Source organism: Macrosteles quadrilineatus, unplaced genomic scaffold (assembly GCF_028750875.1).
Source record: "Macrosteles quadrilineatus isolate MER2022 unplaced genomic scaffold, UCM_ALF_1.0 Scaffold_1__1_contigs__length_201487025, whole genome shotgun sequence".
Classification (NCBI taxonomy): Eukaryota; Metazoa; Arthropoda; class Insecta; order Hemiptera; family Cicadellidae; genus Macrosteles; species Macrosteles quadrilineatus.
In genome coordinates, this window is record NW_026542594.1 from 127,809,132 (window position 1) to 127,931,027 (window position 121,896).

General features: G+C 33.4%; 2 protein-coding genes across 2 annotated transcripts; one reads left to right on the top strand and one right to left on the bottom strand.

The window, feature by feature from the left end:
- The first annotated feature begins 68,165 nt into the window (after positions 1-68,165).
- LOC128983259 (uncharacterized) lies at positions 68,166-87,762 on the top strand. The gene is made up of 6 exons (XM_054402495.1): positions 68,166-68,267; positions 69,758-69,921; positions 78,689-78,894; positions 81,440-81,578; positions 82,311-82,444; positions 87,447-87,762. The coding sequence occupies exons 2-6, from the start codon at positions 69,879-69,881 to the stop codon at positions 87,738-87,740; spliced, it is 816 nt and encodes a 271-aa protein (XP_054258470.1). The 5' UTR covers positions 68,166-68,267; positions 69,758-69,878; the 3' UTR covers positions 87,741-87,762.
- Positions 87,763-89,237: 1,475 nt separating this feature from the next.
- On the bottom strand, positions 89,238-109,331 carry LOC128982828 (protein O-linked-mannose beta-1,2-N-acetylglucosaminyltransferase 1-like). The gene is made up of 14 exons (XM_054401854.1): positions 109,218-109,331; positions 104,128-104,274; positions 103,431-103,587; positions 100,914-101,149; positions 99,581-99,736; positions 98,269-98,373; positions 97,610-97,769; positions 96,325-96,428; positions 94,187-94,363; positions 93,673-93,805; positions 93,016-93,156; positions 91,653-91,826; positions 90,771-90,902; positions 89,238-89,624 (listed from the first exon to the last, which is right to left on the bottom strand). Exons 1-14 carry the CDS (start codon positions 109,228-109,230, stop codon positions 89,540-89,542), a joined length of 1,920 nt encoding a protein of 639 aa, XP_054257829.1. The 5' UTR covers positions 109,231-109,331; the 3' UTR covers positions 89,238-89,539.
- Positions 109,332-121,896: the final 12,565 nt, after the last annotated feature.

Here is a 121,896-nt window from a genome sequence, read left to right on the forward strand (position 1 = left end):
AACTACAGGTTTTTCATGAAACTCGCTTGGAATGTCCTTGAGTAGAGCATTGTGATTTGCTGTCCATTTTCGTAATTGAAAACCACCTTTAGCGAGAATTGATTTTATATCATTTTGAAGGAGCAAGGCATCTTCTATTGTGTCAGGGCCGAGGGCGACGTCATCTACATAAATGTGATTCCTTAAAACCTGAGAAGAGGCAGGGAAATTAACTTCCTCATCTTGAGTTAATTGTAAAATTACCCTTTTAGCTAAGTAGGGACTACTTGACATACCGTAGGTGACAGTATTTAGCTGATAAATAGAAAGCTTCTTTTGTGGATCGTCTCTCCAATAGATAAACTGATAACGGCGGTCGTCCTTGTCGAGTTCGATTGAACGAAACGTCTGTTTTACATCAGTAGTGAATACATATTTATAACGCCTGAAATTCGTTATAATTGTAGCTATGTCATTATGCAGTTTTGGGCCTACATGAATAATGTCATTAAGTGATAAACCAGTCGTTGTTTTTGCACTTGCATCAAAAACCACTCTGAAGCGAGTACTGGAACTGGAAGCTTTAAAAACACCGTATTGCGGTAAAAAATAATGCGGCTTGTCAGGAATAGAATCTGTAAACAATGACATGTGGCCTGTACTATCATAATCACTCATAAAATCAGAATACAATTGCTTAAACTCAGGTTGAGTATTAAGTTTACGCTCAAGCGATAAAAAACGCCTTTTAGCATTGAAAGATGAGTCCCCTAACTTTGCGGGATTTTCCTTGAACGGAAGTTTGACAGAATATTTTCCTGTCTCAGGGTTGCGGCAGTAAGTTTCAGAAAAGTGTTGTTCACATTTAATATCTTCCTCTGTGAGTTTAGAGGGTGCGGGAGGCTGTTCCAAAGACCAAAAATTAGAAATCAATTTACTTAAATTATCCTCTTGCAGGCAATGAAGTATAATGTGATTAACAGCTAACGTGTTTTTACAGTCCGTGGATACAGGAGTTTTGCCGATAACAATAAAACCAAATTCAGTGTCCAGAGCATGAGGCATGTTCTCACCTAAGCTATATTTATTCGGCTTGATTATTTCCATGAAAAGGTCAGCTCCAATGAGCATTTGAATAGGACCGCTCTTATAGAAGTGAGGGTCAGCGAGTTTGAAATTAGCCACACTTTTAATAACATTGTCGTTAATAAGTGCTGAAGGCATGTCTGAGGTTATCTTACTCAAAACTAACACTGGATGGTTAGTAGAAACTTGTTTGTTATCAAGCGTGAGAATATTTACATTTGTTACACCTTTTGTGCTAACAGGAGTAGCGGAAATACCATTTACTTGGCAGGATTGTTTAGAATGCTTTAGCTTTAGCTGCAATTTATTCACAATGTCCGTGTTAATAAATGTACAAGTGGAAGCACTGTCCACAAGTGCTCTAACAACCATTGTGTTTCCTTCAGTAGAAGTCAGTTTCACGAGCGCAGTGCCCAAAAGTGTAGTAAACAATTCATTGTTACTATTTGCGGTGCAGACGGTCTGCGAGTCATTGTTGCCATCAGCTGATAGTGGAGAGGGGTGAGGGGGGAAGCCGGAACTGGTTTTATTCCTAGCTTTGCGAATACTGTCCGCTTCGTTATCTTTGTAGATTGCTACAGTCTGTCTACTGTTTGATGGAACTGTGTTATTAGACCTGGCTACATTTAAATGTAAAAGCGTATGGTGTCTTTTATTACAAGTACGACAAGTACTCTTGCTGGCACATTCGTTGAATTTATGCTTACCTAAGCAGTTAACACATAAGTCATGCGACTTAACAAAATTATATCGCTCTGAAGGACTTAGCCTAGCAAAATCATTGCAGGAATAGATCACATGATTGTGACTACAGAATGAACACAATGTATTGTTATTTGTGTTTTGAGTGGTGAGAGATACATCTTTAATGCGGGAAAACCCAGGTTTTGGCTTTACATTGCTGACATTTTGTGCATTGTGACGCACATTCTGCGAATGAATTAAATGAGCATTTTCCATAAAAGCGCATTCACTTTCGAGAAATTCAATAAATTCCTTAGGCGTGGGAAGTTCCTGGGAGTTTTGACGTTTAGTTTCAAAACTAGTGCGTATTTTTATGTCAAATTTACGCAACAACAAAGTCATGAGAACTGGATTATCATCATGTATGTTTACATTCAGACTGGCTAAAGCGAAGCTGTGCTCATTAAATTGAGAGATAAAATGCCTTAATTGATTAGAACGTGTGTCAGTGCAATTAGGCATATCAATGATATGATTTATGTGAAGCGACTTTAAGATCCTAGGATTGTGATACCGCTTAACTAGCGTGTCATACGCGATGTCGTAATTGTCGTTAGTGAGAGGAAGAGCCTTAATTAAATTAAAAGGCTCGTTTGAGAGACAAGACAAAAGATATTGGAATTTTTCAATCTTTGTGAGCGATTTATTCCTATGTACAGTCACCTCAAAAACATTAATAAAGGCTATCCATTGAGATATGTCACCAGAAAATGTTTTTAACTGTATCTTGGGAAGCCTGACATTAGATTGGTTTGGATTCAACGAATTTGAGGTTGTATTATGTTCACTAAAGCTTTCCTCAGCACTTTGAGGGAGAAGTGGCCTTAAAATAGTTAAAATATCAAGAAATAAATCACTTATAGTAGAGTCAATACTTGAAAGTTCGGTTTCCTCAGCATCTGTGGTGGAACCAGGAGTATTAAGTACATTATCCCGTATCTTATTGTATTCAACTTGTTTTGCAGAAGTATCCTCGTTGAGAGATAACGCCCTTTGTTTATGTTTTTCTTCAAATGGGTTTAGTTCAGAGAGAGTAGTTGCATGCTCCAATAACTTTTGAAGTCTATTTTTAATTAATGTAGACTGTCGTTTAAAAGTTACGAACTTCATGATTAGCTTTTACAGTATAATTAATTGAAATGTGAACTCTGCTAGCTAACAAAATAAAATAGCTACAAAAGTAAAAAATCAATTGATTTGAGTTATGTTAACAGAGCTTCATTTTTCCTTTTGTAAACAGAAAAGTTATTATTTTATAATCTTCATACTATCTCATTCTTAGTTTTAGTTCTTGCTGGAAAATCAGGTATTGAATTTAACTAAAAAACAGTTTGAGAGAGTTTGTCAGTAAATAAGCTTCACAAGAGTTTTAAACACTTTCTTGAAGGGTCAAGGACAAGGTTTTGCTTTTATTTAGCACTAATAAACCCCATATCCGGCTCGAAGGACCAAGATAGACGGTACTTTGCGTACTTCCAATTTATAAGAGCAGAGACCATCTTAAATTTTGAATAGTGACGCAAGGTGCGGGCTATGTTAACTGTACAGCGCTTGACTACTACAGCATAAATGCTGGAATTAGGATTTTTCAAAGATATTAAAAAGTGAAAGTCCTGTAAAGAAAACAAACATTTAAAACACTCTTGTGACATGAATAAAATATATTATAATGAAACGCTGAGAGTACCTGATTTCCAATTTTACTGAGTATGGGCGTTATTGAAGCTGAAGAAGTGCAGTCGTAGAGGTGTGAAGATCCTGTCGATGAGAGAGATGGCAGCATAGGGGAGTTAGGGCCTCACTGCTGGGGGAAGAAGGCGCCTTCTGTAGGGGACGATGAGAGGATGTTGGTCGTATGTAGAGATGATGATGTGCAGAGTTGATGTAGATAAGCATTAGAGAGTAAAAAAGCTATTCTCTAGCATATAAAATTAAATAAAAAAATCACTTCCTCTTGAGGTTTTATCACTTTATTCATGTGATATTTGAATTAAAAATAAAAATAAAAATATTTACACTTGGCACTCTTCTTTATGCCTTGCACAAAATAATAAATCTTAAAATTAGCAAATTAAAATGCAAAGTAAAAATGATTTAAGACTTTAAACTGGAACTTGATGTTTCTTGAAATAACATGAAATTTAACATGAAAAGTGAGAAATAGCTTATACAAACTGGCGTCTTGATGTATTTAAATTGAGAATTATGCGGTGAACTGGATGAAATAACACTTTGTCAGACGGACGCTGCATAAAGCGAGAACGAGGGTAAATTGTAAAACACTGGTAAAGAGAGCACGTGCAAGAAATGCGTAATGCAATATTAACCGCGAGTACACGGGAGTTACCACGGTGAAGACATAAGCGGAACTGGATTTAGTCGTTACAAATATCATAGCGTCTCTCCCACTCTTCAATATTTGAAAATCTGACCAATCACGTGAGGCCGTGTTATCACAAAACTGCTCGACAAAGTGCATGTCTGGAAACAGGTGACTGGACATGTCGAATACTGACCAGCAGCCAAGTGATGAACCAGAACCTAACATCGGGCAGAATCTCATGGACCTGGTTAAGGACTTGGTTATAGGCTTACCTAGTTAATGCAAAATGGGGCATCAACAATAAGGTTCTGTTGAAGTGCCGGGACCCTGAGTCCATCCAATCATAAAATACAACACAATGTAGGGACATTTGAACTTTTAGATGTGGCGTTGCTTTTATACTTATGAATATTGCCTTTGCTACTAAAAAACTATTCGTAGACGACGGTTGAAATATTCTTGGATGCAGAACAGTACCTGCACATACAGAGAATTTGGTAGTTAGTATAGTATGAAACATCTTTTAAAAGATGTCAGACTATAGGCACCGACAGTAAAATAGTGACGTCATCCCCATCAAGTATATCAACAACAACAAAACATAGAAAAGACATTCTATTGCCAAGACAACAATCCAATTTATTGAGCTGTTTTAAATATAAAAAGTATAATTATTTATTTATTTAAATCATTTGATACAAACTAAATGGAGCGTTGAGTAAATGTTATAGTAGTTTTATATGTTTATTGGATTTATTTATTTAAAATTATACCTTGTGGCTATGATCGAAACATTTCTCAAGTCTTATAAGCGTGGATGCCCGGAATACCGGTTTAGCAATCCTAACATAGTTGCATGGATACATCGTTATGCATGCCGAATCGTGTTAACAGGATTACATTGTTGTATGCCACTATATTGTATAAATATGGTCGATGCCTTTCAAATGTACTTCTTAATATTAAATTATATACATTTGCTTGAAAACTAACACTATCCATACTGAAAGAAAATATTTTGTGGCAAGTAATTATTTTTTGTGAACGTGTAAAAAAATTAGATAAATACTTGGTGATTTGCGTCGCACATAAAATGGAATTTAAAACATTTGATTCCCTAATCTTTTATAATACTATATTCAATTTAATAAGTGAATTTATACAACTGAAACTCTCTAAACAGAAAAACACATTACTAATCAGTGTTTTTTTTTTTATATTTGTTTTTTTTTCTTTCATTTAAGACTTATACATATATTGTACTAACTTTCTTTTTTTCCACTTCTATAGAGAGTTATAATATAATGGACATAATAGTTTCAGTAATGATTGTAGTTAGTACAATATATAATTTTATAAGTACCAATTAATTACAGAGTAATCCTATGCAGACAAAAGCAATCACATAATCTACGGAACAAGTTAAGAAGCACACTAAACAAACAGTTGCCTCAGAAGTATGATGTGGAAGCCAAACATATTCTACGTTTGATTGTTAGCTAATTAAATCCTGGACCTTGTTGAAACGTATTTTGCCCGTCTTTACATTAATCCTTCTTAATTAATTAATTATTAATGTTTTTGCAGGCATCTGTTCACCAGGTAAATATGATTTAATAAAATTGATACACGGTGTAAAATAGTTTTCATCTGTAACTTAGTGTACGCAATAGCTGTTCTTTGTGTAACTAGTGTGCGAAGTGCCACTTTACTGCACATAAGAAAAATGTTTACGCACAAGCCACAGAAGAATGTGGAAGTTTCTCGAGTGCAGCAAAGGCACTTTGCACTCTCGTTACACATTAAATTTTTCCTACAGTCACCATAAAGCATTATAAATTTAGTCTTCCGAACCCTAAACGACACGTTTAAGGTTAGGTTAAATCCAAGCGTTGGAAGAAATGGGAAACACTGCAACAGCTGATCGTAGTCGTAGTATTTTTAAGTGTTGCAAACTTATTTTCAAGCGTATACGTATTACGTGCCTAATAAAAGTACACTGTTTCGTGTTGTTTTGTTGGAATACTGGAGTGCGGTAAAAAGAATTAGTGTTGCAAAAGTAAAAAGAGTGCGACAAAAATCAAGTAAAAGCAGCAATTGGCAACTTTCTGTACTATAATCAGAGCAAGGAAACCCACTTTGTCAGGTGACTGTTGGAAAAAGTATTATAACGTCAATGTATAAAAAGTTAGGTCACAGTGGAGAGTTGATAGGTTAATGGGATAATATAAACAGATATAAAACAATCACATTGTGTCGTGTTTTATGTTATAAATAGTTTTTATTAGATTTATAAACAAATGTTTTGATTGTTCTAACCAGAGTAAGGTATTACCTCGAGTGAGACATAAAATGATCTTTTCTTACAGTCACCCAACAATGTGTGCTTCTTTACACAGATTATAGTACAGAAAACCTTACTTTGGCGCGCAGTTTTTACTTTGGCTCACAGTTTTTACTTTGGTGCATACCAGTATTCCAACCAAACAACACAAAACAGTCTGCTTTTATTATGCACGTAATCCGTGTACGCTTGAAAATAAGTTGACAACACTTAAAGATATTACGACTACGATCAGCTGGTGCAGCGTTTCCCAATTCGTTCAATGTTTAGATTCAACCTAAAGTAAAAACGTGTTGTACAGTGTTTAAAAGACTAATTATTTGTATGATAGTAACTGTAGAAAAAATATAATGTGTAACACGAGTGCGCACTGCCTTTACTAGTTACACAAATAACTGTTATCAAACTTATACCTTTGTCTATTGGCTTCTATATCCAATAACCAATGCAAATACCGACTTGATGAATTTGAAACAAATAGAAAAAAAAACTTATGAGTCATTGAGAAAACTACTCTAAAAAATAACAAGCATATTATTATTATTTTAATCTTTTACTTGGTTATAAAGCTTTCATGTTAAATTAACAATTTTAGGGCCTAGGTTTCCTTGAAAACGTTTTGTATATGAAGCGTTTTGTTCGTTTAATCAGTAAAAACCTTCATCTCTCATATTGGTAAGTTTCATATTAATATTATAATGAAAATACTTCGTAAAATTTGAGATTAAAATTAAGAACCTTTTTGAAGAGGTTGGGCAAAAGCTTCGAAATGGTTTGACAAATACTAAAAACATTAACTGCCACAATTAAACTCTATACATAGTAGATCATAGAGGGTTTTGCCTTCAGGTTTTTGCAATTTTTAACACTCGGGGGATAAATTACTTTATGATCGATCACATTATACATATCTTTTGTTTTAACTGATCGAAATTGGCGTTGCCTTATGAATAAACAAATTATTTATAAATTGAATCATTTTTCCGATTCCGAGAAAGTTTTTTTTTCCTAAGACGCTGGGCTCTAGCCCTGGATTATTTTTCACATTACTTCAGGCTAGACCTAGGGGTTGCGGCATTATCACTTAGATAAAATCCATTGGTGATTTTGCGGGATTTGAACCCAGGACCAAAGTCCAGCTCGCTCCCCGTTTCCTAATCTAACAGCAATGGATTGAATCTAAGTGATAATGCCGCGACCCTGACTAGCATGAAGTAATGTAATAAAGTATTATATGTCGTGCTAAGACCTAAAACCAATCATGCCCTGTTGCGTGTAATAATAAATAATTAGTTTTTACTAGAAATGTATTTTCTCTAAACATTTTAGGGAATTTTCAAGTGTATCTTTTGATTGATTTTATTAGGTGTTGCATGTTTGTGACCGAACTTAGATGTAGTTTACGAGCGGCCTTGCAAAATAAAACTAAATAAATAATAAAACTGGCATTTAAAAACCAAGTATTAAACCTTCTCTCTCTTTAAAATGCGAGATTTTAGATGAATGTGTTTGAAACATTTGATAAATTAATTTCCTACTGCAATACTTTTCAGTTTTTATTTATATTTTCATTTGAATAATTTAAATATACAATGGTGCACTTATAACGTGTATACTAATGACATGTATGTTTGTAAATAATAAATCATAAGGAATATTTTAGAAAACTCTCAAACATAGTAATAAATTTAGTAGAATAGGCTATGTGTTCGATAAACATTGATCAAGTGAAATAATAATTTAACACGTGCAGTGTTTTTGCAAAAGGTAAAAATAATGATTGATGTTATCCTTAAACATTGAAGATATAAAAATAGGGGACTTTGCCTCTTCTCACGTAGCCAACGTTAGCCAACTAAAGTGGTTAGCTCACTCAAGTCATCTAACGTGATCCACTGCTTTTCACATATTTTATTTGTGTTCTTACTTCTTTGTAATTAAATAGTTTGAATCTATCATTTTTATTTGTATCCTATAAAGCGTTTAGATTATAAACCACAGCTTGTAACTTTATATTCAAATATGCTATTAGAAGTGTTATGTGGGGCAAAATGTGCTTGTATTTCTACGATATGAAAGCACTGTGTTTATCTTAAGTACAGCCCCATAAAAGAACAAAGTAATTTAGTATTTTACTGTATATAAAGGAAACATTTGTCAGAATCAACGACATATATGCAAAGAGTGATATTGTATATGTAGGCTAGGTACCATATGCAGTGGAATTGACTTACCTACATATGACTTTATTTGAGGCTTTTATGTAGCGATTGTAAATATAAAAATTGCTACGTACTCAGGTAAGGGGATACGACATGTTAACATCTTGTTGATTGTGGCTCAGTAATTATAATATTACAAGGAATACTTTTGGTGATTATAAATAAATATAAATGTTGACAAATTACCCATGAATGTTATGAATGAAGAAGAACCAATTGTATTAATACATGTGTATTCATATAAGTACATGTATTAAGTAGTCCAAGAACATCATCTTCATTGGGCTGATTTACTTTGGAATTCCATTCCTTGAGTAGTTGTAAGGAAGTCATTTGACTACGGTATTGACAAAACAACCACCTGCTCTGACAATGATCTACGCAATGAAATATCCGATAATACAATTGGCTTGGGGGTTTGACCTTCATTTTTTATGTTAAATCGTTATCCTTAAATACGTATTCAATTGAACGGTTGTTAAGGGAATCTACTGATATAACTATTTCCTTATAATAGGAAAATAGTTATTTCCGTAGCCTTATAGTTAGAGTTAGTTCTGGGACTGATTTATTTGTTGGACTCGGAAACCAAGAACACAGTTCGTTCGATACTATATCCGCTTTTTATGATGAAATCGGGGTCAATTGTATATTTAATATACCTATATGAAATATATTTTAAAGTACAAATCGACTTTGGATAATGGTGTATGAAGAAAAGATTTTTAACCCCAAAAATTGACAATAAAAAAATTGAATTTTCTTGGATATTTGAGTTGTATAACGATGCATTGCATTACAATGTCAATCCATGCGTATGGGATGCCCATATATTTAAAGTTCAGAACAAAGTGCATTGGCCCTTATATTTGTATTATGTTTATCATACCAACAAACCTGTGTATTCATATTTTAGTCCTATTAACAATAATTCCATATTTAAGAAAATCCGTAACTATATCGATTACATTTCAATTAGAAGTTTGCTAAATATGTGACATGCTGCCATGAGGCTTTTGTAAATTGGCTGCGTTCTTAGGCTATTAGGTGAAATATTTGTCTTATAAATTTTAACCAGCTTTGTAGTCGTAACATTATTAAGTACAAAACTTTAATTTAATTAACGTCAATTTAATTTACATAGGCTGCATTTCACTTTGGACGATGTAGTAAAATATGTGCAGTTTTCACAAATTTCTACGCTTGAAACTCTGAGCATAGAACTAATACGCCACACATTTGAAATTCTCAGCGCAATCTTGTAAAACTTCTAGACTGACACAATGAAAAGTCTTGAAGCATTTGCTACCTCCCCAGTCATTGCAGTTTAAGGAGGTAATTTTTTACCTTCAAATACTTGAGGAGCTGTAGTTTTGTGTTTTAAACTAATAACTAGCATTACCAATGCATCAAAAATAGATTAGTATTGTTAACAAACAATCACAATCAAAATTAACCATTTTTTGTGAAGATAACTACGTAGAAAACATTTATTTCTGGTTCAAATATTTCATACGATCTTTGTAGTTTACGGTCTACACCCTTAAACACTATACGATGATGAAAATCAAATACGTACTCACTCTTTAACATGTTCTTAAATTTGAATGTACAGCCTGCAAAGTTATACTCCTTTTTTTGACACAAATGTATAAACTCGTGTACGGGATCGTTAATCCATACGGTAATTCAATTAAGCAATGTGATTTGATCACTATTCCATTTCAATTAGACATTACTGATTATTATAATAATTTACCGGCTTACCACGTAATTTACTTCAAATTTCCAATGAATGTTGTTGTCCCTGGTGCTTCTGCAAATAACTGTCGTTTATAACAAAATTACAACGTGTGATACACTAATGTATGAAAATGATTCAAAATGTGCAATTTTACATTTTACCATCTATAGTTGGACTATAAACGTTAAACGTTACGTTCAATGGTCGGCTGTTGCATGATGGTTATCACTTAGACAATATGCTACATCGTGTAAGATGATAGGAAAATATAACAAGCAAATACATATAATTTACATTGTAGACAGCCACCACGCAACCCAGTGCCAAGTCTGTGTCAATTGATTATCGATCTGGTAAATCCTCAAGGTTCGCAGTTGGCATCACTGACTTGGAACAACAATCCATTGAGCGAGGCCGCCCACAACACTCTAATCGGCAATCAACTAAATCGTCAACAACATTTTAATATGTTGTGATTTTATATATTACTCTTTAAGTATATATATTCAACGTAATGTTACAAAAGTCACAACAAAACCAAGAAACAAATTCTTACCAAACCAAAGTTCTGTCGTTATTTGTAAGTGGCGTTGCACTTCGTGTTATAGGAATGTGTAGGTGAGTCGGTTGCTCTCAGTCAATAAAGTGCTGTATTTTTCATGGCATTTTAGCAATCTTTGCCACCTTGTTTCAAATTATAATTTATATGCATCCCCTATCCAAAAGAACATCGTTTCTGAAACTGAAGCAGTCACGTCATGATCTTGTTCGATTAGGAGAGGCAGTGTTTGTATTGTAAGTGTTAATTTATTTATGTTTCGAAAATAAAAGGTAAAATAAATGTTGAACTGTAACTACTTCTTGATAGTGGGGTTCATAATATTTCGTAATACTAGTAGAGAAGGGTTGTTTAATGGCTACGATGAACTTTAATAAAGCTAAAACCACGGTTGCTCTATGTCAAGTCCTAACATTTTAATAACAATTTGTTAGTTATCATGTTGTATCTCACTCTGACACGTATTTACCTTCCATTTGGAAGGTTTAGATAATCTACATATATATAAGTCTAAAAAGCTTCCAGCAGTCAAGAGCTCACGTTTTCAGCGCTTTTCCTCTTTGCCTAATTGCAATTTCACTCACGGCTGTGCTCTGGATCGACAGACGTTACTTAGTTTTGACCTCAACTCTAACGTTGTAAACATTTCAGCTAAAATGTCGCAAAGCTATTCATATGTTTGATGTCACAAAATACATGTGAGATTAATGTACGAGATAACATCTATACTGATAATTCATGAACACAGAAATCAAAACTGAACTGCGTATAAATAAAACAAATAACTAGTTTATGGCATCAACACAATATAACACTTCAATTTTTTTCTATTTTAGTGGCGTGGTCAAATTTGTAATGTGAAGTAGCCAATTTTTATGTAATGTATTACATAAATTTTACACAAAGCATACAGCCCAACCCAATCCAGACCAATATAATTTATGACCGAAATGAACTAGTTTTTCGTACTTGGATACATGGCCAAACGACATTTATTAATGAAACTCTCTATGTATTTGTTTTATATCACAGAATTAGTATTTAGCACATTCACTTGCTTGCACACATTGTTTCTTCAACATGTTGAACTGTTTTGATTCCATGCTACAAATAAAATATATGAACGGAAAAGGGTAAGCTCTTTTATGTTTGTAATACCATAAAAAACTATTTCCATATTAAGATAGCCTTGTTTAACTTATTTAATAAATTTAGTGAAAACCTCAAGCTGAATGATCTGATCATTTCTAGTTTAAGTACAGTATTTAAATGAACAATGAAATCTAGAAAATAAATCTAGGAAATTTATGTAGAAAGTAGTTAAAAACAATATAGTATAGCGTTGAGCAAAAGAGACGTACAAATATATTATATCTAGTGAAAAAAATAATGTATGTACCCGTATATAGAATGATATGGAGTAAGATCACACTTAAAGTATAAATTTAAAAAACATCATAATTTATTTTGATTACTTTAGCTTTTACCTATTACCTTCAATCAGAACATTATAGTATCCAAAAATCTCTGTGAGCTTAGTAATATAAGAATGGGTCTTTTTCAGGTACGTCATAATGAAAGGTTCCCATAATTTTTCTTAAAAAATATTTATAGGAAAAGTCCTTGAAAATGTCTTTACAACATTAAAAGATATAAGAATAATTACAGAAGCGATTTCCTAGGTTCGTAAAATTTAACTTGGCAAAATCAACGTCAAGTAGGTTGGTTTCTGATTCTAGACACTCCTAAGAACAATAAACAATCTTTGGATATAGTAACAACTTAACACAAACGGTGCAAAGTGAAAGAATCATTGAAATAATTGATTAACTTTACAATTCTGTGATTGCATAGGTATGGACATTTCGATGTTCCCTAAATTTTTAATTGGGTGAGATAAGTTAGCTAAGGGCGTATAATTATAAAATGAAATTATAAAACGAAATTAATGAACAAAATGAATTTATAAAACGCTAATTTATAAAATTAGTTCATATGACAAATATATCAACTAAAGGCTGTATTCTAATTTATTGTAAACATTATTCATGGATGTTATTGGTGTTTGAATGGATTAAGATTGATCACTTGGTCTAAAGAACAAGTAAAATCATTCTTGGCTGTTACTTGTTAAGTGTATAATGAGTAAAACCTAAGCCTTTGCATTCAAACAGAGTAACCATCTAAAAGCTGATTTTTTTTAATAAACAGCCAAAGAAAAAACGCTGGAAACAAATTATTCTTCACGTAGGGTTTTAAAGCTAGATAGTCCCTACAATACGGAACGTCCATAAAGCTATACTTTTTTCAAAGATAGTAGACCTAAAAAACTAATTTTAAAACAAAACAGGAGATGCCGGTCAGCACTGTTCTTTTCCTCGACTAAAGTCTGTTCGATGGCTGGTTTATTAAGCTTTTGTTCTTTGTGGTGTATTAAGGCTTCAACCAACTAAAAACTAGATGGCTTTGTAGAAAGCATTTCTGCTTGACCAAGTCCTTCTTCAGATTGGATTTCCTATTTTCAAGGCTTTATTAAGGGGTATAGCCTAACCTAATCGGCTGCAGTACAGTGCCTCGTACTAACTATTGGCCTATACTTATACATAAAATAATCATTATAACTAACCATTTTATACTTATATAGATCTACTAATCTACAATAAGTAATATGGTAAAACTTACTATAGAGAAACCACTCAAATTGGTTAAGTTAGTAGCAACTATATCTAGGTAATGGCGGGGTTAGAGGTTTCATAGTTTTTTTTTTTTTTTTTTTTTTTTTTTTTATAATACTATGGATAAATCTTTAAACATAAAATACATGCAAATACAGACTGTTCAAACCAAACTATTGAAAAATTATTAAAACTTGATATTATTATTGTTGGGGTCAATTCTACAACTTGTTTTGAAAGAACAGATATGATGCCTGTTAAAAGATTTTTCAGGTATCTATGAATAATTGATTATTATTTTAAAATAAGTTTTAAACAAAAAAATGCACAGGGTTATAATTCAAGGAAAACCTTTCATTGTACCTAGAGAGAATAAAAAATATTCTAAGAGAACAATATGTTTTTGATATCCTATCTGTTAAATGCCTTTCAAGAATATTTGTCACATTTTAAAAAGCTTACGCATTGCTAAAATTAGTAATGAAAATAATTTTAATAGGTTCTTAATTGTAGCTTGTCATAGTATACATTTGTTGTCATATTATTTACATTTTTATAGTTCAAATATTGCTATGCTTGTTTTATATTTATGCATGTTATGAATAAAAAAAATAATAATAATATAAGTATAAAAAAGTACATACATAAAAAGTATTATCATTGTTATAATGCTGCTGAAAGATGCATTTTTGGACATTGTAGTGAAAATTATTTTTATCTTCATTTAGCTGCAAACAAGCCTTGTTAGACTTTTATTGCTTGTTGAAACTTTTATATTTTGTACTTGAATAGGTAAATATTATTGATTCACAACGAAGCGTACCTGGGTAAGCTATCTGTTCAATAACCTAACCAAATGATACTTGAAAAGTATTGATAAACTACGGAACAGTTGATGTAGCAGCATTAGTAATTGTTATGTTTGAGTTGTTATTGGAAAATAAATTTAAAAATAAAACATATTTCATATCACGATGTCGGATGCAAATTCTCCGGTTTAATATGATCGGTATGTCGGTGAGTGTTGCACATCCAAGTGGGTGTATTTTACTCACGCTCAGTTATTTTGTCCGTTACAGTGTAACAAATCTAAGTTTTTTTTATTCCAGAAGTAGATCAAGTTGTGAATGGTTATTGTTTTGAAGCTTTATGCACATACAGAATGTTTGAAAATATTGTATCTGTATTAATTTCACTTGAAATCAAATCAAATTCTTATAAAAATGACATAAATGTATTCTAGTTAACACTTCATTTTTAATAAAATTTATAAGTTAAATAGATATGAGTTTTGTACGTTTTAAAATGTCTTTCTTTTATAGATTTTCGAGTAATGTTTACTATCTTGGTTTCAGCAGTTTCAACCTTATCGTCAGAGGCGAGGCTGCTATAGAGTTTAGACATGACTATATAACACTAGTCAATATCAACACTAGTGTTATATAGTCAATGGTTTGGACCACGGATTCATACCCTGTAGGATTGTTTTAAATCATCAATATCAATCGTTTTGAAGTTATAAAGTCGTCCTAAGACTTAATTGTCACCCTTTATAATCTTCTCTCTGGTTCCAAAGAAAAGTAGTTCCTTGCAAAGTTCCTAGGTCTGGAGAATAAATAACTCCAACTGCAGTTTGATTGCGTTGATATAAATAATGAAACTTGACATTTATAAGAGATGGTTTGTTTATTCTTTTCTGTACAAAAATTATAAGAACTATTTCACATTATAAGCGAAGTAAAATATAATGAACTATAATTTGTTTGAGATATTATTTCTTTTGCAGTTCGTGTGCATCATATAAGGTACGTTGAACGTTTTACTTCTAGAAAGATGTTTATAAAAATTACTCTCTCTACGGTTTAAGCTTACCATTTTATTATTGTGAAGAGAAGTGAAATACATTCTAAGCAGGGCAGTCTTAGAGAGAGTGGCTCACAAATCTTCTTTTTATGACTTCATCTTTACAAAGCTCTTTCGAGTATAACAACAGCCGAAAGTTTCAGTTAAATAAAAATAAAATGAGGCAGACTAATAATTGGATGACACATGATGTAAGTACAGTATACAAAACGTTTGATATTTTAAAAGACAACATAAATACTACATTGTGTCTTGTGAAAAGTGCAATTGTCGAAAATTTTCATACGAACAGATTTTAAAAAAAATCAATTAAAGTGTTTTTTTTTCGACTTGTTGTTAGCTATCCTAGGCCTTGAACAAAAGTCGTTTACTAGTTAAAAAATGCATTCGCGTTTCTATTATTGTTAGACCACGACACGTACCTACCCTTGGAGCACCTAGTTAAAGCATCTGAGCAATGTCGGGGCTATATGATAATGTATTTTTTATATCATTAAAAAAGGGGTTGTGATTTTTTAACAAATAATAAATTTAGGTTTAAATAGCATCTATAAAAACATAATAAAACTAACCTGTCTAAAACAAAAAACCAGATTATTGCAGGAAAGTATTTATTACGTACCACTTAAAATATTTTATAAACTTAAAACATTTCCTTTTAGAAATTGTTGATCCTTCCAATCGGCTTACATTGGTATAAATCGGCCGTGACTACGTGGCTCTTCATATTTTATGTACGACAGACATTTCTTGAAGTCAAAGAGTTCACAAAAGTGGTTCATGATGTGAAAGAACTTGAGACAAGTTGAAAGGGTACAAGATGGAAACATTCATCCTGTGATTTCGACAAACTTATAAGATGCTCACTACTATAGATAACTTACTGTGCGAACAGGCTTTACACTAATGCGGTTATTTTGTTAATTTTTTAAAGTGTATGCAATTTTTATGTTAAGTTATATACGGTGGAATATAATTTATTTGCAAGGATTATTGTTCCATATTTTTAAAGCCATATTGGGAAAATTTTTCGTATTATATTATTAATTTAATTGAATAAGTCAACCTATTTGTGACAAATATAAGACAATTACGAAAGGGTTGTGGCATTAGTACAGAACGTAGAGCTCATATATGAAACTCTTTGTTAAGGTAGCCCTCTGAGCCTTCAAGTACAGTTAATAACCATATTAAAAAATAATATGGTGTAGCATAACGACTGTCTAAGTTTTAATGTTATTACGTTTTGCATACAAGCTGTATAATGCCAATCCCAATTCAAAGAGTTTTATACAATTATATGCAGGCTGCCATCATTATAGGATCCATTAAAGAAACATAGATTTAACCATTCACATTCCTAACACCAGGAGGAGCTTTGATTTTTAACGCCTGGCTTCAATCCTAGTGAAGCTCCAGTATTAAAGCTGAAACCCCTTTTGAACGTGTCACCAACAACTCTTTATTCATTCTAGACGATGACTACCTTTATAACCTTGCTTTTACCAATCCACATAGGTTTTTATAAAGATGACTTGTATGTAGCTATTATTAATATAATTTAAGGAGAGCAGACATCAAATACAAATTAAAAAAAAACTGTAACCAAAAAATAAACAGGTTATGTAGCAATGAAAATATGAGTTGATTTAAACAGTATTTGGTAGTAAAATTTCGTATAAGGTAAGCAAATTAGATACCATCCAGCCTTCCAACCTATACTTATCAGCCATTCACTTCCTGTATTAGTTTATAAACTCACCTGTAATAGTTAATACACCTGATATTATATTATATTATATTATATTATATTATATTATATTATATTATATTATATTATATTATATTATATTATATTATATTATATTATATTATATTATATTATATTATATTATATTATATTATATTATATTATATTATATTATATTATATTATATTATATTATATTATATTATATTATATTATATTATATTATATTATATTATATTATATTATACTAGCTGTAACCCGCGGGCTTTGCCCCGTTTAACTTCTTAATTTTCAAGATTATCTCGTTCGCATGGCTCAATCACGTCCTGGTTGAAGTTTGTTCGCTACGCTCACTCACCTTTGGGTTGGAGCTCGTTCGCTACGCTCACTCACCTTTAGGTTGGAGCTCGTTCGCTTCGCTCACTTGCCTTCAGGTTAGCTCGTTCGATACGCTAACTCGCCTCCAGGTTGAAGTTCGTTCGCTACGCTCACTCACCTTTTGGTGGCAAATTAGCTGTTGTCATAAATATAAAAGAAATAATAGTGCTGCACCCTGTTGGTAATCCTTGTAACTTTAATGCTTGAACATCATAGAACAGAACCAACTTGTTTAATTGAAACAGCTGTTAAGATTCAATAATTCCATTTCTCATAAGGTTAACATGGGAAACTCCAGAGCCACTGGGGCGGAGCCCAAAAGGATTTTTGAAATAAGAATATGCCTATATGTTAATCGGGAATGTGAGCTATCATCATGCCAAATTTCAGCCCAATCCGACCAGTATTTTTCGCGTTCACTTGTCACAAACATACATCCATACATCCATACATCCAAACTTTCTCATTTATAATATTAGTAGGATTATATTATACTATACTATATTATATTATACTATATTATATTATATTATTATATTATATTGATTATGGTGACTACAATTACATTATATCGACTAATTCAGCTGCAGTTAGGTTGGTCGTCATAAAGGACGACCCAACACACCTGTAATAGTTAATACACCTGATATTATATTATATTATGTCCAATATAACCTGATATTTCACCAAAGTATAGTATTCACCTGATATTTTATAGTGAAGATATTTAGCTTTACAGAATGCAATTCTTTTTAACGAGCTCAAGTGTAATTGTAGAGTACCCAAGGTTTATCTGTGCCTTGTATGATCTACATAGGATCGAACGCACACGACTATCATGGTTGTTAAAAGTATCATGTTATCAATTTATCCAAAGTCAGTATTAGTTTCTTGGAAATCCGTATTTAACCCAATATTATTCAACATTGCGCAGTTTAGTCAATTAACATGATAATTAAAACCATCTGTTGTGGTGGTTTTGAATTGATTTTTAGCTCAGAGATTGATATATTTCCATGTCCAAATTAGCTTAGTTAGTTGTGAAGTAGTTCTACCAATATCTATTTTACATAGGATCCTTTCTGTAATTAAAGGTCAATCCTGTTTCATCATTCTACGTTAATTGAACCGTGAAACCCCATACCTACCATGGTGTAGCATTACTTATTTAATAGGTTGCTTTGGAATTGCAAATGAACACTCTATAAACCATTATATCCGTAGCATTTGTAATATCATATCTTTTGTATACACGCCCAAAAATAGTTGAACACTTAATGATCCGTTAGTGGTTTTAAATAACAGCTTATAATTATTGTTTGTGTTCTGCGACTAACTAAAAGTTTCTTTAAAACTGTATTCTTATGGACATTTAAAATTCAATGATTTTATTATCCTGACTATGGAATAAAGTGTATATTGTCATTCATATCCAAATAAATATTTTTTATCAATTACTATTGCTTGTAGAGTCCTTACTGCGACTAAATGTATACTGTGTATGAAATAATACGATATACCTACAAAAACATTATGTTACTCAACAGTTATAAGTAATTTATTCCAAAATTACTAAATGGAAATGGTTATTGGAAAAGACACGTTACAAAAATCAAATATACATTATATAATAAGAGATACAAACGACTATAGCTAAACATTTTACTTTTTAGTAAAATCTTACAAAAATCACTCACTACATGTAAACGGAAAAATCACGAACACTGTCACGAACAAGCCTTTTCCACTAATATTTGTTTAAGTTTTTCCCTAAACCTAAGTAGATCAGTACCCAACGTTAGATTTTGAAGAAGTAAATTAAAAAGATTTATTCCATTGTACAATAGGTGATGTTGAAAAAATTCAATTTAATGGACATTAATTTAAAAAATTGTATAATGTGTGTAAAGAATATGTAAGGCAGTTAGTGTTAGTGTTAAATACTGACCGTTTTTTTTTTTTTTACAAAGGAAACAATGTTGTATTTTGGAAAGTGAAAATATTACTGGGATAGTCTTTTTTGCATTTATCTCATCGTACCATTTTAATAGTATGCTTTGTGTTCGTATTGAAATCCTAAATCATCATTGTACATTAATCATTTATGTGTATTTCAGAGGAATATTATGTTGACTGTCATGAAGTTTTTAGGTTTCTAAAATTATCCCCTTTGATTTTTAGCAGTCTAAATAGGGTTTTCTTCCGGCTTAGTAATAAATGTTATTAATAATACAATTAGTAGATGCAAAAAATCTGAAGCTTGTATCATGATAGTCCACGTCAGTTGGAGGTTATACTAAAATTGTGTTTTTTAGCTGGTAACATTATTTGTTATCTTCTAACGTACAATTTGTTCACATCAAAGAGGTACGGCAATATTTCTGCACTCAAGAGGTACCTCTATTCTCCGTCTTGTCATTTTATTTTTGTATACATCCTGCATTCACTAAAAGCATTGGTTTGTATTTTTTTTTTCATTTTTAAATTTAAACATTTCCTCTTGATTTTATGTTTTGTTAGGATTTAGAATTTACAAAAACTCGTTTACGTAAATGATATTGGTAGATATAATATGGATACTCTACACCTGTATTAGTTCCTCTTGATTTTATCTTTTCTATATTTTTTTTAGGATTTTTTTATTTACATAAACTCCTTTACGTTAATTATATTGGTAGATATAATACAGGGTGTTTCCAAATTGTCTGGACATATTTTGTGGACTTGTTCCCTGGGCTAAGACAAACATAAAACACACTCGGTTACGCAATTTAGTATGACTACCCTACCATACTTGAGAACATGGTAGGCCTATTAAATTGCGTAACGGAACGTAGAAAAAAACTGATTACTCAGTTATTTTTCATCCGAAACAAGCTCTCATTTGATTTTTGTTAAAATCCTCTATCCTTTTGGTAAGGTAAAGAATTTTCTTAATATTAACGGTTTTCATGAGATTTGGCATTTAAGATTTTAAATAGCCGCCATATTGAAACGGCTTGAGATATTAGAACAAAATTTTCACAGTTCTTTTTACTTACAAAACTACACATTCATACCAAGTTTTAAATCTCTATCTTGAAAAATGCCCAAAATATAAAATAATTTTTTAAAATCACAAAAGACCGACAGACAGAAATCTAGGCACTTTATACCCATATTTATATGGTGTTTTATGTTTTGTCTTAGCCCAGGGAACAAGTCAACAAAATATGTCCAGACAATTCGGAAACACCCTGTATAGATACTCTACACCTATACAGTAAATGATATTGGTAGATATAATATATATAATATACACCTGTAGTAGTAAATGATATTGGTAGATATAATATAGATACTACACACCTGTTGCAGTAAATGATATTGGTAGATATAATATAGATATTAGTAGATATAACGTAGATACTATACACCTGTAGTAGTAAAATGTATAGCAATGTACGGTGTATTTTGATACTAAGGTATTATACTTTTTAAACATTTTTATTTCAATAGTTCGATTCATCTATTTTTATTACGATACTATTGTACATATTATGTAGCACTTAACAAGGTTATCATATATTTAATAAAACAATTGTTTAGCAAATACTATCCTCTTTATCAATATTATGTAGTTAAGTGTTGTATTACTAATGAAAGCGTAACTTATCTAGTCTAACCAAGTAGTTTTTTTCACAGATCAAATGTCGATATTAATAATTAAATAGATGATTATTTATCTTTGTTTTACATCTAATTGTATTTTTGTTAATATTTTATTTGTTATTTTTTTATTTTCTTAAGTTAACAGTAAGAAAGGATAAAGGGTAAAGGATACCATGAGGTCTTAATTTCGCTTCAATAAAGAAGGATTTTCATTTCATTTCATAATTCATGTTATTTCATTACAGGGGGTACTGACTGATGGATATTGTAGTAGCTTTTATTCAAGGATTTTACTCAAGGAGTATTTATTGAGGAGGCCATACTACTCACTGGAAGAGAGTTTCGAGGAAAATGAGAATGGCCACTATTTGGACGACTGTTCAGTTATGCTTCCAAGTATCAAGTAAAATGGTCTATCCACTCTGATGAATACAAGCAAGAGCCATTGGTCAGATCTTCTCCCTATTCCTTGCCCTTCTACCCCCGCATCTAAAACTTAATCTCGCGAAATTAATTTTGTCTATTGATCCTTCCCGATGATCTAACAGAGACAGAAATTTTCTTCCATTCTCTCTACTACATCGTGTGGTGTCCTCTTCGTAACTATCTTTATCAGTTTTAGGCGAGTTTTTAAGTGTCTCGGAAATCAGATTACACCTAAATAAACCAACTGTTGACTGTATAAACTAGTAAAATAATTTTCTAATTTAAAACTGAATCATCTAGGAAAGTGATCTTTTATTTTTTTTCTCTTTGCATATTTCAAGTACATTATGATTGCATTATTATGATAGACACGCCCAATCCTCTATTACTGTACTCCAAGCTCAGGAACTATATTGAAAATGTGTAGTATAAAAATTAAATACCAGAAAACTGTTTCTGTATTTTATAAATAAAGTAGGGTCTTAGAATTATTTACTATATTTTTAATTATTTGCGAATTTCCCTATAGGGAAGTAGCTATTACCGTAGGTGGCACGGTAAGACCTAGACCCGGGACCGATTTACTTTTTCATTTTGATGTCCCCAGAGGCCAAAAACACCATTCGTTCAAATTTTTATATATGTATATATATATATATAGACATATATATATATATATATATATATACGTCCGTGAACGCGATAACTTGAGTAATTTTTGTCCGATTTTGATGAAATTTGGTTTAAAGGTGTAAAGCGGGATAAACTTGAATGAGTTCGCGAACCAGCACGATCGGACCATGGGAACGGGGCTTTACGGGGGGTTTTATGGGGTAAAAATTGGTCTTTCTCACTTTTGACCCTCAAAACACAAAATTTCCCGATTTCTCTTTAAACCTTTTTAAAGAGCTTAAAAAAACAAATAATTTAGTATATAAAAGTATTTTTGTTCGATTATTAGTAACGGAGAAAATTAAAAAAATTGTAAATTTAAAATTCCCATGTTATTCTTATGGAGAATATTGTCAAATGTTGTAGTTTGCTTGTTTATGGATATATTTTGATCAAACTTGGCAAATTTATTTATTTTGTACTAAGCTATCAATATTTTACTCAAAAACACACTTTATTAGTTTCCTTGTAGCAGCAAACCTAGGTACTCGTTAAACCTAATGTTACTAAAATATATTTAACTGAAAATCAATTCAGACAAATGGAAATTCGCTTAGTCGGCAGGTTTGCTGAGGCGGGGGTATTAATTATTAATTATATATATGATTAATGGTAGGCCAACACAATGAATAACAGTATTTGACCTTTTTACGGGCCTAGTCCCGAAAGTAACCTAGCTATTCAACATTATAGTATTTAACTATGTATTTCGGACGTTTTTATTATCTGTATTTGTTTAGACAAATATTCAAATTGATTTTCATAATTCTTTTCCTTCATATTTCCATTTTTTCACATACATAACCAAAAATCTTACACCTTTCCATTTATATCTATTATATGCAAATATTATTTAAAATATTTCATCACGTCGATGAGACAATATGTGAAAGCAAAAGACTGTGAAAGCAAAACTATTCATTCTATGATAAACAGCAAATCCATAAAGAGTATGTTTAATCAATTTCATCCATGGACTGTTTTGTTTTGACTATACATATTACTAAAATCTTACCATTACTTCACATTGATATATTTATTCAAATAAAACGTCGAGTAGATATCTATCAAAGTGATTACCATTGGCATAACTGTGTGTTGTTATCATAACGTGGTTTTATATAATCAGTTACCTGTTAGAGTTAGGTGGTTTAAATTTAAATGATAAATAGTCAACCAAAATGTTAACTTATTCATATTTTAATTAATCACAAATATGTTTTACAACAAGACTTGACAGCTTGTCATTTTCTAAAAGGCCTAGAACGTAAGAGTCGAGGTGATAATTAAGTAACTTTAGTCAATATAGAGCACAGCCGTGAGTGAAATTGTAATCAAGTGAAGAGGAAAAGCAGCGAAAACACGAGCTCTTGACTGCTGGAAGCTTTGGATGTTTAAATAAATGAAGATTATCCAAGCCTTCAATTTACATGGCACGATTTTTACAGATTATTATTGAAATATTAGCACATGGAGCAAGTGTGTTATTTATTAATGTTAATCGCAGCCACAATCCTCCTCCTATTAAGACTGGTTTATTACAAAATTGAACCAAACTAAATTCAGACCAACAGTCGGTTTACCTTACTATTTAAATATATATGCATCACAACTTACAATTAATTACTAACTCCGAGGAGAAATGTGAACAAAGAGCCTTGACCATGATAGGATATGATTTAATTCACCATACACTTTAATTAAGTAGTAAGATGTTCAATAGTATAACGACATGATTTCTGTATGCAGCACACGTAACTGCTAACACTTGACTTTCTGAAACATCATAAGCCGTGTTTGGTTTGGATCCAGAAAGGACGTTTGTTTGGACAGAAGTATTTTTTAAATTATGGTTTGAGACAAATTGTTACGATTTCTAAGCCCAGTAGAGCATATAAAACTTTATTGACGACACACCTACATACCCACCCATGTAACAAAAACTTCAGCGGTGCACCACAGCAGAACTAACAACGGAAACTTCACATTTTGTTTCAAGATTTGGTTATGTATTTAAGATTACCTTGAATTTTCTATAAGAATTTCACATAGTAAAATGCTTAATGGTTTTGTGAGTTAATGGCTTTAGCCTAATTTTGTATGGTTAAGAAGGTGGGAGTATGTCTGGTGATTCGAGCACAGAACTTCTGTTGCGGAGGCACGGGTTCAAATTCCACCAAAATCTTTTAGCATTGTTTGTTGAGGTCCGGTTTGCTGCATTGTTTTAGTTCAACAAGGCCTTTAATTTGATGTACATATAAACCTATGCTTACCTTTAAGATTTTCAACTTACTCCCTATGGTTCGTCCCCTATAAGTGACATTCAATCACCACATACACAAAAATGTTGCTTACTATTACCAGTAATGATATACCAAGTTTGCTTGAGATATCCCTTTTTGTTTTAATGTTATAAGTCATACTAAGACTTAATTGTCACCCTAGTAATAATAATAATAACAGCATTGTGTATGTATTTAACATGTTACAATGTTTAAAAATTCCAAGAGGTCACACCGGTCATAATAAGATCCGATCAGAGAGTCAGATGGGATCGGATATATGTTTGCTGCCTTGATAATATGTTTACAGTGTAAGCTTAGATATATCGAGAAGTGTAAGAAGGCATATACATGCAATAGCACCAACGGGTCAAGCCATTAAATAATTTACCAAAACATTACAAAACCCAGATAAAGTATTGCTAAAATGGCAAAATGTAATATAAGCCATAGAGCGATTCCAAAATATAGAGAGGGAATTCTCTACAAATACTTTTTTGGACTTGTTTCAGACTAAAACCGAATGCAGTTGTCTTAATAGCACTACTCAAGAGTAGTTTTTCCTACTGGTAATAACATGTAATGTGATAAAGAAGGCAAACAAATAACACACGGGAAGACCACGATATTAAGGCTTTGTCGGGATTGTTTACCAATCAGAATCGGTTGTTTCTTAAACCGCTCGTCTTATTTTGGTTGGAATTTTATTTAGTAACTAAACAGTCCGAAACATTTTTTCTTAACCCTTTTCTTATAACCTTGTCTTCCTAGTTTATTTAAATTAAATCTATTTCTTATGAAATATAATTAGAAATGCTCTTCAATGAGAGTAGGGTAGGCTCTCCTGACCTTAGGGACATATCTTTTATAGACGGACTTACAACTAAAGGTGTGCTGTAAATCACCTGGTCATCACTGCATAAGCATGGTTGGTGGGATTTAAACCCGTGCCTCTGCAGCAGAAGTTCCACGCTCTAATCATTGAACGTACTCGTTCCTTCTTAATGATACAGAACAAGCCTAAAGTTACATGTTTCACACTGTGAAACTTTTACAGAAGATTTCAACAAAAGAAGCAATATCAAGCATACACCATCATAATGGGATTGTATATCATTTGTACGGTTTTGAAGTAAAATTGTCTTTTTGTACTGTAATAATGTGCTTAAGTCCAAGGCTTAGCCTTCTGTGTTTTCCCTAAGGTCATGCGAAATAGGCAAAAGCCCCGGAGCACCAGAAAAAGCACTCAGTGAATTCTCTGAGGGAAAAGTACCCAGGGAAAGTGCTGAGGGAAACGTTCCCAGGACTTTAGCTACGGACCCCCCCCTCAGAGTACCTTCCTACCGTATAAAAGGTGCATCCTTGGGGGACTCCAGTCAGTTGTGCCTCCGGGCCCGACCCCGCCGGAAGGCGCCACGGGTTGGGTACATAATAGAGGCGTGTTGAGCCCGGTGCAGTAAAGAGGCGTGTTGAGCCCCGACACCCCCCACACTAGAGGCGTGTTGAGCCCCGACACCCCCACACTAGAGGCGTGTTGAGCCCCGACACCCCCACACTAGAGGCGTGTTGAGCCCCGACACCCCCCACACTAGAGGGGTGTAGAGCCCCGACACCCCCACACTAGAGGCGTGTTGAGCCTGGTGCAGTCGAAAGGCGTATTGAGCCCCGACACCCCACACTAGAGGTGTATTGAGCCTCGGCAACTCCACACTAGAGGCGTGTTGAGCCCCGACAACCCCCACACTAGAGGGTTGTTGAGCCTCGGCAACTCCACACTAGAGGCGTGTTGAGCCTCGGCAACTCCACACTAGAGGCGTGTTGAGCCCCGACAACCCCCACACTAGAGGTGTGTTGAGCCTCGGCAACTCCACACTAGAGGCGTGTTGAGCCCGGTGCAGTCGATAGGCGTATTGAGCCCCTACACCCCACACTAGAGGCGTGTTGAGCCTCGCCAACTCTGCACTAGAGGCGGGTTGAGCCCTGTGCAGTCGATAGGCGTATTGAGCCCCTACACCCCACACTAGAGGCGTGTTGAGCCTCGCCAACTCTGCACTAGAGGCGTGTTGAGCCCGGTGCAGTCGATAGGTGTATTGAGCCCCTACACCCCACACTAGAGGCGTGTTGAGCCCGTTGAGCCTCGGCAACTCTACACTAGAGGCGTGCTGATCCCGGTGCAGTAAAGAGGCGTGTTGAGCCCCGACACCCCCCGTACTAAAGGCGTGTTGAGCTCGGCACAACCGCCCTAGAGGCGTGTTAATCCCGGTGCAGCTGGTTGGCGTGATGAGCCCCGGCACTCGGTACTAAAGGCGTGTTCAGCCCGGTACACCCCGCACTAGAGGTGTTTTGAGCCCTGTGCAACTGGTTGGTGTGTTGAGCCCCGGCATCCGTTTATTCCGTTTAAGTCCTCGGTGGCCAAAGGAGCTGCCTCCCGGGACCATGAATCTACCGGGAGGGGGATGCTCAACTTCATTGCTAGAGAAGAGAGCCGTCTGTGAAAGACGACAGTCTACATCCGACAGTGAAACTGGTGACATCGTGAAAAGCTGATGCGATTGGGACACCGTGAGCCGCCCAGCACTTCAGTAGACGATACTACTTGAGGAGTGAAGGAGCCGAGTCGAGAGGACAACGTGGACCCAAGACAACAAGACATGACATAGGGATCTGGAGCCGATTAACTCAGATGTCAAAGGACGGCCTTACACACTGCCCTGGTTTCTGGTATAAGTGAGCCAAAGACAATTGTATATATTTTTGTAAATAATTTTGTAAATAGTCTTGAGATAAATAAATGTATAAAGAACTCTGCGAGTGTTCAGTCAATGAGAGAGTCCTGAAAACCTACGAAAAATTCTGATAGCAGGAATACGGTAAAAAGTTCAGAAAGCACCTTCGGTACTAATGGACCTTTAGACCATACGTTGAGATTAATTTTTAAAATCGTTGAACATAATTTATACTGTGTGGGACAGTTGAATTCTAATGCAACATATCATAGCCTTCATTAACATATAGTTATATCGAAACATGTCTTTTAAGCTACCAACTAGTCAACAGTGGCTCAGATGATTGGTTGGTGAGTCGGTGGCTCAGTTGGTAGCGTCGCGGATTTCGGGTCCAAAGCAGCGATGTCGTGGGTCCGGATCCTGGTCACTGCCACTAAAATTTATCAGTACAGTTCACCTTTGTACTGTACCGGCTCACCCCTTGCTTTGCTGGATACTCTCTACGCACAGATCTGTAGTCTATGTGGACGGGCAACATTTGGCCGGTCACTGTGGCCTCTGACCCGTGTGTGAGAAGTCTAAAGCAAAGTGAGGTGTGAGCCTATAAAGTAGTAGGTAAATGAACGATACTGATAAATAATAGCTGCTCCGCAAGGAATCGAACAAACTACATTTGCTTTGAGGTCCATCTAGCATCTGTCTCAACAAAAAAAAACATCCACTTTGGTTTCAAGTGGAAATATCAACAGCAAGGGTCCGTCACGATTGGAAGCGATAGTACATAGTTGTTGGCATTTTTAAGTACTGAGGAATCACAATATTTTCGTTCCATCCTCCTATCAAAACAAACTCTATAACGTGATTTAATTTCATCTAGGATAAATTAGTAACTTTTATTATATATCATTTATCAATGTAAATAATAATGTTATTCACATAATAACAAATGAATGTCACCTGTACACTATGCAACGTTGTATTTATGCAGACAACACAACACTTTAGGAAGCATACGTCGGAAATGTTCCAAAGGTAGACATTATCTGTTAGTGCAACTGCGTACCTCAAATGACGTAGATACGCGCCAGGAAATGTGGTCCTTGCATATTTCATCTTACCCAGCCGCAGTCAAATCGTTGGCCTAATGATTCTGCTCACAAGCGTATGTTTAATTGAGCGATTTTGTCAGTGAATTTACTTTGCCATCACTTTTCATTACGAAACGATTTACTGTCCTATTTTATTTGTAGCTTAAATTATTCTATATTTTAAAGAAGTTCACAGTTTTACATGTTCGATTAAAAATCTAGTAAAATTGAAAAGATATTCCTTATCTTCTCTGGTAATTGAAATAAGGTTTAAAAACTGGCCATTTTCTTTATTTTTACTCTTAGTCCAGTAAATAGAGACAAAAGTAGGGGGGTTAAGTTTCAAACGGTCCGGTAAGTCTAAATTTTTTATATGTTGTCTAGGATAGTAAGTAGGTGTTTAAAATGAAAAATGCGCAATTCTCCCCCCTCCGCGCCCGCCGCCATATTGAAAAATCGAAAAAATCAGTACTTTCTAGAAATTTTCACCTATATCTCCGTTTTGGTGCGTTTTAGCGATATGTACTGTTAATTTTGTAGACAATTAAATTGCCTATGATATAAGTATAACAATTTGGTTCTAAGACTTATAGTTACGAAAATATTTATAAAAAATTACAATAAAACGTCAAATTTTTGTTATTTTGCCAAATCTCTATTAGTCTAAGCAAACTAAAAAAACTGACACAAGGAACGTTAAAAAACATATTGCAAGAAAACGTTTTATGGTTTTATTTTGTAGTGTTGGGTCTGCAGAGTGACATACTAAAAGTTGCCAAAAATCGGTCCACAGGAAACCTCCTAAAATCTCGATTAAAAATGGCGGCTTTTTCCAACATTGGACAAATTTGAAAAAAATATACCACATGCATATTTTATTCAAATTTTTTTTAGATCTTGACTTAGGACGACCACCGAAGTTTATTGGGTGGTTAGTTCTTCATTTACATAGGGAACTTATTTTTGACCTCCATCTTGGATCCACCATATTGGATATAAAAAAATTAAATGTAATGATACCGTTGTGACACATTATTATAAAGAATATTTTCACGCTGATTTCAATACCGAAATCCGTTTTTAAATATCTGTTTACGTTTTGAAGATATATTCAAACGAAAACTCTCCCCCATATCATAGATATGTTAATTTCTTATGGACATTTCGTACTTTGAAGGTTTTTAAATACCATTTTTCTTATACCTCCAGTTCTTATCAACGCTTGCAGTTCAGTCTAGCCTTTATTCTGCGATGTAAGCGCTTTCATTTGATCTATTGATCATTCAAATCGAAAGAGTTAGTGACGAGCTACAATCCCCAAAACAATATTAAAGTTAACTTTTTAAAAATCTTTTAAAAGACCGATTTTTGGCAACTTTTAGTATGTCACTCTGCAGACCCAACGCTACAAAATAAAACCATACGTTTTCTTGCAGTATTTTTAACGTTCCCTGTGTCAGTTTTTTTAGTTTACTTAGACTAATAGAGATTTGGAAAAATAACAAAAATTTGACGTTTTATTTGACGTTATTTTGACGTTTTAATTTATCCTTTTACCATTCTTTTAAATATTTTCGTAACTATAAGTCTTAGAACCAAATTGTTATACTTATATTATAGGAAATTTAAATGTCTACAACATTGACGGTACATATCTTTCGCTAAAACGCACCAAAACGGAGGTATAGGCGAAAATCTCTAGAAAGTATTGATTTTTTCGATTTTTCAATATGGCGGCGGGCAGGGAGGGGAGAAAATTGTGCATTTTCCATTTTAAACACCTACTTACCATCCTAGACAACATATAAAAAATTTTGACTTACCAGACCGTTTTGTAAGTTAACATACCTCTATTCACTGGACTATCTGTAAATCGTACACATTAGTGTCATCGGATATTATTGGTTTGTACTGAAAAAACTTTCACAAATAAACGCATTTTTGCACTCGTAATATATATTTATCTTACTTGACGGCTGTAAAGTAGATATAATGCCTTCATAAAATAGCTAAAAAATCTGAAAATCTTGTTAATGAATTTCGCTTACCTAAAAACTAAATTTATTTGAGAACTCAAAAATTAATATTAGAAAATGTAGTTTTCATTTTTTTTTACAATGAATTGTAATTTAATATTTTTAATACTGAAATGCTGTCAATAAATTTTATATTTTTTCGTTGAATACAATGCATATGAGATATATAAAATAACAAAAAAGTATGAATACAAAGCATAGCTCGTAGCACATTTTCGTGTATAGTAAATGTTTTACCTTTACATCTATGTTTGACAATCACTTTTACCCTGGATCAGTAGATGGCATCGATTGTGTAGCCTCCAATCACCTTTGTTTGACTGCAGGGTTAAAGTAAACAAAAACTTTAGAGAATTACTTTGATCTTTGACCTCCTCACATTCGCCTTAATTATAGATAGAAGTTTCTTAGAAAATTGTTAATCTTAAGACACGTCTTCATACATTTTTCTAAGAATACCTGACGTAATCAATAAAAGTTCTAAATCGGATCCGTTATTCGACTATAATTTTATAATTTGTATACAGGGTGTCCCATAAGTAAAGTGCCAAACTCTGGGAATAGGTTCTATGGGTCAAAATAAAGAGAAAATCAAGAATAAAGTTTTTTTCAAAAACGCTTCGTTTACCAGATATCCGCCATTTTGTATTTTTTACTAAATAATTTATATCTTCTGATTTTTTCAACCGATCCTTATAAAACTCGGTAAGTATGTTTAGATAAAAGAGACCTACTGTAGAAAAAAAATTCAACTTGGTCCAATTTAAAATTTCAAAATGGCGGCCATTTTGAACATTTAATCTAAAATTACGGGAAAACGGTAAAAAATACAAAATTGTACTAAGAATACTTTTTTTTATAAAATTTTATTTCCAATCTATCAACACCAAAAACATGAAAATCGAACAAAAAATAACCGAGATACATTAAAATGTGTGTTAAGAGGCAGCAAAAAATCCATTTGTTGTAAATAGCCCCAATCACCAGATCAGCTGTTTTTAGAAAATAATTGTAATTGGTATAATTCATATTTTTTCAACCGACCTGTATAAAACTCGATAAAAGAGACCTACTGTAGAAAAAAATTAAACTTGGTCCAATTTAAAATCTGAAAATGGTGGCCATTTTAAACTTGTAATCTAAAATTAACAAAACAATAACCGAGATACATTGAAACCATTTATTGAGTGACAACATAAAAAATGAGGAAACTAATTAAATACAAAATCAAATCTTAACAAATGATAGCTTTTTTGAAAGTTATCAACTACAACAAATGTTCCATGTGTCCTCCATTCATTTCTACGACACAAACCATCCTCTTTCTCATCGACTCCCTCACTCTTTCAAATACCCCAGGCTTTTGTCTTATCACTTCACAACCTGCTACAATTCGTTCCCTTAAGTCCTCAATACTGTCAACAGGGGTATGGTAAACCAAAGATTTTAAATAGCCCCATACAAAAAAGTCCAGGGGATTAAGGTCAGGAGACCTGGCAGGCCATGGGATGGGCCCCCCACGCCCTATCCATTTATTTCCAAACACTTGATTTAAATGTCGCCTTACATCCAATGAAAAGTGTGGTGGCGCACCGTCTTGCATAAACCACATATTGTTTCTCAAATGAAGGGGTAAGTTTTCTAGCAATCCGGGAAGATCTTGTGTTAAAAAGTTTAAGTAAGACACACCATTAAGTCGGTTGGGTAAAAACCATGGCCCTATAAGATAGTCCCCAACAATGCCTATCCAAACATTGAGAGAAAAGCGCACTTGATGCCTTCTTTGTGATATCTCATGGGGATTTTCATCGGCCCAGAAGTGATTATTATGAAAATTAAAAATTCCTTCTCTCGAGAACCCAGCCTCATCGGTAAATAAAATGTTGGAGAGAAACAGAGGAAGTAATGCGATCTGTTGCAAGAACCATTGACATAAGTTAATACGGGGTGGAAAGTCCCTATCGGTTAGGCATTGCACCCTTTGGATATGGTAAGGATACAACTGCTGATTATGTAGAATCCGCCACACAGAACTTTTTGAAATACCATGTTCAAGCGATATTCTTCTAACACTAGTACTTGGGTCTTCTTCCACGGCCGTCAAAACTCTTTCTTGATTATTTAATGTATCTACAGAAACAGCCCGTCCGGTCTTCTCAGTGAATTTTAGTGTTCCTCGTTCCCTCAAATTCCTGTGAACATTTACAAACACTTTCCTACACGGAATTCGTCGGTTGGGGAACGTTTCTGCGTAAAGGCGGCATGCCTCACGCGAATTCCCATTACCTAAGCCGTAAAAAAAATGAATATCAGCTAGCTCGACATTAGAATAGCTATGGTTCGGCATTTAAATAAACTTAGAAAATATCAACCTAACCTGATCACAATGATGATGTTTAAAGTAAACAGAACAATAATAACAACAATGCAACAATGCAACTCAACAAACACATGTTTTTCAATCAGCTGTTCAGCTGATTGGGGCTATTTACAACAAATGGATTTTTTGCTGCCTCTTAACACACATTTTAATGTATCTCGGTTATTTTTTGTTCGATTTTCATGTTTTTGGTGTTGATAGATTGGAAATAAAATTTTATAAAAAAAGTGTTCTTAGTACATTTTTGTATTTTTTACCGTTTTCCCGTAATTTTAGATTAAATGTTCAAAATGGCCGCCATTTTGAAATTTTAAATTGGACCAAGTTGAATTTTTTTTCTACAGTATGTCTCTTTTATCTAAACATACTTACCGAGTTTTATAAGGATCGGTTGAAAAAATCAGAAGATATAAATTATTTAGTAAAAAATACAAAATGGCGGATATCTGGTAAACGAAGCGTTTTTGAAAAAAACTTTATTCTTGATTTTCTCTTTATTTTGACCCATAGAACCTATTCCCAGAGTTTGGCACTTTACTTATGGGACACCCTGTATAAGGAACTTATTGGTTTGTCTCGGTCTTTACCTATCCCAACCTAACCTAAATCCAAGGAAGAATTATAGATTACATTTCATCCCAAAGACATAGTCGTAGTCGTTTAACGAAAAGGGTCCAAAAATTAGAATTTAAACCACGTTAAAACTTATGTCACAGTAATTACTACTAACAATGTTAATTTTTGCAAGTATTTTAAATTAAGTTTGTAATTTTGCTACACACGCCATAAAAATGCCTTACTAAACTTGAATAATTGATTTACGTTTTTAAAGTCCATAATAGTTACTTGTGGTTATTCATTTTCGAACTTATAGTTTGCTTGTCAAATACTAAGTATGTGTGATGAAAATTGTGTTAAATTTCCAGCGAGCTACACCAGCTACGATAATCTTTATTTAGTTCTTCTGCTCTTTTTTAATTGAATCGACATTAAATTATCTAGGTATAGTTTAAAATTATCTTTATTTCGTACTCCATGCTCTGTAGGCACGCAGTAGGGCTTAACAGTACGGTAATATCCTTCAAGGACATTAAATAAATATTTTTCGTATAACACATACATTTTATACGTATACCACAATATGCAGTGAAAATTTAGTGGTATTTTTTAAGTGCAACACACCGTATTTTCATTATCGATTGAGATGGTGATATTATATTATATTACAATGCTTAAAACCCAAATCGTATTCTTAAACAAGATAGGAACGTGGATTGGGAAAATGTCTGCCCTGAATAACAGTTAAACATAACTACAGATAAAATAATCAGATCTCCATAACTTGTATCTCTATTTAGTTCAGTTAGTTAAGTAGTTATATCAAGTAATTGCAAATATGAAACGAAACTCTAGAAAGTCTAAACATTACGGTGTTTCTTTAATCTTTTTAAAGACTCCAACCAATAAAATGCCCCTTGAGGTTAAATGAGAACTTTGAAGATTTAAGTCAAAGTCAAAATACAAGTGTAAAAAAGTAAGAGGTCTATCAAACTCCTAAACGCTAAGACCATCTTTGTGCGAAGTTTCAAAGAAATAGGTTTTGTAGTGGAAGTCCAGTTTCGTAATGGAATGACAGACACCATTTCAATCTTATTTAGGTAGATTAAAGAGATCTTTAATTCATTGTAAATATTCATTTAACACAATTATAACTACAAAGGACCAAACCGTTAAGTAGATTACGCTTAAGATATATTTTTACAGTATATTTACACGTTCCATTCAATCATTATGTACCAAAATCATTGAATGTGGAGGACTATTTTGTGTATTTTAACACCATTGACATTTATTTCTTTTCCCAAGAGACCGATCCAACCCCAAAATCCTAGTCTTGATATTATCTCACTTAATTTTTGTCTAAAACAACAGTGAATCAATTTTTGTTAATTGATAGTGAAAATAGTAATGACTTCTAGGTTAGAAATTCTAAAGTAATACCATGCAGTAGTATCATATATGTAAACAAAATAATCTTACAGTAAACAATTATTATAACAGCCAGCACATAATCGTCCGTCTTTTAGTAAAAATTAAGTCTACAAATTACCATAGATATATTTTCATTTATATGTGTTTCTATAGAGCGATCCAAAACAGGGTTTGCTTAGCGCAGTAAAGTTTCTTATTACACGAAGCAAAGAATAAACGCAAGCTTTAGAACAATGAGTCTTAGGACAACACCCTTAAGCAGCTCTAAAATATTGCATGTGTCTACTCACGGCAAGACAGGCAACATATTGTCCATGGTCACGATAACTCTCAAATAAATCCTGTGGTGTTATTAAAATCCTTACCTAACGTGTAAAACAACACATGTTGTATGAGTTCACAAGCTAGATTTAACAATAATGGAAAAGGGTCTGTAACCCTTTTATATATTTAACATTTAAAATATATTAACTACCCCACACAGTAAGCAGCTGGTTTGTGATGACCAGAAAGTCGTTGTTTACAGAAAGGGACTGGTAAAGTTAGTTGGAGTTCGATGAAATAAGCTGGGGTACGATAAAGTCAGCTGGAGTGGTAAAGTCAGCTGGAGTGGTAAAGTCAGCTGGAGTCCGGTAAAGTCAGCTGGAGTGGTAAAGTCAGCTGGAGTCCGGTTAAGTCAGCTGGAGTGGTAAAGTCAGCTGGAGTCCGGTAAAGTAAGCTGGAGTGGTAAAGTCAGCTGGAGTGGTAAATTCAGCTGGAGTGGTAAAGTCAGCTGGAGTCCGGTAAAGTCAGCTGGAGTGGTAAAGTCAGCTGGAGTCCGGTTAAGTCAGCTGGAGTGGTAAAGTCAGCTGGAGTCCGGTAAAGTAAGCTGGAGTGGTAAAGTCAGCTGGAGTGGTAAAGTCACCTGGAGTGGTAAAGTCTGCTGGAGTCCGGTAAAATTACTAATCACTCTAACTCGACACTTAAAAAAGCATAAGTTTTTTATCTAGGATCTCATCGAAGCTATATAATAAGCAGTTTTTACAGGTTGGCCATACATTGATTGCACTTTCAAAAATAAAAACTGGAAAAGTTTTAAAACATGGCCTTTAAAACAGTTTAATTCTAATAAAGTGTTGTGTTAAAATAATGAATTTATTATAAACAATGATTTATATGATTGTAGCGTGCTTGTGTTTTTATTATTCTGCATATTTTTGCTAAGTGTGGCAAAAAGTCAGAAACAACTCATCCGGGAAGGTGTTTCGGTAGTCGCATGAAATCCCACAAATATTTAACAACAGCTCTGTAATATGCATGTATTTCAAATTGACGCTTGTAGGAGATATAATACCCTCTTTATACTTGTACGTTGTTAATTCTCCCTCTCTGGTAAAAACCCGTATTTCACTGAAATATGTAAATGAATACTATCAAGTAGGTGGAGTTGTATCTTCAGGTATTTATAAGAGAAAATGTTTGAAAACCAATTTGAATATCGTCATTTTTTTCATTTTTCATCCATATTTTACTAACTAACTCCCATATTGTATTATTTTTAAACCTCTGTTCAGTTAATGCTTGTGCAATGTGCATGTAAGGGTTTGGAACTGTTAAATATGATTAGTTTTTAAAGAAAGAAAAGTATTCTTAGAAGGTGTAATCTAAAATGTTATATATTTTTTCTCTATCGCCGTCATTTATTCCTTTGTCCCTTTTAATCGAGTTTATTGAAACTAATTCACTATCTTTATGTAGGTTTGTCCCATTCCCAAATCAACGCAATCCAACATTGATTACTAAATAAATCAGGCTACCTAGTTTTGAAAATCGAAATGGTGGAATGCGACAATACTCTACATTTTTATATTATTGTACTATGAATATAACTTTATGAAAATATCCATCCAAACTGCAATAATAAACTATATTTCATTTCAATTTTCCCTCTAATGGAAGTGTAGTGTCCTTTGGTCTTACCTGTATACTATATGCTGGAGGACAATCAAATATTACATCTACATTACCATGAAATGGGCAAAATGCAACAGGGATCCAACCCACAAATATAAACCTTTTAGGTATTGTAGCCTTTGGATGAAAGAAAAGTTGATTTGGATTTTGCAAAAACAATCCAACCAAAAACATTTGTTTTAAAGCAGTAAAGACTTGCTTAGATCCATTCCACATCTGTGTTTAGCTACTTTCACATTTTGCAAAAAGTACCCAATGCCTTGTTCCATAGGAGGTTACCAAGTAATTACTTACAAAAACAAGTAAAATATAAGTAGTCTATAAGACATAAGAACATAAGAAGATTGGTGAGTTTGTTTGTAACTTTTTTCTTGTTTTTTACCCCAGTTGACTGGATCGTGTTTGCTAAAATCATCTGAAAAGACAAAAGATCAAACCCACACCACCTGTGACATGGATCACCCAAAAGACACCAAACTACAAAATCAAAAAGTATCAAAGCCACAAAATAATTAACAACAAAGGCAATCTATGAAGTATGACATAAAACCAATAACTAATAAACAGTTAAGAGTCACTTTTATATAAACAACTAGCTGTTGCCGGCAGGCTTCGCCCCGTTTGACTTCATAAGTATTTAAAAAACTATTGATTGCCGTACCGGTTTGAGTGGCATTTCGAAAGGCTTTCCATGGTTACTTTGAAGAAACACATTAGACTTAATTTACTGTCAGGGCAGAGCCCTAGTAGAGTATTAAAATAAAAACTGACTATGTCCTTTAAGCCTGTGGTTATATTGGCACAAATCATGAAAAAATCAACTCAATTGGTTAAGTAGTTTTCGCGTTATTGACATACTCCAAACATTCATATCTATAATATTAGTTCCTTCCATTCCAGTCAATAAATTGATCTGTAATACACTAAAATTATTAACATGCTAGCCCGTTTTGGGGTAAAACAAACACAATTGTTCTTTTATACAAATATTTGATTGGGAAAATAAAGTCAATAAGTTGATGAATTATGCACTTAAAAATATAACCGCCCTATTCGCTCAATACCACAAATTATTTATTAAATTAAAAACATAGACATAACTTAATACTTCTCATTGTGTATCACAGCTTGTTGCTGCTTAGCTCATTTGAATATTGCCGAAGCCCCATAACCAACATTTTTTTACAGTTGTGTTATTTTTGCACCAAATTATGTATTTCAATTTCTTCTTAAATATAAGAAAAAGTAAAAATCTAAAAAATATTGGTTATGTGGTATCTACAATAAACGATTCAAATTAGCTGTTGTTCTACATTCAAACAAAAAAATAATAGTGCTGCATCCTGTTGGTAAAACTTGTAACTGTATAATGCTATTGAACATCGTAGAAGCAACTTGTTTAACTGAAACAGCTGTTAGGATCCATTAATTCTTGTTAAATATGAGTACTCATAAGGTTTACATGGGAACCCCAGAGACACTGGGGCGGAGCCTGAAAGTCTGATCAAAATAAAAACTACTTAGCTTTCCTATTTAATGCCTACAGAATCAGTGTACCGAATTTCAGCCTCCTAGGTAAATATGGGAAGTAGGAGAATTAGTGATGAGTAAATCAGTCAGTGAGGGCTTTGCATCTTATAGGTATAGATGCAAATTTATAATGTTAACATTAGATCTGAACTAATAATTAAGTATCAAACTTAACCTTGTTTTTCTCAGTTTGACTATGCAGTGATTTGGATCCCTGTTACATAACTAGGCTCAAATATGTTTATCGTCCAATTTCCACTTTTTCAAGTTTTTTTCCTCTTTTTCGTTTTGGGGAGTTTCTGTATAAACGTGACATTTATAATTCAGTACGATGTTGTGTGATGAATTTACTTATGCCTTTAGCATTTTCCATTTTTGTTTTTACCCATCCAGAGTTTTGATTATTTGTTCAGCTCAGAAACTTTACGGGGATGAATCCTCAGCCCAGTTTCTGTAGAATGGGTTAATAGTTTGTGGAGCTCGGCCAAAAATACTTCCACTCCACAAATTTGTCAGGAAATGATGAAACCCCTTCTTTGCAAAAAACATTGATTGAACATTTGCATGGATACAAGTTGTAATGACAATTTTTATAGGCTGGCTAGAAAATTAGATTGTGTTCTGTATATGAATACGGTGAGTGAAGATTTCACTTCAGTTAATTATTATCACGTCGCTTTTATTACAGTTATTTATATTATTATTTATATCGTTTTCATACAGTTCTTCTTTGCTGAAGGAATCTGCCTTTTTTTGTATATATAGCCATCATCCCTACGCTAAGGATGCGCTACACTGGCTACAGCATGATTTCATACCTAAAATTGGTTAGTGATTTGGGGATTCGAACCTGAACACCAAGACCCTCTAACCAAACCAGATCAGTAGCCCTCTGTAATTTTGTAATTATTCAGGATCAAGCTGAATTTACATATTTATTTAGCTTGTGTTGTGTTTTTAACAAAACTTGTTTTTAAATTTACGTCCAAAAGTTGGCATATATAGATTCAATATAGTCTTTAGATTCAAAGAGAAGTATACAGTATTATCAATGAATCGAAGAAGTATTTAGAATTTACCTAAAGTATATATATTTAAAATGTAATTCAACCGAACTTTGGTTAAATGTTCATATTACTGGTAAATTCCTAAGTAAACATTCCAAGGTAATTAATTAATTAGATTGTAGTTGATCAGCCAAACGTTATACTTCAACACAAGGAAATATTTTAAATCCAAATGAACATTTTTAAGGGTACTTAAAATAGGGTAAATTGAAAATCAAATCTCGCTTCAAGGCATACTTGTAAAATTTAAATAAGATTACAGATAAATTAGTTTTCAAATATTTTGTTCTACTATATTAATTATTTTCTAATATACAGGGTGTTCAAAAAAGGTGCGGACATAATATACGTAGTGGTTCCTTGGGTCAAAATAAAGAGAAAATCTAGATTAAAACTTTTTCCCACAATTTCTTCGTTAACCAGATATCCGCCATTTTGTATGTTTCACATGACAATTTTTTTTTTTTTTTAACCGATGTTTATGAAACTTTGTACGTATGTCAAAGTAAAAGATACCCATGATAGAAAAAAGTTATATTGATTCAACAAACATTTTAAAATGGTGACCATCTTAATTTATTAATCTTGAACCACTAAAATATGGCTGATTTTATAGAAAGATGTCAGGTACAATTTTATTTAGCATTTATAATAAACCTATCAAACGACACCAAGTTTAAAAAGACCGAATAAAAAATAACTAAAATATGATGATTTTTTGTTGTAAAATGATTCAAACCTGGCTAGCTTAGCCTTATTCTACCACTAAAAATCGTGATATTTCAGCTATTTTGTATTCGATCCTTTTGAACTTCATGTCGTTTAATAAATGCTAAAATAAGGTGTTCTAGACATTTTTTTTTTTTTTTTATAAAATCAGCCAGTAATTTAAGGTTAACAAGTAAAACGGCCGCCATTTTGAAATTTTAAGTTGAATCAAGATATATTTTTTTCTAAAATGGTTCTCTTCTACCTTAATATACATATCACGTTTCATAAAGATCGGTTGTAAAAATACAAAGATAAACATATTCTATGCATTTTTAAATAATAAATGGCGGATATCTGGTTAACGAAGCGATTTGGGAAAAGTTTTATTCTTGATTTTCTCTTTTATTACCTAAGGATTCACTACGTAAATTATGTCCACATGTTTTAACACCCTGTATAAGGTATAAAACCATGGTGCGAAATCTGAAGGAAAAAACGAACATTTTTGATTTGGTCATAATAATGCAAAATACTGAATCTGTTTCATATAATTTCATGCATAGCGAGGAAATAGGCAGTAATGAATTGGCTTTTTGATTTTTCACATTGATACAGGTAATATAGGCTAATGAAAACACGGTATTTCACTTAAACGTTTGTAAAATATCCACATCTACTTAGCGTAGGACTGTTTTATGTGAAGTGAGTAGATAAAGAAGAAAAATTGAATGCCAAACCTTTTATTTGTGTTAAACGTAATTAATGCTTGAATGAATTTTGTATCGTAGACCAATTTCATTTCCATAATACATCTAATCCATAATTCATAATCTGATGTTTTAGAACTACTTGAAAAACATAGAAAAAATGTATTTAAATAAAGCACTAATACTTATATTCGGCTTATTCATTTTTAATTAATTCATTCACCTGCTACACGTAAACGTTAGAATAGTTGTCAGAATGAGGAATAACAGTTGTATCATGATGGAAATATATGATTATAATAACGGCAGTCATTCGTTAGTATCATCAACAAACAAAGATTTAATATAGGCCTGACAATAACAAATAAAAAGAAAATTAAAATAAAATTGAAATGTACATGAATTAAACTTGTACAGCATTCATTCCATAATACCGTGCAAAGAAAAACTGTTTCCTGATAGCTTAAGAGTTGTCGACGAGGTCCTGTGGTAAAATCATTCAGCAAGCTTCGCCCCCAACGTTTTTTTAAAGTGGAAAGTGAAATAATCTAGTGCAGTTATGAATTTATTCAATTTTGGGTATATGATTCGGGACCGTGTGGCTTTTTGGCATACTGAGGGATATTGAAGCCTTGGAAACTATGATGGTAGGATCGTGACCAAATATAGTTATAGAACAACGGAAATGAAGTTCGTGAGTTAGTTCTGGAGGATCAATATTTCAGCTTGTAATTTTTTTTTACCCTTTTTCAACTATCCAAGAAAACAAACTGAAAGTGCTTTCTTAAATCCTTGGCCAGAACATTAGTACACCATAATCCACCTGAAAGTCACTATTCTTTTTCATCAATCCGTAACGAAAGTAACTATTTTCGATAACAGCTGACATCAATGAAAGTAGACGTTTCCCAAGCTCTAAATTAGGGTGAGGGAAATTCCATCAGCTGATTTTCCCTAGCTCTAAATTTACTTTCCCTCGCTCTCGATTAGTTATCCATTTACTCACTACGCTAGTGTTTTGTTACGGTTTTATTTAATGATTTGAATCAACTGTATGTATTGTTAAAAGTTGTTTTAGTATTTTATTTTGATGTTTGAAAAAAATTATTGAGAAATATCTGTAGGTTTAGGTTTCCTTTAGAATATTTTATTTTATTTTTTATGTTTTAAAAATTATTCGAAAATATACGTAGATTTCCTTATTTTAAGTTCAAACAAATTAATTGAGAAATAAAATAGTTGTAATATTACTGAGGTCTGTTATTCTGTGTTTGTGGTTTTTTTTTTTTTTGCATCGTGATGAAAAGTACTGTTTATAACTCGTACCGAAAGTTATTTTCCGACACTTGCTCCATTATTCCCGTCCTCGTCTTCTCCTTGCACGTGAATTAGGGGTTTCAAAAAAACTTGAGCGCGCGCCGGAAAATTCCACTTTTGGTCCTAGCAATGAAATATACATCATTCGGTGCTTATGTTTCATTTCCATTATTAAGATGAACACTCTCTGTCAGTCGGAAGGCGGAATTCGAGAAGGGATAGAACTATAGATTTCTAGAAAATAATTAAGAATTCTAATGGAATTATCTCTTCTACCAATAAACACAATATGCATATAAGTTTTTCCCCACGCCAATAAATATAGCCTATACATTTGCAGGTAACCAAGTATATGTTTGCCCATCAGGCTCAGTACTTTATATATGGCAATGAAGTTCAAAAGCAAATCATTGTTATTGAGGTTTAAAATTCAAGGAGCATGAGGTGGTGATTGAACTGTAAACTAAATTGAAGCAATTTATAGAACAGATTCTTTACTAGCATGGTTATTGTTATTATTTAAATAACAAACTACTACTAAAACCCCCTAATATTACATGAAACCCAATTTTTTCTGCTGATCTAAAAATGTCTAAAGTGCAACCTATTCACATTTTAAGAGTCCTTGCAGCATAGCCGTTCTAACTTATAAAACAATTAAAAAATTGCAACGGAAATTTATAATCTCACAGTGCGTTAGATATTTAAATTACAGTCACTTTAGTATTTGAAAAAAACATTTTGAGGTGGTAAATAACTCTTCAGCATCTGTTTGAAATTAACGAAATTGACACTGCTCTTGTGGTGGGAAAATCCAAGATTGCCGCTGGCTCAATGGACTCCCTTAGAAAAAAAAATCAAAACTAGGCTACAAAGAAAATTTCTAGTCTTACAGTGTCCTGGCTATTTCAATTATAACCACTTTGGTATTAAAAAAATATTTTTGGATGAAAATTAACTCTTCAGAAGCTGTTTGAAACTATCCGAGATGGCCGCTAGCCTCCAAGGACTCTTAGGCAGACATGAAATGTCTATGCAGCGCAATTTTGCATGGATTAACTATATTTTTTGCTTTCCATGTTATTTTCCCAACCCCTTTAAAATGAGGTGATAACTAATGGGGGATTTGGATTTTGAATAATTGTGTGTTATTTCAAAACATCCCTTTTTGGGACAGTTGAAAAACCTTTGGTGCATACAACTCATAATAATTGCTACAATTGCCCTTTTATGATCCAATAGGGATTCCGTTTACTAGAAATATACGAAAAAGAAATTAAAAATGTATTTACACTTTGCCTGGACAGAGAGTTGTTATTTTTGAAGTTACCACCGTTCTTTTATTGTTTTTACATATCAATGAGACTATATATTTCAATATTTTAACTTCCCTAAAAATATTCTATGAATAATTGTTAATAATTGTGATATTGAACAAAAAGTGTATTTTTATTTCCATACAAAATTTTTGATTCCAAAGATTTTCCTTGAAACACATTTTTACCTTTCTTTTACCTGCTAAAAGGTTACCCAATTGTTTGTTATAATCCTCTATATTTACTTGTTAATACGCATCTTATATGAACATCCAGCCCACAACATAAGGTGAATATATTCAGAAATATGTTACAACACTGAAAATTCAACAGTTGGACCAAGTGAACCAATATGCAGCATGTTGAGGACGGCGAGCACAGCAAACTCCAATTTAAATTCATTGTTAATTCAACATGGACCTGTATCAACCATTGTGGCACGTAGATACAATGAAAGTATAAGTGTAAACAGGCTAAAATTGTACGAATCATAGTTCACTTCAGTTGTTGTGGTTTTAAAATCGTTGAACTCAAGTTTCGTTACCAGGAACTAGTGGTTAAGGATATACAACGTGTAAATAAACAAACAGAACTTCTAAAATGTCAAATCCAAGCTTAGGGACGGAAATATTCTGGGAGAATCATCGAATTGGTGACCAGAATAAAGGTTTACCATGCTACCTTAGTGTGGTTTAGATGACAAGTAATTAAGCATTTAACTAATTTTACTTGTCCACTTATTACTTTATAGTACATTCTATGGTGTTTCTTTGTTTTAAATCTCTGCATACCAGAGCTCTTTGTCGTCTACATACTAGAGGTTATTCTAATTTTATTTTGTACTAATTTTTTTGTGGACACTTATTCATTTACAGTAGTTGTTAAAAATCCCAACGTTAGCTAACGATTTAGTACCAACTTTACTAATACTTATCAAACTATTTCAACTTCACACAAAAGTAGTTCTACTGCTATGGATCGAGCAAACTAACCATGGACTGCAGCGCATCAATATCGATTTGCTGTCGGGAAATGGATTTAGACTGTAAATAAAGAATGTTCCAAGCTTTTAAGGTTCAAAGGTGCTTAACATTAACTAACAAAGTACAAAGCACTATCAGTTTAAAATTCCAAAATATGATTTACATAAATCGGTTCTACTAACCCAACAAACTATTTTGCAATGTTCAACATTGTTTGATGAATGTACCTTTTTACTCCTGTATTCCAAGGTAATTCCCAAGTTGAGATTTAACGTCTCTATGTTGGATCACGAACGGTAGCTCTGCGTCATTAATAATTTGTCTTGATGTTTAGGCTACGGCACGCAATGCCGTTTTTAATTTGGGATTTCTTTGTTATCGCATGAGTAAAATCGGGTTGTGTTTCCAGACTTGGAGGGATGAAATGGGTTTTAGTTGAAAAACAAAGATTGGTATACAGGTCGATATTGTTTCCGATTATTACTAAACCGGTCATGAAAATGATATTTTAACCAATCTATGAGTGTGTATGTAATACCTGGAAGCACTCCAACAGCATTATGTTTTTACATAGCTTTAAAGTGCAGTGTGTTTTTGTTTGTTTTTAGTGAATTTCCCATATAGGAAATAAGCTATTGCCGTAGTACTCATGGTAAGACCTGTACCCAGGACGGATTTACTTTTTCGTTTTGAGGTCCCTAGGGGCCAAAACACCATCCGTTCACATTCATATATGTATACATATATGTGTGTGTGTGTCCGTTAGCACGATAACTTGAGCAAAAATGATCCGATTTTGATGAAATTTATTATAAACGTGTAAACCTACATTTATTCAAACAAGTTCGCGAACCAGCATGGTCGGACTATGGGAACGGGGGTTTGTGGGGGGTTTGTGGGGGGTTTTATGGGGTAAAAATTGTTAAAAACATAAAATTTAGCAATGTCTTTCCAAACCATTCTGTAGAGCTTAAAAAAAAACAAATAATTTAGTATATCGAAGCGTTATTATGCGCCTAATATTTACGGAGAAAATTTAAAAAAACCTGTAAATTTAAAATTTCCATGTTATTTTTATAGAGAATAAGTAAACTGTTGTAGTTTGCTTGTTTATGAACGTATTTTGATCAAATTTAGAAAATGTATTTATTTCATACTAAACTAATAGCATTTAAAAAAACACTTATACCCTCCCTGTTGCAGCAAACCTAAGTACTCGTTAAAGTAATTAAACTTAAATAAGGAATTAATGTGATATTTTTAAGGAGACATTTTAGTGTGAATCCAATCAGGCAAATGTAAATTGGCTTAGTCTGCAGGCTTGCTGTGGCAGGGGTATTTTTTTTTTACTGAAAGCACTACAACATAGTTCTCAACCATGCTCAAGTCTAGCAAGGTATTATATTTTAAAGTAGATTCGTTGTCGACGAGTTATATCAATTACGTACGAGTATATGCTACTTACGAGCCTTGTTTATATTCTGCTACACTTTAAAACCCAAATATATAGTTCTAGGTTGATATTATTTTTCTAATTTGTATAGTAAAACTCTTAAATAATATTTTTTACTAATATACAGAGAAGTGCGTACCTTTTACCTGAAAGCACTCCAATAACAGTCATTACGTCTAAGGCCGATTCTGAGGCGAAACATAGTTTAATTATGATGAAACTGCAAGAATTAATTTACCAATAAAGGAATAAATTGTAGTAGAAATCTTGTCGACAAGCTATGTATATTAGTTATGAGTTTTTTCTTCTTACGAGCCGTGTATTAATTATGTTTGACTTCAGACACCAAAATTAATCTCTTGGTAAGAATAGTTTTTATTCATATTTTTATTACAAAATCCTTGTAAAGACTACATTAACTGATCTAATAAGAGGTACACACATTTTACCTGAATGCACGTTCAACAATACAATATGTTTTAACATAATTCTAAAATGTAGAGCGAGTTTTTATTTTTCTTCTACGATTTATGTTCAACGCGGTACTGGCAATTTCACAATTACCAACCAAGGAACTTAAGAATCTGCCTTTTTGGCAGGCTATGCATATTATTTATGAGCATAATTTTATTACTATCCTTGTATCAATCCCGCTTCATTAAACCAAAGATTAATCTCCAGGTAAATATTTGTTAAATCCGATTTTAAAAACAGAACCTTTGAAATCTATATTTTAACTCGCCTTTAAGGAAGGGTACACGTTTTACCACAAAGAACCCCAACAATAGTATGTTTATACACGATTCTCAAGACCAGTGTAGTATTTCATTCCACTGCTGCAATATATGTTCAACTCGGTACTGGTGATTTCACCTAGTTACCAACCAAGGAGTTAAAGTAGTTGCCTTGTCGGCGAGATATGTAAATTATTTACGAGTATATTCTTCTGACGAACCTTCTATCGATTCTGCTCAACATCAACGGTTGTTGAAAACATGTTTTCGTTGGTTAGTTGGAACTCTTAAAACGGTTATATGGTTTTAAATATGAACTTTATGTTTGTTTATCTTCTTTATTATATTAACTCTATGTTGGCAAACAAAACTCTGGCTGAAACAATCCTACAGAATGGAAGCTATTAACACGCGTATCTTTATACGAATGTTGTTTCTGTGTGTTGTGTATAGTTTTTTTTTTATACTACAATTGAGTTAATTTTAAAAACTTTAGCTTATGGGATGAATAATAGTTATCCATAGCTAAAGCGATTCATATTTAAGTTCATGCCTAACTGGTATTTTAAGAACTTAACATTATCTACTTAAGATATAACTATTACCTACGATTACGTGTTAACACTGCTGTGTGTAAGGAACGTTTGAAATGTGATAGAAAGCTAATCAAAATCAATTTCTGTTTTAAATGTTATACCCTTGAACATTGAATAAATGTTACCAAATAACTTTATTAAGTATTACTTAAACATACTTAACTTACTTAGTAGTTAACATACTTAATACTTAACTTACTTTTTCAGATGTAGATTTGTAAATCTAAGAACAGCTGTCAATGAACTCAGGACTATAAAAGTAAAAAAGTAATATAACAAGAATAATTTACCTCAAAAATCCTCCTGACAACCTGAGAAAACACACACGAAACCTAATCAATCGAAGATTTTAAGCAGTGAGTTATATTTTAGAAATCAAATGAAACATAACCACAAACATAATTCTATTTTCATCCGTCAAACGAGCGCGAATCTTAACTTGTGACGCCATGGTCGGAGTCGAAACTCGCGCGTCGCGGCGTGAGCAAGGCGCCTAGACTGGCGACTCTAGGTCTCCTAGCAACCCCACGCCACCCACGCCCTTCTTGCGCCACAACCCCCTAGAACTACCAGCTGTGTATCTGCCACGTCCAACAACTATCATGACTACCACAACCCCCTAGAACTACCAGCTGTGTATCTGCCACGTCCAACAACTATCATGACTACCACAACCCCCTAGAACTACCTGCTGTATATCTGCCACGTCCACCAACAATCATGACTACCACAACCCCCTAGAACTACCAGCTGTATATCTGTCACGTCCACCAACTATCATGACTACCACAACCCCCTAGAACTACCAGCTGTATATCTGTCACGTCCACCAACTATCATGACTACCACAACCCCCTAGAACTACCAGCTGTATATCTGCCACGTCCAACAACTATCATGACTACCACTACCCCCTAGAACTACCAGCTGTATATCTGTCACGTCCACCAACTATCATGACTACCACAACCCCCTAGAACTACCAGCTGTATATCTGTCACGTCCACCAACTATCATGACTACCACAACCCCCTAGAACTACCAGCTGTATATCTGTCACGTCCACCAACTATCATGACTACCACAATCCCCTAGAACTACCAGCTGTATATCTGCCACGTCCAACAACTATCATGACTACCACTACCCCCTAGAACTACCAGCTGTATATCTGTCACGTCCACCAACTATCATGACTACCACAACCCCCTAGAACTACCAGCTGTATATCTGTCACGTCCACCAACTATCATGACTACCACAACCCCCTAGAACTACCAGCTGTATATCTGTCACGTCCACCAACTATCATGACTACCACAACCCCCTAGAACTACCAGCTGTACATCTGTCACGTCCACCAACTATCATGACTACCACAACCCCCTAGAACTACCAGCTGTATATCTGTCACGTCCACCAACTATCATGACTACCACAACCCCCTAGAACTACCAGCTGTATATCTGTCACGTCCACCAACTATCATGACTACCACAACCCCCTAGAACTACCAGCTGTATATCTGCCACGTCCAACAACTATCATGACTACCACAACCCCCTAGAACTACCAGCTGTGTATCTGCCACGTCCAACAACTATCATGACTACCACAACCCCCTAAAACTACCAGCTGTATATCTGCCACGTCCACCAACTATCATGACTACCACAACCCCCTAGAACTACTAGCTGTATATCTGCCACGTCCAACAACTATCATGACTACCACAACCCCCTAGAACTACCAGCTGTATATCTGCCACGTCCAACAACTATCATTACTACCACAACCCCCTAGAACTACCAGCTGTATATCTGCCACGTCCAACAACTATCATGACTACCACAACCCCCTAGAAGTACCAGCTGTGTATCTGCCACGTCCAACAACTATCATGACTACCACTACCCCCTAGAACTACCAGCTGTATATCTGCCACGTCCAACAACTATCATGACTACCACAACCCCCTAGAACTGTATATCTGCCACGTCCACCAACTATCATGACTACCACAACCCCCTAGAACTACCAGCTGTATATCAGCCACGTCCAACAACTATCATGACTACCACAACCCCCTAGAACTACTAGATGTGTATCTGCCACGTCCAACAACTATCATGACTACCACTACCCCCTAGAACTACCAGCTGTATATCTGTCACGTCCAACAACTATCATGACTACCACTACCCCCTAGAAGTACCAGCTGTATATCTGCCACGTCCAACAACTATCATGACTACCACAACCCCCTAGAAGTACCAGCTGTGTATCTGCCACGTCTAACAACTATCATGACTACCACAACCCCCTAGAACTACCAGCTGTATATCTGTCACGTCCTCCAACTTATTATGACTGCCAAAACCCCTTAGAACTACCAGCTGTATATCTACCACATCCACCAACTATCATGACTACCACAATCCGCTATAATTACCAGCTGTATATCTGCCACGTCCAACAACTATCATGACTACCACAACCCCCTAGAACTACCAGCTGTATATCTGCCACGTCCAACAACTATCATTACTACCACAACCCCCTAGAACTACCAGCTGTATATCTGCCACGTCCAACAACTATCATGACGACCACAACGCCCTAGAACTACCAGCTGTATATCTGCCACGTCCAACAACTATCATGACTACCACAACCCCCTAGAAGTACCAGCTGTGTATCTGCCACGTCCAACAACTATCATGACTACCACAACCCCCTAAAAGTACCAGCTGTGTATCTGCCACGTCCAACAACTACCATGACTACCACAACCCCCTAGAACTACCAGCTGTGTATCTGCCACGTCCAACAACAATCATGACTACCACAACCACCTAGAACTACCAGCTGTATACTCCTGCCACGTCCACCAACTATAATGACTACCACAACCACCTAGAACTACCAGCTGTATACTCCTGCCACGTCCACCAACTATCATGACTACCACAATCTCCTAGAATTACCAGCTGTATATATACCACGTCCACTAACTATCATGACCACCACAATCCCTCAGAACTGCCAGTTAGCAGAAACACTAACTGGTACGTGGTCTACCTACCACGACCACTGACTAACATGACCACCATGACCTACCAGATGTAACCACCTGGCTGGCAAACAATTAAAACTCCTCAAGAAAAGCCCATTGCATAAAACCCAGAACTATAAAGGGGCTTGCTGTCATGTATATTTTCTATACATCTACTAACTACTATGTACATTAGAACTGCCTTCTCAGTAGAAACTCAGCCCATAACACTTACGACCACCTACTGCTTGGCAACAAGGCGATCAATAATACGACCAACAACATTCACATCAACCATGACCCGCCACAACTACCAGATGGTAGGGAGTAAAATAAGACCACTAATACAACCTCCAGCAATCGTCTCCACAATGACCCACCAGAACTGTCAGCTGGTTGACAAACTCATAATATGTGTAATGCAGCTACCAACAACAGTTTGTACCATGATCATTAAGGTACAAAGCTTAGCAACAATCATTAGATTTTTAGCAAACTGAAGAAAGGGGCCTTGTAACGGTCTTACACACTATTGCCGATGTCTATGATATATTCGAACAATCTTTCTCCACAATAACTAACAGTAGGTTAGCATCATTATACCTTCTCATAATACCACAAACCCAGTAGAATACCTAGCATGTCCCTAGTAACTAGTAGTGACTACTTATCTGAACTAATACCCCTATCAATCATAGTAAACCCCTTGACGAACCCCATGGAACAGAACAAAGCTGATTAGTTGATAGACGATTAGCTGCCACGTATATCTTCAAACGCGGTCACTAACAATCCTAGCTCCCACATTATTTGTTTGGACGGACTTAACAAATTATTCTTCGTTTCCTACATTCACGCAAATATACTAATTCACTCGTTTAGCACCAAGTTATTTTAATTCGTTGTTGAGAAATGCCAAACACCAATACAGTAGTGTTTATGGCCAGATGATATTATAAGCCCCCCCCCCCTATAACTTGGATAAGAAGAGTCCGTCGAGCTATGTTGGATCGGACTGAGTTCAAATCAAAAGGCCAACTCCTGCCCGAGTTGATATCAGTAATCTTTGGAGGGATTGAAAACTTCATTTTAACTATCCAAACAAGCCTCTGATCGTCAAGTTTTTCAATGTTACATACCATAAAACTGTTCTAAGCAGGATGTTTGTTTGAATTTTTAATGGGTCTAAGTAAATTTTATTTCCAAATAGTTAAAAGTTTGAATGAATGAATGGTTTTTTTTATTTTCTGAAAAATTACAGTTACAACAATACATAGCACAGTTTTCAATACACTATTATCAACGTAAAGTATAATATATTACGCTATTATAAGTAATCGTACAAAGGTTTTTACATTAATAACTTTTTAGTAATAATATCTAAATATACATGTTATGAAAATCACTATTAAATAAACTTAGAATACAAACCATAATTTAAACTATAAGCCTCAATGTAAAAAAAGGATCCTGTTCATAAGTTGAAAGTGATACTTTACTCTAGTGTTAATAAGGAATTTGTTAAGAAATATCAGACATAACATTTTTTAACTTTTTATTTACTAATTAATACTTGAGTTTGAGAATTTTATTTTCATGTCTGAAATAAGCAAGCGAATCACTGACATAGGTTCTTTTCTTTGAGATTCACCAGAACCATCTCTTAAATCAATTGTTCATAATATCTGAAATTAGAATATGTAATTTTCTTCCTGGCCACATTAAAAACCTTGTAAAACATTATAGGTTTGGGACAAAGATCAAACTTACATGGTGAGTATGTAGCACAGGTGTGCCTGGTTAATGGAGACTTATATGCAGGATTTAATTTGGAATTAGCATTTGGAATTAGTAATTCCACTTTATTTTGTTTAGTGTGTTTAATATATTTATGCAATTTTACAATATTTTCTTTTCACTTACTTCACTGAATTGTGTGATTATATACATGTTTTTCTTTATATTTTAAGTGGGAGCCAGGGCACTTGCTAGTCCTGACTACAATCCAAATACGAGATCCAAATACATACCGGAGTGAGTAGATCGTGAATGCAACAGGTCTGGTAAATGGATGCAGGAGCATAATATTCAGCAAAATTAAGTAGTTATTCACAAAAATCCTCTTTTTTATGTGAGTTTTTGATATTTATTCAAATTGCCTTGCTTATCAGAGTTTTATTAAATTGTGTGAAATTCAAATTATTGTTGAAACGTGTCAGTCTTTTATGACTTCCCGTCTTTACTTAGTCTGATAATTTTAAAGAATATGATATTTAAAAACATAAACATAAAATTGAACTCTTGCATGAAGAATTTGTAAATATATTTTTAACTGTAATTAATTGTTTACCGGTAGGAAAAGATTATAAACTATCTATACCAAATACGTTTGGGCTAATAAATACGATTACTGGGAAAATAAATAATACTCATAGATTACGTTTAATATTACTGAAAAATCTTTAAGTAAATTTATATAGCACCTCTTTATAGGCTCCAACAACAGTTAAAAGCCTTGTCACCGTACTCTAAACGTCCCTTAACAGTGTCTAATTGACAGCTAACCCACACAGCCTGTGTGACTTTAACATGGTATCGCTTTCATCCATGCTTATGGGGTCGTGTCCTGTGTCTTATGTTGGAAATATGAAGTGTGATAAAGTAAAATTAGTGCACTAGAGCGTAATTATCATTACTTTGCGTGTAATAATCAGTGAAATGACATCATGCCATCATACCTGTAAATGAAGTGACTTAATTTACATGTGAAAACATGAAACTACTTCTGACATACTTGTTAATACGTTTCAAGAATAAGATTCTGTAGAAATGCCATAAAAATACAATTAAAATTTTTATAGCCTAACATAGTTTTTAGTTTTTTTTTTTATTTGTCACTAAAAGAATGTAACAGCGTATTTTCTGCTGGTATTACTTGCATATAGCATATATTCCAGACCATCATTTGTTGCTATTATTATTGAAAAGGAAAACATGAAACCCAAAATTCCAAATTCTCAGTCTTTAAATGGTTTCAAATCGGCTGTGCACCTTAACACAAGCATCTATGTGTTATTTGCAAAATTATGAGAACTTAAATGGCCTTAATTTGATTTTTTCGTTCAGGTGTTAGTTGCGATATTGAGATTTGTTTACGTTTTTTTCTTAAGGAACATTCCAAGTTACTAATGAACGGCCCAAGTTGTTAGGATCTCGTTACTATCTTGACCTTTCGTTAGATAGTTTAATTAATTGATAGCCCAGTGAATAAATAATGGTCAACTTACGAACAAGAGTTATCCGATAGTTGGTAGATCAACTTGTGAAACTCTCAATGTGCTGTATCAATTTTGTAGGCTAGGTCCAAAACAGTACATTTGCTAGACTTACAAATCTTTGCTGGTCCCAATTATACTCGGAAGCTATATTTTTTATATGGTAGATGGAGGTAGTATGAAACCAATGTTTGATCATGCCGCTTACCACAACCAACATTTTTAAGGCTGCATAACCCAAAAGGCCGTTATCAAATTAAAAACCCAATGTTCCCTCCCGTTTGAATTTTCAAAAATAACAAAAAATGGTTCAGCTCTACTGATGTTTTATTTGATTTTAATCACTTGTTTTTTTTCTTGCGGTCTTATCAAGAATTCTATTCATATTTTAATAGTAAAAGCATTGTTTACGTTCATATCTATTCATTGTTGTCGTTTGTGCTTGACAACGTTTCAACAATTTTCTCACTTTCATTAATTCCCTGGTGTCCTCCAGCTTTAAGAAGAATTTAGTATTTAAAAGCTAGAGTTGAACTTATTAAGCATGAGTTTTTGTTGGAACATAGGCAATGGTTGACGTATTATTTGAGTATCAAGAGTACTATTTTGATGTTATGGAACAAAACATAACGGTTTTATTAAATACTGTTAAATCTAATCTTCACATTGACGAATTAAGCATATCGTATAAAAAAAGAAAGTTTACTATTGAAGTATTTAAGATTAAATACATCAGTAAATCTCATTATTTTTAAATTAGTGTTTGTTTTGGTGGCTAAATATTATCGATAGAAGATGCTTGAAAGGCCCTTCAGGGTCAGCGTAATCAGATCATATACAAATATTTCATAAATTTATATTACGGAAGCCAAAATTAAATTAATACTCTGCTATAGATGGCAATTGAAATAAATATTAAAAAGTCACATAACAAAGAATATGTTTTTGAATAATTACTTAACTTTACCGAATATAATGTTTATGAGTCCATTTACTGAATAAAGTATAACTACACACTTTAATCTTTTAAAATTAGCTCTTTCGATCACTATCAAGTCCAAATCAGGTTTCTTTATGATTTCAAGTCGGTCTCCGATTATTATAATATTCCAAATAACCAGCTGGATCGTACGTTGCTGTCCTGAGCAGTTCACATGTAAACCTTTTGAAGACGATCCGATATACTCGAATATTTCCCATACTAAATAGTCTTACTGAGTGTTACGGTTAAATTAACTTTAATTAATTTATAAATTTATTTCAAAACCATTTTACTAGGTTATTGATTCAATAAATAAGGAAAGTGATTAATTAATATAGGCCAGAGGAGTCGACGGAAAGAGCCAAGAATATTTTCGTTGAATTCATTAACCCGTACACCAATTGAGAAATTGATCAGCATTGTCCACTGTTCTTCTCGGTGAAGAAAAAGGACCCAAAATTTGAAAAAGGTTGAAATTTAGCATTCTGTTTTATGTCACTGTGCAGTGAAAGTGTTACATGTAATACGGGCCAGTGTATTTTTGCTGCACTCGAGAAACTATTCCTTATACGCTCCTTTCAAATTCAGCAACAATACAATACAATTAACATTCTCCTATTGCAAGATTTCTTCACCTTGGAAACAGACTGGTAGCCAGTCGTGTATGGAGACAATACAGAGTCTTTTTTGAAAAAAGGATATGGTCCGTCTGAATTCTCTGCATCAAGCACACATTTATCTAACAATTTTATGTATATGTATTATTTTCCTAGGACGCTAGGCACGGGTCCGGGATTGTTTTTCACATTACCTTCAGGCTAGACCTAGGGGTTGTTGCATTATCACTTAGACAAAATCCATTGGTGATTTGGCGGGTATTGAACCCGGTACTTGAGGCACCCAAGTCCTGTGCTCTAACTACTATGTACTATATGTACTAGATGGATTGTAATATTTAAAATTAAATTATATCCATCAATCAATGTGCAAGTCAACTTGCAGTAATATCATCCCTTTTTTTAATTCTTTTAACTATGTACATTGTACATACTGTATTTATTTGTTATTTATTGCTTATGTTTATCATACAGTTAAAGTTTCTTATTTATTGCATTGTACAACTTGCTGTATATTTATTTGTATGATTGTAATTGTATCAATTATGTAAAGGTCTCGGCCGTTGAAATTAAAATTAAATAAAGATTTAAATTTACTGTTAGCCTAAATGAAAGTTTCTCTGTTATCATTAGGCACACAACTAAGCTTCAATGTATTGAAAATTTGATTTTTAGTCTCTACACAATTATTTGGAGAGTAACTGCAAAATGTTTTTTAGGGTCATATATGGGGAAAACAAAACTTCACCCTCCTTTGAATAATTGTAGGTTTTCACGTTTGTACCAATTTCATCAGAATCAGATTGTTTTACTCGAGCTAATGGACACACATATAGTACGGATATATGAATTTAAACATTGGAACGGATAGTTTTTATGGTCTCTGGGGGCATTAAACCTAAAAAGTAAGTCGGTCCCGGGTCCAAGTCTTGCCATGAGACCTACGGTTATATATTATTCCATGTATGGGAAAATTTATAAAAAGCTTCTTTTAAATTGATATAATATCCCTTATTGTTAAATTGTGTTTTTATAGAAAACCCTTTAGTTTAATTTGGAAACATGCCTTTCATTCTACATAAACAACGACAAGGAAACCTACAAATAACTGTCTGTGTTCCAACCAGAATGAGCTTAACTCGGCTAGCAGTCACCTGAAGTAATGCCAGTTAAGCAAACTTAACTCGGCTTATGACATCTATATGAAACGTCAAGTTAATACTTGTAATTTGCACAACCTTGTCTAATAGAACCTCTGGATATACTGTAGGTATCATACAAAAAGATATATTTGATTTATTTGATTGTTAACCTCATAGAATATTATACCTTGATCTATAAAGCTGAATTATAGTGCAAGTATTTAGATAAAACATTACGGTCTATGTGATACACATGCAATAATAACTATATACAACGATAGGAAAAAATAACCACCCAATCAATGGAGAAATTATTAATTTTTCTTTACTGGACCAATGCATTGATTATGTATCAATGTTCATATTGATGTTATTTGGTCCAGGATCACTTCTTTAATATTAAAATAGTTTAAGATTACCTGTTTCCGTCTGTGATCCTAAATTTGTTATAATGAGCAACCGGTTTCAAGGCTATAACCTCATCATCAGGCTCTTGGTGTCACTCTTGCGAGATCGTCGAGTTTTAGAAACACACACAGACACTAACATTTAAATAAATAAAACAGACATACTGACAGACGATTCTCATAAATTCGAGAACTAGTTCAACTCAGTAACTAGTTCAAATTTCGGGAATATAAATTCGTGCTCGTGCCGCGTTGTGTGTGGAACCAGTTCCCGAATTTATGTTAAACGTCTGTCAATATGTCTCGTGTTTTATTTATTTAAATGTTAGTCTTTGTGTGTTTCTAAAACTCGACGATCTCACAAGAGTGACAACTAGAGCCTGATGATGAGGTTATAACCTAGAAACCTGCTGCTCAATACGACAAATTTAGGATCACAGACAGAAACAGGTAATCTTATGCCATTTTAATATGTCTCAATGACTAAGGTCTCTTGAATTAGAGTACAAGTAATTGGGAAAACATTGCTGTAAATACGATATACACGCAATAGAAACGAAATACAACAATAACAAGAAATGCAATAAAAAGCTAATACATCCACCACCTAATCAACGAGAAAATACTTTTTCCCCTAGTTGTCCTAGTTGTCCATATTAGGGAAAAATATCCGTCTTCCTGGAAATAATTCCCTAAATGGTGATACTTTACATGTAGTACTAGTACCCAGTAACAACATGTCAAAAATTAACATTCATGCTTGCTATGGTTTTCACTTAATTGACCATATTTCACAAACCGTTTGAAATACAGAAATCTTGATCAAGCAAAAGTTAAAGACCTCAAAAAATACTTTTTTTTAGTAATTACAATATTTTTCCCATCTCAAACGGTTATTGAAGTAAATTGAAATAATTAATATCAATTTTTAAATTCCTATTTTATTAACCTAGATACTTGTTAAACCTAACGTTATTTAGATTTAATTGAAAATCCAATCAGACAAATAGAAATTTTCAAATACAAATATATTTTTTGGGGAAATATCTAACCAAATTTCCATGGTAACCATAGTAACTCTGGATTCCTAAGATACCAAACTACATTATAAACATTGAAAATACCACCAACTAAAATACATAGTTAAGCTTGGTGAATCTGAACCACAGAGTCACACATAGCTAAAAATGCTGTTCGCGATTAAGTTGACTACAGAATAAACCGCGTCCCCCAATAACTGTTGGTAATAAACGTGCTGATTCATGTGTAGTGAATGTATAAACAATACCCCGCCACAGCAAACCTGTAGACTAAGCCAATTTCCATTTGTCTGATTGGATTTGCAAATAAATATATTTAAATAACGTTAGGTTTAACAAGTGTTTAGTTTTGCTGCTACAGGGAGGATTGTAAAATGTTTTTTATCTAAAATACTAATAGTTTATTATAAAATAAAAGTTGTATTAAAATATATCCGTAAAGAAGCAAACTACAGCAGTGTTTTTATTCTCCATTAGAATAACATGGAAATTTTAAATTAATTGTTAATTTTAATTTTCCTCAATAACCGTTAAAGATAGGGCAAATATTGTCATTGCTAAGAAGGTGTATTTTTTGTGTTCTTTAACTTTTGTTTTCCTTCAGTCACCCGACAAAGTTGGCTTCCTTTCGCTGTTAATAGAACAGAAAGCTGCTAATCGCTGCATTTACTTACTTTGTCGCACGGTTTATACTTTGTCGTACGGTTTATACTTTGGCGCTCATCAGAATTCCAACCAAACAGCACAAAACAGCGTGGTTTTATTATGCACGCAATCAGTGTACGCTTGGAAATAGGTTGGCAACACTTAAAGTTAATAATACTATGATCAGCTGATTGACTACTATAACTACGATATAACCTGCCATTTCGTGTCAATAATTTATATTATATTTTCGTTCAACGCTTGGTTTGAACATAACCTGAAGTGTAGTATTTGAAAGATAAGTGGGCCTAACATGTTTAAAAATAATGAACTCTGTGAAAGTGATTGTGAATATAATGGTAGACCAGAAATAGCAGAAACTGAAAACCTGTTTCATTAAACCTGTTACATAAAAAATCAAAAAGGGAGTATGAACGAGCATACAAACTGTTTTCCTCTTGGCGCGTAAGTAAGTTACAAAACTGTCAGAAAATATTTTATTGACCTATTTTGAAGAACAATCTATTTGTTTATTATGTGTTTATACTGATTATTACTGTTTATACCTGTCTTGAAAATAAGTAACTCTTAAAGATACCACTACTACAATCAGATGGTGCAGTTTTATTTCCCATTCCGTTCATGGCATGGGTTTAACCTAACCTAAAAACGTGTTGTATAGTGTTTGAAAGACTAATTATTTATATGCTTTATAGTGACTGTAGGAAAAATATAAAGTGTAACACGAGTGTGCAAAAGGCCTTTGCTGCACTCTAGATCATTCCGCACTCGCCTGCGGCTCGTGCTTAAACATTGCTCTCGTGTGCAGCAAAGTGACACTTTGCTCACTAGTTACACAAATAACTATTTTACAAGATTTCTGTACGAGATTTTCAATGGTTGGTGAAATACAATCAAAAAAGTGAAATTTGGTCACCATTTTCCAAGATGGCAGCCGTAGCACAGCATGCATAAATGTTTATTTTTTATATGTTGTTACAGGGTACTAGTACTACACATATTCAAAGTTCCTCCGTTTAGGGGATTATTTCCACCTAAAACCCTAAAATGATTGGACTATAGACTGGAGAAGCCCGAAGAAGTACTAACAACAAATGAGTCCTAGAGTTATATGTTTTTCTTAAGGGAATGACCAGTGAAACCTTCAACACAACCACTTAACATTTATAAGCACAAACATTATGCCACAGATTTAACCACGAGCTAATCATATTCTACTAACCAAGCATAAACCACAAAACCACTAAAAACCAAATATTAACCATAATCTACAATGGAACCAAGGATAAGCCTATACTAGTGTCTTTGGGGGGCTTCTTGGAAATGAATGTAACTAAAACACTTCACATCGACCACAATTAAATTAAAGTTTAGTAAACTGAATTTGAATTAACTTACTGTTAAAACACATAAACCAGAATTTGTTCACATGTCATTATCCCTGCGATAAATAACAAGGCTACGTCGTATCTAGCATCACATCCAGTCAAAAATATAAGGGAAGTGTTGGGAAATGCAAAAGTTACTTTGGGGGGGGGGGTGTTGGCAACTTGTTTATCTAATAGAAGTTTTCATTTTTGAATCACTTTATTACAAAATTTAAAAAAAATAAGTTATTGTTTGGTTTAGATATTTTAACAAAACTTATTTGCTCCTTTTGAAGTGTAATAAGCCAGTGATTGAATATCTTGCTATGTACAACGTCTAGATTAATTCAATTTGCGGTATTTTGCAGCGTATGATTGAAAGAGGACAGGCTTTGACAAACTGCGCGAAACTGTTAATAATTTGATTAGTGGATGTCCTTTGATGTTACCCATGCCCGTGGATTGACCTCCCGCGGACAAAAACATTGTACTGCATCTGAGTGCCTCTTTGGTTCAACTTCAGAGCTGTAACTTCATTATGTCAAAAAAAAACTAATAGTTCACCTGTATCACAAAAGAAACCCTTTCATAGTGGATTATTTCTAATAATGTGTATCAAAGTTGGCGTGATGTATTAATCCAACTTTTAAAAAGTGGGTTTGTTATCTATAAATACGCCTACCCCCGCCGTAGCAAACCTGCAGACTAAGCGAATTTACATTTGCCTGAATTAATTTTCGACTAAATGTATTTAATTAACATTAGGTTTTATGAGTACCTAGGCTTGCTGCTACAAGGGGGGGGGGTAAAAAGTGTGTTTTAGTAAAATATTAATTATTTTGTATAAAACAGATAAATTTACCAAGTTTAATTAAAGTATATCGATAAACAAGCAAACTACAACAGTTTACAATATTCTCTTTAAGTAAATTACTACATGGAAATTTTGAAATAACAATTTTTTTAATTTTTCTCCGTAACCAATAATTGTACAAAATCACTTTGATATAGCCTACTAAATTATTTTTTTAAGCTCTTTAAAAAGGCTTGGATAGAAATTGGGAAATTTTGTGTTAAGAGGGCCAAAAATTAGATAAACCAATTTTTACCCCATAAAACCCCGTTCCCATGGTCCGGTCATGCTGGTTCGCGAATTCATTCAAGTTTATCCCACCTTACACCTTCAAACCAAATTTCATCAAAATTGGACAAAAATTACTCAAGTTATCGTGATCACGTACACATACATATATAAAAATTTGAACAAGTGTTTTTGGCCTCTGGGGACATCACAATGAAAAAGTAAATCGGTCCCGGGCCTAGGTCTTGCCATGCCACCTACGGTAATAGCTACTTCCCTGTAGGTAAATTCGCTAAAATAGACCATTTCGCACCAAAAGCTAAAATTAAGATGTTGCGAGTACTAGATTGTAAATCGTAAATTGAAAATATGAGCAAAATGATTTTATTGGGGTTTATAATGTATTAAATATCACATAATGCGATGAAACTTGGTTTTTGTTTAAATAGGTAAATATTTGCTGAACAGTGACAGCAATGTAAGTAGTGAACTTGCCACTAATATGTGGTTAATACCTAATAAATATTGTTATGTGTTGGTGGTTAAGAGAATGTTTTAACTAATTGCATTGAAGAGAATTCTTTGTTCCCGAATTGGAATGTCATTAGTTCCAGGCGAATATTACATTATATTTGCGCTCAAAGCATTTTGTAATATGTTATTAGAAAGTTGTCTATAGACAAATAACAAGCATATAAGTTCTGAAATTTTGGTAGGATATACCCTTGACTACACCACTGCTAACGATGTTGTAGTGTTGTAGGTTATAATTTTATATACTTAAAATGAACTAGGCATTAATATTTGTAACATTATCCATGTAACTGACGTTATGACTAAATTAATGACTGTATAAATATACGGAAAGTAAATAAAAGAGACGTCTTATAACACTTAAAACATATATTTACGCTCATACTGTTACTCACAAGACGGTAAATATACAAAAAAGATGGTAAGTGGTGATCGATTTCGATTGGACACTCCAATCATCATCAGGCCCATTAGGCGAATGACTACTTACTATCTTTTTTGTATATTTACCGTCTTGTGAGTAACAGTATAAGCGTAAATGTATGTTTTAAGTGTTAAAAGACGTATCTTTTATTTACTTTCCGTAAATTTAATAACACGTACAATGCTGATCAAGAAGTTATTTTGTATAAATGTGGCATCCTTTGTTGACATTATGGGACAAAACCTTTTTTATTTTCATGGCTGATTTATTTATTAAAAAACATAATCTTCACATTAATAAACATAGTATTTACTATTATTATATAAATGTTTTGTTAGATTTAAAAATAGTTAACGTAACTAAATAGTTAAAGAGTTGACATAAAACAGAAAGAACATTCTATTAATCTTGAATTCCCACTAAGCGTTATTCTTTAGTTATCGGTTAGTCATCATACTTTCTCTTGGCTCACTGGATTTCTATCTCTGTACATTGTTCCTACTTCACTTAATGGTACATTGTCTAATGTTTTTCTAATGAACTTTCTTACTAATGAACCAATAAGAAAACAACTGATTTTTCACTACATTTATTTGATTGTTGATAGTAGGAGAAACGAAAAATTCTAGACTTGTTTTGAAAATTCTTCTAGACTATTACTCATACAAAGTACCATGGGACCAAGTATTACTTGATGATGCTTGATTTGTTTTGAATACGAAAAATGCATATGTATATTGTATGTCAAAATTAATACTCATATTATGGCATATAATATACGTATGCGTGCTTACATAGAAACGAATTTCACTATCCTCAACTTTTGAATAGATTTTACAAAAAATAAATAATTCCTCAAATCACTAAACGAGATTTAGGTTACAACAACCGTCAAGTATTAACACGTGGAGCCAACAAAAATACAAACAATAAAATACATCCAGCAACAATAAACAGTACAACAGCTGATATATTTACAGCCAGTTTTACCAACTATTTTCAATCGTACACAACGTTGTTTACCCTTTTTGTTTACTCTTTATATTTTGGATTTAAAATCTGGAGCGCGGCAAAGAAAAAACAGTGGAGAAATTTGCGTAAACAGTGTTAAACTCGCTATAAAAATAGACGCTTTGCCAACAAATAACGCTTTATTTAGGAAAAACTATTTGATAACATGTCGTATTTTCACATAAGTCTACAGTTAGGATATGCTTTTAGAATCTACCATTTACACACGTATAAAATTAGAAAAACAGGATCTGTAAGAGTTTAAAACAAATCTCGCAAAATTAGCCTATTCATTAATTGTCTAAGATCATTAATATAACTTAGGATTTTAATTACTTCTTTCAATAAAAGACACACATTTTGACAACTAAGACAGGTTATATTGAATTATATCAATATTCGTTATTGAATCTTGCAAAGTGCAATTATTGAGCTCTAGTATTTAATGCTCATAGATTCATTGTTAAAAACTATGTTTGTTTCTTTGCTTGATTAACCTTGTGAAAGCCCTGAACCCGATCTAACAATGAATATCAGCTGATTGAAGAAGAAGAAGAGAAACGGAAATACAAGCCTTTGATGCACTGATTCAAGGAAGCTATTTGAGTAACTAATGCTTAAACTTGCACTCCGGAACTATTCTTGGGCACGAATTCCACATACAATTGTTTTACATGTACCATAAAACATAAAACATCTTGTACCCGGTATTTTATTTTATTTCTAATTCACTAGGGGAAAACGGTTTACTTTTTCATTTATATTTTTGTTTGAATTTATTAGCTAGTATTCGTAAGCAAATGTTTTTGGTTTATTCTCTCAAATATTTTTTTGTACAGTACTATTATATAAATTTACAAACTCAACATTATTTTCATATATTAAAACATATATAATTCTTCAAATTACTCCATAGCTTTATAAGTTAGCCCGTCAACAAAAGTAAAACATTAACAGTCATCGTTTTCAAACGTAAACAAAAACAGCTGATAAAAGGTTTTATCAGCTGATATGACATTTGATATAAGGCTGATGTGTGCTTACTTACAAGTTCTTATTTTTTTTAACTAGAGTGTGAAAAATTGAAAAAGCAAGACGAAGTAAGAGGGTACAGTAATCTGCTATGTGTGTGATAATGAGCACAAAAATAACCAACTTTTTTGGATAAGTGGATCCCTCCTATCCGGACTCCTCGGGACTGAGGCCAGTCCGGATAACGGTTTTCCGGTTAAACCGACGTCCCTAAAAACTCGTTAAAACGGACCGTTTAAATGCATACTGTACACAGTATTTCACTTGAATTTGGGAGAGCATTGTATTTAGACACGTGATCACTTGTCCCAAATCTTTCCCACGGGAACAGTCGATTCAGTACCGCCCACTTCCTGCCGATCTGGTCCGGTTAAACCAATCTGCTGATAAAAATTGTCCGAGTTTAGTCCGGTTAAACCGATGTCCGGTTAAAAGTTGTCCGGATAAGAGGGATTCTTTTTTACTATAAATTGAATGAATTTCCATTCTTGTAAATCAAGTTGCTCTTACAAAAAACTCTGTATACATCAACGTATGCGTTGTCGAGGCAATACATGAAGCTACAATTTCCGTGACATTCCAAACAAATGTAAATTCTTTCCTTCGTAAGATCTTTCTGTAAATGTATGGAATACGAACATGACTTTGGTACATCCTACGATACACTCTCTACACCAAATTCTTGAATAACTGGCACAAATAGAGAGAAATCGAATAAACGTAATTGAATGGAAATCCTGAATTGAATGTCGGGAATGGAATAGTAATTACTCGAAGAGAGAAAACCTGTGAACACATGTGTCCTTGACACTGGCAAGATCTTTATCACGTTTCATGACTATTTACTTGGAATTATAAATTCGTATATTTTAGTTATTGCTTGCAAAATAAGGGGCTTAAACACTAGACTTATAATATTTGACCAATAAATAGCACGTAAGAATAAAATAATTAATTTCGAATACGAAAGGTTGAAATTCCAGCTTATCTGAAAATTGCTCTAATTATATTACAAGAGGTTAAATTACCTTATTTCCGTAAAATTAATCCTGAAGTATTACGTAGTACTATTTATGAGTATTACTTTGACGGAAGTAAGGTAATTTAACCTCTTGTAATATTATTTGAGAAGTAATCCGGAAGGCAACACACGAAATTAAATTGTTCTAATTATTATTATAATTTAAATACTAACAAAAATGAGCTTATGTTAGTTCTTTCAAGTAAGGTTTGTCGTTGAGAGTAAAATTTACTTTTAAAATAAAGAGAACTAAAACTCTAGACATAATTTGGACTTTCTTCCTTTAGCTCTTAATAAGTATTTGTTACATTTACCACTAAACATTGATCAGGACGAAGCTATTCCAGTTTATTTGAAAGCCGTTGCTCTCTACTCAGTATACAATAAATATAGGCTAACCTTAAAAACCAAAACGCAGTGATTTGCGATACATTAACGTCTGTAATTCAAATCAAATTAAATTAGTTCAAGTACGTTAGTTCATTTAATTTACAATAAAACAACCGGAGAAAAGGTCAAATGTAAATTTAAAATACGAATTGTTAAGGTTCAAACTTTTAAGTTTGTTCACTTACTGATAGTTCTGTTGTTTTCTAAAGTTTTCGTATTCTATGTCATTCTCGTGGAGGAAATATTTTAAGCTTACATAGTTTGAATTATGCATAACCACATTATCAATGACCAGTATACAAATAACCGACATAACCGAAAAATATTATTTTCAAACAAGAGTTTAAGAACGATATACACATTACACAAGACTTGTACAATATGTTAAGATTATCCAAATTATGTTAGGTATTGTACTATTATGGCGAAGGATAATGAAGTCAGGTTGATGTTTTTATTGATCAGATAGTATGTTTAAACTTCAGCCTACAACGCTGCAGGTTTTAAACGCTAATGATAACCTAAACACGTTTTGGACAGCAATATAAAACTTATAATGAAATGAAGCAATCAAACTCTTTTTTAGAGCAAAAAGTAGGTTAATGGTCTCGTCTTCTTAGTTTAATTTTAAATCTTCCATTTTACACATTCACTTGGTTATAACACATTACATATTTTACATTTATATACATATATCAATTTAAGGCTGATAATATATTAGGCTGTTTGGATCCTGGACTCATCTTTGACCGTCATTACAATCAGAGTCATAGGTAACAATTTATTATAGCATGAAATAGTCCAAATAATTGAATAATAGATCATTTATTAATTGATAAAATTACAGGAACGATCTTAAAGTTACTCGAACCCAAACTCTGATAATGTTCATCATCTATTGTTTGTGAGCATCTCCTCATGCCTTCTAAATTAAATCATAACAAATAACAAATCTTCTGGTTATATATATCAAACATAAATTAACTTTACAACAACTCCTTCCAACGTAAAATAAAATTATTAAAAAAAATATTGAAACAAAGGGAGGAATTTGTTTATAGATCTAATTTTGCTGGCATTCTGCAGGTTCTTTGAGAGCGTCGAAAGACAGCATCTGATAGTGTGTCATTGTTTGTAGTAAGAGGGATATTGGTTGATGAACATTTAGGAGATATTGGTCTGGTATGTGATTATGGAGATTTTGCTGCATCGTCATGTTGTAACGTTATCTCTTTAGGACGTGAATAGATTTCTCTTGGAAATTGTACAGTGATATCGTCCTCTTCTTCCTCGCTTTTCAAGTGACTTGTTCTAAGGTGGTCAGCATGTGCAAACCTTGTCCGGCCTTCTACTTTCACCAAATATGTGACAGGACTTATGATCTTAGTAACAACCCCGGGATGCCATCGTATAATCTCCTTGCGTACTGAACGCACTAATATTATTATAGCATGAAATAGTCCAAATAATTGAATAATAGATAATTTATTAATTGATAAAATTACAGGAACGATCTTAAAGTTACTCGAACCCAAACTCTGATAATGTTCATCATCTATTGTTGATGAGCATCTCATCATGCCTTCTAAATTAAATCATAACAAATAACAATCTTCTGGTTATATATATGAAACATAAATTAACTTTACAACACAATTATAACAGACCAACTGATTAAAAAGCCATAGATTGAAATTTGAAAATCAAATATGGATGAATATGTGATTTCCTGCTAAGTTAAATAGCAATAAATTGTAAATTTAATAACCGTGTTTCAAATAAGCGAATAAAGTAAATTTACGTCTAAAGTACATCAAATTACCAGACTCAGACCTACGTGCCTGTAGATTGCGGGGAATTTTCAGTGATCCACCCTTTTCGCCAAACAGTTTCCTGCATTTCTGATGTGAGTATGAAGGACTAAGAGAACCGAAATATTGTTTATTTTTAGTGTGAAAATATTATTTAATATTAGTTACAAAAATAGAACAACTAAAGGTATACAAACTGTTACATATATGTGTGACAAACTGTTCCTTTTCAATAGCTGAAAATAACTAAGCTACTTAACTCTTTACTCTAGCAATTGCAGCTTTGAACAATTATAAGGGCCATGACATACTAATTTGTATCAATGCCTGCTTTTTCGAAAATCCATTTTTCTGTTATATTATAGAGGTTTTATAGGAAAATAGCATAGCCTAAGTTACAATAACATTTGGGCCGTAATTATACAGGAATGGGGGAGTTATACTATTTTGTTCAGAATTTAAAGGGCTACAACATATTTAATTTTTATCAAAATCGTTCGGGCAGTTTTCGAGTAAATCTTATTTTTCCGTTATTTTATGGGTTTTTATGGGAAAATTGCCATTAAAAATCCAAATTAAAAAAAACCCCTGGGGATACCACGGATTAGTACCTACATACCAAATTTCATCAAAATCGGACTACAGGTGTAACTACAGGAGTTAGGTGTGTAACTCTGTACACATCCACACATACAGACGTCACTTTAAAAAACACTTTTTTTCCAGAGGGACCCAAAACGGATATATCCACTCAAAACTCAAACTCGAAAATTTTGACGAAAACAATACTTTCTCCATATACTTTGTATAGGCCATAGGAGGAGAAAGTAAAAATGTATGCAATTAATCTTTTGTCTTATTTGGCACAATTTATATATAAATTGTATTGTAAAATCACTAATTGTCATATAGAACACTTAATTTCCACAGTAATGAGATGTTCTAGGAGGACACGACGGGGGATAGGAAAGATATATTAGAGAGTTGATGATACGGGAATAGACGCTCTCAGTCGAGTCCGCGACGCGGTCGTGCGACGTAGCTAGACTGTGGCAAAGTGTACTGTGACATGTGTGACTGTGGCAATGTGTGACACTAGGAGAACTGAAAACAATATATTCGATTGGTTCGTGCATGTCAATCGTTACAACTTATATAAATATTACTTAAACTAAAAATTCAAATTATAATCGTAAAATGTCACTCAAAACTAACTTATTAAAGATTTTGAAGGCAAAAACTTTTGTTTATAAAAAATGTAATTACCAACTAAAATTTCAGGCTATAAAAAGTAAAAATATTCCTAAAAACTCAATATACATTCAAACGAACAATTTATGTATACATTTAAAATTTAAACTTAAACAAAACTACTTACATGAACAGTTCTTAACTTTGACGCCCAAACATGTTCGTAGATATTTTTAATTTGTAATAACTAATACTTTGAATTGCAGTTCTAATCTTTTGCGAATAATTTACTTTATTAATTAAACATATTTCGCTACAGGGTAAACTTAAGACTAGAATCACCAATGCTTCATTTGTTAACTCCCTTAATCCGTCAGTTATGTTCTGTTTATAGGATTAACGGAAATATTTTCAAACAAATATTCTCACAGAAACATCTATTGTATAACAGTTTCTAAGGCCAGTCAGTCACGTCAAATAAAAAATGTTTAAACAATTTCTAAGTTGAGCCTATTTCTTGGCTCATTTTAAAATAAATTAAAGTTTTATGGTAGTAAATTACGTGGAACCTTGATAACAAGACCCTCGAAAACAAGTCACCCTTGATAACCAGTGTCATTTTCAAAATCCCTAGAATTTATTTTACCCTTTAATTACATGTTATTGCAAACCTCGATAAGAAGTCAACCTTGATAACAAGTCTTATTTGATAATCCCCATGAGAGTCTTGTTATCAAGGTTCTACTACTACAAACATGGTAGTTGTTGTGAATGAAGAAACTGTCAGATAACCTAGAATATAGGCATAGAATATATCAAAGCATAACATATTTGAGCGTTGTACTATCTTATTCTATAAAAGGCGAGGCATTAATTTCTTGGTTCCAGAATTTGTAGAGACATATAAATCACATTAAAATAAAGAAATACACTGAGGTGAAATTTGTACTAAGCACAAGTTTAAAAAACATCAGTTGGTTTAGTGATATAATTGCAAGTATTATTTGTATAAATCTTTTTTTGTGTTTTCTTTTTAGTACTTTATTTACAAACTGTAAATCCTATTTACCATCACAAATGTGGTAAGAACGTCTTTTATATAGAACTGCAACATAAAAAATACAAAACTTATTAAAACTTTCCCCAGAAAGTTTTGGGACTAAAACTGTGCCTGTCTAAGTTTATTTTGGGAACTTTTATGACAGAAATGTTATTTTAAGATAAAAATAACTTCCTTTGTGTTTTTCAAATGAGACTATTTGCGTGATGAATTCTTGATGAGAACCTAACGCATTTAGATGTTGACTTCGAGAGAGGTTCTAATAGTGTCATAAGACATTGTTTATTCATTATTAATCTCACTATTTAGCATAAGTCTACAACTATTTCTAACTTCATATTTTGACACTTGATTCAAATTTACAGTGAAGAATCCCGCTTAAAACTTTCCGACATTGAAAACAACCATAACTTACGCTTTAAGAGTTAGATATTTGGGTTTTTTATAAGTGATATTCATATTATACAGAAGTTCACAAGTTTTGTAATGTTGGCTACTCTCTTGGTCGTTCTAGTTTACATGATTCAAGGTAAGTTCATTATTTCCTTATTCATCTTAGTCTTTAAAAGGTTATTTGTTATAAGTTTTCTAGTTGAATAGTTATTGAAATTTGTTGTTCGTTGATTAATTGTTTTGCATCACCTTTAATCAGTTCCAAATTGTAACCTTGGTCAAAGTGTTGCATGTTTCGGCGAGCTGCCATTGTCAAATACATAATTCCTGGAATAAAGCGTTTATACATCCACTATATTCCTGGAATACATATATTGGTGAGTGATTTTGGCATGAAAAGCCTGCAATCTCTATACAACAAAATATTGTGACAAAAATGACATGTTTATTTAGAAATTAAACTAAATAAACGGTATCAGCAATCTGACACATACTTTCTCCCACTAGCTTGTCAACAACGCTATAATGGATATGCGGTTGGAGTAACTATGGTATTTTATGGAGGAAATCGTGTAAGAAGCAATAACTTTTGTATTGTAATTTTTACAGCAATGGGGGTTGTAACATTTTGTTTAGAGATAAGGAATACAACATGCTAAATTTAAATCAAAGTAAATTTATTTTTATCTTTTAGAAAATAACCTTTAACAAACAAAAATAAATAAAAAAAAACACCTGGAGATACCATTGATACCAAATTAAATCAAAATCTGACCACAGGTGTCCTCTGTTGCTCTGTACACATCCACACACACAGACCAACATACAGACACACAGACATACTTCATTTCGAAATCCTTTTATGTTTGGTTCAGGGGTACCAACCTAAAACAGATATGTCCACCCAAAACTCAAACTCCTAAATTTTTACGAAAAAATACTCTCTCCTTATACTATGTATAAGGGGGGGAGTAACAATAGAGTTCAATGTTAAAATTATTCGATTTTGATGAAATTCGGTACAAAGGTATATGCCTAAACCTACGATTATTCAATATTTTAGTGAATTTCATTGTTATTCTATTTTGTCAAATAATTGGATATGCTTGACGCACAGTGCATTGTCATGAACCAACAGCATACCCTGATAACTCTTGGATACAAGGTAAAATACATGAAAATGATGGATTAACAAATGTTAATTGTGGTGATTCAATTTCACGCATTAAGGTTGATTCGCACACATTAGTTCCGGCACGGCAAAATTCTGTCAAATCAGTCACGTCACAGTAAAATTCCAATGTTAGTCTTCTTAGTAAGAACTGCACGTGTATTTTAAACTGCTTATAAACTAAAATACTTTCATGGGATTGTGTACAAACGATTTTCATATGTTTATATAAGTAATTACTTAGGACATTTAAGGCAAAAGTATGTGTTTGAGTGATTACTTAAGTCAATTAAATGTTACAGCATGGTAAAAACAAACTGACAGTATACATACAAAATTTTTCTTTGACAAAATGACATATTTCCCTACACAAACTTTTCTGTCTGTATTTTCATGATTTTATGAACTTAGGTTAGAAAATTTAAGCTTTGTGAAACCATCTAAAATTTTACTTTATATTTTTATATGCAATTTAAAAACTTTTACAACTTCATTTTCTAAATTGTTTAGCTGAAAAATTCACAAATGTAATCATCTCAAAAGAACGTAATGCAATCAAAGGAAAATTGTACTAAAGTTTGTGAATTTAATAGTACTTTACTTTTAAGGTTTTAGGTTTTAACTATCAATGAAGAAACCGTACAAGTCTTTGTTAACCGATTATAAATGCATTACAATACAGTCACCAATAACAAATGTTATGGGCCCAAATTTTTCAATTGACCAAAAATTGTAATTAAATCTTTAGATTAAAAAAAAACTCATACTCAAAATTTAAAAATATTGCAGTGACAGATCTGGTACGGTTTGGATATTGAGTCGTCCGCAACCACACAGTAAAAAATGCATGTCATTGGTTGCCATTCATCCGTCCGTTCTTTGCATCACTGATTCCAACTTTTGTAAATAAAATAAACACGATTGCTGGTATACTGTACATTTTATATCAAGTAGTAACCAAACTAGAACACTAGAATAGTGTGAGTCTTATCATGGCCTAGTGGCAGTATTGTGTCCTAACTTTTTCTTAAGGTCATTGAAGGATTAATTATTTCTGACAGAAGCTAAGGAATTGCGAAAGTAGAAAGTTCTTTATTTTTAAAGGTAGTAAAATTAGTTAAACTATTTTGTTTTAGTTTTAAATAAAGTAAATACACCAGAAATTACTGATGTTTTTCATTTTTATAATTTTTTCGAATTTTCCTACAGAGAAGTAGCTATTGCCGTAGTCTTCATGAAAATGCTGAGCGTCAGTCATTGTGCTTTGCAATTTAATGGTGTTATGAAAATGTCAACCAAAAATGTAAAAAAACCAACGTATTCCTTAAAATAAAAAGCTGAACCAACAAATATAATTGTAATATTTTAGTGCATTTCATTGTTATTCTATTTGTCAATAATTGAATGTGCTTGACACACAGAGCATTGTCATGAATCAACATCACACTGATAACTCTTGGATACAAGGTAAAATACACGAAAATGATGGATTAACAAATGTTAATTGTGGTGATTCAGTTTCACGCATTAAGGTTGATTCGCACACATCAGTTCCGGCACGGCACAATTCAGTCACATCAGTCACGTCACAGTAAAACAAATATTCCTTAATGTATTTTCTATTGTGCTATCCACATTCATCCGTCGCAATTCCGTCAGTCATTTTCAGATTTCTTCCCACCGATATTTTTGGGTTGTTTCAACACCTGACGAACATTTTTGAGGTTAGAAAATAGTTTTTTTTGTTTTTTAAATGATTGTGTATATTTCAAGTAGGCATACTGTTTGTAACAATCAAAAAGATGGACGATGAAAATTTAGTAGAATATTGTGTTATAATTGGGGAGCTGAACCTAAATTTTTTTAATTTTTAAAAAAAATTTTATTTTAGTTTTAGATTCTTTGTTTTATCCTGAAAAAGAAAATATATATATATTAATAGGTATCACCTCCCAAAACAAGAAAAAAACAAAAAACAAAGTAAAGCACCAAATTTTCTGAGCATAGGGAGTAGACCTAGTAAGGCCATCTAGTGGCCTAGTAGTGTCATCTTTGTTCGCGACTTTCCGAAAACTTGTTTTTTTAATGATAAAGGTACACTTTTCTCAAGAAGTAATAAACATATCTTGATGAAATTTTTACCAAGTGTACCTTACATCACTACAAATATGTGGAACTAGAATTATCACCATAGGATCAATAGTAAAAATTACAAAAATAAAAAAAAAATATTTTTTGTCTAAAAAAATAGAATTTTTCAAAAATATAAAAAAATAAAATTTGTAACCATAGAAACATAATTCTAGTTCAACACACTCTGGAAGCACATATATTAACTGTCTACAATTTCTAAAGCTGTAGGTTAAATAGTTTCCGAGAAAAATTTACCTAAACTTGGAGAATTTAACATGGGCTCTTATGGGCGGTTCAGCTCCCCTTAAAGATTCTTGACTGTAACATCACTGTAAATATATGAAGGATGACTGACTGAAACCAACTGACTGGCAGTTGACTGAGGAATTGCGGAAGCAACTGAGACTGAACTGTGACTGGACTGATGTGTGTAGATCGGCCATTCGTCTCAAACTGTCATCTTTTGACAATTAAAACATTGATAATTTTAAAATAAAAAACTAAAGTTTTTTTGGAATTTAGTATATTAAATGCATTATTTATTTAACAAACAATCAACTAACTCGTGTTTCACAACTCTTCTGTTTGCTACAAGGAATAGCTACAGGTATTACGGATTTTTTTGTTTAAAACTGTTAAAGTTTATAAACCACCAACGGATCGATGCGTTAAATTAACCTTTAATGACACCTGGCTTTTGCCTCAACGTGCACCCGTATTCCTGGAAATGTCTGCGGTGCGGGAATTATTGACTCTGTTTGAAGGTAGAAATTGATGCACTCACTAGCCGGACTGACATTGGCCTGAGTGACTAGCCTGTCACTCAATTAACAGGTTATAATCAATTTATTACATTTTAGAGAATTTCCGTGTAGGGAAGAAGCTACTGTATTACCGTAGGTGGCACGGTAAGACCTAGATCCGGCACCAGTTTACTGTTTGATTTTGATATCCCGAGGTCTATTGCATAGAGTATTAACATGTATAAAGAACATTTAACCATCGAATGGACAATTTTGCGGAGCATTTTGAATTGTAGCTGTGGTCTCTAGTATACATGTTTCTCTAACAAGTGTTTGAATTGATCGACGTTAAAAAACTACATTTAATCCTGTGATCAATTATGTTGCGTTTACACATTTATGTTTTGTAATATACTTAGAATGTGTTACTGCAATAAGTAATGCATGACGACTTTCATAATGTTCTAAGTGCGTCACTGCAAATTTTAGCTCTTAGCCTCACATGATGATTTAAGTCATATCCACTTTAGAATCTCATCTCATATCTCGTAAGGTCCAGTCTACATACACCTTACACCTTTTATTGGAATTTTTCTCATAGGTCTACCCCTTTTTAGTAGTTTAGCTCAAACTCTGACATTACAGCTTTACCTCATACGGTACACTAAGATATCCGTATATCCTCTAAATGAGTCCCTCTTTGACGTTCGACTTAAACGGAAGCAGTCATTTTTCTTTTATCTGACTTCAAACTCTGTAGACCAAAGTGTATGTGTAGTGTTTTGGTTATAAATAATAGTGGCCTAGACGATAATTTTCCTAGACATGCTACGCACCTTGTATTATTGTACCCTATTATATTCAGCATAAACTAAGTAATGCTTATTATTTCATAACTGTAAGCAAATGTTTTTATTTTTGTTCCCTACATGTTGTACCTACGCATATTGATCATCGTCGGCCGATTTAAATCTTGGTAGTTATATCAGACAAAACACATGACACTATCAGCTTGTAGCAGCAACCTGTGACGATTCCCGAATCACGGAGACGCTTGGCGTATTTTAAGCTTCCATTGTGACCGAGCTAATTTTGGAAGACAAACGCCCGCTATTGTGTCGTGTTGGCACGCTCCCTTCGCTGCTGCCTTTTGTCCTCACTTTATCTACGTCAAACCATCTTTTATGCTCTTCATCAAAATATGTTTGGACAAATTTTTATCAGGTTTATAATTACTAGTGTACATGTTGCTCGAATTCGAGCAATTGCAAAGTATTACAGGAATTATTTCAAAACGAATAACAGTCATATTTACAATGTGTTTAAAAGACTCAACTCAATAAGATTACCGGTGTGTACTGTATGGTCTGTACTGTATGTGTACTATTATCTGAGTCATGTTTATCTTCGTTATTGATAAACCTAAAGCATTCCGGCCGGTTTTCTCCTTCTTAAAATGCCTCGCTGTACAGGCAACACAGGTCATGATAGAGAACTAATTGAGAACGAAAAGTCGTTTTGGGGTAGTGTTAAAGGGCGCATTTTTAACCTAATGGTTGAGTTTGTCCAGGGTCAGGTGCTGACTGTGATGAGTTAAGCCTATTACGCACCACACTGTTCTGTTTCTGTAGCTGCGGTCGTTATCACGATTACGCCTCCTGTTTATGTTTCGTTGTCTTTGCGTCGGAGGCATAAAAAAACAAATAAACAAATTATAGCTACACAAAACAACGATGAATGCACAAATTTAAATTACAATCATGCTAACACGATCCGTCATAGCGACAAAAAACAACGATAAATACACAGATTTAAGATACAACCATACTAACACGATCCGTCTTGGGGGTTATGTTTACACAAACTCAAATAGTAAATAAATGTACTCAACGCATTTCATTGAATTCAAAAATAAATAACAGCAATTAAATTATACAGCTGATCAAAATGTAAACAATTATGTTCTTCATAAGGATAACATGGGAACTTTCAAAGCCACTGGGGCAAATCCCAAGGGATTTTTTCAAAAATGTAAGGCCAGTTTGCAAATCTACGCGACACGCTCTTTCCAATGAGACGTCAATGGATAAAATCGGTTAAGAAGTGGCGGAGGAGTTCAACCGACAAAGTTTCATGTAGCGTATTAATTATATAGATTGTGATTCAAATCTGTTTAAATACAGCTGACGCCCTTTTACGGATATTATCTTTACGGGAATAAACATATATATGTGAAGTGTGAATCGTTACAGCTAAGATCAATGACAATCAAAAAGTTAATACATTTGGGATAAACAACTTTGATCGTGAACTTTTCGATGTTTCAATTGATAGTTCTTAATTGGAATTTAATGTTAATTGTGCTATTTAATTTTTTTTTTTTTTTATTGCTGTACGATCTGAATATATCTACTGATAGTAAATCAAAGAGTCGAAACTAGTGTATAGTGATTGAATGACGTCTACTTAGTATATATTAGTGTACACATTATGCTATTATGCAACATCATACACATACATTATTCTCAAGTTTAGGTTTATTGTAACTGAATATACAGCGTGTCTGTGTGAATTAATAACTAATTATTTACAATTCATATGCAGGGTGCCTTTCATTCTGCAAACTATCTTTGGATAATATGGATCAAAGTGGATTTAAAAATGTGAAAATATGTCCCAAAATGTTAATTTACACAGATATATACCATTCTGTGGTTTTTAACAAAATAGTTGTTTCCTCGCCCTTTCAAAACTTGGCATAATTTCTTTATATAAAGAGAATTTTGTTTAAAAAACAGAAAATTTCAGATTAATAAACAAAAAATGTGATATTTAAAATAAAATAATTTGCAAATATCGGGAAAAATGACATAAAAGTTACAATAACTGTACAAACCTACCTGCTAAGATATGAAACATAAATAAACACAAACAAAATAAAATATCACATGACAAAATATTTAAGTAGGTATACGTACAAAAATTAAATTGGATAGAGGTGTGTAGTGCTGCACGGAGGGAATGTGAGTCAAAACTTAAGCACATAGGTGAAATAAACCTCCAATTCGCTTTTTATAATTACTCAAAGGGCTATCCATCTAGAAGGATATTTAGTGAGCTCAATAATAAGTCTATGTGTACAAAAAGTACACGTTACTCAATCACTATACACTGGTTTCATCTGTTTAATTTATTATCAGTAGGTATTCATATTGTACAGTAATAGCAAAAATACCGAATGAGTAAAATTAGCGTTAAATTCCAATTATAAAATATCTATTGAAACATCGAAAACATACCACGTTTTTTGTTTGATAAGTGTATGTTAACAATCTATATTTTTTCGTAAACAGTCATTCCATCTAAACAGGTGTAGTAAAATGGGGACACTATCCCTTATCGTCAAATTTTCATTAGGTACATATCATTCATTGCATACCAGGTTTCAGCGTCTGTGTACTCTATAATCACGTAGAATCATATCAAGAATTAGTCAGCCGGAAAGACTTAACTCCTGTGTACACAGGAAACAGTTCAAACAGACACACATGTTGTTTGACGCTTCAAGACAGAATACATAACAATCTTAAGCGTTTATGTGTAAATTATTCCATGTGAACTTTTAGCAAATTTCTCATTCAGGGAATAAGCTACTACCATAAGTCTCATGGTAAAACCTATACCCGATATACCCCTTCGTTTTGATGTTCCCAGAGGCCAAAAACACCATCCGTTTCATATACATATAATGAACTCATATAACTGCATATAAACTTAAATAAAACCATCTGACTTTGATGAAATTCAGTACAAACGTAAACCTATATTTACTCAAACAATTTCGCGAACCAGCACAATTGAATCATGGGAACGGGTTTTTGGGGGTAACATTGGGTTTTCCTATTTTTGACTCTTAACATAAAATTTAGCATTCTTTCTGAACTATTTTGTATAGCTTAAACAATTAAATGTATTGAGGCGTTGTTGTACGCCAATCTATATCAACGGTATCAGCAATCTGACACATACTTTTTCCCATTAGCATGTCAACAACATTTATCATGGGTAAGCGGAGGGATGGGAGTAACTATTTTATAGGGAAAATCACAAAAGTTGCAATAACTTTTGAACCGTAATTATCATAGCATAGGGGGTTTGCACTATTGAGTTTAGAATAATTAAAAGGACCATTACATAATGATTTTTATCAAAACCTGTTTTTTTTTTTCAAAAATCCGTTTTTATTTTATTTTATGGGGATTTTATGGGAAAATAACATCAGTTATTATAACTTTTGGACTGTAATTTATTCAGCAAAGAGAGTTCTACCATTTTGTTCAGAATTTAAGGGACTATAACATACTGTAATATACTAAATTTTTATCAAAATCGTTCGGGGTTTTTCCTGTTATCTTATGGGGTTTTATGGAAATATCACCCATGGTTAAAAAACACTCGAAAATACCATGGATTAGTACCTACAACAAAATGTCATCAAAATTGGACTTCAGGTGCGGTCTGTAGCTCTGTACACATCCACACATACAGACAGACACACACACACACCCACGCGCACACACACACTGTTGGGGATATACATTGGGATATGTTCCCACATTGGAAAATTTACCACTACACCACTGTTCAGGAAGTACTGACACATTTGCAGCAAGAAGTTCTTTAGCTAACCGGGTTCCCTTGGTGTTCCTTAACAAACAACGACCCTCAACGACTGGACATATACACTTGATATCTTCTGGCTCTGCAATTTGCTCTTTAAGTTAAACCCAGAGATAACAGTTTTTTTAGCATTTGAGATATCAAAGCAGCACTGATAGTTTCAAAACTTGTTGCAGGACTGGAATCTCTCAGAGATGTAACTCTTGAGGCTCCCGAAGCAGTCAGGACTGGAGGCTTCTTGACACTAACTTGTGCCTACCACCTTGACAGAAACTCTCTCTACACCGCCAAGCTGTACCTGGAGGACACAGAGTTCTTCCGCTTCGTTCCCCGGGACAGACCTCCTACCATGATGTTTCCTCTTCAAGACGCTTCTGTACATGTTAGTTTGGAAAAAATTATTTACAACTTTTGCTAATATGAGTATTATTTGTAACATTTAAACCTGAGGTCTTAAATTGATACTGTATATAACTATATTGAAGTTTAAGACATTGAATTTAAAATAAAACAATATACAGTATACTAGAGTAGATAGCATGGAAATTATTTGATGAATGTTTATGCAAAATTTTCAGGTATTTATAGAATATTATTCAGTAATAGTTACAATTAGATGTTGCAGTTTCTAATGAAAAAATGTTTGTGTAGTCTACTATTATACAAACTGCAATTTTTATCAGATGGAAAGTAATTCTATGGGTATAAGTTTTTAGTTTGGGTTGATGAATGAGCGTAGATCACTTATAACTTCACTTACCGTATATCAAATCATTTATAAAAGTAAAGAGTGATAATTTAACTGCAACAGAACATAATACAGTAAATATATTATTACATCCAAACAAAAACCAATTTAAATAAACATTCCAATTTACGTTCTTGTAAACTGGTGATACTATAAACTCAGCATCTAAAAATCCTTAAACGAATGTATTCTCCACACTCGAGGTAAAGAATCACAGATATATTGGGAACAAGCATTTTGATGAATTAACTATAACATGATACCTGTTACTGTGACTTTGATGTTTGGTCTAACTAAACCCCCTTAACAGCTTGCAGAATCAGACATTTTACAAAAATAGTATTAAATAATATGTAAATGCCTTTAACGATTACAGTTTTTTGAATACAAATTTATTATAAGAATGGTAAAAATAAACATTTAAATATTCGTACAATACCAGCAGCAACTATTGTAGAAGTTTATGTATTTTATCATGAAGTTAACTTTTCCCTCAATTTTAGCCTCTTAAGGACCTTAACAGCATGTCTTTAAGCAGATTTCCCTGTAGGGAAGTATCGGCAAATAGATGGTTGTCGTTAAAGGAAATTTACACATCTAACCTAGTAAAACTGGTAGTGGCTCATTGAGTTCTGCTGTTTAAAGAAAAGAAAAAAAATATTATTTCTAGTCAAATGTTATTGATCAATAAAAAATCATCCAAATCACAAGACTTGTATGAAAATAAATCTTTTTAATGTTTTAAAGTTATTTTCTTAAGCCAAAAATTATTTATAATGTATTTTGATACATCCATATTAAATATTTTAACACCCCCGCCACAGCAAACCATTTTCCATTAGCCTGATCAGATTTCTACTTAAATATTCCATAAAACATGTTATATTTATTCCCCATTTAAATGACCTTAGGGTTAGTTAGTACTTTGATTTGTTGCTACACGAAATTTCACAAAGGTTTTTTTTTATTTAAATGTTAATGGCTTGGTATGAAATAAATAATTGTACCAAATTTGATTGAAACACATCTATAAACAAGTAAACTACAACAGTTTCCTTATTTTCCATAAGATTAACAAAGGAATTTTAAATATTTAGTTATTTTGAATCTTTCCATAAACATATTAGACGTACAACGAAGCTTCAATATCTCTAATAAATTATTCGTTTTTGAAGCTCTAAAAAATGCTTTGGAAAGAATAAACTACTATATTGTGTACTTTTGAAGGACAAAAATTTGAAAAACAAACTTTCACCCCATAACCCCCCACCCCCCCTTCTTAAACCTCTAGTATTTACATAGTCTGATCATGCTGGTACATCAACCGGTTCACACCAAAAATAGGTTTGTTTACACGTTTGTACCAAATTCCATCAAACGCAGATAATTTTTACTTGAGTTATTGTACCAATGGAGATATATATATATATAAACAAACTTCAACAAATTGTGTTTTTGGCCTCTTTGGGAAATCAGTCCTGGCTTTGGGTCTTACCATGAGACCTATGGTAAAAGCTTATTCCATAATGGGAATTTTTCTAAAGCAATATTCAGCAGTTAATTTATTCTGCATGACAATGAAATTGGAGACCCATATTGTGTTTAGCATTTTCATATGATATCAAATATGTTTTAAATTTTTATAATAAATCAAAGAAAACACCAACAAACTGATTTTGTATTATTCCTTCTTAACATCATCCTATGGTTGGAAGAAACTGATTCAGAAACTTACTATGATTATTATTCCTGAGGACATATAGGCCTTTAAAGTATATATATAAATGTAAATTCGAATAAGCTGTGGATTTTTGAAGATCCCATATGAAAACACTACTTTGGCCCTGGACCCAAGTCTTCTTGATGACAATGATAATAGCATTAATCCAAAAAAGAAATGTACTAAATATCTGGGGTTCAACACACTCTCCATCACCGAAAACTACTCCTTTGTCCACCAATTACCACCAATAAGAAAGAGTAATGTCAAGTTGATGGAAATAAATAGTTGAGGAATTCTGCTCCTTTCGACATTTTTTTATATCTATCACACTATAGTTACTCTAGAAGCCAAACTTTACAATTATTTCCTAAACATTTAAATAGATAACCTCTTTTGCAAAGGATAGAGAACTGGAAGTATTTCAATAAGAACTGCCTAGTCACATTGTAACCATAGTTACAGATGAATAGTCTCAACAAGTCAGTGGTGACCCTTGGACCGATGCATCGAGGTTTGGCGGGTATCTACAAATGTGAGGTGACTGAGGAACCACTGTTCCACACCATCATCAAGTCGTACTTTGTCTCTGTTACAGGTGAGGCAACAGTTGTTACACTCAGAAACAAGCAAACAGGGCCTCCCGCAGGCAATAGGTATCATGTTTCGAGGGTTTAGGAGTATGGAATATTCAAAACTGGATGGTTTCAGGAAGAAACCCTATTTTGGATAATATTTTTAGGTCATCTAAAGCCACCACACTAGGAACACACCATAAAAAACCACGAATTTCTTTTTCTTACATATTATATCACACTTACTTCAATTATTATCAACAAACTACAAATATGAGTACGATGTATTCAGCTGTCTAAAACTTGACAATGGGTTAGGTTGATTACTTTTGATTGATTCTTTTATTATTGCGGAGCTGATGGCCCTTAATGGCCATCCCAATGTGCCTTATGGGAAAAACGCTTATCCTGAAGGATTTTGAAGTAGTCCAAAGACAATAGTCATTTTCATGAACCAGCAGTAGGTAGCAATATTTTATTCAAACAGAACTTATAATTGAACGAGCCACTCACTCACGAAGTATGCTACTGAAAAATTCTATATAATTCTTTATTTATAGTTGTTGTGATTTCAAAATACTCTATAATTTACAAAATAGCTGTATTTTTAGTTTTTCCTCAACTGTGTTAATTTTTAATAATCTAAAACAGGATACAGCTTTGACGTGGAAATAAGATATCCTTTTCTAACAACTGTCAAAGCTTGCAGTACAATATAGTGCAATGTTTCTAAATTAATGTGCTGCGGGTTTCAGAAGACCCTGTATCAAGACCATCCCTAGTGACTAGCAAGAGTGTGTATAATGAAGGGGAAGACATCTCTGCCAGGTGTAGTTCTAGGGGAGGTCATCCCCCAGTGAACATCACCTGGTACCTTGATGACAAACAGGTAAACAGTAGCATAGAAGTGGAAGCACTGGTGGTTCCGAGGGGGGCTATAGGGGCTAACCCCCCCCCCCCCATTAATCCTGGAAATATAAACGTAAACATACATTTCATCATTAAAGCGTAAAGGAGGTTTTTGGACACAGTTCTAGACATTAAAAATTGCTTCAAAAGTCAACAAACGACTTTGAGAATAGAAAAATATCTTGAGGGGGACCTCCGGACTCCCCTCCTGGATGTCAGTGTGAAAATACCCCTATTAACCCCCCCCCCTCCTTGTCAAGGTCCTAGAACCATCACTTAGTGGAAGTGTCTTGGACTGAAGACAGATTATACTGATTCAAGATTCAAGATCAGCTTGCACTATCTTATCATTCTGGCTTATATTTTATAACAGTGTTTCACTATTTGTTTATGACTACTTTACACAGACCAGAAAGTCTATGGTGACAAAACTAAAATGAAGATCAAAAATTTATCTTTTGTAATCTAAGGAAAAATAAATTTCTTATGTTCTAGTTTAATGGTTTTATATTCACAAGTCGTCACTGGTATTGAATATTTCCCACAAAAAAAGTCGTTTCAGTACCGCCCACTTCCTGCCAATCCAGTCTGGTCGCTAACAAAAATTGTCCGTTAAAAGAGATGTCACTTCTGCCAAGTGTAGTTTGGTTGAATTTAAGTCTGGTTAAAGGTGTCTGGATAAGAAGGGTCTACTGTACTGTAATGAGATAGAAAACCCTCATATATTATGTCAACGAAGCACACATTTTTTTAACCAAGTTTTAAATTGTATTATATAAAAAACTTAATTTATAATAGTTTTCGAACGCACATTTTATATCAATCTAGGATACATGTTCTAAGAATAATATTTTCTCAAGATATAAATGGGCGAGAAAAGTTGTCACTAACAAAACAGGACACTCTAGTAAATATCAGGTTGACTGGCAATGGCGCAGTGAGTGGTAAAGTTTTGACATTAATCTTTGACCTTGTAAACATTGAGGATGAATATGTTTGCTGAAAGTTTGTGATGGATGGGGCCGATGGAATACGCTTACATTAGTGAACAGAGACATGAATTTGACAAATTAAGTTTACATGGACGGCCCATTTCCAGCATGATATTCATATTTATCTTCATCTAGAAAATGTATAAACCATTTTACCTACACGCTTCATATTTGTCTGTAAATTTGTGGTTTATGTACGGCAACAGAGATGAGAAAATCTGTCTTGAATACAGATGTGTGTTTGGTTTTACAAAATAAAATTAAAATAATTTTTCTTACCATCAATTTTCTCTACTAATTCAATTCCAATTCAGTTCAATTGATTCAATTCTAGTTTTTAATACTACATTCAAGATACAAACCAAAAAGAACTTTTGCTTGGTACTTGTAGGTTTTAACTCAATGATTGGTGGTACAGGGAGCGGCAAAATGATCTGACGGTTTTCTTTGCTGCCCTGTCAAGTGAGTGATTGGCGTAGGGTGGTGGGAATAGAGGCGTTACAAAGCCAACGTGTGAACATTTTTAGTAGCCACGGAGCCGTGGGACAGCTGAGCACCATGAATTTGTAGTAGAAGTGTTTTTAAAAGTGGAAATTCCTGTGTAGCTGTTCAGTACACGTTTCAATGTGGGTCAATGAAGAAAAGTCCCAACTCGAAACACCATTTTGCTGTAGGTGGGTAACTTTAGAGCTACTAGTTCAGCATTGAAACTAAAATCTGACTATGTGGTGTGAAACTAAAGAGAGTGAGAAAGACTATGTGGCGTGATTGAAAGTGTGATTCGTCACTCATAATGACAACTTTGTCATCACTACTTGTTCTGAAAAAGAGATGCGCTTTGCATAACCACTGGGCTTCAACTGTTGCAGTTGCACGATTGCCATTTTGTATGAATGAAAATGCAGATGGTATTGTAATACTCTTCTACTGAGCGGCCAGACAAGTGCAGAGCTGCAGCTTATTTACGTTTAGGCTGCTGAGGACTAACTTCCACAGCGTATATCACTCTCTCGGCGCTCTCTGGTGTCCGAGCTGACATTGAACAGCCTGTTGACTTTTTTCAATGCTATACTAGTAGCTCTAAAGTTACCTACTCACAGCAAAATGGTTTTTTGAGTTGGTACTTTTCCCCTTGGACCCATATTGAAAAGTGTACTGAACAGCTACACAGGAATTTCCACTTTTAAAAACACTTCTACTACAAATACATGTTTCTCAGCTATCCCACGGCTCCATGGCTACTAAAAATGTCCACACGTTGGCTTTGTAACGCCCCTATTCCCACCACTCTACGCCACTCATTCGCTCGACAGGGCGGCAAAGAAAACCGTCAGATCATTTTGCCGCTCCCTGTATTTTTAATTTTTTTGTATTTCCATTCAAAATCATAAAGATTAACGAATCTTACGTTTTTATCATTTGAAATCACTTAAACTAATAATGTTTTCAATGATTGCTCAAGTTATCCTCGGAACTCTGGCAGTTAGGTAGTAAGATAATTAAGTACTAAATTTAATCACTTTAGGAAAGATTGTGTCAATTAGGATGCCAAAGAGAGAGACAGACAACTTTTCCCACCACTTTTCCCCTACTGAAAAAATGTATTTAAATAAGATCTAACGTCAATATTTTAGATGACTGTACTGTACGAAGGTGGTGGGAGAAGGGTTCTCATAATTCCGCTCGCCACTAAATAATTTAATCTATACACACTGTTCATTCTTGTATTACATTGACTCTCCCCTTTACTTAATGATTCGTCATATTCTAGAGGTGTGTTGGACGTTGGTATACAAGACAGGGTTGTTTAAGTTCTTAAAAAAAAACTATTGCAGCATTAAGTGTGATTAGAATGCTGGATAGTTTTACAACTATTTTCTCTTGGTAGATTGTTTCTTCCTCTTTCCTTAAACAGTAAATTAATCTTTTCAGGTTTAAAATGAAAGTTTCTGTAGTTCAATTTGCATATTTTATCTCATTTACCACAATATCATATCAATGTACAATTAGTACATAAGGTATTTACCATGTATACTTCTTCAACATACTCCTCAGGACAACAGCTCGGTAGCTTTTTATGAGCTACAAGAAGTTAACATTGAATAAAATTGAAAACCCCTCCATGAGTTTTTAGTTCTTAATTTTATATTTTTATGTTTTAGCCGAACTAGATACTATCATTATTTATGATAATTCATTATATCATTCACATGATAATTTCATTTAGTTAATATGACAAAAACATTTTTAATTAAAAATGCTATACACAAATGCTGAAATGAAATCCTTCATAGCCATGAAGACATTTTGTGGAACCAGTTATTCTTGGAAGATGATAGACACTAGAATGTCAAGTCATTCATGCCTTTTAATAATCCAATTGTATCTGTATTTATTTAATCTAGCCACTTATCTCATAAGGCTTGAGGGTGGGCTAAATCCCGAACTTGAAGTCCCCATTGTAATCCTAAAAGACCTGAGAGGGAATAATGAGTCTTGTGAACTATCTGCCGACTTGTCTGGGAGAAATTTTGGAAGAGTCCCAGTCAGTTAGGGTAGACTAGGTACAGCATGAGTATCATTATACACTTTTATTGATAAAGTTTAAAAGGAATCCTGATGAATATCTTTGGTGGAAATAAGTCTCCACTAGATGTAGACTGATAATTTTCAACCAAGGAAGAGGTTATATTTGGAGATAGTTTCTTTATTAATTATTTATCATCAGAGTTTACATTAGACTTTGTAAAATCTCTATCCAAAACACATAATGCGATAAAAATCTGAAAGTATTAGTTGAAATAATTATAAGTTTAAAGTATGACATGGAGGCCATCAACTCTACTAGAGACAGGAAAAGTAAATAGTTTGCCTTGTAAGTAGAACCATTGTGCGACAATAGACAGGTTTATGATTTAAGCATGATATTTGACTTTGAACAAAAAACCCCATATGCTTGCTCTGAAGTGAATCAGGCTGATCATATCTTCACCCACATAGGATATAACATGGCTGAATTCTTTGTATTAGGAATAGGGAATATGTTAATGCACCTCTAATTAAATTATTTTTAAATACTCTTGATTCCTGTATGTGTATCAGCCAATGTCTGCAAAAACCTTCTACTGTATACTTTTTTCAGTCGACTTTATTCACATTGCGATTGAGTGGTTAACATCTTTTCAGTCGTTAACTTCTTCATTATATCAGTACCACTTAAGCTCGCGATATACCATATATTTATACATGTCTTTATATGATTTGCTGTTTCTTGTTTTTGTAAATTGTATGATAGTACTTGATTAGCCTACCGTGAAAAATAAATGCTAAACAAAATTTGTTACGACGATCCACTAACATAAAAACTGACAACAAAATTTTAATAATTAACCATCAAAATAATTTATTTAGTTATATATTAATGTATTATTTTTAATCACTACCCAACCAAGCTAATTTATGACACACTAGAACATAATTATTGATCTTTACTAATTGGGTTCCAAGCTGTTTTCGTTAATGAGAGAAGCTTATGTAGTGTATTCTGAATTGTAAAATAAAAGCAGTGTTTATGTGCTTGAATGTTTGTGTACAATACGCTAAGTAGATTGCATTAATTGAACACTTGAAGTGTTTATTTTGTACTCATGGCATAATGTTCTATAATCCCTATGAGTCAATGCTACTTATAGCATGAGGGTTTAATCAAGAGTCCTGTGCCTGTCATAAAATATCCACTGATTTTTATGTTAAAAGATATATCATATGTTACTAATAATATGCTACGCAACAATACAAAATGTTTATAAACTGCAGTCATATGGGTTTCCAGAATAAGTAAAGTATCTTTTTTTTCTAAACCCTCTTTTTTCAAATGTTATTAAATTTAAGTTTTTAAGTTTTAAATTAACATCCTTCAAGCTCTTCAAAGTCTCCAGTTCCACTTTTGAAGGTTTACAGCTCTCATGTTATTCTGTGATTGTTGATCAGATCTCTGACTCTGCAGTCGCTGAGATAAGGAGCTATGTGATCGCAGGAGATGTTGATATGTCAGTGTCTGATCTTCGTCTATCAGTTCCCCCCTCCCCTCATCAGTTTCGACTGCGCTGCACAGCTTCTCAGTTTGACATATACTTAGCAACTACAGATAGACTCTTGAGGATAAACTACTCCGTCCCTCACGTTCCCACAAATCAAACTGTCTCTTTGAGTTTCATTCCCTCCCAGCCTTTCAGTTTTATGTTATTGTTTGTGTATAGCACTTTTGTATTTAGTGTTTTTTAGTGTAAACAGTTGAATAAGAGCTCATTAAGTTGTTACTTTAAGTTTAAGATAAGTTTGGTTGTACTAGATTTTAGATAATTACTGAACAAATTATATTATTTTATATATTTAATGTTTTCTGGAATAAAGAATTAATTTTGATACAAAATATTATGTGAAAACATTGATGTGTAGGGTTCCCATGTTATGTATGGACATAGTGGTGAACTATGGAACCAAAGGAGCAATGACGGGGGTTCGTTTCCTGATGCCGATAGTTAAAATTTATCAGTGCAGTTCATTTGTGTAGGTACTCTGCCAGCTCACTCATTGCTTTGCCTAATACTTTCCATTGTCAGGCCTCTGACTTTTATGTGGATGGTCGAATTCTAGGATAAAAAGGACTGCCAACCTTTTTATATTAATTTTAAACGTAAACTTCAAAAATATTATTCAAAAACCACATTGATCTGCTTGCATCTTATCCTGTGGTTTTCCAATTTGTATTTGGTTATAATTGTAGTAATACCATTTTGTTGTAGTTTTACCGTTGGCTTTGGCTACTGGACAAGACATTTCATCTAGATGAATCAGTTGTAACATTTTTTTACTCAACAAGAACAGGAGTTGGCCGAGCCTCTCATAACGTACCGGTATATACTACAATTGAGTTTATACAGTAGAACCTCGCTAATTCAAATTTCAGAGGAAAGACAATATATTTAGAATTTTAGGAAGTTTGAAATATAGAGTGTTTGAATTATAGAGCTCAGAATAAATAAAATTTTAATAATGGAGATCCCAGTTTTAAGTGTAGAGAGTTTGAAAGAACGGAGACTAATGAACATCAATACAATAAGAGTAGCCTACATCAATAAGAGTGTCAGTTCATGTTTCAACAGGCATACTTTTTGTCCTGAATTCGAATTACAGAGGCTTATGTTTACGCAGTTTGAATTGTAGAGGTTGACTTCGAATTTTTGAGGTAACAATTTGATATACGGCAACAAAATTCGAATTGTAGAGGCTCGAGTATGCGCAAATTTGAATTTTAGGGGTTGTATTAAGCGTAAAAATCACTTTGAATTATCGGTATATTATTTTTTGGATTTTAGAGGTTTTCTGAGGGGAACAGACAAACATTACTCGAATTAACAAGGTTCTACTGTATTTCCTAATTTAGTATGTCACATTATGATAGTTGATGGATAAAAATATGTTATAGCTTACAATAACCTGGCCTTTCATTTTGACATGATTCAAACATACTCTAAGACAAGACATTAAATTTTAGCGGCTCAGACGTTTGCTACATTGAACTGTAGATTAGAAAAATAGCTACATCTTTAACATGGCAATGTATTAAAAAAGTTAACATACAATATTTGAAACAATCATTAAATACATTTTATTTTTATAAATGGTTAATATTCCTAAACAATGAGTTCAAAATTGCCATTATCAGTGTTGTTATTCTACCTTTTTTATCCATAAGAACCCTTGGCTTTGACATTGAGTATATACCTGCCATTTTCAGGTATAATGGAAGAGTGTTTCCTTTATTGTACATTTACTGGCTATTTTGAACACAAAAGACTAAAAAATATTGTTGTTCTCTCACAATAGAATTAAATGTCATTCACCCATCGTAAGAAAATAGATCTATATTTTTAGGATAGCTGTAAGATAAAGGGTTAGCTTACCTTTTTTGTACCAATGTAGGATTTTTACTATGAATGGAGGAAGTAAGGAAATACTTGTTTTGTAAAATGTATAAATATTTTATAAACTAAACATTTTTATAAGATTTATAAAGCTATTTAAATTGTGACAGATCGAAGTTTTGACTTGAAGAAAGGTGATTGTGATTCTATTAACAACACTGTGCTTCCATCAATGGCAAACCTGTAGGAAATCAAAACATAATTAATCAAAGATTAAAATATTCAAAGAATGACAGAGCATTTAGAAACCTAACTTTACATTGGTATTTGAATAAAAACCATACGGTAACTATTCTATATTTTGAAAAATATTTATTCTTGAATACTCCATGGGTTTTTCGGAATTATTAATTAATTTTCAATATAGTATAATTTTAAAGACACGACCATCAGGCTTGCCTTGTGTTGAGAGAGAACATTGAAATGAAACTTGATAGAAACATCTCTTTAAGTATTATATTATTATTATAATGGGAAAGAGCAGGCCTGCTGTTTGCATGTGACCTGCTATGGGTCCGAGAAGTATTTGCGCCCCTCCCCCCTTCCTTGGGAGGAAATTTTTCTCATCTTTTTGCCTCCTACAAACCTAAAACCTCTTGCCCCCCTCGGCCTCTTGGAACCAGTGGGCCCAGGCCCATTAAAGATATCAGATTGTTGTTATATCCCGTTACGCAACAATCTCGTAATGATAGTGTTAGCGACAAGAGTAGAAATTTAAGGTACCGGTAGGAGCCTTGGCGAGTTCCTTAAAAACCCTACAACAGTGTTTTAATTACTAACATTCATTACAGTACTCATAACTTCTAAGAGAGAGGTTATTTTTTCGTTTATAACCTCTCATTGCCACTGATAGTGATGCAAGGAATCTTTTTACCTAAGACTAATTGCACCACTCATTGACAATAAATTAGTATGGCCTGAACAGCTGATAAGTTGAAGTTTGAAGCATTACAATTTTACTTTTGTTCTCTAAATCCTTGAACCTCATTGGTCCGTTACCCGTGTTAAGTAAAAAAATCAATGCTGTTAAGTTAAGTGAATCTTTCCTACTCTAAGAACTGAAATGAAACGGCTATTTTAAAAAAACCGTCGCAGGTAAAATTATAGTTATTGCCAGCACCAGAGACAACTTTTTAGAAAATGACTTTGAGAGCATGTCATAAAAAAATTTTTTTCAGGTTTGTAGTAACGCTGAGAATGAATAAAGGCCAACAACTGGATAAAATAAAGTTTCAAATATTTAGAGTACTATATTGGCTTCATTGTATTTCATTTAAAGTTTGAAAATAAATAGTTTAAATATATCTAACAAATGTGATAAGCCCACCTGAAAACATCTTGGTACAACCCTTGGGGTTTTATATCTGGTGGCATGGACATTCCAAAGCATCTGGCAATCGTTTTCAAAGTAGTTGAGTTTTTGTAATCCATTTCACTGTAGTAAATGGCAAAAACCCTCCTGTAAAAAGAATGCTTGTAAAGTTCCAATAATTCAGATTTATTTTAACTGTGTTTTAATTATTCAAAAATTGAATAATTATAACTAAATTTTTAAACTCAAACACTTGTCTACCTATCTGCTGTAAAGAGTTTTTTTGCACATTTTTTATGAATAAATATCGTTTAACTATCATATTACAGGGTTAACAAATATCTAGGGCCACTTTATAACTTTTGAACGAACAATAGCAGGTAAGCAAACTTGATAAATTATAGTGACTAATAAAAACAAACTTTTATAGTGAAATAGCATTTTTGTCAATTGCTCTTGGTTTTTCAGGGACTGCCCCAGATATTTTAATTAATTATAAGCCTATAAAACACTTCATTTTGAATTTCTATATACAAATCTCTAGCTCAGATGTTCCTAAAACCGTACAATAAAATTACACACTTTTTATGTTAGCTTATATTTGATAATTTGAGGCTCTTCAAAAAATATTCTATTACAGAGCAATGAACAAATCTACTATTTCACTCAAAAATTTCATTTTATTGTATAGATGTAGGCCAGTTAGTTTTATTTGCCTTGTCTGTTCAACAGTGGAAACAGTCTTTAAACTTTTTACCAATCCTGTATAATAGGTTTCAAAATTAGAATGTATTTTATTACCTTGCTAATTAATCAATTATATAACAACAGAAAAGAACACAAGTAATATCTATGACGTATTGGTCTCTAGTATCTACATAACATGTAACATCTAACCCAGAAAACTCATGCAGCATTTGCAAGGCAGCAGCATTAGTTCCCTCCCGACACAAATGAAGGTCAGAGTCAGACAAATGGAAGGTTGTGCTTTCCTGGATGAGATTCACCAGCTGTTGGAAGTATCTTTCTTTGACCAACTCCTGAGGCTTCTCAATCCAAGCAGAATCATCCCTAGAACCAGCGATCAACTTTGTAAACTGATGTTTTGCATAACTGAATTAGGTACCCAACAGTGACGGTAATTAGGGGTGCCTGCAGAGAGAGATCAATTATTAAACTAATGTTCATTCATAATATAACTATGTATTCTAGGTTTTTATACACACCCCTCCTCCTTCTAGTAGATTGTCGCTGCCTTTGGGTTGCTAAAGAGAAATATATCTCACACACAATGTTCAACTATAAAAACTGTGTGTTGTAGCTTCAGCTTCCATACACTGCTCCCAACATGTCACCTGGAAGAATACCTTCAAATTTTAAAATGAAAACAAGGCCTGCGGTTTGTATGTGATGCGCTATGGCCCCGAGAGATACATGTGCTCCTCTTCAAATACCTTGTAGGGGGGGGTTTTTCTCTTCATTGCGCATCCAAAAAACCTTAAACCCTTTTGCGCCCCTAGGCCCTTTATTAAAAAAACCCTGCTGTAAACCTTTATTGAGTGACAAATTTGTATTTTATATTTCTTTTTTTGCATGACATGTTTTTAATAAGCCTCTAAAGTAAATTACAAGAACTTAAATATAAAGGCCTGTTTTTAACATAGGGTATATATTACATTTTTTTTAACAGTCAAAACTGTAGGCCTATGGCTTGAGGGGGAGGTGATGATAGGGAACTCAACCACGTCATATTTCACTTAACACATTCGATGTGGGTGCAGTTGATCTACCACATGACTGCCCAAAGACGTGTCAATAGTTACTATCATAGTTACTAAGCCAGTGTGCATGTCACACTCCTGCTGTGTGTTTATCTGTTTATGCTCTCGTAGAGGCATGATTTTCCTCACTTTTTTGTGGTCGTCGTTTTTTATTTGCACTTTTTGTTACAGACTTAGATTACAGTGTTGTAGTGGTTTTGCATCAATCCTTACTAATATATTGCTCTTTACTTGGACCTAGCAAGTGCAGCTACTAGTTAGCGCTTTATAGAACTATATTCAGCTATAATATACGACACATTATGGCGCTTTTGTGCGTCACAGCCATTAGTTGGCCGAGAATTGGAAATGTGACAGTGCCCTGTGGTTGGCCCACTTATCGGAACAACCCGCCTTGAGCCTGCCTCAGCGGATTTGTTGAAAGGTCATTCAGGGTTTAATCTCCTAGTAAGTACTAATGTTAATGTTATTTAAATTACATGTTGGTAGCTCTAGATTGAGTGAAGAGTTGGAACTGAGGGTCTTTTGGAGGGAAGTGAAGAAAGTCTTTGGGTCTTCGAAGAACTCTCGACACATCAGGAATCACAACACTGCCATTAATATTCCAGCCGAGAACTGTTCTGTAACAAAAACACATACCATCAGAGTTTTCAAAACAAAAGTTTTCAATCTTAAAATTGAACTATAAAACTGTATACCTCACTCATTTTCAATGATTGATTGTGTTTTATTAAAGAATCTGGTAAAACAATACTTTTAAAAATGGTAGTGTAACATGAGTAACAGGCTACTAAGGGTATTAAAAGGGTATTAAAGGCGATCAAAACTGTGATCTGTAAAAACTCCAGTTTGTTAGATTAGTTTTAGATCAATTATTAACTTCTGAGACTATGTCTTCAGTTTAGAGTTTTGTATTGGTAAACGTTGGTGTACCACCATTACTAGCATTTCCTTTTAACAATATTCACCCTTCACTTGTATTTGCCTTCAAAATTCCCACACTAGAGTATGTTGACGTTACAAAAATATAAACTAATCCATACCATCATCATCACTTATATTACATCAATCATATTTTTCTCCTAGATTTACATAGCTAGACATTTTTCAAAATTTAAAATAAATCAAACACTTACGGCTGGCTACAGCAAGAGGAGAAATTCCCTTCTAAGTATTTATCGAAAACACTGAGAGGCAACAAAAACCCAAGTCCTGGGAAATGTTCGGATCGATAAGCCAAGTGAGGATTACTGGAGATGTTTTTGTAACCTGGAAGATTAAAGGAAATACAATACTCTGAGGTGTGGGAAAACAACTAAGTAGGTATCTACTTCCAACATAGTAAAAAACTTGACATAATACATAAACTCATTATGAAAAAGAGTATTAATGTTTTAAGACTTAAGTGATTTCAAATTTATCATCATTTTTTTTAATATTGTGCCCAGTTTATAAAGGGTTTTACAACCCCAATGAATATGTTAAATTCTGACCAACCAATAGGTAGTGCATTAACAGTTGTGAAGATCAATTTAAATTTATAGTTATAAGACCATTTTAATGATTTGGAACCCCTTTTAAGTATTCAACATTTGAAATTTAGTATAACTATATTAGCTAATACATAAATAATCAAGAAAACAAACTTACCATTTGAGTTCCAAGCAGATATTGCAAAAATTGAGTCGTCTTTTTGGAAAAGAAAAACCAACTGAGCCATGTAGAATAAAAAGTCAGGGGACAAGATTAACCCTTCATCAAGAACTATGGCATATTTCTTGTTTGGAAAGCGTTTCTTTACTAACCGTAGCCCAAACAATATGTGTTCTGAAATCAGACAAATGTAAAAGTTAAAGACAAACCACTGTAGTTTAAGTTTATGTGTTAAAAGTAACAATCATGAAATGTCTAAGAGGAACTGGAGAATTAAGTAAAAATTGTCTTGGAAGATTTTCTATGTGAGCATGTCATCACAGAGCCTTGAAAAAATTAAAATAATGATCATGAAAATTATTAGCTTTACCTTTCTTGTTGTTGTCTGAGTTCTTGTAGATAAGATGTTTTTGCCACCCTAAGCAATTCACTACTTTGTGTGGCATCTTCAGGGGTCTTCTTGTTAGTTAATCTTCTTATCACTAACCCTGTACAAAAATATTTTCACGCACAAGGTCACTAGTATTGTGGTCGGGCCAATGTGTATTGCGACTACGGACACGCAGCAGATTCATGCATAAGGCCTTTCATCCTCCGTTTCATTTCTTGGACTGTGGGTGTTGGCAATTTGGCCGTGTTTCTGACGTTAAATTTCCGATTGACCCGACCGCAATATTAGTGACTCCTTGTGTGTAAACATTTCTGTAAATATAGACTATAGTGTTAGTGATAAGAAGATGAATTAACAAGAAGACCCCTGAATATTTTGGGGACACAAACATCTTACCTACAAGAACTCGGGCAACAACAAATGTATAAAATAATTCTAATTCTAATTTTTGAAACTGGGATGGCAAAATAAAACGCATGAAAATTAATCATTCACAGGAGCAGAGCGCTTCAAATCATTGTTACAGCTGTTGAAGAAATAAAAAAAACTTAACTTAGGCACGTGTTTAGCTTGCTAGCTTCTTCAATGTACTACTGGTTATTACAAGACATTTTAGTCAGTTTGAGAAGTTTGAGCCAAAAGCGCATAGAAACAAAATCTGTTGTTTCATATCATGCATGGCCTTGCCAAGTATTACTGTGTCTATAGTCTAGTATTTTACGGTATACACAGTCAACAAAGAGGACAATATTTTTATCACTATTTATTCAAGCATTAAATTTAGTCAAGGAAATATGTCGTTTTTGGATCTACTGGTGCATTATTTACTATTTAAAATGTTAGTTTTTGTTTTAACATATTATTTTTTTTTATTGATAAGTTAAAAATATTCATAAAACTTGTAGAATCAAGTAAGTGTATACAAATGTTTATGAAGGGGAACCCCGGCTGTTATATAGCCCAAAAGCATGTTTTAAAGTGTTTTAAACTAAAATTGTTTGAGGGACATTTTCCCTGAGCCCTGAAACAAGATAACAATTTGCCCCTCAGTAAAGGTCCAATTCCTATCCTACGACTGTTACGACTCTAGTCGTGTGGTAAAATTTGACTGCTTCAATGCAAAGTATATGCAACCCATTCCTATCGAGCGTCCACAGCCACGCGACTGGAGCGACTAGAGCCGCGTGGCTAGAGTAGTCACGACTCGACTGCTCCGTGAGCAGTCCAGTCGCTTCAGTCGCGCGGCTGTAACGAATTTATAGTTTATACATACGGAGTTTGAGGTGTGTACCTTTATAGATGATTCAAAGTTGATGGAACTGGTTCGTCACCACCCATACGTTTTCAACCCCAAGCACGCCCAATACTTGAAGAAGATGTCTCTGAATAAGAATACTCTGAAACCCCTCTTTTCACCGTACCATGAACAATGGATTAGGTTGTTCATTGTTTTTTACCATGCACATGAATATTTCCTTTTCCTCCTCTTCTCCAAGTAATATATTCGCTGCCAACTGTGCTTATTCCATTACGGTCAAGAGTGCAATTGCACTAGTCACTAGGGAGTCGCGGCATAGGAATTAAGACAAGCGTCTCGAGCCGTATCAGTTGCCGCATAGGAATTGGACCTTAAATACCCTACATTGGCTGCCTTGTTGTGCTACCAATTACCACATTAGTACAAACAAGAGCTATCACATTATCAGACGTGTATTGTAATTGTAGATTTAAGATTATAAATTACCATTGTTAGCTGTTGAGTTGATCGGAACTGGTTGGAAGGAGAACAATCTTACCAACTCTGCCATTTCTTCGTTAGCTTCTGGATAGAGGACAAGTACACTTGGGCTGATAACATAAGACACAAATCTGGAATAATCAGTTTGTAAATAACAGATTTGTAATTTACCTGGTCATGGAAGCATGCTTTTTAAGTTTGCTTAGTATTCTTAATAATATAACTTCTGTTTCGTTTTGGTATCCAAAGGAGATTATTTTGTAGGCTGGGAAGTTTAGTAATCCTAAAATACTATAGTAGAAAATATAACATACATAAGACAAAATCACGGATTTTAAAAATTTGTTACAATAGTGCCACATAGAGGAAAGAATTGTATGTAGCCTATACAGTATTAGGTTTCTAGAAATTGATGTATCAGAAATGAACCTCTGAGTCTGAATATTAAACCCTTTCCACCCTCCACCAACCCTCTGATTCTCACCTCCCTTAATTTACAAATGTTCTTAGCACAACAAAAAACTGTAAAACAATATGCAGCATCACAACTTTTAGAAACTTGTTGGAAATTATTTTAAATTTCCTAAATATTTCCTCAGAAAGAAAGCCGCTGGAGACTTTAAGCATGCTGTTCTATTGGTGTTCTCTCAAAATCAAAAATCATCCACTCTTTATGATACGTTGTGATGCTTTTTGGTTCTAAAATTATATTACTCTTGAAAAAAGATAGGTACTGTAAGTTGTCCTAAAATATTGAACTTCAGAATTACAAAATATGTTCAATAAAAACTGTGTTTTAACAATTTGTTAAATGTACAATTTTAAATATCTTTGCTGAGTTCTTTTAGTTAAAAAAATACAGTCATATTTTATTTCTTAACACTTACCCTTAAAGTATTAAAAGTATTGTTATGTTTTACTTTGTAATAATTTTTCCATCCAACATCACTAAAATTTACTCTATACTTTGTTAAACGTTTAACATTGTCCACAAACAACCGGTAAAGTTTTTATTTTTTATTTATTTCATTTGAACATGTATTAGTCAATACTTTTATAACTTTCATAGAAATCACCCTAAATACTTGTGAAGTTGTTAGATAATTCTTTTGAATACCATCATTTGATAGTAAAAATAAATACTAGAATAGGATTTTCTGAGTTCCCAGTCACACATTGGTTCCAGAGTTATAGTATGACCTAGCCTTTTGGGTTGAGAAAGCTTTGCAACATATAATATCATCTCCTTAGGTCATAACTGTGTGGCTTCGTGTTTATCTGAGGTACTTACCTGTGGATACCTGGTTGATGGATTAAAGTCTGAAGAGTGAGAGAAAGTGTATCCAGAGAAGAACCGCCAACTACAATCAAGGGCGTAGAGTAGACTGGGTTTCCTATCAAGCTACGATTGGTCAAAAGAGCTGGGTAGATAGCTTCGTGCTGAGCTATAGCTGTAGACATAAAAAACATATTTTTTATAAGATTATATTTCAACTGTGCCATAACAATAAAAATTGTGATGACATAAACAATATTGTTCAATAGTAAGCTCATAGATTGAACAAGCGACCGCGATTGAATTGAGAATATCTCTTGCGATCGTGAAGACATCATCTTGTTGGGATGATCAAATGTTAATTATGAATAACCAAAATTGTGTTGCAAGTGTCAATTAAATATATTAATTTAACAAAAAAAAACTGTTAGGGCTACTTACAAAAACCTTTATAAATCATCAATGGCAATATACAAAATTATCCCCTACAATACCCAAGTGGTGCAAGTGCTACGCTATCCTTACGCCACTTTGCTGTAACCATCGAGACTATGCGATCCGCCAGGAATAATTTCAAAGGGTATTAATTGTGTATGTGTCCATACTACAACTACATGATGGATCATCTGCTTGATGATAACGTATAGCTTAAGGCTTTAACGGTATTTCTTTACCTCCACAGAATTCCTTGCACTTCATTTCATCAACTGTTTCACAAAATTTCTCTCTCATCGGATTCTTCCTTGGAGGCGGGTCAGGAGTAATAGTGACTGGTGGAACTGGAATAAGCAAGTCAGTAAGTGCTTACATCATGGACTTTTATTGTCAAAGTTAACTTTTAATCCTGAGTCAAATAAAATGGTAAAGGCGTGTTTTCCTAGCTGCTGGGTATACGCTGCAGAAGGGTGCGGTGTTGAGCCTGCGGAGTCCGCAGGCTCAAGGTATTAATACACACAATCACAATACACAGTGCTACGTCAGATTGTTTTCCTAGGAATCATACACCGAATCCCACCAGCAGGGTTCAGACTGTGGGACGCGCTGACTCATTCTAGAGGAGTCTATGTCACAGTCCGCAACGGGATAGCAAGGAGTTCGTGTTTTTGTGCATGTGGTCTGCACCCCAAGAAGTCTATGAAAACACTAGTCCGTCTTTGTCTGTGGTGTGGTCTAAAAATGCATTTAACGCAGATAGACACGCCTTAACAAACATCAGGTAACAAATTGATTACTTATCAAGTCTTACATTATAAGAATAGTGATTGATTGATTGATTCTGTAGAGGCGGACCTTGTCCTGTTGCACGTCAGCCACTGATGGGCTTTTTGCGCTCCCCACATAGAAGAATAGAGATATAGGTAGTTTTATGGTAAGCAGGGCCGTCCGATGGGGTTGGGCAACCGGGGCAAGCTGCCCAGGGGCCGTGGCAATTTGTATAGTATTAAGATATACGAATGAGACTATTACTGGGGGGAGGGGCGCAACAAAAACTTTTGCTCCGGGCGCCGCCAACCCTAGGGACGGCCCTGGTTGTAAGAGTTGTACAGTATTTACAAAGAAGCAGAAAGTCACAATAGGTCTGTGTAGCATCCTAACAATGGATTAATTTTCTGGTATTTAGAAGCACACTTCAATAGTGCATAAAAAATCTTTCATTAACCATCAACTTGGTGTGGAGAGTTTTCAAATAGCTCGATAATAATAGAAAAAACAGTAAAAACGGAGAATTTTTACTATGTACAGATTCATCATTATACCAATTGGTTCCAAACTGTCCATCACTGGGCTTTTAAAAGACGATCCTGACTAAAAGAACAGGTGATTGTAGTCAGTCAAAACTACACAAGTCATCTCACTCCATTCGACACTCACCCTTCATTCACACCCACTGATTTGCAATCAGCTCATTCAAATAAATCTTGGTTTATATGTTAAACTCTTTTGCGTATATACTCAGATTCACTATTTAAAAATTTGAATACTCACTTTGCCTTGGCACACAAATTCTCTCATCAATTACTTCTCCCCAGCGGTCATTTTTGGCAAAATTTAACTTTTCAAGAGAGGTGAAACCATTGATTCCTTTCTGTGAAATCATGTACCATTGTGATCGAAATTGCAAATCTTGGATTTTGCCACTTCCTGCAATCATTGTTTATTAAAAATATTACCATACGAGTTCAATCATTCAGTCATCATAAACTATCAAAGTAGATAGTGAAAGTAGATGAAGATCTTTTCATAAGGGTAACCAGTATCTTGTTCTAGGGGTCAAGAACTGACCCTTCCCTTAAACAGTTAAATTATTAAAAATTGTATGACAATAAAACAGTTTTTAACACATTTTTGAGCTACTTTGAACACACCACTCCATTTCAAAAACATTTACAAAATACTTATTTATCCCTTCAATCTTTATGTAGATTTGGAGCTATTCAAATGTATGTAAAAGATTGATACAAAATGTAAGGATAAAAGGAACACAATTTAAATCATGTGTTATTAATGATGAAGGAACAATTAAAAATATCTGTGTTCTTCATTAAGTCTAAATAGAAACCGTATACTAACCAGTTTTCTATCGCAAGTAAAATCATACGGTATTTTTCCTTAATCAGATCATTTTTATGTGTTTATTTCTATGTTCTGACAGTAGACAAAAGCGGGTAATCTTTCTAGCAGAACCTTTTATCTGATGAGGTCCATGATTATCATTTTTAACAGTTTTTTTTTATAACATTGTATACTTATTACTTAAAGTATGATTATAAATAATTAAACAACCGCTTTATTTTTAATGCATTGAGCTGTTCATAACTTAATTAATTTTTATTTCATTGTTTCAAGATTCCTTCGGGGGAGGGGGTTAGTCCGCAGGGGCGGACACCAATTTTTATATTAACTCTGATTAAAGTATACTTAACCAAATTTTAAATAAATTATGTAAATTACAGTAACATTATAAATATGGCTACATAAACATTCATTATTATTTTGTTCATCTTTCATTTACACATTTTGAACAGAATTTCTTGCAAAATCAAAGTCATGAAAGGAGATAGGATTAGAAAAACATGCTGTAAAACTGAATTCTTCAAACTTTAAACTTTTTACAACTGGTTTCTTAGACAGTAAATTAAAAGATTACAAATTAGTTTCAAACATAAGTCCAATTTCAAACCAGTTTTGAGTTTCAAGAAAATTATTTTAGTCAATATAAGAAAATTTTAGTGTGATTGGATATAAAACACATGAAAGACAGCTTCATATTTCACAGGAGTATGATAAATCTACTTGGTATTTAGGTCAATATAGTTACCTAGTCTATAGAGTGACAATTTCGCCTTGCGGCTAAGTTCTTTTGAGGCCTCATCGAACGTGAAGACGATAATGATGTCGTTATCTAGGACCTGATTGGCCAACCACAGTTCTAGAGAGGTGCTGTTCTGGCTATAGAGGTCAAAGTTGTGCACTGCTATAACTTGGAAGTGGACTGAGTCAACAATGGCAGCATTCAATCCCCTCCCTCCTCCATTGATGTTGTTGCCTATGACACTGCAAACAACAACACTGACCATTAAGATTTGCGAATGGTGCAGCCAGGTTTCCAATTCCAACTGGCAAGGAACTTAGTCATGGTTAAATGCTTAGTTTTAGACTGGTGTTAACAAGAAGTGTATTGTTTAAAACTATACATATTTTTTTCTGTTTTCTTTTTAAGCTTGTCTTTTTTTCAACCCCAAAACTAAAAACACTAGACATTTAACCCATTTGTACCGTTTTATTTATTAACCAAAAATCCCAGTATCACGGAAACATTAAAAATAAAAATATAACTTATGCTTTTGACTATTTTTTATGATGATTTATAGTAGGCCTATTTTATAGCTGAAAATAATAATAAAATAGATATTTTTATATTATTTTGAATTTTTTACATATGTGTATATGTATTTAGGATTAGGATATTTTTACACTATTTTATATATTTCTACACAAAATTGGTACATATACCTGCCAGAAAAAATTAGACTATTTTTTATTTTGTTTTATAGTATTTTATAGCTGAAAATAATATAAAACCTATAATGTATACAAAAATGATATATTTTATATGTATATGTATTTAGGACACGTTTTCACTATTTTTCATACTTTTGATAAAAATAGTTAAATAGCTGCCTGTATTATGTAAATATGAAATCATTCAAGGAAAATTATATTTTAATGAACAAAATTAAAAATTATAAGTATATATTGTAAGTATAAATGGTTCATTTTTTGAAAAACCCAAATTTTCAAATTTCATGAATGACGTACCAGTACGTCAGCCGTGATACTGTACATCACTGACTTGACGTACTGGTACGTCATCCGATGCAAATGGGTTAAGAGCTCGTCTCACATGTTTACAGGTTAGAGCACTATTATCTTGAGTAAATTTGGTGTATTGTGCATTTATCACAAAATCAGTCTAGCTATAATCTGATGTACACGTTCGTGATAACATGATGACCCATCTCTTAACTACGACCATACCATGATTATTCTTAAAATTCTTGATGTCATCATGATCAAGGTGTACTAAAAGGTGTTTGTTCATAAACGAAAAGATCGAGGTTGGCCCGTTGTCAATTTTTGCAACATTGTGAATTTTTAATCGCAAGAACTTTGCAGACATTTTCTACGATCACAAAATTAGAGTTAGATTACTGTCCCGAACAAATCCCAAAAGTGTTCCAAATCTTACATGAAAATTGGGGAAATAATGTTTTTAAATATTTGGTCAGATATGCATATTTACTATTTACAACTTTACATACTATAATTGTACCTTCACATCACAATACCTTTTTTCAATCAAGGTTTGGCTCAATTTTTACTTGCTCCCCGTATAGTACCTTTGACCATTGATACAACTAGATATTCCATTGATCCATTCCCAAGCTAAAGTTGTCGTCAGTTTGTAAATCAAAATCGTCGTAGTTGATGTGAGTCACCAACAGATTTTGCTGATGTACATTACTGATTTCTGTTGAATACACAGACTTTTTAACCAAGGCAAACTGACCAAAGCAACTTCTTGTAAGCCATAGCAGCTTTTGTGACCCATCAACTATATCCGTGCAACAAAAAGTAAGGTAAAAAATAGAACATTAGTAACTAGCACATTCTGTGACTAGCTTACAGAACTATGTTCTTTTTCTATAAAAAATTTGAGACAGCTGGTTCATATTGATGGCATGTCTTTTTCACTGTACAATATAGTCAATGATAGTACAGTATTCATTTGGAAAAAATTATTGTTTTCGTCAACATTTTTTATTTTGAGTTTTGGATGGAAATATAAGTTTTGGGTCCCCCTGAACCCCAAAAAAGTTGTTTTCGAAGTGACGTCTGTTTGAGTGTATATGTGGATGGAGTGTGAACTACATACTTCACCTGTGATCCTGTTTTGATGAAATTTGGTAGCCTATGTTAAGGTCATTTTAACTCTAAACAAAACGGAACAACACCTAATGCTGTAAAAATTACATTTCAAAAGCTATTTAGCTTAAGTGATTTTCCCCATTAAAATATCATAGTAACTCCCACCGCTTACCCCTGATAAGGGTTGTTGAAATGCTAATAAGAAAAACTATGTGTCATTGCTGACACTGTTTATTGTTTTTGTATGTGAGGCTACCACAAGAATAAGTTTTAGTTTAATTTATCTGTATATCCTACTTTCCCTTAGATCTCACTTTCCCCCTCCTAACTACTTGGAACAAATAGTCTTTTATCTCCTATTATTACTAGGCAAATATATAAATTTTGACCTATAAGTTTGACCTACTATTTTCCCCTTATGCACAGTTTGGGTTGGTCGTCCTTATCTTGCCCTGTGTAGATATGGACAGGAAATGACTCCTCAGGACATTGCTCCTTGATCCCGCAATTTGGTAGGATTTCAGAAATTTCTATAAAATCTTGTACCTGTCGCTGTTCCCCACCTGAAAAATATATTATGGTTTGAGTGATGTAATTTCCAATTCACTGAATATACTGAATAGGGACTTGAGTTTGTGGACATTTAATTAAACTGTCAAAATTTATATCCTAATAAAATTAAAAGGTTAATTAGTAAATTTGCTATTTCAAAGACAGTTCTCTCTTCATTTAATCATTAACTATAATAGACTTAAGTTAAGTGCAATAATTCAGATACAAGAAAAACAAATATTTAAAAAGGGTATCCGGTATCACGTATGTAACTTTAAATATTATCTAATAAGTTTAACTTCTAGCGTGGTAGTCAAGGACCAAACTCCAAATATCACCATTGGCAAATCTCTCCATGATAATGCCCCAACTTCAGAGTGTAACATAATATTATTGTCTAATGGTTTACTTGTGTCAAAACTATGTTTCTGGCTTATCTGTCTGAAACATAAGCCTACTCACTAACAGAAAATAATGTGCTTTATGAATTTTGCTTTGTCTCTGTCACTTACACTAACAGTAAATAACATACTGTAAGAAAAACTGTTTACCTTCACCAAGAGTGTTATTAAATAAGCTATCATTTCCATTTTGCTGAACAGACGTTTCATCAAACCATGACAACCAATTCTGCGCTGAGAAGACCAGCAGAAGTAACAGAGTTGCTGTGCATAATACCAGGCTCGCACGTACATGAGCTAAAACATCGTCAACGGATTATCAGTTAGCTAGATAGCACTAGTGCCATCCCGCAGTAACTAGGCTGACTGTTGTGCACCTCACTACGGTGAGGCTTACGGTGACTTTCCACAGCAAATGTCATAATAAACATAAAAACAGTCATACACAATACCAATTCAGACATACATTTACAGGCACACTCTCATTCGTTCATTTTTAAATACACTACCAACAGTGAATTAAAAAATTCCTCCACCAAGTAAAATGTCTGTGAGGACAATGGACAACAAGTGCTTTAGTTGGGTTTTAATTTAGGAGGGACTTGTTCTATCTCTGAGCCAGTTGGGCAAACTGTTAAAGAAAGGAATGCCAGCTTGGGAGTGTAAGCTTTCAAATACTGCCATTCTGTGCTGGCCCAGACGGAAGTTTTCCCTTCTTCTCATATTGTGTTGTGTATGTCTGAACCACGTGTTAAGCTGGATTTAAAAAAAAAAAACAATGAACCACTGTTTCCAGACTGTAGACCAGGTGTAGACTTTGGGCAGACTTAATAAACCCAAAGATGCAAATGCCCCCCGCAAGATTGTCTTCTTTTTAGATTTGCAATGGTTCTTACTGCCTTTTTTTGGAGTTTGAAAAGCCTGGAAAAAAGATAACCTGTACATTGTACAACCACCCCACAATACAATTCCTTAAGTGAGGTAACGATGGATAAGGCTGTTATAAGCTAGATGAAAAGAGTTTCGCGGGAACTTGTATGGTCGCCATTTCAATTTAAAGTATTAAAGTATTAAGTACCGGTAGGTATAGTACTTTGCTAGTCTCTTTAAGGCAAAATGTGTCCGATGAGACTTTTGAGCATACACTGTCAAATGATCGTTCCAAGTCAACCTCGTCTGGAAGGATGTTTATTTTCATTTACCAACTGAAACGATTTTTAAGATTTGCATTTTCCTCGGAATTTATGATTTATACATGTTGATAAACCTTTGTTCAAAGTTGCATGTATAGAGCTTAATTCTAAGTACCTTTTTCTGACGATTGACCCGGTTCAACAAAATAAAATTATGTAGTTATTTACGGTGGATTTTTGTTAAAAAAAAATATTTAAATATTTTTTTATCATTAGGCCTACCTACCAAATTTTACATATGTATAGAATACATGTTGGTATACCTTCGTTCCAAGTTTCATGTATTTACCTTAATAATTCTAAGTAAGTTACCTTTTTTAGCGATTGACCTGGGTAACTTAAACAAAATAAAATTATATTTTTACGGCGGTTTTTTGTTTAAAATAGGCTAGGTACTTAAATTTGTTAATCGTTACTAAATGTACATACATGTAGAATTATGTTGATATACCTTCGTTCTAAGTTTCACGTAAATATCCACATTCTAAGTGGTTATTTTGCTAAATTTAGGCCTACCTATTGAATTTGTTGACCCAGGTCAACAAAATAGTAATCCCCCTTTAACAATACTATTCAAAAAACAAAACATCACTTTCTTAGTTTGACACTATATTTAACTAAGATAAAATTTTAAGTTCTAAGTTTTTCTTTAGAGATTTTCAAAACTGAAACACTAAACTGATTTATTAAAAACTGGCTTAAAAAACATAACCTCAAGACTCAAACAGGCGCACAACACAACAACAACACAACACAGAACAGTCAGTTCGTCTAGTCTAGTCACCGCTAGGTAGTGACAGAGTTCCTCGGTACCACTGAGCTATAATTCTAACTGGAGATAGCACTGAATGTCAAAGATGCGTGTCGCCAGCCGCCATGTTTGCGTGAGTCTGGTGCCATAAGAAGCCATATTATTGCTATAACTATTATTATACTTGGCTTAAAATACCTACTTTGTATGGTCGCCATTTCAAAGAAAATTATTAAAGTATTAAAAGTATTCAAGTATGACAAAAATACTCACTGCTATACCAACCTAGTTATAAGAAGCCATGTTATTGCTATGATAAGAAAACTTACTGCTATACCAACCTAACAAAATCAGCGACACGCTTTTGACAGACTTCTGCCATGGCAGTGCTACCTCCAGTTATAATTTTAGCTCAGTGCTCGGTACCGAGTTCCTCAAGTCACCGAGAGATGGCCCTGGAATCGACTCCTTCTAAAACCTTAGTACTTGTAAATGTTTTTAAATTATTTTAATTGTATAAAGGTTGACAAACAAACCTGACTTAAAATTTTAGAAGTTCAAGCTACCCTTTCAAAGAATAATATAATTATTTTTCGATTTTAAGTAATGTTAGTTAGTTAAACAGCTTTTGTATACGTTGGTTCTCACAGTGATTTTCGGAGAGCTGTAAGACTACCTCAAATTGTCTTGCCATAATTGATTATAGTTTATTTCAATATTAAAATCAAGATTGATTGTTTGAGAAGCCGAGATTCGTGTCTCCTTATGGGACCGATGATTGGCTTATAACATGGTATAAATCAAGCGCTTGCAGTGACAAGCGACGACCATACATTTGATTATAGTGTGCTATTGCTATTTCTAATCTATGTTAATTTAATTACGCGATAGAACATAAGTATATATATAGGACCTAAGTTTATGAAGGGAGGATGTTAGGATCTCTAAATAAAGTTGTTAGAAATTCTCCTTAGCTGTTAATAAAATAAATAGCCATTAAATAAATCATCGTTACAAAGGCCTTCGTCGAGTTGTACAAGACAGCAAAGATTGCTGACACAGTTTTTAAATTTGTATAATGATAAAAGTTATTTTAGCTAATTTCTTACACAAATATTCTACATAGTTATTCGAACACTACTTCCTGTATAATATTATTCCCAGTAGCTTGATTGACTACAACAAGACCAAGAACTCAAATCCTAAATAATTGGTTTTTAATGTGAAAACTGGAGAAGCGTTGACTTGACAGTCTTGCTAGAATTGAGTGCTAAAGTATCAGCTTATAAATCTGGTTATGCCCGCATGACTAAAATGAACTAACTTCAAGAGCCTCATCTCTTAGGCTGACGGGCATTACTATACATAAAATACCCCCGCCGCAGCAAACCTGCAGACTAAGCGAATTTCCATCTACACGGCTGGAATTCCACTAAATTATTCCCTTAAAATTGTCAGATTTATTTCCTATTTAAATATCATTAATATAAATTAGTTATTAGGTTTGCTGCTACAGGGGACAAAATAATAGGGGGTTTTTATTGAAATATTAACAGCTTAGAATAAAGTACACAAAAATTCATTAAAATATGTCTATAGACAAGCAAGATACAACAGTGTATTTATTCTCCATAAGAATAGCATGGTAATTTTGAATTTACACTATTTTGCGATTTTTGCCGTAACCGTTAGGCATGCAAAAATGCTTCAATATACTAAATTATTTATATTTTTTAGCTCTACAAAATGGTTTGGAAAGAAATTGCAAAACTTGTTTTCAGGGCGAAAAATGAGAAAACCCCATTTTTACCCCATAAAACCCTGTTCCCATAGTCCGATCATTCGCGGAACATTGGGTCGGGTATTCCCAACCCAATGGGTATTGTTTGGGTATTTCATTGGGTCGGGTGTGCTGGTTCGCGAAATCATTTGAATAAATGTAGGTTTACACGTTTATACCAAATTTCATCAAAATCGGATCATTTTTGCTCGAGTTATCGCGCTAACGGACACATTTATATATATGAATTTGAACGGATGGTGTTTTTGGCCTCTGGGGACCTCAAAACGAAAAAGTTAATCGGTCCCGGGTCCAGGTCCTACCATGAGACCTACGGTAATAGCTCATTCCCCCTATATGGGAAATTCGCTAAAAAATAAACAACAATTGTGTACACTATAAGTTATGTTTACAGAACGAGGAAGCCTCTCAAGTGCATATTTAACTACTTTGCTTGATGCTTGATATCTTTTAGTGTTTCGACGCAAACTTCTTCAAAGGAAATCAATAGTGTTGACAAGTAAGTGAATAGGCATCTACTTGATCTTCTACATAACTAATAGCACTAGGTAGCCTTGATAATGCATCTGCTTGATGAATTACCCTTTTTTGCGTATATACGAAATGGTAGGCTTTTGATAGGGTGACGAAATGGTTGCCCAACGTATTAATTTACTTAATTATTGTGGCGGAATTCTTTTTGTTTCCTCAAACAGACTCTTAAGTGGAAAATGGGATCACAAGGACCATGTATGACAGTTAACTATTTCAAATGCGTTGTAGTAGATGCTGTATAATTTAGGGTCCGAAAAATAAAATGTATTGATGTATTTGGTCAGATCGTTTTATTTATAACTTATAAATTCGAGCAAAAGTTATATGAAAGATAACAACAATTCCCTATTCGAAACTGAATTTATGTTTAGATTTTATATTTTTATGAACAACTTTTTTGTATTTATACATTATAAACTATTAAAAAATGCTAATTATTTACGTCCAAAGAATGTGTACAATTTTTTCATTAAACATATCAATTATCGTATAATTATTAAGTTCATTTGATCTTTCACGAGTGAATTATATAGATTGAAGTTTGCAAAGTACTCTTATTTAACGGGTGGCTAACTAGTTTACTCGTCGGCAGAAAGTGTTAGTGTAGTCAATCTAGGCCAAAATACTTTGTACATCGTACACTAAAATAAATTCAATATTTACTGTTTGGCTTATAATAAAATATCGTTTCTTCTATCCCGCATATATTTTTCATAGTGTCAAAGCGGGATAGTAAACAATGTAAAACACATGATTATATATAACAATTATATAACATTACTAGACAAGCGAACATCAATAAATATTATATGACCACTATCTGTTTAAATTAAATGCGAACTCCCATGTTTTACAGTATATGTTTAATGACTGATACATTGATTGTGTATAATTAAAATGTGTAAATAATAATGTTGCTGAAAAAAACTCTGACAATCAATAAAGTTATTAATTTACTTACGGTAGGCTGTCATCGTTTACATTTCATACGCAAAATTAGTTTGACTACATTTCCTTATTTTCAAAATCAAATGCAGTCAAAAACATTTCACTTGTCACATAACCTCAATGTTGCCATCAAAGTGAGACTAGAGGGAGATGAGATGAGAGGACTTGCGCCGAGGTGCGTTTTGTTCTGGTCCAGATCAATAAGGATGGTGGAACTCAGGAACTCCACAACCCCATACTCGGTGAATTTGAATACAGCGATAAAGATGAGTACCGGTATCTTGATTGTGGATGGAAAAAGATATGTCTGCATAAATCTGTGGAAATAAATACCCTCTTATATTAAAAATAAACAGAGGTGCCCATCCCCCCCAAACCCAGATGCGCAATCCCCCCCCCCAAGCCAAAGGAGTAGTTCCCCCCCCCCAATTTATGCTGCATTTATTTAAACCTACCCTCCCCTCACTAATTTATCTGAACATTTTCCCTTTACCTCATAAAACGAGCATTACAAGTATTTAGTAAACTTGAGGTACGAAAAACAAACTAGCTGATAATCAAACTTATAAATGTTTAATAGGAAACGTCATTTAACAATACATCATTATATCTAACTAATGGACGAATTAGAAGTTTTTCAATTTACAATTCAGTATCTGTATTCATTGTCAGCCAACATGTGCTCAGTATTGCAATAGACAACGTCTTCAAAACGTTCAACAATATACTCGGTGAATTACTCTACTCCAACACAGTACTGTAACTGTACAATATATTAGGTGGCGTTAATTTATACAGGGTTTAAGAATTCAAACAGCTTTAAGCGCATTAATAATACTTTGGCAAAAAATATCTTGTTTCAAAATTATAGGCAGCGTCACGTAATAAGACAGACTTGTTGCTCGCCACTCCCAGGCTGCCTTCTACAAAACTCGCCGGGCAAAATACCCATGATACCTTAATTGTCACCAATGCAAAAGGTGTTTGTGACGTAGTAATCTTATCATAAATTTTGATAGCCCCAGGATTGCCTTTTATGACTAATAATGGTAGAAACGCATCTTGTCAGACAATCCGTTTGTACAGAAAACACGAAACGATAATAGATAGGCCTATCAATCCACGCGTGTATATTGCCGCGGGCAGGACTGGAAGTAAACTGAATCAGGTTATGACGGAAAGACGTGGTCTCTGGATTGTCTTCTTCGTTATCAAAAGCTGATATTGGACTAATTGTACTGTAGTGACGGAGTTGAAAATATAATGGGATTCATAATTGAGTTTTCCATTCATAATTATTGACAATAATAACCAATTTATATACTGGATGGTCTCGAAATTCTACAGTTCTGCGCGAAAGGAAATTTAAATGCTTTGAGGAGTTTGAAATATATAAATACATAAAACTAGGGACAGGACAATTTTTTTTAGTGAAAACACTTAGTTAATTATGAATCCCATTATATTTTCAATACTCTTCTCAGTCACCACAATAGTCCAATATCAGCTATTTAAAACGCAGACGACAATCCAGAGACCTCGGTCAGTCATAACCTGAACCTGATTCAGTTTACTTCCAGTCCTGCCGACGGCAATGTACACGCGTGAATTGATAGTTTCGTGTTTTGTGTTAAATGTTTGTAACGTATTCTGACGACACCTCCAGAAATGGATCTTTTGTAAATCCTGACGATGACGGAGTTAAAGAACCACCAAAACATATGTAGCAAGTAAAATTCGGACACTGGTATATTTTATAGGATTGTCTGACAAGGTGCGTTTTTACCATTCTTAGAAGCAATCTTAATAATAATTACGAACGGCAAAATGTTGTTGGTGTTGATAGTGAGCTACTTAGAAACACTTTTTCGGGGTGCTTGTACAAAATTATACATTCATTATGACAGCTAGCAGTAGAGGCAACATACGGGTTTAACGCCACTTTAGGCACGTTTTCCCCATAAGAATAACATGGTGAGCTTTTTTTGACCACTTTTTTAAAAATCCAGCTCTCGGCCTATACAAGCCTATATAAATGTTCAATACCATTGTACAACTTCATTACTATTTCAAATCCACATCCATTCACATGTATATTCTCAAAATCGAGTGAGGTTTGTACGCGAACTCGGGCGCGCTCCCGGCTCATGGCGCGCTCCCTTGGACATCCTTAGTGGAAATCCATGAATTCTGGCTACTTGGGAACCCAAGCCATTTGACATATAATAAATCACCTTTTCTCCTAATAACCTTTTCTATCAAATACATGTCTTTATATTTGGTCTTTAACAATTCCTCTGTATAGAAGCCTCCCCTGATTATATTACCATTTTCATCTTTCAAGATATAAGTCACAGGCTTGGTATTCTTTACTTCTGCTATTGTAAATAGCTCCCCTGTCCAATTCGGGGTATATCCTTTACTAAAAACATGTTTATACTTGGAAATCCTTACGCTATCACCTACCCTATATCTTGCCTTTTTAACTTGCACTACTTTAGAAGTCAACCTCTCATGCACATATTTACTGTTCTTAATATTCACTTGGTTAGGCTTCATTCCTATAGATCTATGCACCTTATTATTATATTTTCGAATTAACTTTGGAAGTAAATCCAACCATTTATAACTCCCCTGAGCACTAAATTCTCTATATAACCAATTCTTTAAAGTTCTCTGAAACCTCTCCACAATTGCAGCCTTAGTTGTAGAATATGTGTGATAGTGATTAATATTTAATTTTTTCATTAGTTTGCTAAAATATTGATTAAAAAATTCTTTTCCATTGTCGGATTGAATGTTTTTAACCCCCTTGGGTAGAATGGTTTTAATGGCTTCTGTAACCACCAACCCTGTCTTATTTTTTAGCGGAGCAGCATAAGCTTTTTTAGAAAATGTATCTATTAAAGTTAAAATATATTTATTGCCAGAATTCTCTCTAGCATAGTTTTGCATATCAATTAAATCTATTTGTACAGTTTCGTTTATACCTAATACTTTAAAAGACCTTCTAATGAAATTCTTTCTTGCAGGCTTATGAAGTTCGTATGCAATTTCATTGATTTTTTATAACATCATTCTTTCCTTGTACTGTAAATATATTACCATTAGCCCCAATCAATAGATTATCTTCCATTCTTTTAAATACATAGTTTTCTGGTATATATGGTCTATTATCTATATACTTAAATCCGCTCAAAGATGTAGGGTCGGCAACTAATAAATCAGGATTGTATTCCATCAAATTAAATTTTCTTCCTGCATATACAAATTTTGATCCATCATAATACATAGCTTGTGACATTAAACAAATATCATCTAAATATTCCCCCATCGGTAGATTTCTTATATATTGTTTTTTGGCATCCCAACATTTTTCTTTTTTATCAAAAGTTATAGTCTGTTCTTTTGTAACACAGTCAGTGTCATCAATGGCAGGTTTAACACATACTAACCTTTTATTATTAAAATCCCAATAGCCTGCTTCCATTTTTGGAACTTGTGAAACATTCACAGCATCTTTACTATCTGTACCTTCCATTAAATTGCTAAGTTTCTGTTTCTTAGCATTCCAAACACCATTCTCTGATTCTAAAATTTCATAATTATTATCGTCTTGTACAAATTTACCATCTTCTTTTCGTATTAAAGTCTGTTGTAAAGTGGGCACATCATCTAAACTTTCACCCTTTTCCACATTAGTAATTTTCCGTTTCTTAGCATTCCAAACACCATTTTCTGATTCTAAAAATTCAAAATTATTATTGTCTTGTACAAATGTACCACCATCTTTACGTATTAAAGTCTGTTGTAAAGTGGGCACATCATCTAAACTTTCACCCTTTTCCACATTAGTAATTTTCTGTTTTTTAGCATTCCAATTTTTATTCTTAGATTCTAAAAACTCATATTTAGTTTTACCTTGTAAAAATACATCACCTTTTCTAGTTAATGTCTGACCCAAAGTTGATACATCATCTACAAACTCCCCATCTTTAACATTACCAATTTTACGGTTTAAACAATTCCAACTATCGTCTTGTAAATTTAAAGTAGGTTCATTACTAGCCCTGGGTTCTGCAGGCTTATTATATGGATTATATAAACGATAAAATTTATCTATAAACATATTTTTATTTAATAAATAATTCCACTTTCTCTCAATTCCTCAATAATGGAATCTATTTCATTATCCACTCCAGAGTTACCGGCTTGGCGACTTAGCCAAAGAAGTCTTAACCTATCTACAAGCTCATTAGGATCATCCCAATAAATATAGTCTATTTTATTACCAGTCACTTGTCTCAAACCTTCACCAACAGATTTAAATAGTGGTTTAATTATATTAAGATATTTAGTATGTCTATTACTTGAAATTGGTGCACCGTCTTTGTAACTCTTTAAATGTCCATTTGTAGCTTCCAAAATCTCTTTATAATTTTGCAAATCAGCCTGAGTATAATCCTCAGGTTCTTTTAAAGTTAACAACTGCCACAAGCCTGTTGTCCCCTTGTAGGTTTTATTTGCAACTGTAACATCATCATTGGCAATATCAACTTCCTTATTTCCAATAAAAAATGTATTTGCTTCTCGTCTAATACCATATGTAGTGTCTGTCATACTACTTTTACTGAGGTAATTTCCTAAATAGTCTGATGCTAAAAGTCCAAAATCTAATTTCTGTGGAGTGGATTGCTGTAATGGTTGTAATGGTTGTAATCTTGGTATCATTGATATTCTAGATGGAGTCATTGGGAGTATCTCCATTTGAGGCCTCTCTGATGTGATTTTTTTTAATTCTTGTAATGGCTCTATTAAAGGTTGGAATGTTTGGAACCTCTCTTCAGCCTCTAGAAACTTGCCACGTTTTAAAGCTCTATATTTTTCTCGTATTTGATTTGCAGAGTCAACCAATTCTTGTTGAATGTTTTTCATCTTTTATTTACATTTTATTTATCTCATTTGACAAAGGATTGTACTCAAACACTTTGTCATGTATTATCAAACAATATGCAGATGTATTTGCTGGTACATTTTCTGCAGTTTCAATCTCTAATTTAATATCAACAATTCCTTCCTTCACTGTTTCATTCTGTCTAGAACAGTCTATTACAATTAGTGGATATTTCTTCATAAACTCAGCCCTACTAATCATAGGATCTGGGATAGTATTATAGTAAGTCTCTCTAAACCTCATAAACATCTCATAAGCTTTAGAGACATCTCCATTTTCAAAGTCAAGATTTAAATCACTATAAGGATAATATTCAGAGTTTAGAAACACTTTGAGATTTTTTAATTTACAGTGATCAAATTCATCAGTTCTTTTTCGTGCACTATTATCCCTAGCTGTTTGGAAACCAAATATAATATACCTAGGCTTCTCCAAACTTGAAGATGTCTTTACTGACCATGTATGTCTTGTAGTATTGGGATATGAAGGAAGTTCATGCAGCTCTAAACTTCTAAATGCAATTTGCAAATTTTTATTTTGCAATAACATCTTTTGTAATTGTAACTTCTCTCCATCTGATGGTATAACATGTGGCATGACCCATTGAATTGAGTTAAGTGTAATTTTGGGAATCGTATCAGCAGTGCCACTGGCTGGAGCACTAGTGGTTGTTAATATACAATTAAAATCATTTTTGGATCTTTTCAACACCAATTCTTGTTTGACATTTACTAATACCTTATTAAAATCCTCGAATACACCCATTAACAGCTCTAATGGCAAACATGTACTAAACTTGCCACCTTTATGGAACTCTTTTAAATTTGTGTCAGAATCAAATGCTACATTTGACAATTTAGTTGTTTTATTGTAAGAGCTCAATATTTTCATAAGAAATTCCTGGGTTTCTTACAATGTCTATTTCTTTACCTGCGACTTCGTATCTAATTTCATCAAATAAGAACGCAAATGCATTATTTATAAAATGACCTTTATCATGATTCTCAATTTCTCCCTTAATATACAGATAACTTCTACATGGGAGAGTTAGCAAATCTTGATTATTAATACATATTCGAATTTCATCAGAATTATTTATTGCTAAAGTGTTGTGGGGAACATAGGAGTGATTTGTAATTTTAACCACACTATCGTCGAATTGGGATTTCCCTGTAACGTCTAGAAAATCTTCCATTTTTATTAATAGAAAATTTTAACTTTAGTCCTATTGATTTTAGGAACCTAGCATTTTGTACACTTATAGATAAATTCTTATAAATTCTCATATCTTTTTTATATGACAAGTAATTGTAGTTTCTTCTCCGTTAAAGTCAATTGCCTTGTCGTGTTGATCGGCAAATGTAATACTGACAACATCTAAACTTCTCTTGTTTACAGGAAAATATATAATATTTCTTGGAACTTCAATAATTTTGTAGCCAGGAGGAGCTTCTGGATAAAAGCTATGTATGGTGTGTGATTTGTTGCCGTTTAAATAGGACCCGTTTGCAATATTACATTTTACTCTAATCACATTTACATTATTAATGTTTATTTTATTTGTAGATTCAAACTGAACACCAGGAGTAGAAATACCTTTAAATCCCAATAAAACAGACCCTAAACATGGTTTTGTAAAATCAAACACGTGGCTAGAAAGTAATGTCGCTTTCATAGTTTTATTATTAGCTGTAAGGAAAAAGTCTGGGATTTGCTTTTGAATTTCCTTTGCAAGCTCAACCACCTCATATGTTCCTTCAGAAATTTCTATTGTAACTGGAGCATTGTGATCATAATAGAAAACATCATCACCTTCTCCAATGGTTAATTTGTTGCCTTTAAGTTGATTTAATTTTGGAATAAGCCCTTTGAATAAAAGTTTGGATTTAGTATTAATTAATGCTTCTCCATTTTTATCTATTATAACTTTAAGTTTACCATTTAATAACTGGTTTAAATCATCAACTGAGATCTCTCCCTTTGGTAATGTTTTTTTCTCTACTTTGTAATATGTTAAAGTATTTAGAGGTTTTTTAACATTAAATATAGAATTATAACTTTGAAAATCTACTAATCCAATTACATAATCATCATTTAATTCTATGGGAGGAAAGAACACTGACTTTAGCTCTGGCTCTGTACCCGAAAATGTTATAGTAAATGAATCCATTTTTATAAAGAAATATTTTTTATGAATGATAAACATAAAATTCCACAAATTGAACTATTTAAATCTTGTATTTGATCGGTTGTATAGTAGATTTTATATCCCTCAAAATATTTAATTACTTCTTTTGGAGGTTGGATTCCAAATGGGTCAAAATAAATTACAATATCTTTATTTTTACGATATGCTGTCCAATGTGTGCCAGATGAGCTATCTAAATTAACTATTCCGCACTCTTTTACTCTTGGTGTTAGATTTTTTAGCTCGCTTTTTAGGTACACTCCCCTGAAGTGAGGCACGTCTTTTGCGGCCTCTAACAGCTGGTAGTTGTCCATCTTTTTTATTAAATTTTAATCCCATTCCCATTTTTGCTTTTGCCTTCATCAAATTTGTCACGGCATAAGCAGCTGCTCTTTCAGCAAGATTTGCGTCCTTGGCCGTTACTCTAGTCCAAGCTAAGTCTGCTAATCTCATGTCTGCTTTGTTCCGAGCAGCGGTATCGGGATTATTCATGTAGAATATGTCATGCTCTTTACAATAAGAGTCTAGTTTATTTTTTGGAGGTACATTTTTAGCTAGATTTTCACGTATATTCGTTCCAGGTCCACAGTACCGATATGATGGTATGTGAAGTGGGAATAGAAGGTTATTTATAAGAGTATTCAATAACCCTCGACCCCTGTAAGGCTTTAGGAATAAACCTTTGCCCTTTTTACATGTTTTCTTATTAACATTTTTTACCATTTTTATTATATAAAAAATGTCTTTTATTCAACAAAAACACAAATTTAAAATAGTACATACTAAGGAAAATATACCAAAGAAGTTGGGTCTATTTCCTACCAATATTCGATGTGTCATTTGTGGTCCAAGTGGAAGTGGGAAGACGGTTGTAATTTATAACTTAATTGTAAGAAAGGAAGGATTAAAATTTACAAACTTATATTTAATATCTAAATCATTAGAACAAGAAAAATATAAAAAAATAATTGAAATATTTAGTTTGTGTGATGAAGTGAAATTACACACGTTTACTGACTGTGAAATCACACCAAATGATGTAAAATCACAGTCAGTTGTTGTATTTGATGACATAAATAGTCCAAATATTACACAATTTTTCTCAATGGGTCGACATAAAAATATTAACTGTTTTTACTTGTGTCGATCTTACAGCAAAGTACACAAACATTTACGTGATAATGTAAATTTCCTAATATTATTTAAACAAGATGATTTAAATTTAAAACATGTATATCACAATCATGTTGGTAATGATTTTTCATTTGACCAATTTAAAAATCTCTGTCATCAATGTTGGGATAAAACTAAATATGGCTTTTTCGTAATAGACAAAGAAAGGTCAAAGAATAATGGTAAATATAGATTTATGTTTGACCAATTCTATCAAGAGGATGGTAAGGGTAAATAAATAAAAGACTGTAGTTTTTTTAACATTTACATTTATTATATATCTACACATACAATTCATGTTTGATCAATTTTATAATGACCAAGCGCAAGAGTATTAATGCCATCTTCAAGAATAAACCTCTTGTCATCGTCAAAGGATAGTACTTTCTTGTTCATGGTCAAGGTTTGAAGATGATAATTTGTAGATTTAATTCTTGTCACATTCTCATAGTAATCTTGCCCAGTTGCAAGACAGTTCAAATAATGTTGATGTCTAAGGAGATGTTTAACTGTAGCACCATCAGCTCCTTTAGCTTTCTTCACCTCTAAAGCTTGCTTGTCTTCTTCATATAACCATTTTAGAGGAATATAAGAATATAACTTTGGTCTTAAACCACAATATTCATACATAATATGACCATCTAATTCGTATTTAAACTCGCCAGTGACTTTTTTATTTTTATCAGAGTATAAGAAATGGTCTTTACTATATCCAGAGGTATCAAAAAAGTGCAAGTCACATTATATTTCCTTGTAAAAGTCCTGTGTAACTATAGAATACATTAAAGAATCTGTATCTGTCATAAGAAATCTTTTGTTCTTAAATTTTGACATATAATTATAGTGGAAATCATACATTATTACATTACTTATATCCAAAATTGTCATTCCTAAATATATAGGTTTATTAAACTTTACAACTAATTTATTTAAATGTATAGCATGTAAATTGTTATCGAACTTTTTGCTACAGTCAAACCTTGGATTAGTGACATATTTTGTTAATAGTGACTCATCCTTGAGATAAATGTCACGAAACTTTCGTTGATTCATAATTGTTCGACCAAAGAGACTATTATTTAACAATTTGTAAAAGTCTTTTTCGAAATCATTTTTAGCCCATTTTCGTTTTTCAATATTAAAATTAATATAGGGCGCAAGCCATTTAGACTGTCTAAATTTTAAAATTCTGTGGTATTTTGTAACAATCAAACCCAATTCCTCATATTTTTGTAATGCTTTGTAATGTAAAATATATTTAGTTTTGTCATTTAAATTAGGTATTAATTTGCCATTCATTTTCTCTGGTGCTAATGGATAGTCATTATGTAAATCATGTAAGCTTTTATCATATTTTAAATCAACTTCTAAAATGTATCCAAACTCATCATTTTGATTATATTTGTAGTCTATCTCATTAGTCCAACGAAATCCATCCACAGGCAGTGGCTCGCACATTGCTGTAGAGTATAGTGAGTTACAGTCTAAATATATTAAATAGACACTCTCTTGATTGGGGTCATAGTGTTCACCCATATATCTATTATTGGCTTTAGCGTAACGTGTGGAAATCATACTGACTCCTCCTCTAATCGCACTTTCTATGAACAAATGCATGTCAATATCTTGAAATAGTTGTAATTTTATACCAGTCATTCTAAGACAGGCCTCCCATGTTAATCCAGGAAGTGAATACATATGTACGGGGTCCAGTTTGTAATCCTTTAAACACAGGTCTCTAAATGTCTCAAACACATCAGCCAGTAGCAATACATCTGTTTTAAGATATAAATCATGATATTCTTGTAAATTATTTATATTAAAATGGGTCCAGACATTTTTAGCATGTTCGTATTCAATGGGAGGGATATGTTCTTTAGTTAGAGTGCTATAGAATGATTCAATTGGGGGTAGAGACTCTGCAAACTTATCTGGTCCCGTCATATATTCATAGGGAAATACGCCTTTACGTTGTAGTAGTGGGTTGTCTATGAATCTAAATGTGTTTAAATTGGAAGCCAATTTATATAATGGAAGGGACAGAAAGTTGTATGAATCTAAAAATACTAAATCGTCAACAGAGAATGATATATATTTTTCCATATCTTTAGCTATGCAATTTAATTTACGTTTATTAAACTTTCCCAAGTGTTGCATTATTAAATGCCCATCGTAATTTTTCAAGTTATGGAAGAATACTGGTATTTTCTTTGTTACTTTATAGTTTAAATTACAATCATTGTGAGCAGCTCCACGGTATTGCCCAGAGGAATGGCAATGATCTCTCACCCTATCAAAATATAGGGGCTTTTCACAAATATGACAATGTGTTGAGTTTTGGAAAGACGCCTCTTGCTCTGGAGTCATTACCAGGGGAATATATATCGCCATTTGACTTTTAATATAATCATAAGTCTCAAATAATCTTTTAAAAAACACATCCATAACATTTTCACCACTGTACAACTCTTCAGAAATAATCTTAGACTCTTTCACTACAACAAATGCAAATCCAGATGGAGTATGTATATTAGAGTTTATAAAGCACTCAAAATCAGCATAAATTACAAATGGGGCTTTAAGTTGATATTTATAATTTTTAAATTGTAATGTATCTTGTTTAGACATTTCCACTCGTTGGGCATCGAAGTTTTTACAATATGTTATATGACATTCCAATATATCATTAGTATAAAAATGTTGTAAACACAACTTACAAAAATACTTCTTATGGTCATGTTTTGTAGAGTGGAGCATTAACCTATCAAAATCACGAATTAAACAGTAATGTGATTTACGACCTTCTTGTAATAATAATAAATCTATGTGAGTATTACTATGTAATTTGGTTGTTCTTAATGGATATATAAATTTCTGGTCTTCAACTCCAAATACATTAACACTTATATTATTTTGTCTTTCAAATTTATCTATATCAGATATTTTCACAGGATACTTTATGTTTGTCATATTCAACTGACTTTCATAGGGTACATAATTAGAGACTCTATTAGCACTTTCATTTTTAGCATTCCTTGGATATAAAGCTGCTAAAATTGACCAAAGGAAGCATTTATTGTCAGCGTTTTTAATATTTAAAACTGCATGTTTTGATTGAATACTTTTTGGTGTAGGGATATATGACTTTGGAGTTAGGGGCTTATACTTGTAAATATGCAACTGCCAATATTTAGTGTGGTCATAAATCCATCCACTGCCTTGGGCTTGATATTTGTGTATAGAAGCGCCAATCTTTAAAAGTGAATTTTCAATTTGAGGCTTTAAATCTCTCTTCTCAATAGTTAAGGTAGTAAGGCTTCTAAAATCCGCAATACATTCTTTCTCATTAACTAATTTTCCATTTTGATCCATTGAATATTTCATAAATTTAATTCTCCTTACTAAAGTCCATTTTATCGGCAGAGGACAAGACTGAAGAGCATTTTTAAGTTCAGTTCTAATACAATACAATACAATACAATACAATATTCTTTATTGTTAATTCGTCAAGAATTACAATAGTGTCAATACAATAGTGAATTGTACATGTTAATTTTCATAAAATTCCTTTATTGAGTAGAAGGGTCTTGCGATTAGCCACTTCTTCAGCTCCTGGTGTAGCTTGTTGCCAGTCAGGTCTCTCAGGTAGTCAGGTAGATGGTTCCTCAGCTTGCAGCCGGTGTAGGAAGGTTTTTTCTCCCAAAGAGTTGTTCGGTGAACTGGTAGTGCAAATTTGGAGCCATGACGGGTGTTGTAGTGGTGCAGGTCTTGGTTTCTTGGGGGGTTTATTTCATTCACATACTTAATGGTTTCAAGTATGTAGAGAGACACCACTGTGAGGATTCCTAGGTTTACGAATGCTAGTCTGCAAGTCTGTGGTGGTACAAGGTTGGCGAGGGCTCTTATGGCTTTCTTTTGAAGGACAAGAATTCGATTCATATTTTTTGTTGAAGTTCCTCCCCACACTGTCAAGCCATATCTAAGATGCGACTCTACCAGTGCGAAGTAAGCTGTTTTGGCCACAGAGAGTCCGCCTATGTAGTTTATCCTTCTGACGACATATATTCCAGTACTGATTTTTTTGCTTAGGTGGTTGATGTGCTCTTTCCATGTTAGTTTGTTATCAAGGATAACACCGAGAAATTTTGTGTAGTTTTCTATTGTTACATCCTCTAATTGAGGGACTATGTCTTTTTTCTTACTGAAATTCAGAGTTGTAGTTTTTGTGGGGTTTATTGCTAAGTCATTGTTCTTTGAGTAGAGGATAGCTTTATTTAAGATCGATTTTGAATTAAGGTAAAGGCTTTGGGCTGTGTTGTCCTTGATCAAAATGGTTGTGTCATCTGCATACATGATTGCAACAGCATTTTCACTCTC

What these genes read in the sequence shown, in the direction of transcription:
- LOC128983259 (XM_054402495.1), top strand. Translation starts at nt 69,879, where the DNA reads ATGTTGGCTACTCTCTTGGTCGTTCTAGTTTACATGATTCAAG. An exon ending in TCTAGTTTACATGATTCAAG is followed by an intron (nt 69,922 to 78,688) that starts GTAAGTTCATTA and finishes AACTTGTTGCAG; the next exon opens with GACTGGAATCTCTCAGAGAT. An exon ending in GTACTTTGTCTCTGTTACAG is followed by an intron (nt 81,579 to 82,310) that starts GTGAGGCAACAG and finishes TGCGGGTTTCAG; the next exon opens with AAGACCCTGTATCAAGACCA.
- LOC128982828 (XM_054401854.1), bottom strand. An exon ending in TAATAACACTCTTGGTGAAG is followed by an intron (nt 103,588 to 104,127) that starts GTAAACAGTTTT and finishes TATATTTTTCAG; the next exon opens with GTGGGGAACAGCGACAGGTA. An exon ending in CAACTCAACAGCTAACAATG is followed by an intron (nt 94,364 to 96,324) that starts GTAATTTATAAT and finishes GTCTGATTTCAG; the next exon opens with AACACATATTGTTTGGGCTA.